General features: G+C 34.3%; 14 protein-coding genes and 1 long non-coding RNA gene across 16 annotated transcripts; 6 read left to right on the top strand and 9 right to left on the bottom strand.

The window, feature by feature from the left end:
• Positions 1-7,214: 7,214 nt before the first annotated feature.
• LOC148199238 (uncharacterized) lies at positions 7,215-9,599 on the bottom strand. The gene is made up of 3 exons (XR_015785495.1): positions 8,719-9,599; positions 8,376-8,599; positions 7,215-8,289 (listed from the first exon to the last, which is right to left on the bottom strand). It is a non-coding gene; the product is annotated as an uncharacterized LOC148199238 (long non-coding RNA).
• A 9,410-nt stretch (positions 9,600-19,009) lies between these two features.
• Positions 19,010-22,107, top strand: LOC148199237 (pentatricopeptide repeat-containing protein At3g02330, mitochondrial-like). The gene has a single exon (XM_088113348.1). It carries the CDS (start codon positions 19,163-19,165, stop codon positions 21,719-21,721), a length of 2,559 nt encoding a protein of 852 aa, XP_087969474.1. The 5' UTR covers positions 19,010-19,162; the 3' UTR covers positions 21,722-22,107.
• A 360-nt stretch (positions 22,108-22,467) lies between these two features.
• LOC124840874 (WPP domain-interacting tail-anchored protein 1) lies at positions 22,468-27,570 on the bottom strand. Its single transcript, XM_047317006.2, has 5 exons — positions 27,392-27,570; positions 26,658-27,191; positions 25,126-26,240; positions 24,397-24,498; positions 22,468-22,928 (listed from the first exon to the last, which is right to left on the bottom strand). Exons 2-5 carry the CDS (start codon positions 27,157-27,159, stop codon positions 22,737-22,739), a joined length of 1,911 nt encoding a protein of 636 aa, XP_047172962.1. The 5' UTR covers positions 27,160-27,191; positions 27,392-27,570; the 3' UTR covers positions 22,468-22,736.
• A 5,523-nt stretch (positions 27,571-33,093) lies between these two features.
• LOC148199236 (uncharacterized) lies at positions 33,094-35,084 on the top strand. Its single transcript, XM_088112462.1, has 2 exons — positions 33,094-33,988; positions 34,066-35,084. Exons 1-2 carry the CDS (start codon positions 33,094-33,096, stop codon positions 35,082-35,084), a joined length of 1,914 nt encoding a protein of 637 aa, XP_087968588.1.
• A 2,957-nt stretch (positions 35,085-38,041) lies between these two features.
• On the bottom strand, positions 38,042-40,663 carry LOC148199235 (uncharacterized). The gene has a single exon (XM_088112607.1). The coding sequence runs from the start codon at positions 40,661-40,663 to the stop codon at positions 38,042-38,044; it is 2,622 nt and encodes an 873-aa protein (XP_087968733.1).
• A 1,739-nt stretch (positions 40,664-42,402) lies between these two features.
• On the top strand, positions 42,403-45,817 carry LOC124822180 (amino acid transporter AVT6A-like). Its single transcript, XM_088113797.1, has 6 exons — positions 42,403-42,692; positions 42,850-43,321; positions 43,440-43,592; positions 44,041-44,244; positions 44,397-44,862; positions 45,304-45,817. The coding sequence occupies exons 2-6, from the start codon at positions 42,886-42,888 to the stop codon at positions 45,440-45,442; spliced, it is 1,398 nt and encodes a 465-aa protein (XP_087969923.1). The 5' UTR covers positions 42,403-42,692; positions 42,850-42,885; the 3' UTR covers positions 45,443-45,817.
• A 602-nt stretch (positions 45,818-46,419) lies between these two features.
• Positions 46,420-48,102, bottom strand: LOC148199234 (putative UPF0481 protein At3g02645). Its single transcript, XM_088111968.1, has one exon. It carries the CDS (start codon positions 48,100-48,102, stop codon positions 46,420-46,422), a length of 1,683 nt encoding a protein of 560 aa, XP_087968094.1.
• An 810-nt stretch (positions 48,103-48,912) lies between these two features.
• LOC148199233 (pentatricopeptide repeat-containing protein At3g29290-like) lies at positions 48,913-52,457 on the top strand. 2 transcript variants are annotated; one of them, XM_088112173.1, is made up of 2 exons: positions 48,913-51,291; positions 51,905-52,457. In XM_088112173.1, exons 1-2 carry the CDS (start codon positions 49,111-49,113, stop codon positions 52,067-52,069), a joined length of 2,346 nt encoding a protein of 781 aa, XP_087968299.1. In that variant the 5' UTR covers positions 48,913-49,110; the 3' UTR covers positions 52,070-52,457. The 2 variants fall into 2 exon arrangements, with proteins under 2 accessions (XP_087968299.1, XP_087968298.1); XM_088112172.1 differs by having other exon boundaries at positions 48,916-51,291; positions 51,902-52,457.
• Positions 52,458-52,946: 489 nt separating this feature from the next.
• Positions 52,947-56,938, bottom strand: GUN1 (s uncoupled 1). The gene is made up of 4 exons (XM_047326680.2): positions 54,779-56,938; positions 53,736-53,952; positions 53,355-53,539; positions 52,947-53,269 (listed from the first exon to the last, which is right to left on the bottom strand). The coding sequence occupies exons 1-4, from the start codon at positions 56,734-56,736 to the stop codon at positions 53,002-53,004; spliced, it is 2,628 nt and encodes an 875-aa protein (XP_047182636.2). The 5' UTR covers positions 56,737-56,938; the 3' UTR covers positions 52,947-53,001.
• Positions 56,939-59,481: 2,543 nt separating this feature from the next.
• Positions 59,482-69,125, top strand: LOC124848862 (SMAD/FHA domain-containing protein). Its single transcript, XM_047326678.2, has 11 exons — positions 59,482-59,849; positions 60,806-60,885; positions 61,748-61,803; positions 63,732-63,780; positions 65,060-65,206; positions 65,387-65,482; positions 66,588-66,701; positions 66,867-66,997; positions 67,234-67,481; positions 67,639-68,490; positions 68,574-69,125. The coding sequence occupies exons 1-11, from the start codon at positions 59,519-59,521 to the stop codon at positions 68,621-68,623; spliced, it is 2,154 nt and encodes a 717-aa protein (XP_047182634.2). The 5' UTR covers positions 59,482-59,518; the 3' UTR covers positions 68,624-69,125.
• A 1,321-nt stretch (positions 69,126-70,446) lies between these two features.
• Positions 70,447-83,672, bottom strand: LOC124819610 (DNA-directed RNA polymerase 2B, chloroplastic/mitochondrial-like). Its single transcript, XM_088111581.1, has 19 exons — positions 82,385-83,672; positions 81,523-81,738; positions 81,309-81,442; positions 81,144-81,210; positions 79,933-79,991; positions 79,199-79,316; positions 78,914-79,027; positions 78,576-78,707; positions 78,084-78,500; positions 75,593-75,643; positions 75,053-75,123; positions 73,663-73,747; positions 73,303-73,455; positions 73,145-73,219; positions 72,922-73,011; positions 72,767-72,814; positions 71,940-72,054; positions 71,589-71,692; positions 70,447-71,180 (listed from the first exon to the last, which is right to left on the bottom strand). The coding sequence occupies exons 1-19, from the start codon at positions 83,432-83,434 to the stop codon at positions 71,070-71,072; spliced, it is 3,210 nt and encodes a 1,069-aa protein (XP_087967707.1). The 5' UTR covers positions 83,435-83,672; the 3' UTR covers positions 70,447-71,069.
• An 11,796-nt stretch (positions 83,673-95,468) lies between these two features.
• LOC148199232 (ubiquitin-ribosomal protein eS31 fusion protein-like) lies at positions 95,469-96,182 on the bottom strand. Its single transcript, XM_088112505.1, has one exon. The coding sequence runs from the start codon at positions 96,074-96,076 to the stop codon at positions 95,609-95,611; it is 468 nt and encodes a 155-aa protein (XP_087968631.1). The 5' UTR covers positions 96,077-96,182; the 3' UTR covers positions 95,469-95,608.
• Positions 96,183-98,119: 1,937 nt separating this feature from the next.
• LOC148199231 (ubiquitin-ribosomal protein eS31 fusion protein-like) lies at positions 98,120-98,719 on the bottom strand. Its single transcript, XM_088112504.1, has one exon. It carries the CDS (start codon positions 98,659-98,661, stop codon positions 98,194-98,196), a length of 468 nt encoding a protein of 155 aa, XP_087968630.1. The 5' UTR covers positions 98,662-98,719; the 3' UTR covers positions 98,120-98,193.
• Positions 98,720-103,826: 5,107 nt separating this feature from the next.
• LOC148199230 (uncharacterized) lies at positions 103,827-107,747 on the bottom strand. The gene is made up of 6 exons (XM_088112502.1): positions 107,377-107,747; positions 107,221-107,257; positions 106,202-106,438; positions 106,034-106,081; positions 104,381-104,820; positions 103,827-104,299 (listed from the first exon to the last, which is right to left on the bottom strand). Exons 1-6 carry the CDS (start codon positions 107,676-107,678, stop codon positions 104,227-104,229), a joined length of 1,137 nt encoding a protein of 378 aa, XP_087968628.1. The 5' UTR covers positions 107,679-107,747; the 3' UTR covers positions 103,827-104,226.
• Positions 107,748-112,533: 4,786 nt separating this feature from the next.
• Positions 112,534-114,848, top strand: LOC124821389 (Galactose oxidase/kelch repeat superfamily protein). Its single transcript, XM_047293264.2, has 2 exons — positions 112,534-112,685; positions 112,802-114,848. The coding sequence occupies exon 2, from the start codon at positions 112,947-112,949 to the stop codon at positions 114,261-114,263; it is 1,317 nt and encodes a 438-aa protein (XP_047149220.1). The 5' UTR covers positions 112,534-112,685; positions 112,802-112,946; the 3' UTR covers positions 114,264-114,848.
• Positions 114,849-115,230: the final 382 nt, after the last annotated feature.

Here is a 115,230-nt window from a genome sequence, read left to right as displayed (position 1 = left end):
ACATAAGAAATTTGGAGGAAAAAGCATGATAGTTTCCAAGAGGAATAAGAAAGAAGGGTTTATGAATATGCAGATGAGATGACTCAAGAGCCACTCCTTTTGGCTCCTCCAAATACAATAATATTTTAACCAGAAGCCAAATATTTGATCAGCAACCACTTATGTTATTTTACTATGGTTAGGTACTAGTTGTTTATTTCGTCTTGGTAATGACAGCTTCAATAGTAATCTCAAGCAAAAAGGAACATCAGCTTTTACTCCTTACACCAATTATGTGGCAGAAATACTTCAGGTACCAGACTCTGATGTTCATTGTATAGAGTTAAAATGATATATAGGTTGTGTTTGGGAAAAGATACCTGCATAAACTAGGTAAGATATGTGCAAAATCTAGACCATTTTACAAAAAAAAAAGGTTGCTTTACGGATCAGGATATTATCCAATTAATGAATAAGAATGGCCTTCCTTTGCATCTTCCACTAAACAAAATCTTAAAATAAATTGAGAACAGAAACCAAATTTCTAGTTTAGAAAAACGCTTTCTTCCTGCACTTCCCGTGTGAATTTGATTAAGTGGACTCATCGGTCAACAATATCATTAGACAGATTTAGACTCCTCTTTCTTTTCTTGTCTCTTCATTGTTCCTCACTCTCTCTCTCTCCTTCTCTTTTTCTCCATTCAAGTATTTCTCTTTCTTTTCCCTAACCTCCGTGAATGAGCATAAAAGTGTGTTGTACTATATTGTATATACACTGGCAGACTTATCAGTATGTCTTTCACAAACCTGTTTCATTGTTGGTAATTGTACACTGCTTCGTACTTTTACCATTCATTGCTTTCCTCACTTTGTCAAATGCTAAACCAATTGAACTACAATATTATGTTTCTTAAGTAAAAGTTAATTAAGTCTAAGTCTATGTTAAGAAGTAAACTTTATGTCTAATATAACTTTACAAAATTAGCTTATAAAATTATAGTATAATTGTCCGATCAAACAGTTTTGATAACCTAGAACGCTAAAAGAACCTGTCAGCTAGTTGAGTGGTTGTATTAAACAATGATTAATGATGAGAATGATTATATTAAACCTAAACAAGATCATTATAAGTTGGACCATAATTATCTCAGTACTAATTTCAAGTCCATCCAAAAATCTATAAATATAGATTTGAGATATTGTAGTAAGTTATTTACATTTATTACGCATTTATTGCTGGTAGGATTTTTAGTGACTTTGACATTAAAATGCTCTCTACATATAACTCCTTAACTTGATCGAACTGTGGTGAGCATGAAGTGAAGGAATGATCTTGATCCGTGCTTGAAGTTTGAAGAACGTGTCAAGGAGAAAAGTTGACCTCGACCCATGAACAAAAATATAAAATAAAGTTTACACTTGTTTATATACTATAAACTTATTTTATCTCTAGTTAACGTGGAATCTCTAACCGGCTAAGTACAACTTGCAAATACTTTGTAAGTCGTCTTGTTCATGTACAACATGTCAACTGAGTTTACATTGCATTTCCCATCTTAATCCACAATTGGAAGTAAACTATATATAAGCTCTTGGCTGTAATAACCACTGCTATTTTATATTATTATCTGTTTGCATGCTTAAATTTGGTACTGGTTTTCTTCAGTCCACACTATCCAAGTTTTGTTTTCTAAGGAGAATGTGGTTTACCTAAAGTTGGACTTTATAAATGTTCAACTCCACTTGGCCGCAAGAAACGAGAAAGTCTGAGGTCAATCCTCAGAAATCATGGTTTAAGGATTAAAAAAGAGACTAATGTAGAAACAAAAGAGCTCACAGGCACGTGATTATAGCTTAAACTGGTTTTGCCCCACAATGAGAACCAAAGCCTAAGCCTATTTGAATACGAAATTGAAACTGGTTTAAGAAACCAAAAAAGGATAAAGGCTGATTCATCATATCTTTTAGTGCCAAGCCATAAAAGTAGAAACTATAATCTTTGATTTGTAAGTGGGTTAGTTATTATTGCACACCTATTTTTCACAAGAGGAGGATTCTCATAAACTTTCTTTTTTTTGCTTGTATTATATTAAAACAATGGTTTGATTTATGTAACAAGTGGTACAGATCGTGCTATAAATATATAAAATAAAATCGATCGAACTGAAGTTTATGAAAATGACTCTACGCATACATTCTATTTGGAGTTTGATTCTTAATCTCCATTTGATTTCATCCGACTTGGCCAATACAAAATGTCTACCTTTAGAAAAGAAAAATACAGTATAATTAATTATGTTAATGCTGCATGTTGACTATTAACCAACAAATCTCTTAAAGAAAATTCCTAACCAAGCACGATTGCAAGATCTTGTGCAAAAATGCTTAATTGCATAGTTTTTTTTTTCTTTTTAATTCAACAACTTCGATAATGAATACTGCTTAATAATATATATAAATTGTTTTGGACCATTATATGTAATAATCTAGTGATGAATATTTTCAAGGAGGATAATAAGGGAAGTGCAACACTAATCCTAAACAGATATAATTTATAATTTAAAATCTTAACATAATGATAGGTGGACCTTTATTCTTATATATTACTTAATTTTTCTTGTCTAACTTTTATACTTGAATTTTCTCGTCCTAGAAAAATGAAAATATAAGAATCTGTGGAGATTCCAAAAAAATCTAAAAGTACAATGTTAAAAACATTAAGGGTATATTTTAATCAAGTTTAACTTAAAAATAAATAAAAAGAATACTTTTAGTTGGTCCAAACAATAAATATTACTTTTCATCCTCTTATTTTTATTATCTTTCCTCTTACTTTTTATCTTATAAGACAAGACATTATGAAAAGAAAAGAAAATAAAAATAAGTGAATTTTTCTTTCTATTTACTTATTATTATAATAAAAGGTATGAAAATCGTATAAATAATTCTTCTGTGCGTCGAAACAAAACAGAAGAGACGAGGTTTGACTTAAAATCCATGTTAGGAATAAAATAATGAGTAACTTTCAAAAAAGGAATAAAATATTATTTACTCTAGGTTATATGGATGTGCATAATTGCATGAGACAAGCAGAGATGGACTACTTTTTATTCTTGTGAACCTAAAACTTTGATAAAATTATTTATTCGAATAGTAAGGCAATCTAATCGTGATTCAACAAGATATACCAAAAGATAAGGTCAATTCAATTATTTAACATTATATCATTAAACCAAAAAATAATAACATTTTAGAAGAAATAATATTATTTTATTTAAAATTGTTGTATCTAATATGAAAGGCAATCTTATTTGAATTACTAATATTAAATTATAATTAAACATTGTTAATAAAATAGACATATAGACTAATAGTCTAGTATTTGAAATTTTTTAAATAGGGTTTTAAGCTTAAAAATATTTTTTTATAATAATGTATTAAGTTTTTTCAGGTGGGTGAACTGAACTTATTCGTGTTAATTTATGTAATTGTTTCGAAAGATATTATCTTTATAAAAAAAAACTAAGGAAATGTTCTTTTGAGTGAATTTGAGGGGATTTGAAGATAATTTTTTTTATCGTTTATTTGAGTGAAGTTTGAGGTAAATGAAAGTGAATTTGAAAATAATTTTTTTTAATTTGTCACGTCAATACAATTCTATATTAATTCTCACAAATTTTATTTCCAAATTTACTGTCATTTACTTCCAAATTCACTCAAAAAAAAATTTATCTCTAAAGGTTTGGATTTTAGATTATGCTGTTTTTTAATTAACGTATTATTAATGATGTTTTTAATAGATATATTATTCATTTTGGAGAAAATAAATAACAAAGGGAAATTGTAATTATATTATATAAATATTGATTTTGATTGAAGAATTTGAGTGAAAAGAAGTAGAAGAAAATATTGAGTTGAGAGACGAGAAAAACGCGGGCGCACGATAGAAGTGATGTAGGGTCCACGCTAACAAGCACGCATTGCTGTCTATTGCATTCCACCCTATTGCTCAACATATCAAATCAACCACCCAACAAAAATATATTAACTTCTTTTAATTAACACCAACAATTTTTTACACAATATTCACCAATTTTTCTTTTTCTTTATAATTGTCAAAGTTAAGTTTTTTAATAATCAATATATTTTTAAAAGTGGATTCAAGCGCTTAAAAACACATTTTCTTATGATAAACAAATTTTTATAATCATTTAATACAATCATTTATTATTATTATTATTATTTTTTCTTCTCATGATTAACTTGGTGAATGAATTACAACACTCTAAATCATGTGTTTGTTTGAAAATATTTTGCTATGTGATTAGTGAAGACAAAAATAAAATGATTTCTCACATTCACATGTAGTGATTTAAAGAAGTGGAGAATAAATTTGTGAGATTATCACCAACTTCTATCTTGATTTTTAAAGATGAGTTTTAGGAGGTTGATAGTGTGAGGATGGTGAAGTAATGAACATTTTTTTATATTACTCCTAAATATCATGTTATATTATTATTATCATAATTTGATAATATTTATTATTTATTTATTAAAATATTTTTAATTTATTATATTAGTTAAATTTTTCACAAATTTTATTTTTAAATCCACTTTCAATCATTTATAAATCCTTTTAAAAAAATCAACACACATTTTATCCTAAAATCTCTTTAAATTCATGAACTCATTTTTCCTCAAATTCTTCCACTGAATATATCCTAAAGGTTTCAATTAACTTAAAATTTTTTTTCCAGTGTTAAAGTGAATTCACATATCAAATTTGACTTATTTTAAATATCACTTGAGTCATATAAATTTTATTGAGTAATTATTTTTGGAGAATTAAAATTATAAGTATGTTATTAAAATGATTAACATTATAAACTATATTATTTTTTTCTATCAATTGCTCTTATTTTCATTAATTTTTAGTTGTCAATTAGAATGGTAATAGATAAATATCGATCATATACTACTGTGTATGAATGGTCAAATTTTAAATTAACTAACGATCACATAACTACTTAAAAAATTAATGTGTATTTATAGTTTAATATTGACCATTTAAATATGATATAACAATTTATATTATTTTTGTTATTTATTATTAGGTCTGAGAAATTCACGCCTAATAGGTTTCATGTGTGTCTGTCATATTAGAAAATGCTTACCATGTGAAACACACCACTGTCATAAAAACAGATTTTGAAAAACCCTAACATCTAATGTAGACCCCAGAATGTGTACTCGATATCAAAATACTTTGCACCTTCATAATTAATTGTCGAAGAAAAATGTAATAAAATACAATGTAAATAATGTATTTATCATGGATGAAGATAAAATTTAAAATAACAATTATATTACAATTAATATATTAATAAATATAAATATTATATTCGAATATATTGTTAATTTTTAATTATTAATTTATTTTATTTAAAATTTTGAAATTCAAGTTATAACTAAAAAAGGTTAAAATGTCTCAATTTTCGTTTCAATTATTCTATTTGATATTTTATTTTAACTTAATATATTTATATTTTTTAATTTATAAATTATAAAATATAAATTATAAGGGTTATTTCACTTTTATATTTCTAATATTTTAAAAACATTATATGTTTAAAATAGATATTTTTTAAAATTAAAATTAAAAATAAAATTAATTTTAATATTTAGATGAAATAATTTGTCATGTGACATAAAACATAAAAAGATACTAAAAAGATAAAAATTAGGCTTAATAGGTTACTTAGTTTTCAAGTTAAGAGGTGAATTTTTGTTTAGTACCCGATTTTATGAATCAAATCATCTCTGTTACGGTTGTAGGAATGGTGTTAAAGGTTAAAAGATGTGTCAAATTATTTATCCAGCGTGGCAAAAGCGCATTTTTTAGCTTTGGCCAGGTTTGAAAATTTCCTTTTAATTTGGAAAAGCAAATGCATAGGGATTTGCCGTAACATTTTAATCTCCAACGAGCTTAGGTGAAGGAGCTGATCTGAAGGTGGTGAGCTGAGGTGGGGTGCCCTAAGTTGTTCGTTCTAACACAGTTTGTGAAGTTCGTTGTTACTGAGGTTGGTTGTTTGTGAGGTGGGTGCCCTAAGTTGGGTGGTTGGGATTGGGGTGGTTTTGTAGGTCTCAACGAAGCAGTATTGTGTGGTTCCTGGAGGCAATGTCAATGAATCAATCTTCGTCTTGCTCATGGGGGTCCTCGCGTGGTGGTTCATCACGAGGAATGGTTGGCAGACAAATATGCTATTGTGGAGAGCTTGCCGTGTTAAGAGTCGCAAAAACTGTTAAGAACAAGGGGAAGCATTTTTGGGGGTGCCCTAATTACAAGGTATGTTTTCTACATTGTGTTTTTATTTTGGGGTACATTAGTTCGCTTTATCCTGAGTTGTTTTCGGTTGGATATTTTTAACAGTGGAGTTGAAACGAGGAAGTGCGAGGATGTAATTTCTTCAAATGGCGCACTGAAGATTATATAGATGAAAGGGATAGCACAATTGGATGGCAAAGGAGAAAGATTATTTCTTTGGAAAAATCACTTGTGGTTTGTCAGAAAAGGGAGAAGGTGTTGTTGGGGTTTTTATGTTTGATGGGGTTGATTAACATCATCTTTGTATGTCTTATGTTTTAATTTTGTTGAAGTGGTGTTTGATGGGGTTATATTGTAATGTTTGTTTGTTACTTAATGAAGATTCTGGTTGTAATGACATTGTGTGTGTAATGAGATTGTGTTTGTGTTATTCTTCAAGTGTAGTGATCATGTGTTATGTATTTTACATTCCCCTCTCTTTCTGTCATAAGTTACTTTTGATAGCCACTAAAAGTGTTCCACAACTTTATTCTTCATTGCTATGGTAAACTAATAATGAAATGAAGTAATCCTAAAAACCATATGTAATGTAGCTGTTTACCATCAAAATAGAAAGAATGAATAAAACATGAAAGATGGTGTTGGCAATACAATCTTGTTGCGTATGCATTTGACTTTGCCCAATTTTTAAATTCGGTAGTTTAAAACTTCATCAGCATAAAGCTCTACAAACCATCAATATTAACAATCTGTACAAACCATCAATATTAACAAGGTCTACAAAGTTAATCAACATCACTTAACAAGCTGTCAAACCATCAATATTAACAACCTGGCAAACCTTGCAGTTTATAGTTTAAGAAGAAAAAACATCACAGATGTTCCAAAATGATATGATATTGATATTAAACATCACTTAACAAAATACATCACAAATGATCCAAAATGTTAAAGTTATTAAGTGCAAAATACATCATATCCAAAATAATATTGATGGTCAAACATGACCTCAATATGTCTTAGCAAAACTACTTAAAGTTGAAAGTACATATCCAAAATACAACAGAAAGGTCAACAATTTTTAAAGTGTTGTTGTAGTGTGATGGGTCTGGGGTTCTTGAGTAATCTGACTTGCTTGAGTGGGTAATGGTGTAGCTTCGTGGTCTTGTTGTTCACTTGCTTGAGTGAAGTGTGTTGTAGCTTGCTGGTGTTGTGCTTGAGGGCAATTAGTTCTTCTATGCCCTAGTTGTCTACAAATGCCACATCTCTTTGGGATTTTGGTTTGTCCAAGTTGTGTATCATCCCTTTTTTGCTCCCAACTCTTCAGTCTTCTTTTTTTTTCTTGGTCTACCCGGCAACACCCTATTCGGAGGAGGCAAAACATTAGCATATGAAGTCCTTTGCCATAGTTCAGGTCCATTCACAGGGAAAATTAATGGAATGTAAGTTTTTTCATAAGTAGAGGTTCTAAACCAATTTGGGATATAGTCTTCTGGATTGATGTTTAAAAACCTCATGGTTGTGAGTGCATGACAACAAGGTATTCCCGTTACAGTCCACTTCCTGCAGCTACAATCTCTTTTTTTCAGCAATATTGCAAGTATGGCTGATCTCAAAAACTTGCAGACTTGACCAACTGCCAAAGTATTAAAAATCAATATTAGCAACAAATTTATAATGGAATCAGTAAAATGAAAAATGAGTAACTCGTTGTGTAGTTTACTTACTTAGGTATCCAATATCGTGTCTTCTTTAACTCCTTCTGTAGTCTCTTTTGAATTTTGGGACAAATGCCACCATGAAACTTACTTATCTTCTCTCTATTGGATGTCCACCTCTTCATTAGGTAGCTACGAATCTCATCCAACATTGTTATGATTGGTTTCCCCCTAGCATCTAAGATGACGTTGTTAAAAGCTTCAAATATGTTATTGACAAGTGTGTCACAAGCAGGTCTTCCTGAAAATCTTGACCTAGACCAAAATCTACAACAAGAGAAACTTAAGTATTTGGAAAAGAAATAAACATTCAGCCAAATATGAAAGAATATGTAAACTTCAAATGTACTTGCCTTGGTGGAATAGCTATCAAGTGTTTAAAGGCCTCTTCTTTGACGTCCTTCATTTGTCTCATCATTGATTCCCAAGCTTAGGGGTGTGTTGCTGCTGCTGCCTTCCATAGTAATTGTCTCAGATTTATGCCAGGAAATTTCTTCCTAAAATTTGCAGAAATGTGCCTTACACAGAAACGTTGGTCCACACCAGGTAAAAGTTGTTGTATAGCTGGCAGAAGTCCCTATGACAATAATGAATGAAAGTGAGTCTTAAATTGGCATGGTGAACAATGTAATCAATGAAAAAATACTCATTTAAAAAACATCCATCCAAATGTATAGTAGACAAAGTTGTCCTTACATGCTTTGAAACACACATACATTTTGAATATAGCCTTATCCTCATTCGTTCAACACTCAATTTCACTGTTGACCCAGGGTTTGACCTCAATAATTCTTGTGCATAATCATACAGTCTTTCATATTGTTGTTTGAAACAACAATCAATGTTGGCGATTGCCATTGCTTTTGCCTTAGTTGTTGTAGACCTTGACACATCAATGTTCCATTTTTTACAAAACTTACTGTGCAGATTTTTCAGATTTATATCTGGATTTGCTTTCATGCTCTTCTCTAATTTGCCACTTAACCATTTCGAGGTAACTAAACCAATGCTGAATTCTCTACTACATGTATGTTTGTCTATGATCTTCCTTAGTTGCCATGTACTTTGGGTACTCCTATATGCATAGTATGCGTATCATGGACATTTCCCTTGTGAGCCACAACATTTAACACAAATTCTTCTCTTGTCATTCTTAGAAATCTTCAACTACCATTATGCACTCCATAAGTTCTAATTGCATCAGTGAAATCTTTTTTTTCAGGGAAGTATGTCCCCAGTTGCCATTTATATTCTTTCATAGTTACGGGCTTTGAGGAGATCCCAAAATCTCCATTTCGGAGACTTTCATCATCTGAGTCATCGCTTGCATAAATACTGCCACAACTATCAGATTCCCACTCACTATCAGATAAGCCTCTAGCCTGTACATGCAACTTTGAGGTAGTGCATATACTTCCTGTACCCATTTCAACAAACACACTACCTTCGCAATCTTGGTGTTCAAGTTATTCATCTGCATGCACACTAACATCCACAAATTCATCTTCACTAACAAAAGCCTCTTCATTAGACCTTATCCAACTACTAACATTAAACTCCTCCTACATATCTTCAGCACCTTCTATCTATTGGCCAACTTCACCAACATCTCCAACTTGACCAACTTCAGCATCTTCAGCACCTTCACCATCTTCTCCAACTTCACTAACTTCTCCAACTAAACCATGTTCTGTCTCATGACCATCATCACCAACATCTCCAACTTCACCATCATCAGCACCTTCACCATCTTCTCCAACTTCACCAACTTCTCCAACTAAACCATGTTCTGTCTCATGACCATCTTCACCAACATCTCCAACTTCACCATCATCAGCACCTTCATCATCTTCTCCAACTTCACCAAACAAACCATCTTCTGTCTCATGACCAGCATCACCAACATCTCCAACTTTACCATCATCAGCACCTTCACCATCTTCTCCAACTTCACCAACTTCTCCAAATAAACCTTCTTCTGTCTCATGACCATCATTACCAACATCTTCAACTTCACCATCATCAACACCTTCACCATTATCTTCAACTTCATCATCTTCACCACCTTCACCTTCACCAACCTCACCACGTTCTTCTTCAACCTCTTCTCTAAGTTTACCTTGACCTTCACCATCCTCACCTTGTTCACCAACATTATATTGCAACATATTAATATAATCAGGTTCGGACACCATGTGAACCACAAACAAATGAGCTTTACCATTCAATAACGCAATGCTCACGATATGCATTGCTCCTATGTCATCACATAACAATTTCAACCTATCTTCTAATACACGACCACCCAGGGAATACCACAATTTCTTAACATTTCTATATCCCATCTCCTTCAGTATGGCCAAGATTTCAAAATAACTTCATTTGTCTGTGTCAACGACCAAGGTACTGGTGTCACCTCCATGGTATCTAAATGACCCATCATTCAGAAACTTACCCCATGGTGAAACACCACCTCAATATCAGAGTCAGACATTTTCTTTATTTGTCAACTATTATATGCCTATACAAAACAAAGTTTCAGACCACATGCAGTTGGTTAATGACCTTCACATGCATCTATTATCAGTATTTAATGACCTCCACATGCATGTACATTGTAAAGATGTCACGTTACTAACAACTATCACACGTGTAGGCATACAAAAGTAATCACACACATTCATTGTATCACCTACAACATTCCATTTTGGCTTAAACCTTAAATCAATATGCATCAACCACAACTTAAACAACAACCACAGATTCAACAAAACGAAAGACAAAATAGTACTACACACTAAGATGACAAAAACACACAACCGTTCGCACTAATTGGGGACCAAAACCATACAAACAGTACGAAAAACAAAACGAAAAGCACTGAAGAACAGGACCACTACAAATCCAACGAGGGGGACCACAACATAACATACTAAGGGGACAAGAAGACACGATACTTCCATGGGGGAAAGCAACTACATCAAAAACTAATAAAAAGCGTACCTTCCACCTTTTCGCTTCGAAGAACTATGACTGCAACGTCAATCCTTTTCGCTCAACAATCTCCTTCACCAACCCTTTTCACTCAACAATCTCCTTCTACACCATCAATCCTTGCACAACGTCAATCCTTCCAGAACGTCAAAAATCCCCAATCTATGACCTAACTTGCGTAATGTTTTAATTTCGAAGATTAACAAACCCTATTATTTAATTTCCCCAATTTCATACCACATAATCTATTCTTTTGCCTTGCCACGTCAACTAACGTACCCCAACTCATTGTCACGACCACATTTCTTGCACACCTCACATCCATACTCAGTTCAACGTTTTCAATTTTAACGTCGTTAAACGGAGATGACTTAGTTTATACAATTTTCGTAAAATGGGGACCGAATGTCTTCATTTATAAAACCGGATACTAAACAAAAATTTACCTCTTAACTTGGAGACTAAATAAACTATTAAGCCTAAAAATTAAAAGTATCAACTGACACGTAATAAGTTTAAGGATGATATTAACCCAATTTAACAAATCTAATCCAATCGTTTAATACAAATTGAAATTTAATTTTAAAAAAAGATTAAATTTAATAATTGAAACAAAAATTGTAAGGAAAAAGAAGATTTTAGCCTAACAAAAAATAATAAAAATGACAAATACACTTAAGTAATAACTCGCGTAAGAATTAAAAATCTTTATGCGACATTGTAAAATCTATAAAACTAAGGTAAAAATAACAATGCATTGGAACTACTCTAAGAAAAAGTTAATTATCTTTTTACTACTATCTAACAAAAGGTTAATAATCATCAGTAAAACTAAATAATAATTAACCATAAACAACAAGAATCATCTGCATTATAGGCTAATAGCCATTACGTGACAATGATTAGGCAATCCAAGATTAATAACAAGGGAAATTTTTGAAGTTAATGCATTTTTTTATATTCTTTTATCTCTTAAAATTAAATAATGCTTCCGATCTTGCAATCTATCTTTATAAGAAATTGTCGCCTTCAAATCACTTTTATTTCTGTTCGTACGCACTTTTTTAAATGAAAAAAGAGAGTATAATTTGTCCCTCCAAATTAGATTCGTTTGTACTTTAATCTTAAATTTGAATTATATATATATATATATATATATATATATATATATATATATATATATATTATATTTATCTATATAAGATAATCTCTGCAGAAGTATCTTGGAAAATCAAACAAAATGACAAAAATGTATGCTTGGTTAATATTGCACGTTTTCATGACTTTAATGTTTCACACTATTCAATGAACATGATTCAAGCTGTCGTGAGAATTTCACACTCCTCAATATTTAATCTTACAAAAATAAATATCCCTATTTGGAACCTACAAAAACTTACTTTAATTTTAATATACTTCTAAACTTCAGAAATAGCAATAAAATATATAATTAAAATTATCAAGTTATTATTACATGTGATTTAAATACAAGTATGAATATAAATAAAATGAATAATATAATTATTATTTTATTAATAAATAAAAGAGGAGAATGTGTACTTTAAAATTATAATGTAATGTTATAGCTGTTGCTCCTCCAATGAGTACCTCAAACCCAATGTGATAACATTATATCAAAGAATTGATTAAGCTATTCAACTTTTGGTTTAAAATTTAAAAAGTAAAGGAGTGTCATTTCAATAAAATATAGGAGATAGATATCTCTCTGTATTAAAAATAGAAGGAAAAGACCGATCTTATTTTAGCATGAACTCATGAAAGTAAAAAAATTATATTATAATATTTGGTATTGCTACTAATAAATTAAAGTGACGAAGTAAAAACATTTAATTTAATATGTAATAAAAAAATAAAATTCGATATTTTATTTTGGCACTGAGATATAACAATCATCTGATAACTGCTTTATGTTAATACTATTATTAATACATTTTGTGGGATCATCAACATGAATAATCTATGCTAAAAGTTTGTCATTTATTTATGATTAAGTTATTTTTACTATATTATTTTGGTTTTGTGGGGTCTTTCTTTTTTGGTTTAGGGTTAGATATATAGTATAGGGAAGGAGCAACAAGGCCTACTGGTGCTGTCACATGAAATCATGCGTGTGCACCCCACTATCACAACCCATGCTATTATTATTACCAAAATTATTATAATTATTATTAATAAACAATAATTATAATAATAATGTTGTATTCTGATTGAACATGACAAGAAGGGTGAGATTTGAACAAATATATAGCTACCCATTTAATTTTTCAATTATCAAATCAATCCATCTTTTGCTCACATCAATAGAAATAGCACAAACATCACAATACCTTGTACGAAGCAAACAACACCATTTTACACGTTCAAATGAAGAATAGAATCAGGACACAGAATCATTGAAATTGGACATAGTACAATAATAGTACTTGAAGGTTTCACTGCAATTCGACACGTACCATGACATTGTTGAACAAGAATCTCATCAACATCCTCCATTGCGGAATATCATGCACCAGACCACACTTTGAGTCTTTATCTCCTTTCACTACCCAAAAGCATTCAATTCAGATATTTCATTGGTTTTACTTGCACGTACAATAATATATCAGATTACGTACTTCTTTTATTTCTTTCCCCACTGACACAAATATATATACACGGTCATAAGAAAAAGTTAGTGCTTCAATTTTATTTATTTTTTTCAAATGGGTGTTGTTTTATCTCCAATTTTCTATTGGAGATAGCATAAAATGTACCTCATCATATCAATAAGAAGTTGTTATTATGTTATTGATGTTATTGCTGTAGCTGTTTTGTGTGTGTGGTCGTGTTAGCTGTCGTAGATTATCCAACCACAATTTCACATGCTCTTGCCATGTGTTAAGCAGCAATTTCGGACTTCTGTGTGAAGACAAACTTAGTTTAGTATTATGTTATTATTAATACATGGCTGAGTGCAATTTAACATCCCACTAAACTGGTTTGATTCCCTAACACAATCATATGGTGCTGCATTGCGCTCTAATCAATTCAGCTCCAAAGTGACCAATTCAATAATTTAATCAGCCAGTAGAAAACACAAGGCATGGTAGATATTTTTCAGTCTTGTAGAATTAAAAAATGACACAAAAACTTAGGTGTCCATAGTGACATTAAAATGAGACGGAAACTGCTTCATATGAAATCGGTTATGTTATTTAATTAATGGTAATACCAAACTTGTAAACAGACCAATTAGAAAGCACTGGCACTGTATTGAAGTGGATCAGTGGATCAGTTCTGCAAAGAATGAGAAACCAGCTTTTGGATATGGATAAAGAAGAGGTTAAAGCTGAAGTTCATTACTTAGAATTTAATAATAATAATAACAACATCAACTCTAGCCATTACATGGATGCAAAGGTCTGATTATTAAGAAAGCTAAATCCAGTAACAAGAATCCACATGGTCTGCTATGATTCATTCATATATGTTAAATATAGTTGTGAATCCAATTGAGTTTAATTCTGACATTAAGTAGAAATGATAATTTAGACTTCTCCTACAGTATCGTTACCACATTAGAGTTTAATAGCCAAATTCGGGATGGATTGGTGTGGTTCCTTTACGCTTAATACACCAGAATATCGAACCGTGAACGAAGAAAGACACGAGATAAAAGCAAACATATTGATTATTTATTGTAAGACCTTAATTTTCGACTGGAGAGGACACCAAAACCCTCTGTCCTTCCATCCCTCGGATAGATAGAGAGGAGGACAAGTTTTGGATTTTTTCATGTTGACAAAGAAATAAACAAGGAAAATGAATGACCAGTGCCTGATCGAATTGATTGGATCATGCATGAACAAGGTATTGTTTTAAGGTTTTTAGTTGAAAATGGTGTCAATACGATGTTATTATCTTGGTGACCCTCTTCAAAAAATCCATCAAATATGTGATTAGTTCTTCCATCTTGAAGCTCTTGTTTGTGGAGAGAAATCAACCTCTTAAAATAGATTTGTTCTTGAAAAGACCTTTGAGTCAAAAGGAAAATCAAATAGAGAAATACGTCTGAAGCATGTTGCATAATCTTTCACTAAGTTTTCTCCAAACATCGAATGACACACCTTACTTAATGGCATCATAGAACAGAATTATTAGTGTGTGATATGCTGCGAGGCCTCTTTTCTTTTGCTATTTGTTTGAGACTAGCACTCTCTTTTATGCATCTGATTTTGTTTTTATCTGTCCTCCCTTCCAACATTATCTTGGATGATTCTGCAATCAGCTTGCCAAATTGTTCAAAAATCCAGTGCCTCATTGACCAGAATTTCTTGTCCTGATATAACACTCTAAAGAGCAGAAAGGTGTCAGAATGGCATTGGCTGAGAGAATAAAGCCCTTTGCCTAATGTCTAATAGTGGATAAACTTACATAAATCAACATAGTTTTTTATTCATTATGATTTTAGCACCAAAATCGATCATTGGTGGAGTCCACTATTAATATGCAAATTGGTTATTGGTGGGCTATACCAAAGACCTTCTTTTCTTGCATTCAATAAAGATTCCTGACAAATAGGTTGGACATTTATGTTGATGCTACTAGATTGTGTTGGCTTAAGCCTGCTTTGTGGAGTTTCACACATTGAGACTGACCCATGTAGAGACCAGAGTTAACAGGTGTTGTCAATGTTATGTTGGGTGTGCTATAAAATGGTCAAGTGGTAGTGGGGGCTAATGTACCTGTAAGGTAAGACAAAAGGGGTCATCAGAAACACCAACTGAACTGCAACTAAAGTAACCAAAAAAGGAGTCCAGATTCTTTACTAGAATGTTTTTTTTTTTTAAACTTGTTTTATGCTAAACATTAAAAATACACTGATGTTGTTATATTAAATTTCTTTTTAATAAAAGATCAAAATTTATCAGTGTATTTTGAAAAACACAGACAGTGTAGAAAAACTATGTAAGAAATCCAAATTGCAAAGGAAAGTAAACAAAAGGGGCACTATTGAGAGACCATCCTTGGCCATCATTTTCAAAGCTAAAATGATTGAAGTAATAATGATTCTTAGTCCCCACTTTAACTTTAAAAATTAAAATGATTTGGAAGGAAAAGGGGCAATGGTACTTGGTAGAAATGTTGAACCAAAACCACTCTAAAGGGCCACACAAAGTAAGGTTTCTCTGGAGGGAATGAGTGCTCTCTTTGATTGCTGTAGTGAACACTGTAGAATCAAAGAATTAATGAAATTATGAAAGTGACAACCCGATAAGAGAAATAATATTACGACATACTTTATATTCATTTGAGATATAATACAAGGATAAAATAATTATAAATGTGTAAATTTTTATATTTTTTCAAAAAAATAAGAAAAAGTAAAAAAAAAATAATACCCAATGAATTTAAAAAATTTAAGTATATAAAAAAATAATACTTTAAGATACATAGATTTTTACATTCATTTGATTTTTTTTTCCTTAAAAAATATAAAAATTTAATTTTTAATAACTATTTTATCTCGTATATTGAACATAAAAACGTGTCATTTTTTCCATCCTCCTTTTTAGTGTGCTCCAATTTTCTTTGTGAGAAAAGCTTTTAAAAATCTGAAAAGTGGATAGATGGGTGAAGTAAATCCAGCAGAAGATCTCACTACTCACAACTTTCACTTTTGCTGTATATGAATTGTAGAACGGTATATACAACTATCATGGTTCTAGGATTCTCTGCTGTAAAAAGTGACAGCCATTTTAATCTCAACCTCACGAACTATTTTCCAAGTTTATGCAACAAGTCAAGACCTTCACATTCACTTCCACCAATCACAGATACCATAAAGAAAATTAACTTTCCAGGTAAAACTACAGAGATATTCTTACCAGACAATACATTCTTTTTGCCAGTAAAATGAAAAACTACATTTTTTAAATAGAAGAAGTTTATATTTTTTTGACAATATTTTAATATTATTTATGTGTTATTTTGTGATTGATGAACGTTAGTATTTATGATTATTATTATTGATTGTGGAGTAATTTTGAATCAATCACGTAATAACATGTAAACGATATTAAAATGTTGTTTAAGTATCATATCTATATAAGAATAATTAGAGAAAACATTGTTAGAGAACTCTTTATATCATTTCCTTTTGGGTGCATAGGAAACAAAGAAACAATATTAAGAACAACCCAGAAGCAAGAACTCTAGAACCATGGAATCAGAAAAAACAGGAAAATTTATTTATTGAGATGAATGCTAGTTTCATGTCTCCACTTTTTTGTTAATCAAAATGTAGGAGAATTCTTGCAAGATGTATCTATTTTGATAATTTTTAATTAGTAATAAAAAAATATGTTACTATTGCTAGTAACTTTTTATGAATAATGATATATTAATACATATTTTTTTATAATATTTTCACATAACACATATTATTTTTTCATTAAATTTAAATTTAGATTACACCAGTATAATAACAAAAAAAATAATGAATTAATAAAGAAATAATAGGTATATGTATGTTATGTCAAAAAAGTTTTCAAGATGTAAAATTTAATTTCTCCTTTTATATGTCATAGTTCTCATAAAACATATTCCAATGTCTTACTTTTTTTTAATTAGATTTAAAGATAACATTATTTATTGAAATTTATATAAAATATCAAATAACTACAAGTTGACTAAGTCATATCGGAAAAAACAAAGTTGTCACAAAAATATAATAAAAAACTGGTGAGAGTCTCTAAGGAAACATTTAGTAAAGAAAAAGAAAATAGAAAGGGAAAGAAAGTAGGTAAGTGAGAGAAGAAGAAAAATAAATTTAAAATAAAAGTTGTTTGATTGAAAATAAATAAAAAGAGAAATAGTGTAAAATTGACTTTTTGAATTAAAAACAAACAATAATAGAGGAATTGCCTAATCAATCAATTTTTTTCTTGGACCCACTAATTATTTTAGAAAAATCTCTACAAGTCTACTATATTAAACTAGTAACATTCTTTTATTTCTTTTCTTTTCTCCCAGGAAAAAAAAAGTTTTTCTAGTAAATAAACTAGAAGTTTTTGTAAAACTTAAAAACCTTCTAAACAACTAACTAAACTAATCCAAAAAATAAAGGATATATAATTTATTATGTATACATATACATAAATATTTAAACTATATCTTTCCAAGAAAAAAACTATATAGCATTTATATACTAAGCCAAAATACTGGCAGAATAAGTAATAATCTTCCTCTATCTACTTGTGTCAAATTTAATCATAGCAATTCAATAATACAATACATATTTTGATAAAAGAATCATACAATATTTACTATTTAAATATTATAGTTGAATACATTAATACAGATAGATTACATATGTGTTTACTTTTATTATTTGAAATACTTTTTTGTGTTACTCTGTGTATTTTAACTTTATTATAAATATTTTATGTCGAGGTAAAAATTCGTTGTTCTTACTTTATTTTCAAATTGAATGCAAATGATTTAATATATAAAATTAATAATTAATACACAATGTAAAAGATCGATGACAGTTGAACGTAATATATATTAAGTAAAATAATTTGTCTATAAATAAATTATGACAGAAGGTTAAAATTAATTAAAATATCCTCAAAATATATTTTATATTAAAATTTATTTAAAATATCATAGACACATGTTTGGTTGAGTCATCTCCAATAATAAACTATTTTAACTAATATTTTTCTAGACATCTATAATTTAACATGGCTAATTTAACATTTTTCATCACGAACTTTAATTACTAACCAAATTTCTTTTCAACTAATTTTGACAAAAAAAAAATCTAAGGCATATAAAAAAAATGTGACATATAATTATATTTATTATGGTATGATATTTGTAACAAATTATATATATATATATATATATATATATATATATATATATATATATATATATATATATATATATAATGTAACAAATCATTGGTTTGTTTTGAAGTGTGAAAATCCCGCGAACTGATGGATTGTACTATTACACTAGTGAGTAGATGTTACAGCGTACTGTGTTTTGTGGCCTTGCAATGCTCAAAGCTTCTCCATCAAACTCACTCATCTAAACCCTGCCACCATATGCATTTTGTACTCTTTCCTCAACCCAAATGAACCCCGTCAAGAAATTAACATTTTCCCATATTTTCCAGAAATGTTCCAATCTTAAAGCTCTAAATCCTGGCAAGCAAGCCCATGCCCAGATGATTGTAACTGGTTTTGTGCCCAACATCTATGTTGCCAACTGCTTAATTCAATTCTATTGTAAAGGTTCCAATATGGGATATGCATTCAATGTGTTTGACAGAATGCCTGAAAGGGACGTAATCTCTTGGAATACTATGATATTTGGATATGCTGGAGTAGGGAACATGGGGTTTGCACAGTCTTTGTTTGACACGATGCCTGAAAGAGATGTGGTTTCGTGGAATTCTTTGCTCTCTTGTTATTTACATAATGGTGCTAATCGAAAGTCAATTGAAATATTTGTCCAGATGAGATCACTGAAAATCACACATGACTATGCTTCATTTGCTGTTGTTTTAAAAGCTTGTTTAGGTATTGAAGACTATGGTTTAGGGCTTCAGGTGCACTGCCTTGCAATTCAGATGGGTTTTGTGAAAGATGTGGTGACAGGTAGTGCTCTAGTAGATATGTACTCAAAATTTAAGAAACTGGATGATGCTTTTAAGGTTTTCCGTGAAATGCCAGTGAGAAATTTGGTGTGCTGGAATGCTGTAATTGCGGGCCATGTTCAGAACGAGCGGTTTATTGAGGGACTAAAACTGTTTAAGGATTTGCTGAAAGTAGGTATGGGGGTGAGTCAATCAACCTATGCCAGTGTATTCAGATCATGTGCGGGATTATCTGCATTGAAATTGGGTACACAGATGCATGGTCACGCTCTAAAGACTGATTTTGGATATGACTGTATAGTTGGAACTGCCACATTGGACATGTACGCAAAATGTGGCAGAATGTCTGATGCCTGGAAGGTATTTAACATGTTGCCTAATCCTCCTCGGCAATCTTATAATGCCATTATTGTTGGATATGCTCGGAAAGAACAAGGTTTTAAGGCTTTAGAGATTTTTCAGTTTTTACAGAGGACTTACCTTGGCTTTGACGACATTAGTTTGTCTGGTGCTTTGACTGCTTGTTCAGTGATCAAAGGCCATTTAGAGGGAATCCAGCTACATGGATTAGCGGTCAAATGTGGTTTAGAGTTTAATATTTGTGTTGCGAATACAATTTTAGACATGTATGGCAAGTGTGGAGCTCTGATGGAAGCTTGTTTAATATTTGACGAGATGGAGAGAAGGGATGCTGTGTCTTGGAATGCAATCATTGCAGCTCATGAGCAAAATAAAGAAATAGGGAAAACACTTTCCCTCTTTGTTTCAATGCAGCGATCAGCAATGGAACCTGATGATTTTACTTACGGTAGTGTTGTAAAAGCATGTGCTGGTCAGCAAGCTTTAAACAATGGTATGGAGATCCATGGAAGAATTATTAAGTCTGGTATGGGGTTAGACTGTTTTGTTGGCAGTGCTCTTGTTGATATGTATAGCAAGTGTGGAATGCTAACGGAGGCAGAAAAGATCCACGACAGACTGGAAGAGCAGACAACTGTTTCCTGGAATTCGATCATCTCAGGATTCTCATCACAAAAGCAAAGTGAAAATGCTCAGTTATATTTTTCTCAGATGCTGGAAAAGGGTGTAATACCCGACAACTTTACATATGCTACAGTTCTTGATATCTGTGCTAATATGGCCACCGTAGAACTTGGAAAACAGATTCATGCTCAAATTTTAAAGTTACAGTTGCATTCAGATGTGTATATTGCCAGCACACTTGTAGATATGTATTCAAAGTGTGGAAATATGCGGGATTCCAGGCTAATGTTTGAGAAAGCACCAAAGCGGGATTTTGTCACTTGGAGTGCCATGATTTGTGCATATGCATACCATGGTCTTGGAGAAGAAGCCATTAAATTATTCGAGGAGATGCAGCTTTTGGATGTGAAACCAAATCATACAGTTTTTATTTCAGTCCTCAGGGCTTGTGCACATATGGGTTATGTGGACAGAGGGTTACACTACTTTCAGGAAATGCTAAGTCACTATGGTTTAGATCCGCATATGGAGCACTATTCGTGTATGGTAGATCTATTAGGGAGGTCAGGCCAAGTAAATGAAGCTTTAAAACTTATTGAAAGCATGCCTTTTGAGGCTGATGATGTAATATGGAGAACTTTGCTCAGTAATTGCAAGATGCAAGGGAATATAGAAGTTGCAGAAAAAGCAGCAAATTATTTATTGCAGTTAGACCCTCAAGATTCTTCAGCGTATGTTCTTTTATCTAATGTATATGCTAACGCAGGGATGTGGAGTGAAGTTGCAAAAATAAGAAGTGTAATGAAGAACTGCAAGTTAAAGAAGGAGCCGGGCTGTAGCTGGATTGAAATAAGAGATGAGGTACACACATTTCTTGTTGGAGACAAAGCACATCCAAGATCTGAAGTGATATATGAGCAAATTCATTTGCTTGTGGACGAGATGAAGTGGGCTGGTTATGTTCCAGATATTGGTTTCTTACTTGATGAGGAGGTGGAAGAACAGGATCCTTATGAGGGGCCCAAAGCTACCATTTGTAGTATGAGATAATGATGTAGGAAACATTTCAAATGATGCTTACAGTGGCTTACGGGGGCCTCTTAAAGAGCATCAAGAGTTTGGTGGGTTTATCCGGCAATCTGACCACCTCAAACATATATTCGTCATTCATTCATTGTTCTGAGCTTGTGGTACTCTATCTAAAGAAATAACATGTAATTAGAGTCCTCAGATGTTCTTCACTTGATTAATAAACCAGATATACATTCTCATACCATTGGATCATTATGAACAGATTCATGCAACCATCGAATGAGTACGAGACTAGTGGGAAGATGTAACACGGTACTCTCTTAAGTGGAGGAAACTTTTTGTACTGATACTCTGGCTATATAAATTTGTATAATCAAAGTGAAACTTCGCTCGGGTGGGTAAAACTTTTGCCATTTACGTCGAGAATTATTGACATGCAGCAAGTCCAGAACTAGAGCGTGGCGCATAAACAAAAAACAAATTAAAAGATCGTTCTTTTAACTATAAGTACCTATCCAGATGAAGCACCAGAGTTGCTGATAGCAAATCACAATTTATCGTCGCCAGACCACAAATTAGAACCACTTGTTTTACTTTTAATATTTTTTACGCGTTGAGACAGTAAAGTGATTACCTTTTCTAACAATAATTCAAATACTGATGAGTCACATTATAGATACTAATATCTTCTTCTGCTAGACTCAACTCAATCAACAACTCTTAACATATCCCACTAGCCGAAAAGGATAAGATCGCACCAGAAGTTGTTTAAGAAAAATGGTCCATCATATGCTTATTACCAAGTATAATCTCAAAACTAGTTATAAGAGACCGGATCATATCTACCACACTCATTTTCTCCCTTAGTACAAAACTCGATTCCTACACAACTTGCACTAAAACCTACAGTGTCAATGGCCTTGTAACCTATACTGACCTTTGCGAGATATTTAAGGTTAGGGTTCCATAACTCCACACCTCATTATTCCCCTCCTATATCCCAAAAGCAAGGGGAAAAAATGTGACTATTCATTCAAAAATTGACATCAACATTCAGATAAGTCACGGCGGAAAACAGTAAGACAAGTACTGATATCATGAATAAGTGCTTAAAATTAAGAACTCCTGCATCTATTCTCCTCACAGAATCAGCATCTAGCATAGAATCTGCAATTTTTTCTTCATTATCATCATTTGTGGATGAGTTTTTCCAAGTCCTGTCCTCCTGAATAAGGAAAATAGGAGCAACGATTACAACTTTGACCTGTTGACATTATTCTTCTATATGCTTTAATTTATTTTAAATGTTTATATCCTCTTTTATCCAAGTCCTCATATCTGTGAACTTGTTGTAAACTTCAGAAAGTGGCTTGACAACAATGATAAAATGCTAAATTTACTTTTTTAATGTATATAACATGATATCAAATAAGATAAGATAATACAGTTCCTTACAAAATAAATTAAATACGGTAAGTAGAAAAAATGGAAAGTAGAAGTGAACTAATCAGCAGGTCTAATAACATTTCAGTGTCAAGTCTTTCTCTTTGGATCAGAATGCAAGCAAGAACCAGGTGCAAACTAGGTGCCGATAAAAGAAAAGAAGATAATATCATAATGTCTATTATATTTATTTTCTATCCGAACTGTATTGCAGAGTAATAGAAGTCTAAACAATAGAAAGAAATAACATCTTTTATCTTAGAAAAAGAAGATTCCCTATAAAAAAAGTCACTAGTAATGGTACCAACTACAATTTGACATATCCATCCTCCTACTGGCACATCTTAAAATCAAATATAAGTCAACATTAAAAGGATGTTTTTAATATATATAGGAGCCTGGATGCAAGCCTATTAGTACTTTCTAACAAGTACAGTCACAGGCAGAAATGCTCCCGTGATCTTCCAACCCCATCCACAAATAGAGCAACAAGTTCACACACACACACCCATTATCAGTGTATATTTCTTAGCAATAGCGAGATAAATCACTGTAGCGTGTTTTAAAAATTTCACATCCCTTTTACATTGGATGAAAAAAAAAAATTGCCAATCACCCCGCCAACAACAACCAAAGAAGGGTTATAAACTGCTAGCTCCTACATACCAAAAAATAAACAAAAATAATACTTTGACACCCAACTCACTTTAATAATATGATAATATTATATATATATTAGAATTTTAAATTGAAAAATAAAATAAATATGATTAAAATTAATTTAATTTTTAGTTGTCAAGTTGGTGCTTTTTGTTTGGTGGGTGTCAAACTATCATCACCCAAAAATTAAAAAAAAAAAAAAACAGTCCAACACACACCAGATTAATATTGCTAAATGTAGAAGTGATATTGCTAAATGTAGAAGTGATAGTATGACTCAAAAACCAGCAAATCCACCAACTGGCGACTTCAAGTTATAAAAATAATCACTACTTCAGCAAAAATCGTTCTTTTTCCTATCAAAATTATGCTTTTGAAAATAGTTTTTTTGACATTTGTTGCCCTGAGAAAGCAGGTAAATTTGTCCTATTGTAGTTTTTTCAAGTAGCCAACTGTTATCCAGAAAATCCTTTTAGGAAATGCTTTGTTGATATAAGCTAATTTTATAAGTTGACTTGCTCAGGAGATTCTTGAACATCAACCATATGCAAAAGGTAAAAACACAAGTTAATAAAGTCAGAAATACCAACCTGTTGATCGGTTGTCAAAGCCACACTAACTTCTTGAGGGTACTTATTTGTCTGCTTTAGCTTCACAACCAATATTTTGTTCTCACTTGCTAAGGAAGACAGCTGCAGACAATGTACAATGATTTCAACTAACCATAAACGGGCGTAGTAAAGGTCAAAAGAAATCCAGTATACATTTTGCTAAGATTGAGTTCTCAATACCAAAAGAATTTCCATTTCGAATACCTCACATTTCAACGCATGATTCAACATTTTCAATCAGATTTGTTTTGAAGTCCTTCTACCTTGTTTTTTTCTTTTTATCTACCCCTTCAATCAAGGTGACTTAAATGATTTTGAAAGAAAATACATCCCAATAGTCAAGTAAAGTACTTTTCAATTACGTTTCTGTGTATGAATTAAAAAAAAATGGTAACAGGTCTATTCATGAATAAGGTTTAAGTGGAAAACTAAAGGAAGGGAGAAACGGTCATGCTTGCTCAGTTGTTCAATTGTTATTCACAAACTGCCCCAAAAATGAAAGCATCACATAATGCAAACCCAGTTATTATACAATGTAAATCAATTGAATCCAGTTGAAATACTAACTGTTTCTGTTGATTAATGAGCAAAAAACACTTAAACTAAATATCAATCACTCTACAGACCAAGAAGCCTATAAACAATATCTTCCATCTAAGATCCGGATGGTTTTATTATTTTGTAGCCTTTCAAAAACCTGATCTTTACCTGCTTATTTAGACGCTCTCTCTCAACAGCCAGCTGCATGACCAAACTTTTGAAAACCTTCGTCTGCTTTCCAATATCCTTTGCAGATGCCACTTTTGTTTCTTCCACTTGGTGTAGTGATCCTTCCAAGCAGTGCAATCTGCTCCTCAAGAATCTTAGTTCCTCGTTTAAGTCAGTATTGGATTCAGATAATATGATGAATTTCTCCTCTGCATTGTCAGCCCGGCTCTCCGCTTTAGAGACCTTTGACTTAAGATCCTTTATCACTTGCTCCATATCTTTAATTGTAGAATTCAACATATTTTGTTTCTCTAGACTAGCTTCGGCAGATGCTACAGCATGCTGCAGCAGTAAATCAGATTTGCCACCGCTATCTTTCAAAAGAGCTATCTGCCTGTTGAGTTCACTATTAGTCTCAGACAATAACTTACAATTTGCTTCCGCGGTATTAGCCTGACTTTCTGCATTAGATATATTTTCTTTCAATTCAAGGATAATACCTTCCGTCTCTCTCACTTCAGAACACAAAACAGTATACTGTTTCTGATATGCATCAGCAGATGCCTTCACATTGATTAGCTGGCTTTCAGATTCTTTTAGCTGCTTCTCAAGTAAACACACCTTGTCCCTTAAAGTGGCAACCTCAGAATTGGCAAGAACTAGTTTACCATTCAATTGCTCAATCTTGTCTGACGGAACATCCCTCTCTGTCAATTGTTCTAGAGGAGTTTCAAGCTTAGCTCTGAGCACAGATTCACGCTGACTTAAGCCATTCAAATTGAACTGAGAAATCTGGAGTCTACCCAACAGCTCTTTCGAAATTCCTATCAGTATCTCACGTGTATTATCTGCCTCAAGCCATTTTTCCCAAACATCAGTTGCTTCTTCCTCCACGAGACTTAGCTTTTGTTCTAAAGAAGCCATCCTTTGTTTTAGATTTTCTTCAATTTTCCTTGAGTCAAAGAAATTCTTCTCAAGATCCATTTCGTTTGCTAAAGATTTCTCTAGCATCCTCAGAACAAGTCTCTGTTGCTCAGTTGTGTGCATGGTTATTACCGAGCTTACATTTAAAGATTCATCATCCTCTAGGGTGATTTCAACATCTTCAATATTGTCTGTTGTCATTAAAAAAAGGGGTAAAAAAACATTTATCAGAAATGGAGAATTATTTATTCAAAGATATTCTTATTGATCACAGTTCTTATTGATCAAGATTCATCATGAGTCAGCCATTTTGAGCCAGTAACTCCAAGATTTTCTTCGCAAATTTTTCTTCTAATAAAAGAGGCAATCCATTAATACAGGAGGAGTTCCCATCCACTACACAAACAATTTCATGTGAAAATGGAAGTGGACCCCCCCTCCCCCGCCAGAATATGATGGGACAGACATAAAAGATTTCTTAGAAATATCCTTTTCTAACAACTTAAAGAAAACGACAAAATCATGAAATAAATGACGCCAGGCAATCAATGTGCCACCAAAAAATAAAACCTACATAAATGAATCAATCAATGAGATTCTTCGCATACCATTTCCTCCCCACTTATAAGAAGACAAAGTTCTCTCAAAACTAGCAGATATTTTCTTAATCTCTGAAAACTGCTCCTCGGCCTGCTTCAAACATTGTTCAGAATCAAGCAAATTGTCTTGCCAGGGCTTGCAAGAGGCTGCCCTATCTCCAGCATCAGCAATCTCAGCATTAAGGGCGTCTAAGAACCTATCCAATTCCACAACCTCAGAACCCAACACCCCACATAACAGGTCAAACTCAAGAAACTTCCCAACACAACCCACATCCACATCATTGTCTTCTCTGTCCAAAACAAAGCCCTCCAATTCAACCCCGAGAGCTTCCAAGTGCATCACAAAATTGTTTAAGTTTGCGACTTTCTCAGAAAAACAAGCCCGATTCAGTTCCAGCCCATCGAGCATTGTTACCATGTCATCACCCAGATCCCCAGCTGCTTCTCCACTGGAAGAAAGCCCTCCAAGATCAATATCAACTGTGTCTTTAGCACTTTGAGTGTCCATTGTTCTAATCTAACACTTCGGCACTTGTTCCTCTGGAACCCAGTACAGAAACCAAGTATTAAAATTCAAAAGATCATACATTGAAGCCAAGAAATTGAATATAATCCATTAAAACCACCCGGAGGGATAGAATTTGCAAATTAAAAGGGATAAGAGAAATGAATGGAAGATGGTAGGTTTGAAGGAACTATTAAAATTTTCGCCATAATTGAAAAAGGGAATGAAACCATACCAGTTGAGAAGTGGGGAATTTGAAGAAGAGTATCGGGTCGGTTTAGATAACTGAATTGTTGATTATAGAGACAGTTGCGCCCTAACCACGCAACCATACCCTTACCTGAAACTAATAGCTTCGATTTTTAATTTTTATTTTTTTTTCACACACTTAATCCTGTGCATAAACAAAAGTGCCACGTCACCCTTTTTCACCGACCAAACCAGAAAACCTATAAGCAAGATGTTCTTTTTTTTCTTTTGGTTGAAAGCTAATTTAGACCAACTTATGTCATACTCATCACTTGTATACTTATATGCAATTTAGTGGGCAAAAGCACACAAAAATGATGTAATTATCTCTTTAAAATTATAAAAGTATTGTAATTTTATTATATTGGAGTTGTATCAATCTAACATGATTTTAATTTATATTACAATATAAAATATATTGTTAATGACACAATTTTAATTAAAATTTTGAAAAAAATTGTAATAATCTGAAGTTACACCAAACTAACCTGATTTTGAATTATATGACAAATTCATCTAATTAAAATTATTTTATTATATTTTTTGTTGTGATTTATTCACATGTGATGATAAAAATATTTAATTTATAATTAAGATTAACATAAAAGTGTAAATATATATTTCATGTTTTATAGAATAATTTATTGTTTAATACTTTATTTATAATAATTTAATTAGTAATATAAATCTACTTAATTATAATGTTACTTAGTATCTCATATGTACGTAGAAAATAGTAATAAATAAGATAAATTCAAGATAAAAAGATCATATTAACAAATATAATAAATGTACTTAGTTTATAAAAAACACGAGTTCTATTTATATTATAATAAATATTATTTTTTCCTCATTTGAGAGATGTTTAATATATATACGGATCTCACAATATATTATTGGTTTTGAATAAAGGGTGAGAATACAAATTAGGTTATTTCTCCATGCAACTTCATATTTTCTAAATGCACTCCCATAGCACAAAGTAGATTACCTAAATACTCTTAATTTAAAAATCATTTAAAATGTAAATATCAAAGTTACCTTACCCTCTTTATCTGACCTAGTTGTACACCTCTTAAATAGATCTAGTTGACATACCTTCATAAGGTTATACATCTCCATGTATAACTTGTGCATCTCTATTTTCAGAAGCCACACTTCCATTGTCGGAAGGTTGCGATAACTTGCATCTCCATTAGTGGAAATCTTCATTGCAGTTTTACACATACCAGGCAACAAAGAAATATGGAGGTGCAGGAAGAAATAGCCTAGAAAGTGAGAGGTTATAAGAAAATTTCGCCCTGATTTTTCGGGTAAGAAATGGAAGGGGTGAACTTATTATGTTGTGGGTGTCAATAAAAAAAGAATAATTGTTCCTTCTATAAATCATAAGAATTTATCTGTGTTTTTTTTTTTCATTTTTCATATAATTTTCTTCCTAGTTTCAAGAAAACCAGAATTTGTACTACCTTTAAGAAAACTTATAAAAGAAAAGGAACTTAACCAGATCAAAATAAATTTCTCAAAAGTCTTTTCCTTTTCATTTTTTCTTAATTTTTTTTTAAAATAGAGTTAATTCCTGTTAGGTATTCTCACATCAAATAAAACAAGAAATGAACATAAATTTATATACACATAAGATATATCAAAAATAAATTTATGAGAGCTTATCCCAAAACGAACAATATCTTATCCGTTAAAATACTATAACAAATTAACGAAGATAAATAAGCTAAAAAAAATAATGAAAATAAGCTAAGAAAAAGACAAGAAAAGAAAAAATCTTAAAATTAACGAGTTAACGAACAAATAAAAAAATCACTTAAAAGTAATTATTAATTTGTCTTTCTTTACCAGATAATTAGAATCTGACACTGTGAACTATAATTTATAATCGGTATCTTTCTAAGACGTCAATCCTAAAAATTAATTTTATAATAAAAATATCTTCATTTTAATGTTAAGTAATTATTGAGTTCTTTATCAGCGTGCACATAAATCTAACATTATAGGACATCCAATAAAAAAAAAAAGTGGTGAAATTAGCTTTAACTAAACAATCATACAAAATTATTTTATCATAAACTTGTGGTTGTAATTGCAAGGACTTCAAATTCAAACACACTCATTAATAAATTTACATTACAAAGCACTTCGCTATCTTATTTGTTTCTTTCTTCCCTTTAAACAAACCAAGATTCCATTCCTTCAAGTTAAAAGACAATATAAATATACTTTAGAATGTGACCAATTAAATTAACACCATAATAAAATGGATACTCGTATAAATCAATTATAAAATTATAATTATTATTTGTACGAATTATAATCATATCTTATTTTCAAATATACCCTTACACTTTACAAAAACCAACCCCAATAATCAAATAATGACATATAAGAATTGGCGCTTATATTATTTAATGATTCGCCCTAATACATACTTTCTATTAATATATTATTTTGAAAGTAATTTACGAAATAAAATAAAAACAATGTGATTAAGAAAAGAAAAAAAGAAGAATAGGAATTAAGATGACAAAAATAATCAAATTTAAGAGTTTTAGTATGACTAAAAAAATAGGAAGAGACAACAATCCATGATCTGGTTAGTTCCGATAATCCCATTTCATTAAAAAATAATTTAACTTACATTACAACATTTTATATTAACACAGTTGGATCAAAATCTAATACAATTCAACCAATATATAATATAACTCAATAAATATTTGAAATAGCTCAAACAACAACTCGTTTAAATCCTTTTCAATCTCACGATACTAAGAAATACAAAAATTTCATCCATGATGTTGAATTTTTGATTGTAAAACAAAAAACAGACAAACAAATCTACCAACCTGATAACAAACTAAATCAAATTAATCATAAAATTCAATTCATTTTTAATTGATAGACAATCCAACCTACCTATTTTTTACTAATCAATATTAAAATATTAGACGAAATTAAATAAATCGAGTTAATCTATTTTAACATTCATACCAGTTGAGCTAACCATTTTAATATCCATACTAATCAGTAGAGAGAGTTACTCCCTACACCACCACACATTGCTCCCTGCACCACCACACTTTTTTTAAATTCCAAAACTATCCTTTATATTTTAAAATATCCTACACCTCCTCCTTTTCTCTTCAACGGATGTCGACATCCGTTGAAGAAAAAATTCTTCAACGGATGTGCCACATCCGTTTAGTCTGGGAGTTTTTCATGTATTCTGTTTGTCAAATGTTGGTAGTGATCGTTTTAGGTATTTTAACCTTTATAAATGAGTTGTTTTAAATTGTAGGTAATTCAACTCATGTTGCAGTTGCAATTTTTGCTAAAGTCAATTTTAAATCCATTTTTTATTCCTACTTTGTGCTTTTCATGTATGGTTAGTCAATTTTCTTCTATGACTAAGAACTATCACTAATGCTGAGAAGGTTAACTGCTCCCTTCTCTCACAACATCATGCTTATTGCTTAATGTAATCTATTCATGAAACAATGTTTTTTTTCTTCCTTGTGATGTTTGTAGGAACTTGGTGGAATTAACACTGGCATGGAACGACAAAAGACTTTGCTGTAGAAACGAACGGATGTCAACATCCATTGGAGGTGAAACGGATGTTAACATCCATTTTAGAGAAAGATAAAATTGATATGAAATGATGCAGAGAGTATTCAGTAATGGTGGAGGGAGCAACTGCTAGAATACAAATGTGGTGGGGGAGTTGAAAGGTTAGAAAGATTGAAACGTCTCAAATGGAATGGTCTGGTCGGTGTCGTGGGCCCATATGTTTTTGACGACGACAGATGTGGGCCCGTAGCCCAACGTGAAACGAAAAGTCATTTGAAGAGGTCTTTTAAGAAATGGCCATATTCATTGTTCTGTTCCCTTTCCTTCCAAAATGCACTATTTTCCGCGGCTCACACTTTTCACTTTCTTTAAATGTTTTCCTTCAAACATGAAACTGCTTTTCGTCAACAACAAACAAATGAAATAAAGGTTTAATATATTTCTTCTTATTCTTTTTCTTTCTCAACATTGATTTCATCTTTAATTTTATGGTACTATTTTCAACTTATTAATCTACTTTTAATAATTAATATAATTATTTATAGTAAATATAAAAACAATGACGATGAAGTATTATCACTTTACCTAAAAACTAGTTTCCGTGAAACAGTTAGTTTTAATTGATATTGTATTATTTATCTGTAAATCTTTATGGGTCAAATTTGTAATAAATATTAAAAAAATATATTTTGATAAATATTTATAGATAATATGAAATGGATACAAGTGTTATACTAGTTGTTATTTTAATTATTCTAATAATTATTAGTGGATTTTATTTAAATATATTAATAAAAAAATAGTTATAATGTTAATATATATATATATATATATATATATATATATATATATATATATAATATGTTATGTTTTAAAAGATTTAATAATTTTGCAATTTCAAAAATCTCCCTGTTGTTATTTAAATTTTTATCACTAAATTTTTTAACATTTTTAATTTCAGCTTATATATCTATAAAAGAATACCAATTTTCGTAATTGATTGGTGTTTCAGTAGAGATGTGAGACCGAAATACAAACCAAATAAAACCGGACTGCTTCCTCTTCTCAACTCTGTGATGATGTTTCCTCTCTCTTTCTATGCTCTGTTCTTTGGGTAAAGGTGGGCTGGGTACCTGCAAAGGCACTCCGACGCTCAAGTCAGTGAGAGTGATTAGATCAAGAAATCTTTTCTTAATTCTCCTTAGGAAAAAACGTACCTTTTTTCTGGTATGCTGTGTGTATTTAAAGTAATAAAATAAACCGTTACCTGATGATCCGGTTACCTGATAATTCGGTCAGTTACTAAAGTTGACTGTGTAGGAGTTATAACTGCTAGATCGTGTGCTAATATTAAGCTACCTATTTCCGTAATTCGCGGCATTAGTTAGCCAATTACGGTAACCGTTTATCTGTAACCGATAGACCACGATGTCGTGTTCTATATGTCGGTCATCTCGCATGTCGACATAAGTGGGTGACTTGTCGTACGAAACCCATTCGATTGTCGATCCTCAAGTGGTCGACAACGCCATATGGTTGTACGTCGGGCACCGAGCGGTCGACAACGCCATGTGGTTGTACGTCGTGCACCAAGCGGTCGACAACGTCATGTGGTCGTATGTCACTGGGTTATTGGTCGACCGTTGGAGGATTAGGTATCCTATAGTACATGCCCCCCAAGTCCGAGTAAATGGGCGACAAAGTTACGAAGGACTTTTGAGTATTGGTTGAGAAAACGAGGAGACGTGGAGGAAATGAGGAGACGTGGAGGAAATGAGGAGACGTGGAGGAAATGAGGAGACGTGGGTGACAGCTGGTGTGGTTTTACGAATTTTAGGGTTTTCCCGCTCCTGAGTAGAAGTGAAGAGACGTTAATTAGTGGCCGTCAGATTGAAATGAATCCTACGGCACCCGGCGATTAAACGATTTAGCTTCTTGAACACGATTTAGAAGGGGGTTTAGTCACTTTTACAGAGGAACAAAGTTTGACAGTGTGCATCGTGAGCGAGATTGTGTCTTCTCCATCCTCATTGCCTACGTTGTTGCGAGACTTTGCCAGGTAACCCTAAAATTTTCTTCATCTAAGTGTGTGTAGTACTGACCATGGAGGGAAGAGGGCAAAACACCGGTGGCGATATTCCGGGGCCGTCATCTACGGCGGAATGCCCTGAAATTACTACGATACCCTTTGGTGAGGAGGCATTTATTTATGGAAATGTGTGTGGTGAAGGTCCAAGGGGACGCATAATGTCTCCGATTAATGGAGATGAATATGCCTGGGTGGCGCGTGAGGTGAAAGAACTTAGGAGTCAATATAGGAGTAAGGAGGTAATAACAAACTGGATTGAGGATAGTTGCCTGTTGAGAACCCTAGGGTATCAAACCTGTGTAAAGTTGATAGCTTGCCGGGATGATGAAAGGGTATGCTATGGTAGGGAAAATGCTGTTGATGAATTTTTCTATTGTTATGCTGCCCTGTTCGGCGATTTGTATTTGAGATTGCCATTTACCACATTCCAAATGGACGTTTTGCGAACCCTAAACGTCGCGCCGAGTCAGTTGCATCCCAATAGTTGGGGGTATGTGCAGGCCTTTGCTGTAGTGTGTCGGGCGCTAGATATTAGGCCCACTGTAGGCTTGTTTTTGTACTTCTTTAGATGTCGACCGGCGGCTACTAAGGGATGGGTGTCATTGATTTCGGAACCGGGTAACGCGCTACTAGAGCTGTACCTGCAGTCATATAGAGGGTTTAAGGAAAAAATTTTTAAGGTATCGATCACTGATGTTGGTCGAAGATTCTTTTTTGATGGCGAGGGGAATCCCAGATTTCCCTTATATTGGACGCAGGATCCTCTAAGGTTTACCTCGTGGTCTGAAGATAATATGACGATGGAAGAGTTGGAGGCTTTGAGTGTGTTGTCCTCGTTGCCACGCCCCTTCTCTTCTCGTCAGATTATAGATTGCCTCGAGTTCGATGACGCAGGGGCGAGGGTGTTTGGTATGTGTCTTTGCTTATCATTTTTGTAAATTGTTTTGTCGTGGCTGACCATTTTGGATGGGTTTTTGTGTTTGCAGAGATAATGGGAAGGAAAGGTAGGGGTCAAAATTGGTTTCAGACCATTGATAGCGAGAGGGATGAAGGTAATCGGCCAGGGTCGTCCGTTGAGCAACAACGCTCCCAGGTGCCACCAGCTGGTCCACCTCCAGTCGTAGTGGCGTCGGTTGGGGAGACAACACAAGTTGAGGTGCCCCTTGTGCGCAAAAGGAAAGCCAAGGCAGTCGACCCTAACCGCGAGGCGTCAAAGAAAAGTAAGGAGGTGGTTGAAGACACTGAACGTCCCCTTCCGCTGGGCATATGGGATCGCGCCTTCATGCCGGGTCATAGAGTGGACCTCAACCTGGATGCTTCAGAGAAGAAGGTGATCGAGAACATGAGCGAGCAACAAATTGCTGACAGCTTGTTGGAGATGAATACACGAGCACAAGCGCTGGCTTGGCATCTGGCGTATGCTTCGGATAGGGGTCAGATGCGGTCTGAGTTAGAAAAAGTGCGTGCCCAACTAAAAGAGCTTGCCGAGGTCCATGCTGGCTGTGAGGTCAGGCAGAAGCGTGCTGAAGAAATGTTGAAGGAGGGTGAGGCACGGTGGAATAAGACTCGGGAGGCTGGGGTGGTCCTCCAACAAGAACGCGATCAAATGGCGAGGGATCTGGATCAAGCGAAGAACTCGATGCTGATAGTGGCCCGAGAGAGAAATGCGCTGAAGGTAGAAATCTTTGAGCACAAGGAGTTGATCGAGGAGCTGAAGGATGCGATCATGGATGAACATAAGAAGGGCTTCAGGAAGGCTTTGAGGCAAGTCGGGCACTTGCTTCAGGTATCGACCAAGGGAGCTGAATTTGACGTCCGTAAGGATGTGCATGAAGGTCACCTGAAGCCCTTGAAAGAAATTCCTGAGGACGCTGTCTTGGAGGGTGAAGAGGATGAAGAGGGGGTTGTGGCCGAGGAACCCGTGGAAACAATCGCTGGGGATGAGGTAGCTGCCGAGACGGTCCAAGATGGTGTGGGCAATTCCAACAATATTGTAATAGATTAGGTGTCTATGAATTTTTGGAATGATAAACTTTGGTTGTAAGATGAATTTTGTTTGCATGTTGAATATTCGTCTGAACTAGCTAATGTTAAAGATGTTAAATAATACCTAACAGGTCGATGTCGAATGTATACATAGCGTCGTACGCCACGGTCGAGGGTGAATATCGGGTGTTCGAGGGAGAACAGTTACCCGTGGGAGTGTATCCCGAGTGGACTGGGTGTTCATAGGAGAACAGTTACCCGCGGGAGTGTGTCCCGAATGGATTGGGTGTTCAAGGGAGAACAGTTATCCAGGAATAACTCCTATGCGTTCGGAAATGCTTATGGTAATCCACGATGATCCTGGGACTCGACACGCCAGAAATTAAATATGAATTGAAATGATAATAATGACGAAATATACTTGTTGTTTGAAACTGTAATGAGTAATGTTTCAGAAAAATTGAATGCTAACTGAAATAACATTTAAAATTGAATGCTAACTGAAATAATATTTAAGATGGGTAGCGTTCCACGTGTTGGGAATGGCCTGTCCGTCGAGGAGTTGAAGGCGGTATGCTCCATTTGCCATGTCCTCGGCGATGCGAACGGGCCTTCCCAGTTGGCGGCTAGCTTGCCATGTGCTCGATTCTTCCTAGCTTCTCCTCTTTTTCTCCAAACCAAATCGCCAGCTTTGAAGGTTCTGGGTTTGACCTTGGTGTTGTATCGGCGAGATAACATTCGCCTTTGTGCTTCTGCACGGATGGTGGCGATTTCTCGACGCTCAGGAAGTACATCGAGATTCGTCCGCAGTTGTTCTTCGTTAAGTGTCATATCAGTGATATTTCGTCTTAACGAAGGTTCGCCAACCTCGACTGGGAGCATGGCGTCAGTGCCGTAAGTTAGGTTGAATGGTGTTTCTCCTGTCGATCCGTGAGGAGTGCATCTGTATGCCCACAAAACCTCTGGTAGTTCCTCCACCCATAAACCTTTTGCGTCACCGAGTCGTTTCTTTAACTCCGTCAATATGGCTTTGTTTGCGGCCTCTGCTTGGCCATTCGTCTGAGGATGTTCGACGGACGAGGTGACATGTTTAATGCCCAAATTACTAAGGAAATCTTCTAGCTTTCGCTCGATGAATTGTCGACCGTTGTCAGTGATGATCTTCTGGGGGAGGCCGAACCGGCAGATGAGGCGCCAAATGAACTTCTGCACCCGTTGGGCACTAATGATGGGCAACGGCTCGGCTTCTATCCATTTTGTGAAGTAGTCGACCGCCACGAGAAGGAACTTATTTTGCCCTTTGGCGATCGGTAACGGTCCAACTATATCGAGGTCCCACTGAGCGAACGGCCAGGGAGAAACAATATTGTGTAAGTCTTCAGGAGGTGCATGGATGTCGTGACCGAGAGTAGGCCAGTAATAACCTGCACGGAGAACGCGTGCTCGTAAGGTCCGCTTACCTGAATGGAATCCACATATCCCGGTGTGCAATTCGCGTAGTATGTAGTCTGTTTCTTCCTCCGATATGCATTTTAACAGAGGAGTGTTGTGGCCGCGGCGGTATAAGTCGTCGCCGATGCATACAAAACGTGCAATGCGTCGAGAGTCGGTCACAGTGATGCTCTCTCCCTGGTCTTGTTTGGCCATGAGATCTTTGATGTGCTGACGCCAGTCTGTTATGGGGGCCGACGTACTGGTGACAAAAGTTTCGACGATTGGACGGTCGAGCGTCATCTTAATAATTGAGGATAGTTGCACTCGCTCTTTAGAATGAGTTAACTTAGACAAGAGGTCTGCTCTTGCGTTTTGCTCCCTTGGTACATGAATGACGCTAACCTCGACAAAGTCTTGGAGTAAAGTTTGAGCCTTGTGGAAATAGCGGAGTAAGTTATTATCCTTGACTTGGTAAGTGCCGTTCACGTGGCCGACTACCAACTTTGAATCCATTCGACACTCAAGACGATTTACCGTGAATTCCCTGGCCAGGGACAGGCCAGCTATTAAGGCTTCGTATTCGGCTTGGTTGTTGCTAGCTGGAAACTTGAACGTGATGGCTTGCTCTATGACTAAACCATCTGGTCCTTCTAGGACGACACCGGCTCCTCCCCCCCTTTTGTCGGAGGAACCATCCACATTGAGGTGCCACATGGGAGTCAAGTCCTCTGGTGCGTGTATCAACTCAGCTGCAAAGTCTGCTAAATGTTGACCCTTGATGGACCCGCGCGGCTCATAACGGATTCCGAATTCTGACAGTTCCACGGACCAGGCAACCATCCGACCTGCCAAGTCTGGTTTGCGGAGGATCTTGGCTATAGGGTGATCTGTGCGGACTATTACCTGGTGGCTCTGGAAGTATGGTCGCAGTCGGCGAGAAGCTGTGAGCAGGGCTAGAGCAATTTTCTCAATCCGAGAATATCGTTCTTCAGCTCCTTGCAGCGTACGACTGATGAAGTATATCAGCTTGAGGGAGGGCGCTTCCTGTATCAAGGCCGCACTGACAGCATGGGGGGATGCTGCGATATACAGCTGCAAGTCGGACCCATCATCTGGTCGAGCCATAATAGGAGGACTGGTGAGAATGCGTTTGACCGTGTTGAATGCTGTTTCACATTCGTCGTCCTAGTGTCGTGTGGTGTTCTTCTTCAAATTCTTCAGGATGGGCTTGATGTGCTCAGCCAGCTTCGGAATGAATCGGGACAGGGCTGTGAGTCGACCCACTAGACGTTGCACCTCCTTTTGAGTTTTTGGAGCAACCATGTCGAGTACAGCTCTGCACTTGTCGGGATTAGCTTCGATGCCTCGTCGTGTAAGCATGAAGCCCAGGAATTTACCCGCCGGAACACCGAAAGTACACTTGGAAGGATTAAGGCGCATATTATACCGTCGGAGTTGGCCGAAAACTTCCTTCAAATCTTGCAGGTGTTGTTCCACATAATTGCTGCGAATAACCATGTCATCGACATACACGTCCATGCATCATCCTATTTGATGATGGAAAACTTTATCCATGAGGCGCTGATAAGTGGCCCCGGCATTTTTCAAACCGAACGGCATGACCTCATAACAGTAATTAGCGCGTTCGGTAATGAAGGCTGTCTTGTTCTGATCTGGTTCATACATTGGGATTTGGTTGTATCCCGAATAGGCATCGAGAAAGCTGAGTATAACGTGACCCGAAGCTCCATCTACCAAACGATCGATACTAGGAAGGGGATATGAGTCTTTGGGACACGCTTTGTTGAGATCGGTGAAGTCGACGCACATTCTCCACTGACCGTTCGACTTCTTGACCATGACGACATTCGACAACCACGTAGTGTAGGTCAACTCCCTGATGAACCGGGCGGTCATCAGCTTTTCGACTTCGACTTGAATGGCCTTGCGCTTCTCCTCCCCGAATCGTCGTTTTTTCTGAGCGACAGGTCGTGCCTCGCGGAAGATGGATAATTTGTGAGCCATGACCCCAGGATGGATTCCAGGCATGTCGGCGGCCGTCCATGCGAACAAGTCTGCATTGTTCCGGAGTATACATCCTAGATCGTGCTCTTCACCCGGAGTGAGATTCCCACCTATGGTGGTGGTTTTGGATGTATCTGCCGCCAATGAAAGGAGCTTGACCTCGCCTTGTGGGTGAAGACGTTCGTCTATATTGGTTCGGGGATCCAAGTCGACTGCCGCCGTCTCGGCTCCTTTCGCCCTTCGAGTTGGTATGAAGGGGGTAACCTTTAGCCCAGCCGCATAACATTGTCGGGCCGTTCGTTGATCCGCCCTCACGGTACAAATAGTACCACTCTCTGTCGGAAACTTCATGGCGAGGTGAGGGGTAGATACGATTGCTCCAAAAGCATTCAGACAAGGTCGTCCTAGCAAGGCGTTGTACGACGTATTTGCTTCGACTAAGAGGAATCGAACTCGGAGTTCAGGTGCCTCTCGACTTGTTCCCAGTCGAGTTCGCAAGTCAAGGTATCCTCTGGTGTCAACTCTTTCCCCTGAGAAACCTACGATTTGCTCATTAAAAGGGGCGATGAGGTCCTCGGATAGATCCATCTTCTTGAAAGTGGACCAATATAAGATGTTGACCGAACTTCCCTGATCGACCAGTACCTTACTGACGTCGTATCGAGCTATTTCCGCGGTGATGACCATAGGGTCATCGTGATCAGGGTCGGGCGCGTGAAAATCTGCATTGGTGAAGGTAATATCGGGAATAGACCGAGTCTGTCGATCTACCATATGGACTGATTTTAGCTGTCGAAGATGTCGCTTCCTGGCGGAGGACGACACTCCTCCTCCGGCGAAACCACCTGATATGGTGTCAATTCGACCTCTAACCGAACGTTCTCTCTCTGTCCGTCGAGGTGGAGTGCGTGATCGCCTGCGACGTCGGTCATCCCTGGGAGGTGAACGCTCGGGGCTCCGTCTGGATGGATCCTTTCGGTGAGGAGTTGTGGCTCTGGTAGAAATTCTGTCCTTAACGTAGTTCTGGAGGTAGCCTGCTCGGATGAGCCGTTCCAGCTCGTCTTTCACCAAATTACACTCTTCTGTGTCATGCCCACGATTCATGTGGAGACGGCAGGCCTTACTGCTGTCCGCGTTTTTGGGAGTAGCTCGTCGTCGCACAGTTAGTAGTTCTGCGTGTAAAGCCTCCTCTAGCACCTTTGCCCTGGGTGCGTTGAGGGTTGCATAACGATCGTACTTAGGTGTCCACCCTGATTCTTTTCGGGGCGGTCGATCTAGTTTGTAGTCGTTGGTCGATCGTTTTGCGATTTTCTTGACCTCGTGACTGGTGGTATCTTGCTGCTGTTTCTTCCGACAGTTTCGGAGATCCTCGATGCGGATGAATTTTGCAATTGTGGATTGTAGCTCCTCCATAGATGCGGGAGGATCAGCATATAATTGTTCTGCAAAATATCCTGGCTTCAAGCATGAAGGTAGATTGCTGATGATGAAAGTGTGATTGATATCTTTCACACGCCGGGCCGTCTCGTTATATCGTTGCATGAACGCTTTCAGTGTTTCATCCTTCTCCTGTTTGGTATTTACCAACTCAGCAGCCGTCATCTCCGGTTTCTTGTTGGTTGCGTATTGCTTTCTGAACAACGTCTCGACTGTCGCAAAACAGTCTACAGAATTCCGTGGAAGAGTGTGGAACCACTCCAAGGCCTCATCCTTGAGAGATAAGGAAAAAGCTCTGCAGATGACAGCGTCATTGTCTGTGTAGAACGCCATGGCGTCCACAAAATTGCGTAGGTGATTATCAGGATCGGCGGAGCCATCATAACGTTCTAACGTAGGGGGAGGTTTATCGGGCATGTGTGCTTGCAGGATGGCTTCCGTGAAAGGGAGTAGGTTGGTGAGGCGCATTGAAGTAGGCCCTTTCCTCCCCCCATCGAAGTGGTCTGATGGTTTTCCATGGTGACTCGATCCATTATTATCCTGCCGATTAGAGGCAGATTGTTCTGGACGTTGCGCCCTCAGTGCCGCCAGCTCCTCCGCCTGCTTGCGCTGGAGTTCCTGCTGCTCCCGTATGGTTTGTGCTTGTGCTTCAATCTGGGTTTGCAGTTGCTGGATCAAAGCGCGAGTGTTGGTGTCTTCCATAGCTCCGGTGGTCGTCGCTGGGATGTTAAGTCTCGGCCCCACGGTGGGCGCCAAAATGTTTCAGTAGAGATGTGAGACCGAAATACAAACCAAATAAAACCGGACTGCTTCCTCTTCTCAACTCTGTGATGATGTTTCCTCTCTCTTTCTATGCTCTGTTCTTTGGGTAAAGGTGGGCTGGGTACTTGCAAAGGCACTCCGACGCTCAAGTCAGTGAGAGTGATTAGATCAAGAAATCTTTTCTTAATTCTCCTTAGGGAAAAACGTACCTTTTTTCTGGTATGCTGTGTGTATTTAAAGTAATAAAATAAACCGTTACCTGATGATCCGGTTACCTGATAATTCGGTCAGTTACTAAAGTTGACTGTGTAGGAGTTATAACTGCTAGATCGTGTGCTAATATTAAGCTACCTATTTCCGTAATTCGCGGCATTAGTTAGCCAATTACGGTAACCGTTTATTTGTAACCGATAGACCACGATGTCGTGTTCTATATGTCGGTCATCTCGCATGTCGACATAAGTGGGTGACTTGTCGTACGAAACCCATCGACAACGCCATATGGTTGTACGTCGGGCACCGAGCGGTCGACAACGCCATATGGTTGTACGTCGTGCACCAAGCGGTCGACAACGTCATGTGGTCGTATGTCACTGGGTTATTGGTCGACCGTTGGAGGATTAGGTATCCTATAGTACAATTGGTTTTAGAATAGTATACAAGAATCAAACGAATCTATTTAGGAAACGTAGCATAACCAATTTCAATTATCATTCGATACAAGTTATTTAATTTTGCAATATTTTATTAAATATTTTTTCGTACATAAGATTATTTGCTGATCTGCGACTTAGACCTATGACCAGAAAATATATATATTTTTTCTCTTTTTTTATAGACACGTTTCTCAACTTGCCTTTATCTTTTGAGCACAAGTTAGATCCAATTTTCTATTTTTGAAATGTTAAATCTTTTTTAATTTTTATTTCATTGGACTACTCAACTCAATCTAAAAGTTGAATAAAAAAGTAATCATAGAGCCTTCCTTTTTATTTGCTTCGAAATATCAGCATCAAATCCAGCTTGCATAAAACATGTAAATATCTAAAATCCAAACTTTCACCGTCTTTCATAATGTGTGTCAAAACAAATAACGTTGTGAAAAAGGAAAAATAATGTTTTTATTTATAAAATTATAATAAATATAATATTTCAAAAACAAACCAATGATTCTATTTTAAGTTAATATTAACTTTATATGTATATATTCAGTAAAATTTAAGATGTCATTCATTAATGTTTTGTTGATGATACTTTTGTTTTATACTTAACTTTTAACTAAATTAGGAATGTGAAATAGGAGTGAAAAGGATGAATTAAGAAGCTTAATTAATATTTTATTAATAAGCTTTATTAGAACATAGAGTATTATATTTTTTCTTAATGTCAGTTTTTTTTATTCCTGAAACTAACATAAGTCCCAGCTGTGAAATTTGTCTGCATCAAACGTGTCAGCAACTTTAACCACAACATCACTTCATGATTCCAATTTGCATACATAATTCAGTCAATCAGCATGCATTACCAATATTATTATATGTTTTTTTTTAAATCAATACTAATGTTAATTAGTGTACCATGAGCTTATAGTAGTATTATTTTAATCATAACACGATTACGTGTATTTTTTTTCTTTCTGATTTTGTCTATAAATTAAACCCCATTGGTCACCAACCACAAATTGGTTTTCCATTTCCTTTGGGGTCTTCTGGGTGCAGATTTCCAACCTTAAATTTCTTTATCGAATCTCTCTGGTCGTAGGTTGCTTTGTTTCTTTCAAGCACAAACCCAAAATCTCTCGGGAATTGCTGGATTTTCTGCTTCTCCCAGCAGCAGATTTTGGGTTCTGACCCGTTTCTTGATTTTCTCCACCTGGGTCTTGTTGAATTCTTCTTGAGTCGTGAATTCCGTGTTGCTGGAATTGAAAGTTATTTTCTTTTCTCTCCTTCTGGGTTCAACTACCTCGCAGGTTTTCGATAAGATTTCCTTGACTTCGGATATATTTTGTCAGATATTGGATTGAACTAACAAATTCTTGCTAAAAAAATTTGTATCTTTATTTCCATTTAATAACTGGGTATGGTATTTTGTTGTTGATCATGGGTTTTGTTTTTCTGACATTTTAGGTTGCTTTGAGATTTTCCAAGGTTTGAAACCTGAAAATGACGATTGGTAGTTTAGCACCCAAGACAGAGAAAAAGAGATCAAGTAAAAACAAGGCAGTGGTTAATGAAAATGCACCCTTGTTGCCAAAAAGTCAGGTTCAGGGGAGTGATGCTGGGTTTGATGATTTCAATGGAGCTTCATTTTCTGGGGCTGTTTTTAACCTATCTACCACAATTATTGGTGCTGGAATCATGGCGTTGCCTGCAACCTTGAAACAGTTGGGGATGGTGCCTGGCCTTATTGCTATCATCATCATGGCCTTGTTGACAGAGAAGTCAATTGAGCTTTTGATTAGGTTTACCCGAGCAGGGAAGTCTGTTTCTTATGCTGGTCTCATGGGGGATTCCTTTGGGAAGTATGGAAAAGCTCTGGTGCAGATATGTGTCATAATCAATAACATTGGCGTGCTGATTGTTTACATGATTATAATTGGTATGACCCATTCTTGAGTCTATGTTTATTGTCATTATTGGCTTAGACTTTAACCATCAAGCCTAGAAGCAAGATCTGTATGGTTGTCTAATTTAGTTTAGTATTGCTTATCGTGCAGGTGATGTGCTCTCTGGAACATCTTCAGGTGGAGATCATCACTACGGTATCCTTGAAGGATGGTTTGGTGTGCGCTGGTGGACAGGACGGACATTTGTTGTTCTTATTACAACACTCGCCATATTTGCACCCCTTGCGAGTTTTAAACGAATTGGTAAGTGTTGTTCATTTATTTAAACCATGGTGCATTTTTTCTAGTTTTGACAAAGGTTGAACAATTGATAACAGGGGATTGCTAGAAGGTTGTTGTCATAGAACTACTCATCAGATTAGTTGTTAGAAGTATTACGGCCAATTTGAAATACCATTATTAGTAGGACATCCCAATAATTGCTTATTAATAGTGGTAGCTTTCTGTTACAGTTTAGTCATGTTTTGAAAATATCTATTTTATGGTAGGAATTAAGAGAATTTTGGGAGCATTTAGTTTGTTGCCTTATATTCTATTAGAATTATTGCATTTTGGATGGAACAGATTGAATTCCTTGAGCAGTAACTTTTTAATGTTCAATTCATGTGAAGAGTTTGGTCTTATGTTGATCTATTTGCTTCATCTTTTAAAATGAATACTGGAGGATTTACTGCCTACTCTGTGGTTGCAGATTCATTGAGATTCACATCTGCCCTTTCAGTTGCACTAGCAGTTGTTTTTCTAGTCATTGCTGTGGGAATTGCAGTTGTCAAGATAATAAGTGGAGGCGTTGCGATGCCCAGACTCTTCCCAGTCACTACAGATGTGGCATCATTCTTTAAACTATTCACTGTAGTTCCTGTGTTTGTGACTGCCTATATCTGCCACTACAATGGTATGCTAGTTTCCAAACCTTTGTGCTAAGTTTAATTTTTCCCTCGCTGTACTTGTTTAGTTCCTTTTGATGCTTTTATATGCTAGTTTTTATTTGTTTGAAAGTCAGATGGCTGCATTAGTTCTGATATTTGTGCACCTTTTCTTCTGCAGTTCACAGCATAGACAATGAGCTTGAGGACTCATCACAGATGCGAGGGGTTGTGCAAACTGCCCTCGTTCTATGCTCTTCTGTGTATGTAATGATAAGTTTCTTTGGTTTCCTCCTATTTGGAGAAGGAACTCTTGATGATGTGTTGGCCAATTTCGATACCAATCTTGGAATCCCTTTTGGTTCTGTGCTCAACGATGCTGTTCGATTAAGCTACGCAGCACACCTGATGCTTGTATTCCCAGTTGTTTTCTATCCATTGCGGCTCAATATAGATGGTCTCCTCTTTCCTTCATCAAGGCCTCTGGTTCTTGATAACATCAGATTTGCATCTCTGACTATTTCCCTTATTGGTGTCATCTTTCTGGGAGCAAATTTCATACCCAGCATTTGGGATGCTTTCCAATTTACCGGAGCAACTGCCGCAGTCTGTATAGGATTCATTTTTCCAGCTGCCATCACTCTTAAGTAAGTTGGTTACTTTTTAATACTTCCAGGATTTTGATTATTGTTGAATCCCTGACATAGCAAACTCAAAATGCACTTAAGCCTTGTTTTTATGAGAAGGTAAAGTGACTTATACTTCTCTCGTAAGTTAAAATCAACTTTTGGAGAAGTCATATGAGAGGACTTCAAAAAAGGTTAAATGTGTAAGTTGATTTTAACTAATGGGAAAAACTCAATTCATTTTACCTTCCTATTTTCTGGTCTGAAAAATACTTACAGAGAAATTTATTCAAACAAGGCCTTAGTTGTGGAATTTACAGTACCATACAAGGAAATAATGTGGATTTGTTAAAACATGACAAAATAATTGGGAAAAAATGATGGAAATTTGGGAGGATTATGTATTTATGCTTTTGGTGATGCCTATTTAATGTATTTCCAACCATCATTTTAACCGTGCAGGGACCGCTACAACATTGCAACTAGATCAGACAAGATTTTATCTATTGTTATGATAGTTTTGGCTGTCTTCTCTAACGTGGTGGCTATATATAGTGATGCCTATGCCTTGATCAAGCAGAACCAAACTTCACGCGAATGATGGCCATCATTCTGGATGAGAGGAACTGAATTGACAGGGTTATTTGTCAATTAGAAAATCTGGGTTTTCTGAGAGGATCCGATGGGTTGATTTGAATAAACAGAGAAGCTACCCCGTGTACAAAAGTGCTTCAGAAATGTTGCAGTCTGCAACATGCGTCCAACCTCCTCTGTAATTTGCCATTTGTTGTAGTAGTTGAAAGATTTTTCGAACAATACTCTCTATCCCTTTCCCTGATTTGTTCTTCCTCAAATGTAATAATAGAAAACCTTCTTTGGCATTTGTATGTATTATATTGGGTGAAAAGGAATGAATTAGTTAAAGAAATGGTATACATTTCAAGAATTGGACGAGAGAAAACTACAGCTTCCATTATATTCCTGTCCCTCTTCTCTTTTTCTATTGTTCAAGAAATTTAGTTGTAGATTTGAGAATTACTTAGTATACTCATTGTCCCTGAAAGCAGTTTTTTCAAATTAAATATTGTGATAACTTGCTTGATGGTGACTATCTCTGGGAAATGTTACTAGAAACTCATTTGCTCAACATTTGTATTTTTATTTGAATATGTTTATAAATATTTCAAATTCTATTTGCAAAAAGCCAGAAGAGAAGACCAGAGTGGAAAAACATTTCAAGATTCCTCAGTATATTTTTATATTATATGGTAATAATGTTATCAAAGACTAATTGGATGGTTCTGCCTTAATTAAAGGTTAAGGTTGTACTTGACAATTGTAGAGGTTGTAAGAAAATTGGATAGACTGGGGGGAATTCATACATAAAAGGGTATATTTGTGCTAACTTTTAACCAAAAAGGACTCCAGCAAGGAATTTATCTATATACTTCTCATTCAATTAAGTATAAACCACTGATATGACTTAATTTGACAATGCTAAAAAATTTCCTGCTGTTTCTGTAAAAGGTAGAAGACATTAAAATATTGAGCAAGGAAAATATAATTTCCTTAAGTGATTCATTTAGTCTCAGTGACACGGTTTCTGCGATTGCATTTATAGAAAGAGCAGAATACTTGCAAGGACATCAAGAGTAAGAGAAAGATGGCAGCAAGGAATATTAGAAATTGCCATGAAGCAAATACATAAAGCTTCATGAATTTCAAAACTTTGATACATATTCTACCATTATAATGCTGGTTAACATCTTCAATGACTTTATCCAGGAATGGCACCCTTGTCAATTTAATGGACTTGGTCATCCCATTCCACAGGGTAGCCACCTCTTCATCACTCTTCAAATGGTTCAAAATAACCCCTTTTTCTCTAAGAATCTTCGCATCTTCCTCATAGTCTATAATCCCATTCATCAATTCTGTGTAACGGGTGAAAACCAGTGACCCTGATGCAGTTGATGCTTCATAAGCAACTAAGTTTCTCAGTATCACTTCACTGTTTAAGTCTAAACCAATTGTTGGAAGGTACAATGTTACTGTTTCAACATCAAATCCAATGGTTGATATGTCTCCATTGGTGGCCAAGAAACAAACCCCAGCCTTTGAGAGTTCCGTGACAGAAGGAATAGCAATTTCCTCCATCAAGGGTGGTTTGTTGGTGCTATTATCTGAGCTTAAATTCCCATTTTCTGCAGTTCTTGCTTCTTTTTCTTCGGAGAAAAATAAGTATTCAACAGGTTGCTTTATAAGTCCTACTCCAGGAAGGTTAGAAATTATAGTCCAAGGCAACCAAGTGATAACTTTCATGGTTCTACAGTTTGGGAATTTCTTAATTAAGTTTACCAAAGTTGTGGCCAATTTGGAAAGAAAGCTCGAAATCTTACATAGAAATTTCTTGGCATAGTTCAAGAATGATTCTTCGTTGTCTTCATTATCTTTGTGTTGATGATCCTCTAACTGGACAACATCTGATTGTTCATCCAATTTAGGCACAACCATAGAATACAAAAAATCTAGCAAGTGTGCACACTCGGAGACATTGATCGCTGAACAATCCTTCTGTATCACCTTAAAAGGAGAAAGCTGTTTAAACAATCCTATCAACATGGAAACCAACAAGTCATCTGCTAATTCTGTCGATGAGAATTTGAACTCCAACATCTTTCTCAACACAAATAGTGGAATTTGGTTTTCAAGCATTACTATGTCCTTCAAGATTGCATTATGAGCAATTCTCCTCCCAGCATAATCCATCAAATGAGACATTCTCGATGAAACTCCTGGAATCATCATTGTTTCATCTTGAATGGTATACACTTGAAGAAACTCAAGCAAAAAGGAGGCATCAATAGCCACCATCCACATCAATGTTTCGCCATTAAAATTTAAGTACCTGTGGTAGCATGCTCTTATCCTCTCTTCCAACTTCATCAATTGGTGAACTATGTGCTCTAACTTGAGGTTTTGTAGTTGTTCTTGGAATCTTTTTGCTGAAGAAATTTTATATCTCTCCATCTCATACAGTTCTTGACGCCAACAATGATAAGGCCCTATGGAAACTTGCTGAGGGATATAAGAATCAGGATCAGTAGCCATAAGGGTCTTAGGCACATTGAAGATGGACACAGGAAATTGATCATCATCTTCAAGCACTTCATTGAGAGTATCACGTATTTGAATCACCCAGCGAACCTCATCAAAGTTGGATTTGAACTCATTTGGTGTGGTGCATCTAACATGAGACATGTTTTGGAGAAATTAAGAATGAGTTGTTTTGGTTCTATATTTGGTGAAAATTGGAATTTAAACTGCGAAGAATTATGCTTTGAATATCACTAATTAATGTCCATTATGTGACAGATTTCGGTTCAATAGTAAAAACACCGTTCATATGCTTAAATGTAAATGAATTTCGTAAGTTATTGCTTGTCAGCAAAATTAAGTATTCGTTTTGTTTCAGTTTTTTCTTTTTCATGAAAAATCACTTTTGCTTTACATAAAAAGACTATTTTATTAATTGTAATAAAAAATAACTTTTACCTTTTATATGTTCTCTAAAATATATTACTCTATTGTTTATATATCCTTAAAATTACTTTTTTAAAGTTCTAAGTTTCTAAATAACATTTAGAGTTATGCAGTTGAAGAAACTTCTAAACATTTTCTTACATAAACAAGAAACTTACAATTTCTTTTTTATGTTTCATTGTTACTTATAATGAAACCACTGTGATTGAAATTTAATTATGAATAACATTTTGAAAATGTCGAGAACATCCTTCTAAACGCATTTTTTTTTTGTAATAGTTAAAATTTATTTAAACTTACAAACTTAAGAGAGAAAATAATTAAATAAAATTCGAGTTTCATATTTTTTTATAACTTTTAATATTTTATCAATTGTGGGTAAAAATGTGGAAGAACATATCTCTTAAAATTTTATTGGTTAGTAATAATAATAATAAAAAAAAATATCTCAGTATTATCTTCATCCAACATCACATTATCAAGGCTAATTGCGTGAGTTCTTGCCGTTCATCTAATCTCTCACACATCAACGGCTCACATGAAAAGGGTTCATCTTAAACCAAGCCTCTATCCAAAGCTTCTTCTTGATTCTGCGAGAGACATAGCTGCTGGTGCTTTTTTCTTTCTCAATTTCTGCAAGTTTCCATTTTTCTTTAGATTCTTAGCGTTTCATGCAGTGGGTCATGCTTTGTTGTTTTATTCTCGGTGGTTCCTCCATAGCAGTATATGGATATGCCCCTTTTGTTGAGTTTCCCGTTTCAGTTTCACACTTGTCTTCTCAAGCTTTCTTATTCTCCCTTTCTCAGTGCTCCTATTCGTACCAAAGCTTATGTGCAAACGCGTGATAGATACCTTGGCATTTTCTTACCCAAATACTCAAATGGGTCAACAGGGTTTCATGAATGCCCTCCAAAGGCTAGGGACTCGGTTCATGCTGTTGTTGACTCTGGTTTGTGGGAGCAAGAAGAAGAACGTGTTGATGATATTGTTTATGAGAGAAGAGAAATAGTTGATGCCAATTCTTTTTTGTCCAAGAAGGAATTGCCGCCTTGGGGAGAAGTAGAGCTGGAAGATGGTGATGATGATACTGAAGGAAGAGGACAATTTGATACAACTATAGTGTCCAAGGATGAATTGTGTCGTTGGGGAGAAGTGGAACTGGAAGAACAAGAAGAAGATGATGATGATGATGTTGATGATGATATTATTGAAGTTAGAGAAGAGTTTGGTACATCTATAGTGTCCAAGGAGGGACTACATCCCGAATTGGATGATAATAATGGTAATGATAAAAGAATAGAAGGTATTAATTCATATTTTGTGTCGAATAAGGAATTGATTCCGTGGGGAGTAGTCAAAGATGATGAAGAGGATGACGGAAATAACAATGGTAATGACAATGCTGAGAGAAGAGCACATTTTGTGGCCAATAAGAAATTGCCTACCACGACAGAAGCAGATGATGGTGATCATGATTTTGACTACAATAATGATGATGCTGTTGAAAGAATAACAAATGGGGATACATATTTTGTGGCCAAGAAGGAATTGCCTCCGTGGGGAGGAGCAGAAGATGATAATGCTGTTAGCAACAATGCCGAAAGAAGAGCAAATGGAGATGTATATATTGGGGCGAAGAAGGAATTGGCTCCCTGGGGAGAAGCAGACGATGGTGGACACCTTTATTCTAGACATGTGGAAACTACTTTATCAGCTTCAGAGGGGACGGGACTAATAATGGAGCAAGGGGCAATTTTTCTTGAGGAGATGGATGAGAATGTGTTGTCTAATAGGATTGTGGTGCTGAGCAGAACTAACAAGATTAGAAGTGCAATGGAGTATTTCAGGTCTATGGAATTATCGGGTCTTTCTCCTAATATCCATGCTTGTAATTCTCTTGTTTCTAGCCTTTTCAGAAATGGGTGGCATGATGATTGCTTGAAAGTGTTCAATTTTACTAGAGCAAAAGGGATAACTACAGGACATACTTATAGCTTGATTCTTATGGCACATGCAAAAGCTCATGGTTGCGATTCAGCTCTTAGATTCTTCAGAGAGCTGGAAAGTGAATGTGATGTGGAGAAGGATTTTGATGCAATTGTTTACAACACCATGATATCTATCTGCAGAAATGTTGACAATTGGTATGCAATAGAGAAGTTGTGGAAGAGTATGAAGGAAAATGGGTGTGCTGGAACCTGTGTGACGTATCGCCTATTGATCAATAGTTTTGTACGATGTGACCAAAGTGACCTTGCTTTTTATGCTTACCGTGAAATGGTTCAAAAGGGGTTTGAACCAGACAACAATATATTAAATGCTATCATCGGTGTATGTGCTAAGGAGGGAAAATGGGGTGCTGCATTAAGTGTCTTTAAGACAATGTTGAAGGGTGAACTTAAGCCAAACTTAGTTGCATGCAATGCATTAATTAACTCACTTGGCAGAGCAGGGGAACTCAAGCAAGCATTTCAGATCTACAACACAATGAAATCATTGGACCTTAAACCAGATGCATATACATTCAATGCTCTACTAAGTTCACTAAACAAGGCTAATAGGCATCACAAAGCTCTTGAGCTTTTTGAGATGATTGAAAGAGATCAAACATCCCAATTCAATATTCATTTATACAATACTGTTTTAGTGTCTTGCTCAAAGCTTAGGTTGTGGGAGAGAGCTATAGAAATTTTGTGGCAAATGGAAGCCTCTGGACTGTCCAATTTGACAATGTCATATAATCTTGTCATCAGGACCTGTGAGCTTGCAAGGAAGTCATCAATTGCGCTGCAGGTTTACAAGCACATGGTTCACCAAAAGTGCAGTCCAAACTTGTTTACTTATTTGTCTGTAGTTAGATGCTGTGTTCGAGGAAATCTCTGGGAAAACTTGGAAGAAATCCTAAATGTGAGTAAAAGGCATTTTAAAATTTCTAAGCAATATTTGTCTGGAATTAGTTTGTTAGAAGAATTATGGATGATATAGTTATATTTCTCAGTTGAAAAACATTTTTGAAAGAGATAGCCCGTTGACCAATGCCAATTTATGAATTGTAAATGATGTCAATTACGGAAAGAGTTATCATTTAGTACAAAGTGCTATTGCAAACATTCTTAAACATCCTTGAGATGATAATAATTTATGATTTTTCTGTTACCTTTTTGAACTGCAAACTATATCAATTATGAAAAAGGCTATCATTTAGTACTAGCTAAGTGTTGTTGGAAGCATTCTCAAAAATCATTTCGAGAAGATAGTAATCTTTCAAAACCTAGCCTTGAGAAAGGCAACGTACGGTTAAATTTAGTACTTCTTACTCTTCGTATGAAAAATAGGAGCCACCTCACAGCTACATGTGCAAATCATTCTGAGTATTATGTATGTGTACATGGATATTTAGGATCCAAATTTTCTTTATTGAGATAACTAATTATAAATTGAATTAGAGTATTAATTAATTAACCTTATTTTCTGGTCTGTCATATATCTGACCTTCTGTTATCTGTTCTTTATGCAGCAGAACATGCCAAATGCCACTCTTTATAACGCTGCCATTCAAGGGTTGTGCTTACGCTGTAATGTTAACTTGGCAAATAAGGTCTACACAAAAATGCTGGAAAGTGGTCTTCAACCTGATGTCAAAACACAAGTACTCATGCTTCGTATGATAAGGAAAAGGAAGTAGCTTGTAATCTATTAAAATGTTACCGTAACTAATACAACAGTTTCGAAATTATGAGCAATAGGAGTAGAAATCACAGAACTGAATCAGGCACCCGATCCAATAATGAATAGTTTTTGTTTGGCTTTTGCAAGAGAATAGCAAACCAAAATTCTACTGTAACTCTGGCTACTGTATAGCTATCACCTTCACTCTTTTCTTTCGTTCTTCCTTTCATGCATAGGGTTGTAAAGATGCTTCTTGTTTGATATGTATGTAAATGATGAAAATGCCCAAGTCTTATACATTTTTCCTTTTATTCAAGAGATCAACCCCTGCACCGAACTGAAACTTTGTACTGTGTAGTTTAAGGTTACCCTTAGAAATTGACAAGTGATTGCTGTGTTTATTATCTTGCTGATGAATGCCGTCTATAATTTCCATTTATCTGCTAGATAGTTTTCATGATCGACCTGAACTCTATATCATTACTGTATAGGTTGGGGGTCTTGATGTGACATACACTTTGCATGGTCTAGCTAGCCTAAGGTGAAATGTTAGAATACTTTATATTCTCCTCTAGCTATTGATTTATTCAATAAGAACATCAAATGATTTATCTCAGTACCTGAATGAATTTATGTAATTTCATATTATTAACATGGATCACAATTCAACAATGGCGGTTTTTATTTCACTATTTTTCATGTAAGAAATTCAATCAAGTAGCAGTTCTAAAATTTACCATGTTTAATTATTACGGTACTTCATCTGTCTCATGTACTTTTATAAGTACTTCCTTGTCTCGGTTCCATTCTTCCAGAATAGAAGTTTTACTTAGATTTGAAGTTACTTTTCATTTCTCTTACTCTCACGGTGCAATACAAATTACAATTCATGATTTCAAAATGAACTTTGCAATTGATAATTTGAATCTTGATTTAAAAACTTGATCATTACAAAGCTCCAAGAGATGGTATGTAAAATGTTTGGTTTCTCTCGACTGGTTGAGAATAAACAATGTAATCATGGAGAAGTAGCACATTCAGGGTGCTGGGTTGTCTCAACCAGGCAGCTACTTCGGTTCCTTCTGATACAAACCTCCCCAAATTACACTCAGCTATCTGAAAGGGTGCACCAATGCCATTCAGGAGTGCCTCAACAGCCTTTCTTAAAGCACCGTTGCCCACTACTTTGCTATGCTTGCCCCATCCAGTTAATATGCTGCAAAAAGATTATGATTACAACTTCAATCCTCACCAATCTAATTAAAGGATAACAATAATCTTAAGAGGGAAAACTTCAAAACCTCAATATAGGAGGTGGCTTCTGTCCTCCAAAAACAGTGGTTCGCAATTCGAGCAACCATGAATGCACCATTGCACAGGCTGCTCCACAAGACGTCAGATGTAGATCTAAGCATTCAGTAGACCAGCCCCCTTTCCACACATTTCGGTTTCTCCCTTCAATCACAACCATTTGAGCCCCAAGTTTCTGATGCAAAACTCAATTTATTATAAAAACAGAAAAAAAAATGGAAAAGTTTGATCAATGTAAACGAAAGGGTGTATCTACTGTAAACTCCTAATATTAATCATTCCACTGATGAGACATCAATACAACACATGTCGTAGAAAATTACAAAGGTAACAGATGCATAAGTAGCAAATTTCTAAGTACTCAATTTTACCTGACCAAAATGCCACAACATATCAGTCAGAGCATTATAAAATGCAGATGCTGTTGAAGAATCCATGTGCTCAAGTTCATCAAAAAGTCTTTGAGCCTGATCCCATATGCCTTGCCCATGACCCATGAGTAGGCCATGAGCTACGCCATAGACCTGGCTATCAAACACACGGAGCCCGTCTAATAGCTTTGAAGCATCTTGAAATGTCTCACAACAACTGCATCCAAGGCATCAAATTACGCAATTAATAATTGGTTGTATTTATTTGAGAATATCAAAATACAAACTATAACAAATAAAGGAAAGCAGAAACAGTAACAGTGTCAAATAGTAAAAGAACATCGAGTACATCATCCATAACAAGGTAATGTCTGAAATCCTTAGGGTTGAAGAAGTAGCACTCAGTATAACTAGGAAGATAAAAATGATAGGACAAAATGTATTAAGAGAAAAACTGAGAGGAAAGTATAGAGAAGTTGTAAACTACAGAAGCTCGTGTAAAACCTAGCAGTGACAGCTGTAAATAACTGACAGAAATCAAGCAATAGTGACAGATGTAAAAATCTAAATAACAGAATACAGCTGACAAAAGGTGTTATTCACTCACAAAGTGAAATAAATCACAGCCAAATACCTGGCTTTCTAGTTATTAATTAGAGAAATAGAACAAAAGGTTTAGTATAGAAAATTTGCCAATACTTTTAAATAATAATTTAAGAAAGGACATAATACAGCAACAAACCCCTCTTATATAGCAAATTAAGCTTTAAAAAAACCCTAAGCCTAAGAGTACATCTAATCATAGACATACATAGTAACTTTAACTTGACTGAAAGAAAAAAGTAGAATATAAAATAACACTGCCACAGAACTAACGGGTGTGAACAATATTGAATTATGAATGCTACATTACTAAGGGGATAAAGAATGGCTTATACCTTTCCATTCTCATTTGTCTATTCTATTCTAGGGTAACATGTAAGTGAATACATAGAATAAAATGGGTGAAAGACAAACAGAAATATCAGATAGTTATCTGCTACCTGCAGGCATTCAAGATGGCTGAAAATGTGACAACATTAGGTTTGATTTCCATTTCATGCATTTGTCGAAAGATCTGCACTATGTACAAATTGTCTTGTGTGCTCCTCTTATCCTTCTTCGTAAGACCTGCTTTTTCTGCAGCAAGTTGCTCCAACATCTTCATGATTTCATCATTGTTCCCATTGTCAGTCTTCTGTTCTAGAAAGGTACTCACAGTAGAAGATGAGTGTTTAATTTGAAGGTCATTGGACTGAAAAGAAGTATCAACCCCACATTCCAGAGCTGGTGTCAGTCCTACTCTGAAGGCATCAATAATGGAGTTGTAAGTCACAACATTTGGCCTACTTCCTTTCTCTATCATCACATCAAGCAGCCTCAAAGAAGATTTGATCAAACCATTTTTGCATAAAGCATCAATGAGAGCACTGTAAAATACAACATCTGTCTCCATGCCTTCTTGCTTGAACTCTCTATAAACATCCATTGCCTCAGCATACATTCTACCTTTAGTGTATATTTTAATTAATGTCGAGTAAGTTAGACCATTAGGATAAATGCGTCTTGCTTTCATCTCATCAAATAGTTTTCTGACCTCAACGTACCTGTTGTATCTGCCATGTCCCTCTATCAATGCATTATAAGTTACTACATCATTTTTTATTCCACAACACTCCATCTCTTTAAATTTACACACTGCCTCCTCAAACCAACCAAGATTTGCATATAGTCCAACCAGTGCATTGTAAGACACCCTATCCAACCGAATCAACAGGTGCTTCATTTCATCATACACATTTAGGGCATCTTCAAAGCGCTCAGCCTTAGAATAGCCAGCCATCAGAGTACTATAAGTCACGACATTGGGCCAAATGTTCTTAGCAGGCATCTCAACATCAATAGCATGCCTGACAAGATCCATCCGTCCACCTTTACACAGTGCATCCACATAAGTATTATAAGTATACACATCACGCCCAATCCCTTTCCTTTCCATTTCACCCAACAAATCCTTACATAATTGCCACCTACCCTTGGGGACACAAGTTTTGAGAAGTGAGTTGTAAGTAAGCCGATCTGGCAAACAACCTGCATCTATCATCTCCTCCAAAAACTTAACAACTATTTCAAAGGCAATTTCCCCTTTGGCCCCTGCATCTATAATAGCATTGTATGTGACCAAATTGGGCTCCAAACCAAAGTATCCCATGCTCCTAAACAAACTCACAGCCTCCTGAAAGCGATCATTCCTGCCAAGAGCACTAATCATGGCAGAAAAAGAATAAACAGTGTTTCCGTACCCTCTACTCCTAGACTCTTCAAATAGATTCAGAGCAAGCTCAATCTTCTTTAACCTACCAAGAGTCCTAATCATGTTGCTGGTCAACTTCCCCATGAAAGTACTATCAGTTGCCCTACTCATGGCAAAATCATAGGTCCTAGTAGCTAGCAAAAGGTCACCAGTATTGGCAAACTCCTTAAGCAAATAAACATAATCCTCCGCAACATATAGCCTATAATTAAGCAACACACTATCTATGGCAGCAACATCATTACCAGCATTGGTGAGGCTATGCAGGACCTCCTCAGCCCCCTTGGAGTGCTGCTGGTTGTTGGGGACGGCCCTGGGGCCGCCGGAGTTCATCTTCCCTGGGTTCCTATTGGACCGCCGACCAGAAAACTCGGGCGCAAGCTGGGTTTTCTGGCCACCGAGCCACGGACTCAGGGAAGATGAAAATGCAGCTGAGGCAGTGGCAGCTGCAGAGGGAACACCTGCACCTGCACTTGATGGAGGTGAATAATACCTGGTCGAAGAAGAAGAAGAAGAAGCCCACCGGTTGCGGTTGTTGTTGCGGCGGTGCTGGCTCCTGTTCTGGTTATGGTGGTGGCGTTGGTTGTTGTTGGAGGGTCTCGGAGGAACGGAGGAAAAGTGGGATGGGGTAGTTGGGGTTGATGCCATTGCACTGTTGAAGCAAAAGGGTATTCCAGATAAGGAAAAAGATGGGAACTTTGGGGCTCTAATTGAGTGATAGCTTATAAAGCTTGGTGGGTAAGAGAAGACAGTGATGATTCAACTCAGAGCTTTCCATTCAATTTTTTTTCTCTGCAGACAGACATTATCCTATGTTCATCCCTTACCCTTTTGCGTTTAACCACTTAACCTGCTGCTCTTTCAGCTACTCTTGTTATTATTATTATAATGATATAATTAAATAATTAAAAAGAGGATTTTGTATCTTTTTTAGCCTCAAGCCACTTTACCTTTTTTTAAAAAAAATTTTTGATGACTAATTACATTTTTAGAGTGTTTAACACCTACTTTGGAACTATTAATGGCTTGTGTTTTTTATAATGTAAGAAAGCATTTGAAAATTTAATTTTAGAATAAAGTATTATTTTTCAATTAATTTATGAATCTTTTGTTTAAGTCCATCTTCTTCTTATTCCATATATAGTATCCATTATCTACTTTAGAAAAAAAAAATATTCGTATTAATAATTTTTTGTACAGAAATATTTTATATTGGTTGTATAAAATAATTTTATATATTACATAAATAATTATTTTTTAATTTTTAGACCTATTTTATTTTTTATTAATTATGTTACGTAAATTGTCCTATTTTAGTTTTCACTAGTTTGTTTAAATTAATTTAACAAAGTGAATGTCAAACAATCATAAGTTTATGATTAGAAGGATTTGGTTTGAGATTAACTTTAATTGGTTCTCATTAACTGGTAAAAAAATTGCTCAAATCCTAATTATTGAGTTTACAAGTTAGATTAAAAATAGAAGTTTTATAAAAGAAATCATAATTTTAAAAAAATTAAATACTATTTTGTTTTAAATATTTTTAGCAATATAATTTAAATTATTAAATTTAATTTTCTTATTTAGATAGACTCGTTCACCTTCAAATACAAAAATTTATTTTGTTATTAAAATTTTATTTAAAAACAAAAAAAAAGGTAAAATTGAGATTGAGAAAAAAAAAAAGATAATAATACTTTGACAACATTTAAACATCATTTATGTTTTCACAATCAATAATAATAAGGGTTAAATATATTTTTGGTCCCTTAACTTTCAATGAAAATTGAAATTAGTACCTCTTCAAAACTTTGGTCTAATTTACTCCCCAAACTTTATAAATGTGTGAATTTAGTCTTTTTAACTAAATTTTGTTAGATTTATTTGATGTTGCAAGTGTGTTTGATGGTTGCATTTGAGTTGTTTACATTGTTTGACACATTTTTGCTTCAATGTTAACTTGATAAATGTGTTTGAAACATCAAATAAAGTTAACAAAATTTAGTTAAAAGGACTAAATTTATACATTTCTAAAGTTTGAGGACTAAATTGATCCACAGTTTCAAAGAGGAACTAATTCCAATTTTCAATGAAAGTTAAGTGATCAAAAACATATTTAATCCTAATAATAATCATAAACACCAACATAGACCAATCACATAATGACACGTATATGATATTAAAAGGGTTAAATATGTTTTTCATCCCATAAGTATTACCGATTTTTGGTTTTAGTCCCTACTCAAAAACATTGATGACATTTAGTCCTCGTAGTATTAAAACATGTAAAAGTAGTCCTAAAAAATGGACGGCGTCAACTTTTGGTTGATCTGGCAAACGACAATGCCACGACCTCTGTTAGCTTCACTGTTCTCTATTTGACAGATCAAGTCACCAACACATGACGTCGTTCGAACCCGATTGGAGGTGCTGCCGGAGATACGGGTCGCCACCGCATGGACGTTGCCGCCTCAGCCACCACTCGAACAGCCACCACCCTGTTGTCCATGATGTTGCCGGTACTTGCGCCGAAATAGCCACCGCCCTTCACGGCGGACCACCACCACTTTGCCCCTTCTCCTTCGCGTGAGAGGAAGACGCATTCACCCTCTGCAGCGCATCCAAGCCATTCACGCCGCACCCAGTCGCCGCCTCTCGGACCATGAGTCAAGGTCGCACCGGTGATGCGGCTTGCTACCAGAGCCGTCGCCGACGAAACCCATCATCAACAGGACCCGTCTGCGTGTGAGAGAGGAGAATCGTTGCTTCTCTGTGACGAGTCTCCACCACCACGAATGAAACCAGCCACCGTCGATAAAGCTGGTTGTCGCTTTTCTCACCGGAATCGCTTCCTCACCGGCGCCACGAGCGCTGCTCTCCTCCCTCTCAATGCAAGGATTTTTTTCTCAAACACCAAACGTCCCCAGCAACACTCACTGCTAGTTCAAAGACGAAAGCACATTCTTTGTTTTTTTTTTAGCATGCCCTTTATTGGTTAATTCTTCTATCTCATTGTTCACTGGGATTGGAAACGTTGGAGTGTTTTTATGGTTTTCGTTCTATATCTATTGCTTAGAGGGTTAACCCCTTTGTTGGTGGCTTGAGGTGAACAGAGGCAAAGATTGGGTTAAATGCCATCAATGTTTTAAGTAAAGACTAAAACCAAAAATCAATGATACTTAAGGAACAAAAAACATATTTAACCTGATGTTAAAATGATATCAAATATCATTATCCGAGAAAAAACTAGTTAGAATAATTATTCCTTTTCAATTTCCTTTAAAATATTAAAAAATCTATTTAAAATATTTCTTATTATCTTTTTAATTATTTATTTTTGAATATTCATCGCCTTCATCTTCTACTTCTCTGCTGCTGCATTTTCATCATCTTAACTTCAACACCTCTCTCCGGGTTGCGAAGAACCGCAATGACGAACTCCATGGCCCCCCCTCCCCCCATAAACCCTAATTTACCAGATACCGCCCCTTCAATGCCTCCTCCTCCCGACTCAACAGAACCCCAACCTCCGCCGCCGCCGCCTCGCGATTCGCTCAAGCCTCCCTCTCAGGGTGCTGCGGTTCCTTACAAGATTCCCCCGTGGAGCGCTGCCCCTTGTCACCAGTTCTACCTGGAGGTTCTCAAGGACGGTTCCATCATCGACAAATTCGACGTGTGCGAGAAAGGAGCTTACATGTTCGGCCGATTGGATCTCTGCGACTTCGTGCTCGAGCACCCCACTATTTCTAGGTTTCATGCTGGTACGCACACTTTCGTATATTTCTCTCTTCTGAATTGCGTGACACTAACTATCTCAGACCCGATACGGCTGATTTTGTTTGGTTGAATGAAGTTTCATACTGCAAAATTGCTTTACTTATGATAAACTATGTTGTGGATGTTCTCTGTTATTGTGATTCTACTCATATGACGTGTTGAGGTTTAGCTGCAGGACGTCTCCGTAGACATTGGGGTGGTTTTTGACCTATGTTGTTACTTTGATGAAGGATATATTAATTTGAATTACTCTGGTGTCAGACATTTATCACCATTCCACTCCCCACCCCCAACCCCCACAAAGTTGGGGCATGTACATCATGTGCTTCCAACCTTCCTACGAATATGATCATTATTTTCATGGACAAAGTGGAAGTCTATTTCTATATGCTTAGTACGTAGTTGAATTGTTTAGTTCAAGAAGATTAGAGTTGATTATTTCCTACCACACGTCATGATATAAACCCATCTCAGCGTGCACTATCATAATAGCCAATATGACTGAATTACCTGCATCCATTTTGAAAACATCTAAAAGTCACATTGAAGTTATGGACAACTTTGTGAATTTCATAATCAATATTTGTCAATCAATCAGACTATGACATTCTTGCTCAAATTACAGGGTTTTAGATATTAAAGGAGGCAACTGAAAGAATAGAGATTTTGAGTAATATTCTTGGGTATTGTAACATTGTACAAAACGCTAAGTACTAGCACTTATTCATATCAATTCAATATCACAATCCTAATTAAATAGGGTGACAAATCACGAGATAAGAGGACTTATGAAAAGGAAGGAAACAGGGAAACTATTCTAAGGAGATATTGTCTAAGATACCGTAAATTGTTTTTTAAAATCAAATAGTTTTCAAATATTTTAGCAATTTATAATGCTCGTCCTTGACTCTTACCAAGGTTTTCATCTATCTTTTGTTAGTTATTCAGTTTAAGAGAAGTGGTGATGCATATCTCTATGACCTTGGGAGTACTCATGGAACTTTTTTGAACAAAAATCAGGTATCATATCGCATTTCTTCTCCCTCTTAAATTTTGGTGATACTTTCTGAGATATCAAATATTTGTTGTGGTCCCTTTTCCTGACTTATTTCATGTTTGGAATATATACTGTGGAAGAGATGCTGGAATTGTCAATTTTGCTATATAAGCTCTTATTCTTAAATATTTTTTTATTTAAATTCCCCTTTTCTACTATTTAATGCTTTCATGTTAACATGTATCTCTGTCATCACTACTAAGTAGACTGTAGGAGAGTCAGCTAAGCTTATTTGCTGATATGGTTCAGTCAGAGCTATTCTTGCCAAAACCTTATCCAAAAGTGATTAACTTAACCCATGTTTTAAAAAGCCTTTAATTACTTCATTTGTTACTTGGGCTGCATCTAAAATGTTCCCCCCTCCACAGAAATGATCTTGGCAACGGTCTCGTGTAGTACTAGCTAGTGAGAAGGTTATTAAGTTTGTAATCCTTTGTAATGCAAAAACAATCTATTTATCCAGGGAATAACAACGCTACATTGCAGTGAAACTCATTAGCAATTTCCAAAGATTATCATTTTGATATTACGCTGATCCAAATGATGTATATACATAAAATATTTTGTATGCCCCACATTATATTTGCAACCCTATAATTGATGAAATTCACAATAATCAGTTGAATGTTCACCTTAGTTGTGATTTAATTTATCATTTTCACCCTAGTTCATGCATAATATTTGGGTCGGGCTGTTCAAAAGATTATCATTTACTATTGTATTTTATTGAAATATTTGGGCCCAGCTGTTAGGAAAAATGTCTGCAGATTTTGAAACTTTATAGCATCACGGTCATAAATCCTTTTACTTTTCCTGTTTTTTTAGGTGGAAAAGAACACATATGTTGACTTGCATGTTGGTGATGTCATTCGATTTGGCAGGTAGTTATTTCTTTGGTTTGTTTTCTATTATGCTTATAAACAAGTCTTTTCCTCTAGCCCATACTGTTCTAGTTCTCACTCAAGCTATTATTACTTCCTTTTTATTATTTCAGACAAGAAATAAGTTTATTTGTTTAATCTATATCATTTACTAGGTATCTGTTACTGTTACAATCCATGCAGCAGTTATTAAGCCATTCAGAGTAGTTAGTTGCAGATTTTTTGAAAAACTCTAGCTTCTTAAAGGGATATGTGATTAGTCCAGTTGAATTGTTTGACATGTAACAAGTCCGTTTGAATTAGTATATGATATTTTACCTTCAAGATCTTTTTAAAGGTCTTGAAAAATTCAGATTTGTGTAGAGGTTAAGGACGTCATTATGCATTGTTATTATTGATCACTTTTTTGGTGTTTTCTTATGGTTTTTCATTTTTAGTAGTCTTTTGGTGGAGGACATGCTATCCTTCTGTCTCTTTACTTCTTTCCGAATGCAATCTTCTTCTATTTGTCGTACCTTGCCTCTGTAAATTCTGTTACAGGTTCGTTAGGCTCATTATTCTTTAACATTTGGCATTCGGTATAAAACAAATTTTTCATGTGTATGGATTATGAATCCTAGGAATGACTAAAACATGTTTGTTGTCATAACATTCTTGGGGATATTTAGATAAATTTTTTAATTAAAAATTAATGTGATATTTTTAATTAATTAAAGTTTAGGTTTTTTCTTTACTTATTAGCGTATGTGTAGGGTTGGTCAAATTGCTCCTTGAATAACTTATGGAATGCAAATTTAATCAATTCAACAGTACTTATTAACTAGACCACATATACACAATTTCATACACTTTAAAAATTATTTAAAAGTTTATCATCAGTTAATTTTAATGGATAATATGATATTTAAAAATATGTAAATATTCATTGTTAGAGAACTTATGTATATAAATTTAAATTATGTGAAATTTGATAGACGTGATCACTAAGATAGTATAACTAGCTTCAATAGTTGGATTGATTGAATTTGCATTCTACAAAAAGTTATCATAAATTTAATTTGACTAAGTTTTACACCTTGAGTAAACGGATCAAAGTAGTGGTCATCCCACTACTGCTATAGAATTTTTGGTGAGTTGGCCGCTCTGCTATTAATTAGTATGGTGTACATATGAAGATGATAGGTGTTGGAAGTCCCACATCGACTAGAGATAAGGCCAATTTATAATATATAAGTGAGGTGCAAACCTCACCTTACAAGCCGGTTTTGTGGGGTTGAGTTAGGCTTAAAACCCACTACTAACATGGTATCAGAGCCATGGTTAGTGCCTATCCTAGCGAGTTCTAAGTGGGCATTCTATTCTTCTATTCCACCCGCTATCGGGCCGTTATCGGACCACCCAATTTCTACTATCACGCACGAGATGTCTATACCTCGGCGTGAAGGGGGTGTGTTGGAAGTCCCACATCGACTAGAGATAAGGCCACATTATAATATATAAGTGAGGTGCAAACCTCACCCTACAAGCCGGTTTTGTGGGGTTGAGTTAGGCTTAAAAACTCACTTTCTAATATGGTATCAGAGCCATGGTTAGTGCCTATCCTAGCGAGTTCTAAGTGGGCATTCTATTATTCTATTCCACCCGCAATCGGGCCGCTATTGGACCACCCAATTTCTACTATCACGCACGAGATGTCTATACCTCGGCGTGAAGGGGGTGTGTTGGAAGTCCCACATCGACTAGAGATAAGGCCAATTTATAATATATAAGTGAGGTGCAAACCTCACCTTACAAGCCGGTTTTGTGGGGTTGAGTTAGGCTTAAAACCCACTACTAATAATAGGATTGGATGAATTTTCATCTACAAGAATTTTTATTTTCCTACTTTATGTTTGTATATAGACATTCATCTTCTATTACATTCACAGGTCATCTCGCATGTTCATTTTTCAAGGACCACCTGACTTGATGCCTCCTGTAAGATCCTGAATTCTTTATTTTATTGTTACATTTATAACCATTTGTTGTTTTCTGTTGGACAATGTGTTCCACTACCTCTCTTCAAAGGGAAAAAAGGAAGTGTCCCAGCTTCCAGTATTTTATGTGCTTAGGCTTAATTGATTTTACAGAAATTTTCTTTCTTGTGTTTCCCTTTTGCAAATAATTGTCATATTTATATTTGGGTTGATAAATGCATTCTCTAAGTGCGCTATTTGTACTGTTTTTATATTTAGTAAATTCTGTCCTTATTAAGTTGATAAATGTTGTTTTCAGTTATCACTTGAGTAATTATGGAACTGGAATACATTGTGGGCCAACTATCCCAAAGTCAAGTTGTTAGTTAAAGACACATGACTAGTTTTATTTATACATCTAACACACCCCTTCATGCAAGAGCATGGTTCATGCACTATTCACTTGCCTTCAGTTGAAATTCAACTTTTCATTAGACGAGGGTTGTGAGAAACAAACTCTAGAATATAGAACACAGAATTTTGCAGCAAAAGTTCTAAAGATATTACAAAGAATGACCAGAGATATTTTTAATAGCTTAAAACTTCATGGGATGCTTCTATGTGTCTTCAAAGACTTCTCCTTTTGTATTTATAGGCTCCCTTGAAAGTATAGCCATTGGAGATATATTGTGAGTTTCCAATGCCTGGTCTAATATCTAATTAGAGAGAAAGATATTATGATGCATTAAATGACATATAATGCATTTCACCAATTTGATCTCTTGATTAGATAAATCAATTAGTTTATCTTACTGAAATTGGTAGTGAGACCTGCTTGGATGACTAATATGACTTGTTACAGCGTCTTTCCTGGACACCTTGTGCTCTATGTTCAAGGTGGATGTTTTGATGGTTGGCTTTGACCAAGAGATTGCCTTTGCATTAAGTGCAGATGCCATCGTACCTTCTCAAAACAACAGAGTATACTTGAATAATATTAGTTAAAAAAGATGAAACATTGACTATATCATAAAGGCTATTGGACTATGCCGTGCAAGGTCCTTGTTTGGACTGAAGTCAATATACCTACTGATTAAAAGTCATCTAATTAGACAAACCATTCATTTGGTGTCTTAAACATGTTTTATTTTTTAACTTAAAAAATTTAAGGGGCTATAACCATCTTTGGTCGAACATTTCTTCTCTTCACCCTTTACTTTTTTTTTTGACAAAATTATAATTTTTTATCTGATTATTACTGCAGCTCACGCTTTTATTTTTCATGTTGGCTTATTTTGTAGGAAACTAATGCAAAACTTATGAAAGAAGTGAAGATGCGGGAAGCAATGCTAGATAGGGAAGCTTCAGTGCGAAGAGCAAGACAGGAAGCATCCCTTGCTGAGGGTATATCTTGGGGCATGGGTGAGGATGCTATTGAAGAAGAAGAGGTTTGTAGGAGCCTGTAATTATATGATTATATATTCTTTTTTGTTTGTTTGAACTATATAATTAATTATGAACATTTTACATGTTCTGACCTCAGAATCTACCTTTTTCTGTTAAAATTCGAGTGAGCTATTTAGTATTTATGTCTTCTGATTCATTAGTTTGATGGATTCAAATTTCAGGACGATGCTGAAGAAGTAACGTGGCAGTCATACAAAGGACAACTTACAGAGAAACAGGAAAAAACCCGTGAGAAAATAATCAAAAGGATGGAAAAGGCGAGTCTTTCCTTTTAGTTTGGTTTCACATGCTTTCTTTTATTTAGAATTATAATCCATACTTTATCACTTTGAAAATTTCATTCAGCTGAATATAACACTAATTTTTTATAACAGTCAATAGTCAACCCTATCATCATATCTAATCCTCCAATTGAATGCTAACCATATGATTTAAAATATAAATGCCCTGTAAAGATCCCAGTGGTGAGAGAGTTAGTTAGGTTTTTTATTTGCAAGAAAAGTTCACCAGTTGGTCAATCTACTTTTTTGGCATTGCATACTTCATGCACAGATGCCAAGCTCAAGCTTTCATTTAGCATGAAAGTGATTATGAATAGTTTCCCAGTTTTAGAATTATAATCCATACTTTATCACTTTGAAAATTTCATTCAACTGAATATAACACTAATTTTTTATAACAGTCAATAGTCAACACTATCATCATATCTAATCCTCCAATTGAATGCTAACCATATGATTTAAAATATAAATGCCCTGTAAAGATCCCAGTGGTGAGAGAGTTAGTTAGGTTTTTTATTTGCAAGAAAAGTTCACCAGTCGGTCAATCTACTTTTTTGGCATTGCATACTTCATGCACAGATGCCAAGCTCAAGCTTTCATTTAGCATGAAAGTGATTATGAATAGTTTCCCAGTGTTGCCATGAACTTCTGCAACCAATTTCATGAGTACAGAAGAAGAAAGTGAGGCAAGCAATCGATCCTGCAACTCCCAAGTATGCAGGATTCTCGATTCCTGCCTTGTGATCAGATTTAGAGAGAAACCACCAAAAAGATCCGGTTGCTGGATTTGAATCCATAGCCCTGATTGAGGCTCTAGAAGCTCATAATACCATCTAGAGTTTCAAAGAGAGGTTTTCTAATTCTGAAAATATGATAGAACTGAATCAAGTCAATGTCTAGGGATTCCAATATTTTTTATATGCATACTATTAGACTAGTCTAGGCAGCTAACTATACTAACGGGTCTAACTAAGCTGCAACTATTACAATATAATGTAACCAAAAGACAATGATGCACACAGTCGCATACTTTAACACCTATTAACCATGATAGTCATTTGTGTTCTCTTCCTTTGTTCAGATTGCTAATATGAAGAAAGAAATAAATTCTATACGAGTTAAAGACATTTCTCAGGGTGGATTAACTCAAGGTCAACAGGTTCAAATTGCTAGGAATGAACAGAGAATAACGCAGGTATCAGAGAAGAATAAATTTGACTAGAACCTTATATATTGTTCTTAATATTCTGTGATTGTCAGCGGTTTTAGAATTATAAATTTTTTTCCCATCATGCTATCTTTTTAATTGGGTAAATATTTGTCACGTGAGCTTATTAGCTGAAATTTTTTAATGGAATAGATATTGGAAGAACTCGAGAACTTGGAAGAGACATTGAATGATAGTATTAGAGAGAGCCTTGGTGCACGTACAGGAAAAATGTCTCATGGCAAGAAGAAAGGCGCAATTGAAGAAGAAGAAGAATATGTTAGGTATAAATATCATTGATGGAAGTCATTTTTGTGAAAGTAAAATTTTTGGAGATGAGTTTCATTCCTGAATATTAACTGCTACTAAATGCTTTAATTGCTTGTATATATATTTGGAATCTTTTGTTTTTTTGGAGTGAAGCAAGTGCAATATGTTTAGTGTGCTTGCTTGACTTTGTCATGCTGCTGGTGATGTACCAAAACTAAAGTGCACGTTGGTATTTACTTGTATTGTTCAGTGATGATGATGAATTTTATGACCGTACCAAGAAAAAGCCTTCACATCAGAAACTTGGTGACAACCAATCTGTTGAGACTGCAGATACTCTTCTTGATAAGAGAGATGCCATCACCAATGAAATGAATGAAAAGAGAGAGTTGCTTATGATTGAAAAGAACAATATGTTGTCAAAGTCAAAGAGTGCTACTCAAGATGAAGTTGATGACTCACTTGATGCGTACATGTCAGGGCTGTCATCTCAACTTGGTGAGTTCCTTTAACTAATTATACTAACCTTTCAATGTCTTCGGTACCTAGTTTCATTTTTCCTCACTTTATGTATCATTATGTGCAACGTCATGTCTTAAATTGCACCTAGAGAGAATTGGCTGTGTTTACCCATTCTGATCTTCTTTTCTGTCAGTGCATGATAAAAGTGTGCAACTTGAAAAGGAATTGTCAACTCTTCAGTCTGAGCTTGATAGAGTATGCTACCTGTTGAAGATTGCTGACCCAACAGGAGAAGCTTCCAAGAAGCGGGAGTTGATGGCTCAAGAACCCAAACCAAAAAAATCTGAAAATATCTCTATCGTCAAGAAGAAGCCACCTGTAGAAGCACAGACAAGCACTGAGCCTTGTGCAAAGGCAGATAACAGGAAAGTTAAGAAACCACCTGTGGAAACCCAGATTAGCGAGACCTCTGTCAAATCAGATGACTGTATAGAAGGAGAAAAAGCTATAGCTGCAACATCGGGTTTAGACAAGTCAGAACCTGGCCGTGACAAGTTGGAGGCTGAGAATGTTGTATTTGCTGTACCAAAGCCCCAATGGCTTGGAGCTGTAGAGGATAGAGTTGCAGATGATACCCAACAGTCGATGCCCTCACTGAACGTGGGTGACACTGACGAGTCCAATCAGTTTGTGGACTACAAGGACAGGGGCAAAATTTTGGGCAGTGGTGATAGTTCAAAGGCTTCAGCGGAATTTAAAATTGAGTCTGCTGCTGGTCTAATTTTAAGGAAACGGAAGCAAGTTGAGACAACCGCGGCAAATAGTAATGACACCTCTCAACAACTGACATCTTCCACGTCAGGGGAAAAAATGGCTGAGGATGCTGTGGCACTACTATTGAAGCACAATAGGGGGCTGTATACTGATGAGGAGGAGGAAAGAAGTGAAGCCCAAGAAAGGAGGGGCCCTAAACGAGTGCTTGGGCCTGAGAAACCGTCCTTCTTGAATAATGAGATGGATTATGACTCGTGGATTCCACCTGAAGGTAAAAACATTTTGGTTCAGATCTGACCATGTGCTTGAATTGCCATTTTATTGGACGATCATACATTGCTTTGCTTTGTGCAGGACAATCAGGTGATGGACGTACTTCCTTGAATGATAGGTTTGGCTACTAAGGTCGGTTGATGTGAACATTTACCTATGTATATTGGCGAGGGAGCAGGCATACTTACTCAAAAGCGGGGTTTTGGTTAAATATGACTTTCAGTGACTTCAAATCCCTTTTAAAGAAGTGAAAGGATGATGAAGTTTGTTGGTGAAAAGACTGATGTAGCAGACACATGGTGGCTTGAAAAGCTTTTTAAATGTAGTGACAGACAGATGAACTTCACTGATACCGTTGTCAAATGCTTGCCGCATGATCTTAGTAGAGGTTTGAATGAGGCAGGCTACGCCATTCCTGTTCTGATTACAAATAACAAAGCAGTTTAGACCCAAAATTCATGCTACTGTCCTTTGGAATGTAATGCCTGCTTTGATGCCATTATAAAATGTCGGTGCTTTTCAGAGGAGGGCTTTGTTATAACTTTTTAGCTGTGATAAGTGTCTACCGATATTACTCAGATCAAAGGCTGCCTGCACTCATAAATTTCAACAAAATTCTTAGTTTTCTTTTTATAGTTCTCGTTAAACATGGTTAAATACTAAGAACAATACAGAGAAATACATGGTTAAGTACGGCTGATAATGTTAGCTGTATTGATACAACTAAATACCCGTGAAGTTGACAATAAAATTATCTGCGTAGCTATTGGACATTATACGGGACAAAATAGTTAAAGATGACTATTGAACCTCAAATGAGGGGGGGAAAAATACTTTGATATGGAAGAGATATTTGTTAGAATTATAGTAACTATGCTACGCTAATTATCGGTACGATTCTCTTTTCGGCGAATGGAATGAACATTTTGTAGATGAACCGTGCATCATTATTGAACTCATTTGATTATGAAAGTTAAGATTGTCATTAACTAGATCAGCCTGCATTAGACGCTTGACCAGAACAAATTCAGCTCTGTATGTCATTTGCGACCTGGTTTGTGTTCTGCTACATACTGATTTATATGGTTTAACGACAATAAAAAATATAACAAACTAATTGTGGTTATAGGAGTTACGCAAAGTTGTTAACGACATAATAAAGACCATAACAAACAAATTAAAAACATAAAAAAAAAAAAACAATTAAGAATAACACACTGATGCCGACATGAGTTAAGAAAATTTTGATCTAAAATAATAACTATTAAAGTTGGCGAGAAAGGAGAATTGAACGAGGCATGACAAACGTCACTTGTGAGAGGAATGGGGAGAAATTAGGAGCCAAAGATTGACATCAACAAAAACATGCGATATGGAAATCGTAAAACCAGCCTATGAGCAAACTTCTTTTGAAGTCGTGATTTATATATTATAATTAGGTAAGAATTTTTTGGCCTTATACCTTTATGTCTTTAATTTCATACTGAAATTTAGTATTTAGTAACTATTTTTATTTCACAACTAAAACAAAAACTGAATTTACTTATCTTTCAAAATTTTGATTAGTTTTTCAATTATAAATACCAAATTCAAGTTTGATAAAGAGTACACAACAAAAAAAGTTTAGTTCTTTCCTTGTCATTGGAAGCAATGCCTCGGCACTCATTTTAAGAATGAATCATCGTTAAAGTATTATCTTCTATCACAAATGGTCCCTAAAAAATTATATAAGTAATCTCTTGATTAAATTCATATTAAATAGTCTTCAAATATCATAAAAATCCTATGAATTAGCCAAATATATAAACAGTGCTAAATTAACGTATATATGGAAATTACTTGTATAATTATATTATTTTATGGACTATTTAAAAGAACATTACTTTACGACTAATTTGGTAATATCCAACCCTTTGTTGGAGGATTATTTCATTACCAGAATAAGTCAAATGAATAGTGCATCAACCTTTGTCAGCATTAACCATCTTGAACTGATGACCGGTGACAAATATGGCATGGATTAATCACTAAGCTTTTACAGGTTGATACACGTATACTATAAATCATGTACGTACACTAGTCCAAGCAAAATTATTTTCTTCATATTTACAAAAAAAAATTAAAAAAAAACTTGTGACAATGAGAATGAACAGGTAGAATTCCCTGCTGATTTCAAGATGCGCTGCCGCACGGTGACTGTGAGCACAATTGTCACAGACTCGCCACCCATTGGTAATGATACTCCAGACCCTTAAAATTAATAAATGAAATTCGTTGGACGGAAATGGAAATTTCAAACCTTTGGCTATTCTTGGGAGCCTTCAGAAAGCTGCAGCAGCATCAAAGATTTCTGACTCGTATAATGTGTTAGCAAGAGGTGGATTTCCTATCATACCATAAAGGTACTCCTCAAGGCTCTGGATGCCTTTGAATATATATACACCGCCATTGAAATAGCCTCTCCATAATGGATATTTCAAAAGAGCTGTCCTTGCCATGCTCACACAGAAATAACATGAGATGTCAGTGAGCCCTAAAAGACACAGTCCAAGTCTTAGAGAAGGCTGCAGATGGTGATCAGTTGAAGAAATATGGTGACTCTAAAACTTCCCTTAAGTCAAAGTCTCCTCGTTCAGGCAAGGGTGGAAAAGTTAGTGATGGGAAAGAACTCTGAAAGCTTTCCAGTAACTGTTCACAAAATAAATGAGAAATCCAAATGTATAACTTATCAAAACAACACAAGATTAAGAAAAAATATATGATTATAATTAAATAACAATGTAAGATGCCGCACTAATTCCTTTCTTTTGCAATCCAAAAAAAAATTTCAGAGTCCACACATCTTTTCGAAATAACAGTGCCATGGTTTTCCCATCTTTATGAGAAAAGAGAATACTATTGAAATCTCAGAAAACAAAGCACACTCCGCAAAGAAACATCTGTTATTCATTTACAGACATCTAGGATCGTCAATCAGGCTGGGGCCAATTCACTTTAAGAATATTTACCACTAATGCAATAAGTTTCACCACAAATATGATTTTAATTGATAGGAACAAAAGCATTGGATATAAATAATGAGCATTTAAACCATACATTTTCCAGTACTGGGTTCTCGTAGAGTTCTACAAACTTCTCTCGCAGTAATCTATTCATTTTATCCACATCACATGCATGCGTCCAATATGAATCATGAACCCCTACAAGCATGCAGTACAAATTATTCATCATCGGCATAATAATTTAATAACTAAATACGAATGGAACACCACAAGCTTGGTTCCCTTGTTCGTTCAAATTCTTGGTAAAGGGGTTCAGCATCTCTCTATCTGGGGTATAGCACATCAACCCCAGGCACCAATTTAGTGGTGGAGCTGGCCCTACACCCCAGCAAGGGTCCTGTACTGAAAAAGGGGGAACAATAGAAAGGGCCAATCAAGGAAATACCAGCAAAATTCAAGCCTTCCTTTTTGCAGGCAACCGCAGTCATCATCATATGAGAACCATCAAGCGAGTGAACAAAATTTGGTGGAAATGCTGTCCTCTGCCTCCTAACCATGACCTAGAATATTTGAATTGAAAACAGACAATTTAAATCTGAAAAATGTAAATTAAAATGCCAAACCCCAAAGTTTATATGAAGATGAAAATATTTGAAATGACCATGGGCATCTCATTAAGGACCAATGTGCATGATGTGAAGTCTTCCAACGCACTGGAATCACAAATTCCTAGCATAAATTATTCCTTGTAAGTAATTTTACCCGCAATCATTTTTTATGTTTTTCTACAAAATATTCCCATGTCTTCCTTTTTCTGCTCAGTTAACAAAGTTGTTAAAACTTTCATATAGATTTTTTACGTACACAAATTGATGAACGTAATTTCAATGTGCAATATAAGAAAATTTGATATTAATTAAAAAGGTTATATCAAATAAAAAATCACGCAATGTTCATGGTATTATGCTATTTGAAAATTCTGAAAATTGCAGTGTACAAAATACATAACAAATACTGTTATTTCAGTTTATTTTGAGAAAAAATTGTTTTTTACCAGCTCCTTGACCTATTAAAAAAAAGCAATTCAGGAACATTGACCAAGAAGCTAAAAGTTGGATTTCCAAGATTTGATCATAGCAACCAATCAATGGGCATCTTCACACACACACTCTCGTGTAGCAAGATATTTATATTTAAGATTAACATGGGAATTACGGTTTTGGGGAAGGGGATCCCAATGTTATTCAAAATAATGATGTAAACTTCACATACCTTGTCTGTTTCTCGTTGCAATGACAACATCTGAAGTGAAGTTTTGATCTGCAAGCACAATAATAATAGATTATTAACCTACACAGACCCTTGAAATCCTAAGAACTTGGAAGAAGTATCAAGAATGCAATTCCAACAAAACTCTATTCACTCACAATATGCGATCCTAGTTTTCGGTAAGGTTGAACAACAGGAAGTCCAAGAGGAGTGCTCCAGCGTACTGGTTGATTTTCAGATGCAATTATCTGTTCAAATTGTCTTAGTCATTAATACCATAAACTAAGTATACAACTCAAAATACATTTTGTTCTCTCTCCATTTCCACCTATAAGAATATGCACAGTGTGCACAAATCAGTACAAGAGTAATACAACATACTTTTGCACAGTCACCAAGCCAGTTCATGATACCTCGCGCACCTTGAAACATTTCCTCTAAGGCGGTTAAAGTGACCTAAGAAGTGAGAAGGGAATAAAGATGAAACAAACAACAAATATACACCTAATAGGTATTTAAAACACAATTAACCCTCAAACCTTTGCAGCATAACAAGAAGCACCAAAGAGCTCTGTATCATCTGGAATGGCATTCCTTTCCTTCAATCTCCTCTTTATCTGTTCCCGTGCACCAATGTAAGTGACACCATACACTGATGTCATCACTGTCTGCTTAACCAATTTTCTATCAACCTATACAAAACTCAAGATAAGCACAAAATCAGTGGAGATGAAGAGTGAAAAGGGAAAAACGCACCATTACCTAGAATCTAGAATCAGTTACACAATAAATACATTATTGATTCCAGGAAGACTAATTTTCACTTTCCAGCAACCATAACTAACCAACCTCCTTGCACAAATACGAACCTCATCAGATAAAAAAGAATAGAAAATAACCTCATTAACTAAAGTCCTCGCATGAAGAGCATCAGGAAAAATTGCAGGATCTTTCTGAGCATCCTTATGCATAATGTTTGATACTCTGCATAGAAATAATTTGTCTACAATTGAGTTGTTTATTTTGAGAACATTCATCCCACAAGGAAAGATACGTGTCTACAAAAAAGAGGGCTGCACGACCAAAAGAAAAGAAAAAATTCTATACAGAATAACTACAACTAAATAAAATAGCAGACCCATGACATAATTGGATGGGAACACATAAGTGCACAATAATATATCGTCCATAGAGAAGACAAAACAAAATGGTCAAACACTGCATTCATTTATCTTCTAACAATTCTAAAAACTGCCAACAATCCAAGAAAGTTGGCATGTTGTCCTTAACAGCCTAGATCTGTCCAACCAAAAGCAAGAGATTTTGAATTTTCCATGCTTACCAAGAAATTTTCAAAGATATATATGTCATCATCAAACTTATAACCCTGAAGAGAAACTTATAACCCTGAAGAGGCATTTAGTACAAGGGGAGTTCTTTCCTATCCAGTAATCATGATTCCCAAGAATCACGAAATGATTAAAATGTTATTGATTAATCATAGTATTTGGCAGAGAATTTAGGAGTTTCCTAGGAATAAAAAAGAAATGTGGTATTTTTACGCAAATCAATAATTATTACTACATTAAATTATCAAACAGAAGTAACATGATATTTTTACTAAAACTTTGTTTCTTATGGAAAAAAATTGAGGAACATAGCTAAAATCATTCCCAGGAATTGTTTCCTAAAAATGTCATATTTTAAACATTAAACCAGTTGAATATAGTAAAAACTACGTATGGGATTAATCTCCCTTATGTTGAATATATATGTAGGGTCCTCTATTTATAATAGAAAAAATATGAACTAAGTTCAAAATACAAATAAGAAATAATAACAAACTAACTAAAAATAAAAATAAAGAAAAGATAAAAATAATATATCTAACCAAACCAAACATGCAAAGCAAACTTTCTCAGCTTCAAATTCCAGGGAAACTAAAAATTTCCCTTGTACTAAGCATCCATGATGTTCCCCAACCAAAAGCACTATCCACAATCATGGAAAAAAAATCCTTAGAAAAGTATTTAGCAGGTTCATGTTCATTGAGGTGTCTCCCCACCTAAACTTCAACTTGAGAGGAAAACATTAGGATTCTGAGAGGAAAGACAGACGTACATAGAAATAGTAGGTCCAATCTTGCTCAAAAAACAGTATTACGTTTAACATCTATTCATATTCAGGACATTATACATTTGTCTCGTCATGTATAAATACTGTTTTTTTCTCACAAAAAAATGAAACATAAAATCAAGCAGTTCAATACGCAACAATACACAAACTCACCTAGCTGCTATTCCTGAGTAAACATCTGCTGGCTTCTCTCCTGCAACTAGATTGACAGCAACAGCTCCTAACTGAATAAAAGTTAATAATGAACTACTTGACAGGTATTTCCTCTGGAAATACAATTGTTATACTCAAAATTGGAAAAAACATAACAGATGGCATGCATGCTATTGGCCAAGCCACAGGGACCAGAAGCATATTAATAGGTCTTACTGAACATGTGATAATCACATCTCCGCTCATAAAGCAGTACAGGACGTGAGCATATGTTTAATTCAGTGCCACTTTTGACAAGACTAATTTGGACAAAAGCCCAAACAGACAACAAACTTGGCAGTAAAAACTAACCAAATAGTACAAATGTACAGAGATGTGATCTTAATCTACTCGGCCAAAATCATTTTCAACAATTATCTAAATCTTAAGATTTTGAGCTACATTCAGAACAGATATTCAGTCCGTTTTCTCTAACTTGAATTCTGATATCTAGGACCAAAGAAATTGGGAAAAAAAAAGCAATGTGACAAAGGCCTTTACCTTGTCTCTCCCCAAGGCAGCATAATGTTGTAAACCATTGCAGGAGCCATCCTAAGAGAGAAAATCACGGTAGTACATATAGTTATCAGTTAATAAACATGATTCATTTTATACAGAGATAACAAAAATGATAAACATTACAACGACAAGTACGAACATTACATGGTTAGTAGGGGTTTACAAAGTTTGTCAATGATTAATTCTAGCTGGTAAAGTTGAACTTGTAGGGAGTTCAAATCTGAGGACCTTGTTAAGACGTGTACATCTATTTTTCAGTAATGATAACCAAAATTGTTACTCTCTTCTTAGCAAATACATTCATGCACTCATGGGTAGTAATCCCTCACATCATCCATATAATCTTACTCTCTATATAGAGATAGGTGAACAGGTGCAAATTATATGCACATATAATAGGATATTTAAAAGCAAAAGTAGCCAGATTAACCTGAAAAATGGAACATGCCTAATTTTAGAGGCTTGGCTTCTGTATACATTTCTTAGCTTTTCTCATTCTTAGCTCAAATGAATAAGCAAAGAAAAACTGCTAATTTTGGTTTAAATTTGGCTTTTACCATTCTTAGCTTAAACAAACAAGCAGTGAACCCTAATATATCAATGTTCATCTTTGGCAACTGACAAGAAATATGGTCCTTACACATAAGAGGAGATTATTGGTTGTTAACCTATTTTTACAAATTTAGAACTCGATCTCTTTTCATCCCTTTATTTTGATAAATGGCATGGCGCCTGTATGGAATGTATCAAGATCTCTAGACACTTCTTACTCCATGACAATTTGAAGACCCTTTGTTTGCTTATATTGATTGGCTTCACGCTGCCTCACAATTTAAATAAAGTCCTTTGACCATCAGCATATATAAAGAAACTTGAGAACCGCAATGCAATTTTATGACCCTAGAATTGTAAGGTTTGCCATTAGAGTATGTTGATACCCGTGGTCAAATTTTGGGATCACCTGTAAACCCTAATATGACTTTGGCATCATCTTATTGGAGTCTGCAGACATCACCCCTAGACTTGTCAACTCTAATAAACAATTCACTGAGATATTTACCAAGTCACTAAGAAGAACAAAGATCAATTATATTTGCACCAAGTTGAGCCATATGACTTGTATGCTCCAACTTGAGAAAGGTGTTATAATTACAAAATTAAGGTGTGGATCCTTTATAATTAGGAATATCTAGATTACATATGTATTATTATGAATGTTTTTATTTATTCTCCTATCATATTTTTATTATTACAAGATATTAAATCTCCTCTATTTATTGTATTGATTTCGATTTCTCAATATAAATAAAGCACCCTCATATTGTGTTAGAAACACCCATTTTTAGCTCAAGGAATTTGAAATTAAGACCTTGGGAAAATTGAAGTTGCACATTCAAAAAAGGGAATATTTATATCTCAACAAAAATACATCATTGATTTGTTGAAAGAAACTGGTAAGACAACATGCAAGCCTACAAGTACACCAATTGATCCTAGCATGAGATTGGGAAATGCAGAAGAAGATACTATAGTTGACAAGGAAATGTATCAAAGGCTAGTTGGTAGACTAATTTATTTATCTCACATTAGACCTGATGTTGCATTCGCTGTGAGTCTAGTTAGCTAGTTCATGCACCAACCGAAGGAATGTAAGTCTGGAACCCCAGGCAGGGGAATTTTGTTTGAACGAAATGGGAATGTAAGTCTGGAAGCATATACAAATGCAGACTATGCAGGGTCAATTGTGAATAGGAGGTCAACTACGAGATATTGCACTTTCCTTGGAGGGAATCTTGTGACTTGGAAGAGTAAAAAACAAAGTGTGGTAGCCAAATCCAATGTTGTAACAGAATTCAGGGCAATGACACGAGGGATATGTGAACTACTTTAGCTGGAGATCATCTTGGAAGACTTGGGAATAAAATTGAATGAATCGATACTTTGTTGTGATAACAAATCTGCTATTAGCATAGCTCATAATCTAGTGCACCATGATAGAACCAAACATATTGAGGTTGACAGACATTTTATCATAGAAAAATTAGATAGTGGTCTGATCTGCACTCTATATGTCTCCTCACAGGACAACCTCGCACATATTCTAACAAAGGGACTAAACAATAACAACTTTGAGAGTATTGTTTCCAAGCTAGGAATGGAAAATACTTATTCACCAATTTGAGGGAGAGTGTTAGAATCTGTTTTGGCTGTATTATTTCTGTCAGGATCTTTGTTTTTATTAGTTATATTTTTTCCGTATTTAACAAATTATAATTATTGTGAATAATGAGATATCCCTGAATCATAGGGATCTGGTTGTCTAGGAGCTATTATTATGCTTCCTAAAATAGCTTTCTAACCTTGTATATATGAATTGTATTCTCAGCATAATAAAAATATATTAGATTCTACCCTAAATTATGAGATTATGGAATATTTTAATATGCTAAACTCCATTCAACCATGCAAATACCTGATGTACAGGAATATGTGAGATGAATGTTTCTGGTGACGGGCTTTTCAAAGCTTCAGTTAGAGTTATGCACACAGCTAAGCACTGCAATGGATCTTCTGCTTTCAACCACCACCGCCTCCCTTCAAGAGGTTTGTTTGCAGAATCAAATATGTCTTCAAAATGATTTTCACTAAATGCTACGCGTCCCTCATGGGATAGTTTATCAACACCGCCAGCATAGAGATTTGCTAAGTGTATCTTCAGCCACCGTAGGCCAGACTTTCCTAGAGGGCGTCCATCTGCGAATTCCAATATTCCCCGGCATAAATCTGAACCAAGGTGATTTAAGTGTGGGTGCATGGGATATGCACGCCCTCGGAAATCAACATTGTGTGGGTAGTAAAAGCCCTCTTCATCCTTCATTTTCCGTGCTACCTGTACCCATATTGGTTGGGTCACCAGACAGAATATGGATTACAGACTAATGTGCATATTGTTAAAGAGGCTTACAGCAAGTTTAAGTTCTATGTCACAACGCAGTGAATATCTCTCTCTGTTCTCTTTCTGCACAGATTTGACGGTCCACTTCCATTTCTTTATCTTTGCTTCATCATCAGTATCTGGTTTATCAGGTAAAGGAACCTGGCAATAGAAATTTAAACACCATTTCAATCCATAGTCAAGTCTCTTAAAGCATAATTTCAAAATATAAAATTCATAATCCGTAGACCTTGGGATATTTAGGCATAGTAATAGTCAAACAAGTTAATAAGCTACAGCATAATCAGTTGACAATTATTAAAACAGAGAATATAACAAGCAGACAGCAACTACTTAATTGTACTTACATCATAGCGGTCCACCAAATCAGCAAGACGGCCTCCACTAGCCCATATCCTGTCTACGACACTCAGTACCTTTTTATTTATCCTCCATTTTGTATGCCCAAGAGTATCCAGAGCCTGATCACATGAGTTTATGTTTGTTTAAGAAAAAATCCTTCCCTAACTCTTACTTAGATAAAAGAATAGTGAAACGCACACTGATCTCAAACACTTCCCTCAGTAACCCTAAAATTTGTATGTAATGCAGTGTACCCAACAAGCATGATATCTATTATAACAAATTCAGACCTCAAATATAGGTTCTAATTGCTTCCTGGGGGCCCTCTTAATAGCCTCACGTTGTTGCCTGACTCCATGAGTACGCATAACGTAAGAAGGTAAGAACAAGTGCCCACCTTTGTCATAACTGTGAAAGCACAACAAAGAGAAAATGGAGAAGTCAGCACTTAACTCAGACATTCAGCTAAAAGAAAAAAAAAATGGTAGTGATTTACTTATTGTAAACATTGATTCATGTGTTTGACAGTGTATAAGGAAAATGTTGATTCACATTTGGAAACTGATTGTAAATGGCAATTTATTGGGTTAATAGTATAATTGAGTACAACAAAGTACACTACAGACTCGCAATAAGCATAAAGTACCCTCAAAAACAGGAATTACTTGTAGAAAACCACAACAAAAGAAATGAAAAAACATGAATAAAACAGGGTAGCCCAACCCCATGGCCAATAAGAAATAATAAACCCCTTAAACAAATGACAATCACAGCCCAAGCATTACCACATAGAAGCTAAGAGCTAATCCACTAACAACCGAATGCACCAAAGGATAGTATATTAAAGAGTATCATAAGCTGACCATCATCTTCATATCTTTTTTACCTTGTTTGGAGTTAGGACCACCTTCTAGCCCCAATTCATAGCATTAGTTTAAAGAAAAGGCTTTGAAATCATACCCAACTATAAGATTGAAATACAGAAAGGGAGCAAGACACCAAATAAATGCAATAGTTGTCATACCCTGTCCAGTTGACTGGTGGAACCAACATAGGCATATAAGGAATGACCATATTTTTTGCCTGTAGAAAAATGGAAAATTTCAAAAGAAATACACACACACACACACACAAAATAAGATATTAAGATGCAATCATCAATTGAGAACTGATTGAATTAAACTGTACCTACGCTTTAGCTTTGATACCCAATAAGATAAGCTAATAAACCTCTGAAAATTGATGTCATTCAATCAGAGAGATACGCAGAGAGTCATGTGAGAGATTAAAGGAGCAATTTGTTCATTGACAACCATCTCCCCAATATAGTATGAAATTCTCCCACTGAAAAAACTCTATTCATCTACACCCAAAGACTTGAGAATAAAATATGGATTCTACATAACCACTGTCCACACCATAAGGCTATGGCGGGGAGAGAAGTATATTTAAAATGATGAAATAAGCTTTGATGTGCCACAAGCATGACTACAACACCAATTAACTCCAGCGTAAGCAGGTAAATTTACTATCACCCACATTGGGCAACAAAATCGATTTAGCAAACTGATAGGCCCATTTAGCAAAACACAAGAGATAATGAAAAGAACAACAGAGCACAATACTGGAGAGATGTCCTTCGATGCGATAAGCAAGGAACTGGGCTTGAAGATAAAGATATAGTTTAGAAGCTTCGAGTATTGTGCTCCAACCTAATAATAAACCACGTTGACAACAAAATCTGCACCTTTCTACAAAAGTTTTCTAGAATCAAGGGTTTAGGTAGTATCCTGATAAAATCACTACACTAAGTCTAAAGTCTAGGAAAAAATTAAATTGGTAAGATTTTGGTCTTACAAGTAGGCTTAGAAGTACGACTGTAAATGCTTAAAGTTCTTAATATATAGACTTATTGTGAATTCAAAGTCTAGGAAAAAAGACTAGATTGGCAAGATTTTGATCTAGCTAGATTCTCGTGTATCTCCTTTATTCTCTCTCCTCTCTTAACTTTATCATCATCATCCTATGATTGTCAAGATCCAGCACTGTCACGATTATGTCAATTTTTTCCTAACCCAGATTCAATTCAGGATCTAAATTATCAGTAAAGAAGTCCATGAGCTAAATTCCCTTGACAAATAACAATGCCTAAAACGTTACTGGGAGATTTCCCGAATCTTGAACAATTCCATTTAAATTTCTAATGAAGAACAAAAGGTGATGGAATATACTTACAGTCCTGTCAAGGCCTTTAAGAATTAGAGGGTCACATTGAATAATACCATATCTTCTACTTGATTTACTGTTAAAATTAAAAGAAAAAAGAAAAAAATCCAGATCAACAATGTAAAATACTGCTGGAAAATTTAACTTGACTATGAGAGAGAGCATAAAGCTCACATTGACTCTTTTGTCACTGTTATAAATGAATGAATAAATGCAGGTCGGATATCAGGTGCATCATCCAGTAATTGATCTGATGGTGGTTGTATATATGCTGTTTGCAACAAGAGTTCAATTAAACGGCTTCCAACCTGTGATGTGGGGAGGGTATTGTTTAGTTAAGCAAACAAATAGTAGAAGCAAAATATAGTGTAGGAGAGACTACACAAACCTTTGTCTTTATGACTGTTCCCCACGGTTTTGTATCGTCCTTGTCCTTCACCAGCCCCCTCACTGCGACTAGCTTTTGCTTTTTCATCAAATTAATGACTTTTTTCCGCAGCTTTTGTTCTTCTTTGATGTCACCAACAGACTCGACTGCTTTGTTTTTCTTGCTTCTGTTGCCCTTTTTCTTCTCAGTTTTCTCCAAGAACTTGTATATTCTAACCTGAACCATCAAATAATAAACAGTACATAAGGTTGCACCCATAACAAAAGATTCAATTAAGATACCTATAGATATACAATGTCATTCCCAGGAAGTTTATTAATCAGAACAAACTGTAGAAAATACATAACAAGACAAAAAGAATGAACATTTTGCCATTACAGAGTCCCAATCCTCGAGCCTAATACTTGTATCAGAATGTGTATCTGATATGTGGAGATATAGATTAGCTTTAGTAAGGACTGTATTCCTCAGCTCCAAAAAAGCCTTACATCACACATATCCAGTCCCATTTTATGATTGCCACACCTGGCTCCATGCCCACCTCCAACGTAAGTGTACATTTTTTCTATTAAAAAACAAACCAGTAAAGCCATATTTTTATTTCAACATTACAGGTAACTATGTAGACCTTCAACCCCTCGAGATATTCCACTCTTCCTTCTCCATCCTTTTAAACTTCCTCCACATTCCCACGAGTTGCCTAAGGGTGTTCCTAAGTGATATATAAAAGATCTGGGAACTTTCCAGTTCTTCAAAGCTAACACGATAGGAACACACTCGAATTTATAGAACATAATTCAAAACAGTAGGAAATGAACAATATAAAACAACCACAAAAAACACGATCAATGCAACATCCCACCTCATTTTCAATGGCATCACCTATGCCGCACGCAGCCTGCACAACCCTGGCAGTGCCAACGGTGGCATGCTCAGTTCCGGTCATCAACAGCCCCATTAACTTATGCATTGCGATAACAGCCATCTTGTCCGCCGGTAACTGCACAAAGTGCGGTGCATAGGCTGTCCTATTCCTCCCTGAATTATACATTTCCTGTTCCTTGGCAATAGCATCCCTCAGAGGTTCAAACCAGCCAAGAAATAGCGACTTCATGTACGGCAAGTTGGGTGCCAGCTTCTGCTCACACATGTCCGCCAAAAGCTCTCTATACTCCCTTGCCGCCTCCTCCCATACCTCGGTCTCAATCTTCACCTGCCTTCTTCTCAGCTCCTGGTACCTAGACTGCCCCAAGCCCTTCACTTGATTCTGCCACCTATGATCAACCACCTCCTTCTGCTTCTCCTTCTTCATCCCCTGCAACAGTTTTCGAATTCCACCAATCGGGGCAGCCTCTTCATCCACCGATTCACTCTTCTCTTCTTTATCCATCTCCTCTAACAACAGTTGTTGAATTTCATCAGCCGGGGAAGCCTCTTTCTCCACCAATTCACTCATCTCTTCTTCATCCATCTCCTGCAAAAACAGCAGCTGCTGAATTTCCGCAGCAGCCTCTTCCTCCATAAACTGCACCTGCTCTTCTTTATCCATCTCCTGCAACAGCAGCTGCTGAATTTCATCAACACCAGTTCCATCTTCCTCTACGTCAGTGGAAGAAACCGCCTCAGCAACGCCAGAGAACCCTTTAGCGCATAATCGAAACTGAAAACGATCGCACCTAACACAGTATCGCTGTGGCGAGTTAGACAGAATATTTGTTCTGGGAGAGAAAAGGGAAGCACGGGAGAAAGAGAGAAGTCTAGGAGAGTGGAAGTTGACGCTAACACCGCGGCAGGCTTGTCTCGCAGCGTGGCGCCACATGTTCGATGAAATGGCGGAGAAAGAGGGTTGGGAAAGAAGAGGGCAGGGAAGAGAATCGAGTCCCTTGGCGAGGGAAATGGAGGGAGGGAACATCAATTTGAATGGAATGGGAACGAGACGAAGGAGAAAGGAAAAAGAGGTGAATATGGTGAGAGTGGGAAAAAGGTTTCCAAATTCATAGAGCAGTGAGAGTGGGGAGTCATCGAATGAACCAACGAATGAATGAACCAAAGTGTTTCGCCGCCTTTGGACTGAACGAAGTTTTCGGAAGAGAAGGATGCAAAGCCACCACGGCACAAAAACCCTCCTTGCGACTCAATGGGGTTTTGCAATTAATCATTTCAGAAAAATACTTAGTATTAATTATGTTCGTTTCTAAATTATTTTATGATAGATAAAAGTTACTGGCGATAAATTCTCCAATATGTGAGAAACTGTGATAAAAGATAATGTATTTATAAAATAAAAATATATTGGTAATTTTTTTCTTTTTAGTTTAAAATTCAAAAAGCTATGTGATTTAAATAATAATAATAATATTAACATAGTGTTACTAATAAGTAGTTAAGTTGAATGATTAAAATAATAATATAAAAAACATTTCAAATTCTTTAATTTTTAAACTTGATGTGATTGTAGTTTATCTTTTTAAGAATTAAAATATATATTAAAAAAAAGTGGTATGTTTATATTTGTATAGTTATTTAATTCAATACATAGCAAAAGTAATGTATGTTTTCACGAGCTTACGGAGCACGTAATTTTTAAATATAAATGTTTTATACAAAAGTACTTGATAATGTTAAAATGTTGACTACGAAAACCTAGAAGTATTAAGAGTAATAAAATATTTTAAATAATAATACTAGTTTATTTTAATACTAAAAGTTTAAAAATATAAATAAAAATTTAGCTAAGTGTTTTATTATCTAAAACATAATATCTTTTTAAAATCTATTTTTTCAAAGTTCTTTACCATCATTTCTCACCCATGTTTGGAGATTGAAGAGTGTCTAAATGATCAATGTGGTAAGATCTTCAATTTTGTTCGATCAAATCTTACGAAAGAGTAAATTACTTTTTACTCTTATTTATGGTTTAGTACTCTCCTCATGTATGTGGAGTTTTAGACACTATATGTTTTTCAAGTTGTGTATTATACTATTTGTTGGTCAGTGGTTATAGTGGCGTATCTTAATCATAATTTTGTAAGTTATAAGATAGAGTTTGTGAGCTGTGAGAGCAATCTGGGTTCTATAGAGTTGTTTGAGCTTTTAAAAGGTAGAATGAGCTAATTACTTTGATTTTAATTGGTAGGCAAGTTTTGATTGATAATTGCATGCTTGTATGTTAGTTGATTTGCGTAACTAAGTTGTCTGGTGAGTTTTGATCGATTGGGTTGAGATTGTGTAGTAGAATCATCTTTAAGAAAAATGTGTTTGAATTTTTGCTCAAATATAAGAAAACACCAGAAAGGGGAGTTTCAATAGTATTTTAAAGTTTTTCGCAAATAGTGATTAAGTTACTTAATAGTGGTTAGACGATCTGTATAGTAATTTAACACTTAGGTTAAAGAATGCATTTGAATGGAAAACGTTGTTTGAATACAAATGTGATAAAGAACACTTTAGTTTTATACTAGTTCACTGAATTTAACTACGTCTAGTTCTCTCTCAATATTCAGTTAAGAGGTTCCACTAATACGAGTTTAACTACTCTTGATTTACAACATTAACCAATTGATTATACGAGTTTAATCACTCCTAGTATCAACGTTAAACAACATGTCTAGAACGTTTAACTACATTGAGTTAAATAGTACAAGTGTTTGAATTCATTTTTGAATTTAAACACAACAGGTTTTTTTGAGTTATTACAAAACAGGATATTACTCTCGTAGAGAGGACATATAAATGATATAGTGAACTTCTGAAAACTTGAAAAATATTTGTTCACATATGAGTTTCAAAGAAAACAACTTAGAGAAAGATAGTGAGCATATAACATTCTTGATAGCAAAAATTCTTCTTCTTTTTCTCTTCAACAGTTCTCTTTATATAGACATCTTCGAAAAATATATGTTACTCAAAGCTTTGACTTTCTTTTAGGTATATAGCCTTTATGATAGAGTCAGAAACTATGTCACTTCTTTGCAGAGCAACTCTGTCGTGTACAGGATGAGATAGACAAAAGGCTTGTATGAAACATTCTTTGAATATCTTTACGTGTCTAAATGTTCTTTTGATTATGAGCAGGCTTTTAAATAAAGTTAATAATATGCACATAAAAATATAACACAATGCAACGTACAAAAAGTACTTTAACATACATGCATTCAAACTATTAGATGACCTAAGCATTTAATGCGTTAGACAACTTAAGTGTTTAAGTGTGATGTTTGGTATAATCGTTTGATGCAGGTATGTTTTAAGTAACTTGTAAAATCGTTTACTAATGTAGCGTTAGCAAAACTTTTGTTCAGACTCTATGGCGATTAGACACTCTGTTAGGAGCTTTATAATGTTTAGCGCTTTTTATGTATATGTTAGTCACTCTTGTGATATCAAACGTTCTCATATTGTTTAGCCATTTTTAAAGGTAGGGTTTGTAAGACCTGAGCAAATATGAGTTTTAGAAATAAAGTTATATTCAGACTTGAGTATTTATTTTTTTCTTTTAAGAGTTTACATGTTTAACAAGGTGTTGTGTAGCTCACTTGGTGAGAGTTCTTGAATGGACTAAGTGATCTTGTGGTTACATCTTTGTTAGAACATAAATGTTATGTGATTTCTTGTGAGAGTTCTTGAATGGACTAAGTGATCTTGTGGTTACATCTTTGTTAGAACATAAATGTTACGTGATTTCTTTGATTTTATTTTAATAAAGTGCTACACGTGTTTTAATATGTTTGTTAGATTGTGGTGTGTGTTGTCACAATTGTGATGTGTTGGCTTGTTAGTAGATATATTGTATAGGATTAAATGGTGGTGGGTTCAATTCCTAGGGAGAAAGCTTAAGGGAAACCTTAATATTTTATTTGTATTTTTTCTTAGGGTTAAAAGTTTTTTTTCCTTTAATAATTGATGCATAAACTAAATAAGGAATGTAGGAAGGAAAAACATGCAAATTAAATAATAAAAAATGAAATATGGTTAGAGAATAATGTGAATACTAGAAGATAAATTTAAATTTAAAAACCAGTTGGGATATGATATGAGATATGATTTAGGTGGTTTTCAAGGCTTTGGAAACAAATTTTTAAACCAGGAGATAGGCTGAAAAATAAAACAAAAAGGGAGTTCTTTGAAACCCTAAACTTAACGTGAGAAAAAAAAGAAAGGGTCATTTCTATAAGGAGAAGGAAGGAGGCTACATGTGGGTGAGGAGGAAACCTGCATGGATTGAAAGAGGGAGAAGGGATTAGATTTATTCTTTTTTAGTGTGTAGATAAAGTTCTAGTATTGACTAAGGTATGAGGAAGTTTACCTTATTTTTATTGTACGTTGTATGTGAGTATGTTCTTGGTTGTCTTGAATGGTATGGGATTTGCATGAGAATGTGGTGTATACTATGATGGTTAAGGGTTTTTCCTATGATAATAGGGTTCCATTAAGGATTGTGTTAATTGCATGTGTGTGATGATTGAGTGTATGAGATATATGCAGGTGGAAAGAGTGGCAAATGCAAGTATGTGTTGTATAGGATTGTATGATGATTATATGCAGTATATTTGATGTCAATGTGGGTAGTCTGCATAATGATGAGTTTTGGAATTTTCCTTTGGTAACATGTGAGTGTTTGGGTATGTTTCCATGTATCAGGCTTTAATGCATGAATGATGTGCCAAGTATGTTTCCAAGTGGTTTAGGAATGATGTAAGTGTGTTTTGAACACTTAACATTTGTCCATAATGAGTTTGGGTTCAGTAATAATCAATTATCGTATGTGATAATTGATACAAATAATCGATTATTTAGGATGATAATTGATTATCCTTTCATACATTGTATATATGGAAAATAGGTGTGCAAACCTCTCTAAAATAACCGATTATCATCATTGATAATCTATTATCCCAACGTATTTTTACTGGAAAAGTGCTTTTGCAGAATAATGGAGGAGGGACAAGCTTCAAGGGTTGCAGAACGTGATATTGAACAGGGAATATAGTTGTCTAATATAGTTGGGGTTAGATTGGACTATTATTTGACATTGAAGCATGGATTTGTAATTAAAGGCACTAAGGTGTATGATTGACCAATGAGCATGAGAGGTGAAGGACATATGTCTGCTTGTTGTACCTAGTAAATCCTAATTTGGACTATCTATGGTGCGATACGAGTTAGGGCTCACTTTGGCCTTGTGCGCGAAAAGGAAGTGGTGTTCGAGTGTTGAACCTTCTTTGTATGGGAGGAATGATGTTTTGCCTAGTCTTCGACTTGTTGCTGAGTATAGGGCCCAGACGTGTCGACATTTTAAATCTATAAGTTTCAGTGGTTTTCTCGTTGAGCGAGCAAATTTGGTCGCTAGATGAGTGTGTTGTCAGGCACTTCTAGCTGAACAAGCATATCTGGTGACTAAGCGAGTGGGCTTTCGCTGAGTAAGTAGATCTGGTGGTTGGGCAAAAATATCAAAATTTGATTAGATTTCCATATATCTCATACGATGTTTTTAATGTGTGTGATTATGTGAATGTTAAATCAATGGTTGATTTATAATATGATTTGCGAATGGTTGGTACTAATCCAAGGAAGATTGGTGGTGATTAAAGTAGTGTATGTATTGATGTAGGGACTCGTGTATTGGGAATTATCCTGTCACTTTTAATAATCATCCAACCTGAAGTAGAGAATGATGCAATATGTTATGAATAGTAGCAGGAGGTCCTTAGTCTAGTGGTTGTTTCTTGACTATAAATGTTTAACGGATTAACCCAGGAGTATGATATCTTAGGTGATCGAGTTATTTGACCATACATATGTGTTAAACCCTTAGAGTCTGATATCAATACATGTATTTGGATAATCAAGTCTAAAGTCAATATTTGTATGCAAGATCTGTTTGATTTACTCATGTTTAATTGTTATTTTTTATAAATAAATTGTATGTACATTTTTTTATAAAATTAGCTTGTCTTTTATATGTGTTTGTGTTTTGTTTGTTTTCTTATTTACCATGAACACCTTAAGTGTACCAAGAGATGAAAAATTATGTATAAAATAAATATTAAGTTATTGTGATAGGGCTAAAACTTAAAGCAAGACGTTTTAGCTTTTTTATATATTTACTTTTTTTTTACAAACTATTACATTACACTTTAGTTTCAAGTGTAATGGCACTTCACTACACTACTACAGTGTCTTCTATATAATTTTGATATTAGTCTTATATTTAGATAATTATAATAACTTTTTATATATTTTTTAAAATAACAATTATATTTTATTATATTTTCTTTAATATATATATATATATATATATTTATATATTTTAAATTAACAGTTCTATTTTCTTCTATTTTATTTAATATATAATAGTGTTAAAACTATTAAAAAATGAATGTTAAACTGACTGAAATATGTATTGGTTTAACCTGAATTTTGTTTTCTTTTAACTAGTAATCTTCGCCTCTTTTGTTCTGTTTGAGAACATTTATTTTACAGTTCATCGAATAAAGATATTAAAGATGAATTCCCAAAACATTCATTCCAAGAAGAATGAGTTTTACTCATTATGTTATAATTAAAAAGAAAGAACAAGAAAAAAATGTATAATAAACACAATTGTCTTGTTAGAAACAAAAACAAATTTGTCGTTTGAAAAAAAAAATAAAAATAAAATATAAGTCAAGTGTCATCATAAGATTTATTTTTGTAATTTAACAGTCCATTTTTTTAGAATTAGACGTCACATTATTGCTAAAATGGAAGAGGATTTGTTCTCCTTATACACTCTATGCTAAAAAATCTATTAATAAGACTATGTTAACTCTGTAACAAAGATGCTTGTTATTAAAGTCTAAGAATTGAAAAATAGTCACTAAAGTTATATTTGAAATTAAAATTTATTTTATTTTAAATTTTAATATATTTTAATTTCTAAATTTATTTATATATATAATAAATCAAAATAATATTGGTATTAATATCATTTAAGTTAAAACAACAGAAAGTAATAATATTTATATAATAAACTTAAATCTATAATGTTTAGATACTCAATCAAAAACACTTTAATTTGTGTTTGATTTTTTTTATACTGTTGTAATCTTTGACTTTTTATACTTTTGCAATATAATATTGTACGGTTTGAGATAAATTCTTATTCTAAAAAGTGAATATACTCGAATTCAAATGATATATGAAAATAGTTTATATATTATAAAAAATTTCACATAATATTATTTTTCAGAATCGTAACATTTTTTCCCATCACTCTTGCACTTAAAAAAAATCATAAGATCAGACCAGTCGTGACCTCTCAACATTTATGTGTGCATTATATTTTATAAGCAAATGTTTAGGAACATCATATTTATTAAGTATAGAATATTCCCTTTTTGACAACATTTTCATAATGTCAAAAGTCCCTAACAAATTGCGTTACACCTTAATTAATTTAATATCAAACACATGACAAAACAACGGAGAAAATGTAATAAAAATCAAAGAAGAGTTATACATAACTTATGAATTTAAAAATCCAAAAGGGCATAAATTAATTGTATTTTTCTCCAATTGAAGTAAATTTTAATATCAAACACATGAAAAAAACAATGGAGAAAATGTAATTAAAAACTAAAAAAGAGTTATAAATAATTTATTTTATGTCAGTTTATTTCCACACTATATATATGACCAATGAGAAAGAAAAGTGAGAAAGTTTGGTACGAGACAATTTTTAATGGTAAATAATTAATTTTAAAATAGGTACTATTTAAATAATAATCTTCAAATAAATACTTCTTTTAACGATTTTAATGTATGTACAATGTAATATCTATTGTTCATTAATATATTAATTTGTCTTGAGAGGGATACTTATTGAACGTTTTTCTTTTATTTCATCTTTAATGATTTTAATACATGTATAGTGTATTATCTGGTCGACCTTTAATCTGACATCAATTTAAAGCCTGAATTAAATTTGAGGTTGTTTCAAACATTTAATCTTATAAAGTGGGGGTGTTTGTAACTTTAATGTGATTTAAATGCAAGAAAATGTTTGCATGAAGATTTGAGGTTGCCGTGTTCTATATAATGGTGAGAATGAAGCATTTAGCAATGCACATCTCAAATATCTCAAATGGCCTCCATTTTTAAACTTCTCTCCTTCATTTTCTTCCTTGCTCTTCTATTTGCAGGTAACAACACTTCATTTTCTTTTTATATCTTTTATTACCATTATTCTTTTTTCAGAATTTAGTCTTCTTAATTCTACTTTGGAACAACTTTTTTAATAATTTTTTTACGATCACTTACGTGGTAACTTGTGATTAATCGGTTTTAAATACACGATCCAATAAAATAATGACACATAATCTATCTATTGTCAAAAAATTGTTAAAAAATTTGTTAAAATGATTCTATTTTTGGCTAAGTAGTTTCTGTGGACAATAATTTTTCAATTATCATTTTCATGCTTTATCATTTTCTAAAAATTATCATTATTGTCAGTTTTAAGTCGAGACTAATTCGTTTTAATTATTTAATTCAAAATAAGCATTTTGTTATAAATTTAGACTGTACAATTTATCATTCTATTGATTTTATTCTATTCAAGATTTTTTCTTGCTTGACCATATTTTTTCTTTTTTAATTTTATGAATATTAAATATATAATTAATTATTGTCATGTCAGTAGTACAACTCCAATATATAAGTTTCTTCATATATAGAAATTTGTAGTTTTTTTCCTTACATTAAATATATAATTAATTATTGTCATGTCAGTAGTACATCTCCAATATATAAGTTTCTTCATGTATAGAAATTTGTAGTTTTTTTCCTTACCATATCACATGCATATTTAATCCATTTCCGATAAAAAAGTTATTTCATAAATCGAAAAACGTATTTGTTTATATTCCTATTACACTCATTATTATTATTACTAAACAACTTGTACTCAATCTTATTTTAGAATAAGAAATTAAAAAAAATAAGCAAGTCACAAGCTTTTGTTATTTTTATTAACACAACGTAATAAACTTTATTTTAAGCACATTACATTACTCCTATATTATACATGTTAAACATCTCTCACCAAATATGTTTTTATAACAATACATAATTTATGATATACGATTTCTTTACTAATGGTAAAGTATATAGGGTAATCTGAAAGCCTAAACAATAAAATTTACAATTCAAACAGTAAAATGTTTAAATAATCTTATTCTTGTTAATAAAAAATTTACTTAATTAATAATTTAAAATATATATGATTGAAAATTCAAATGTACGGTATATAAATGAAAAAATAGAACACTGTATAAAGTAAAAGACTGATTATTTCATCACTTTAAGATTTTAGATAGAGAATCTTATACGATTGAGCTCATATCTCATTGGTGTGTATCTCTCCGGTTAATCTTTCCAACCCGACAGTAAAAAGATAAAACGAATTTCAGGTTCTAAACTTAATTTAAAGTAATGTGTTCACTCAAATTTGTGTGATTCATCAAATACTATAAGATGAAATGAGTTTGAAAACCTGAAGAATGCATGCATGCATATATATGATAAGAAGATTAAACTGATTGGTTGCAGGCAATGATGCATCAAACTGTGTGAGTGGGATAGAATCAAAAACAGGAAACTGGGCACACGGCATGAATGAGAGGAAAGTGATGATTATTAACAGATGTCCGTGTGCAGTGTCAGAAGTGAAGCTCAACTGCACTGGTTTTCAAACCTACAAAACTGAAGATCCATCAATTTTCAACAAGATTTCTGATAATGTCTGTCTTCTTAAAGATGGTTCATCCATTTCTACTGATGAACATGTCGACTTTCTCTATGCATGGGATCCTCCCTTTCCATTTCAACCTATCTCCTTCAAACAATCATGCAATTAGAATAACCTTTTTTTTACACCCAATATCACAACCACTCTCATGGATATATATAGTCATTCCATATACACTGTAAAAGTTCATTGGATATTAGCGAAACTCTTTAAATTATCATCATTATTTACCTTTCTTTTCCCTCATTTTATCATACCCTACTCATACAAGTTTAACCCCTGAAAACTGCAAATTATAGTTTTGCTAGTATTTGTACCTGTTATAATATCTATTTATTTTATTAATTTAAGTTTATAGAAGTATAATCACAATTTAATATAAAGTATATATAATTTTATAAAATTAAATCATGATAATATTTTAATTTTTTTCATAATGAGAATGCATTTAATTTTAAATAAATCATATATAATTATTTTAAACAATATATTATGATTGAGTTAGTCAAAATAAAAATTTAAATTAAATTTTAAATAAATCATTAGTTAGACTGTGTAGAAAAATATAAAATAAGTTTTCTAAAAATAAAAAGATAAATGATGTGTAAAATTGAGTAAACTTAGTAAAATTACAAAAGGTTAAACGATGTACAAATGTAAAAAGGTAAAATTTCTAAAACTACAAATTATAGACTGTCCAAAAATAATAAAAGTATAAAAGATTAAATGGTACAAAAATAATAATATAAATAAAAGACTGTGTAAAATTATAAAGGATAAACCATGCAACAAATATAATTATAAAGAATAAACCATGCAACAAATGTAATTATAAAGAATAAACCATGCAACAAATGTAAATAAAGGATAAACTGAGCAACAAATGTAAAGAGTAAATTCTAAAAATATAAAGAATATATTATGCAAAAAGAATGCAAAGCTTTTTTCACTTTAATTTTTTTATGGGTTTTTTTTGTGAGTGACACGTCGTAAAAGTTTGTTTTTGTGCTCTCTCAACTTGCAAATACTAAGAAGAACCAAGTATTACACCATCATATTTAAGTATTACACAAACAACCAAATATTTTAAAGGAGTTATTAATTTTAATATTATACAAATACTAACGCTATACTTAAATTAATTATAAAATATTTCATTGTGACCAGTCTCTTCAACATAGATTAATATAAAACAGTGTTCACAAAATTTAAATATTGAACACAACAAAAAGTTCAAATTAAAATAATAGAGTTTTAAATCACTTTTCTATTATTATTAATTTTAAGAAAAGAACAAAATTATCATATTAAAATTATAATTGCCCTCAAATATAGTAATATTTTTGTTCATATATTTCAATAGACTTTATCAAGGACTCCTAATGATATTATTAGATATCATATATTGTAAGTACGCTTTAATTAAATTATATAAAAGGAATTTCAGTGTCAAAATAAAATATTTCAATTTAAATTAGAATCATGGATTTTAAATAAAATAATATAATATGTGCAATTTAAGCAATACACCTAAATGTCTGATAAGAGAAAGATATCCAGAAAATGAGTTTTATTTATTCATTAACCAAAAAGAGAATACATCATATATATTTGTATTACAAAAGAATGTCACTAGGTAAAAACAGAACCGTTAAAACGGTTATGACGAGAACTCTATATGAAGAGTCAAACTGCAACCATTCTCCAACTTGACACTTCATAGCAGAGCGTACAAAACAACACTTCCATAATTTCACACGACTAAAACCTAGGTAGCACTTTAGTTAAAGTATCTGCTGGGTTGTCATTAGTAGCAATCTTCATTATGACACCTTAATCAATCAGGTCTCTAATGAAATCGCAGTATTACACCATAGTCTAACTTCGAATTCTTAAAAAAACTATTCAGGTATTATTAGTCATTATAACCCTGTCATTTCAGAACAACTCAATTGTTTTACACTACATTCTTAAAGAACGACGACGAAAATTCGAAAATATCTGCCCTTATAACCTACAACGTTCGACCTCAAAACCCAAGACACGATTCTCCATCATTTAAGTTTCGAATCAACCAATGGGAATTAGAAAAAAAAAATAGATGATTGCTAAAGTTCAATCAGTGTCCCTATTAGGAGTGCCACTCAAACACATTTAAACACCATCCATTACCTTCAAGATAAATAGATAAAACAAATGTATACCTTCCCAATCATGAGGATAAAAAAACCCACACAACAAAACAATACCAACGACCATTCACAAAATTAACAGAGCATCAATTAAACAATCCAACCAACCCAACACAATCTCAAAACCAAATTCAAACCCTACAAAGTGATACAAACATACAAATAAGCACTAAAAAATCCATGTTTTTAGCATAACAAAAATAATAAGAAACAATTCATAGCAAACGAAGAATCAATTCAAAAAAAGTAGCAAAACTTCAAGCCAAATTAGTTAAATAAAATTTCACCAAATAAAATAGCAAACAAAAATTTACCAGGTTCAAGCCAAATTAACCATAACCAGACATTTAAAACTTTTTAACTTCTTCCAGCAGGGGCATAATATTTTGTTTTTAACTTCTTCCAACACACTCCGACACAATCTTCTACTTTGCATTACATCATCACCCTTCGGGTATCAAACGAATCAAACATAATATCAACAAAAAATAAGGTAAAACATATTAATTCCCTTAGTAATAGCAATACAAACACCAATAACGCCAGAGAAATACTCAACTATTGAAAAAATATCAAATTTTCACAGTAGTAACTGTATAATGTAAATGGAAGCAAAGGACCCACAGTAATGGCGAGGCAATTTGCTGTATAACAAACTACTTCTAAATATGCAAGAGTTTCAAAATGGAAAAAGCATAAATCAAAGTAAAACTTATGCATAAAGCTTACACTGAGTACAAATTATCAACGAAACCCACCAAAAAGCTTGCCTGGCATAAACAATTATCAATTTAAGAAAGCAACAGAATGTCAAGAATCAGCAGAATCAGATAACAGAAATAAAGTTCCATGAACACCTAAATCACAAATCAAACAATTCATCAAACATCCTAAAGGCATAAACAGGATTTTCCAATTTCAACCTACAACAACCATTTATTATACCACACTCCCGACATATCATAGAACAATAAACCACCATAGCAATTTGATACAAACTACTTAACAAAAATATGTATGCGAATAATAGGTAATCCAAATCGATAAAGTATTTGACAAAAATTTAATTAAAAACGTCGCATCACTAAACGAACAAAACACGAAATTAGGCATCCGCCTTCTGGTATACATAAGTGAGACCGCACTTGCCGCAGTAGTGGCGATCAAAATGGTTAGCCATGAAGGTTCCAGCACCGCACTCAGCGTTGGGGCACTCCTTGCGAAGCCTCTGCACCTTTCCGGAATCGTCAACCTTATAGAACTGCAAGACAGCGAGCTTCACCTTCTTGTGCTTGTGCTTGATCTTCTTAGGCTTGGTATAGGTCTTCTTCTTGCGCTTCTTGGCGCCACCGCGAAGACGGAGGACGAGGTGGAGAGTGGACTCTTTCTGGATGTTGTAGTCGGCGAGGGTGCGACCGTCCTCGAGCTGTTTTCCTGCGAAGATGAGACGTTGCTGATCTGGTGGGATGCCCTCCTTGTCCTGGATCTTGGCCTTGACATTGTCAATGGTGTCAGAAGACTCCACCTCAAGGGTGATTGTCTTCCCCGTAAGGGTTTTCACGAATATCTGCATTGCAGCTGCTAGGGTTTCCAAGGGTTTCTTGGAGAAAGAATGATCGGAGGGTTTAAATAGTCCTAGGAGCTCTGTTTCAGCTGAACTTCCCAACCCATTTAATCTTAAGCTTTTGAAGAAAAAACTCAGCTTTATTATATATATATATATAAATGCACACATAATATTAGTTTTGTTTTTATCCATGTAAGGGTATTCGGTTTTGAGAGTTAAAAATAATTTGTGATCAATTTTATAACAAGTAAACACCGATAAAAAAATTATTTTAATTTTTTTTATTAAATAGTTGTAAAGTTTGAAATATTTTAATCAAGATTTTGGCAATATTTTGGTATTCAAATAAAAAATAACATAAAAACAAATTAAGATAGTCATAGATTGTTCGTTCAATCTGTTAACAATTAATGGGGAAAAAATGATTGTATAATCAAGTTTAATTTAATTGTTAAATTTCCATAAACTAATTTGATGTCTACAAGGCATGTTTTCAACTGAATTAAATTTCTCGATTTTTAATTTCAAATAAATTTGAATCCATTATTATTTTCTTCTAATACTCTTAATTACTTTTTAATTACGAAAACTATTCTTTATTATTAACTGCTATAGATTTTAAATATATAAATAAAAATAAAAATATATTTCAGATATATTAGTTTGGGTTTCAACATAATATTTAACTTCCTTTTAAAAAAATTTAAGGGTGTACAATGGTAAATAGTTTTCTGCTTGTATTATTAAAAGATTCTACCAAAACTAACTAGTTTTGAGTTATTGATAAGTTACGATAAAATATATATAGAAATAATAACAAATATTCGCGATATAAGTATTAAAAATATAATTAATTACGCTTGAAAATACTGTATTATTTATTTACGATTAAATACAATATTTTTTATAAAAACTATACTATTGCAACATTATAGGCACATAGCTCATGGAACAGTCTTTAAACTCATTAACAAACTTAGACAACGTTTACACAGTGCCTCCCTCAAACAAATAAAAACTGCCTGAAAATAGACAGGCAAACTAAAATCAAACAGCCACACTTTGAAAACTTTGGCAGATAAATCAGAAAACAAAAAATTATCGCATACAAACCTAGTTTTCTAGGCAAACAGCTTAATTGCTAAAGTTCAATCAGTGTTCCTATTAGGAGAACCACACTAACACATTTAAACCCAAACAAAACAACACCAACAACAATCCGACCCAACAAAAAATCTCAATCAAATTCATAGCAAAGTGATACAAACATACAAGTAAGCACAAAAAAACACATGTTTTAGCATAACAAAAATAATAAGAAACTATTCATAGCAAACGAAGAATCAATTCAAGGCATTAAAATAAAATTTCACCAAATAAAAATAGCAAACAAAAATTTACCAGGTTCAAGCGAAATTAGTTAACCATAACCAGACATTTAAAAAGTTTTAACTTCTTCCAGCTGGGGCATAATATTTTGTTTATAATAGTAATTTAAACCTGCTCTTCCAACACAGTCCGACACAATCTTCTACATTTGCATTACATCACTCTTCGGGAAATCAAACGAATCAAACATAATATCACTAAAAAATAAGGTAAAACATATTACTTCTCTTGGTAATAGCACTAAGAACCAACGCCAACTATTGAAAAAATATCAAATTTTCACAAGTAGTAACTTTATAATGTAAATGGAAAAAGCATCAATCAAAGCAGAACTTATGCAGAAAGCTTACACTGGGTACAAATTATCAACGAAACCCACCAGAAGCTTGCCTGGCATCAACAATTATCAATTTAAGAAAGCAACAGAATGTCAAGAATCAGCAGAACCAGATATCAGAAATAAAGTTCCATGAACACCTAAATCACAACTCAAACAATTAATCAAACACCCTAAAGGCATAAACAGGATTTTCCAATATCAACCTACAACATCCATTTATTATACCACACTGCCGATATATCATAGAACAATAAACCACCATAGCAATTTGATACGAACTACTTCAATGGAATTAACAAAATATGTATGCGAATAATAGGTAATCCAAATCGATAAAGTATTTGATAAAAATTTAATTAAAAACGTCGCATCACTAAACGAACAAAACACGAAATTAGGCATCCGCCTTCTGGTATACATAAGTGAGACCGCACTTGCCGCAGTAGTGGCGATCAAAATGGTTAGCCATGAAGGTTCCAGCACCGCACTCAGCGTTGGGGCACTCCTTGCGGAGCCTCTGCACCTTTCCGGAATCGTCAACCTTATAGAACTGCAAGACAGCGAGCTTCACCTTCTTGTGCTTGTGCTTGATCTTCTTAGGCTTGGTATAGGTCTTCTTCTTGCGCTTCTTGGCGCCCCCGCGGAGACGGAGGACGAGGTGGAGAGTGGACTCTTTCTGGATGTTGTAGTCGGCGAGGGTGCGACCGTCCTCAAGCTGCTTTCCTGCGAAGATGAGACGCTGCTGATCTGGTGGGATGCCCTCCTTGTCCTGGATCTTGGCCTTGACATTATCAATGGTGTCAGAAGACTCCACCTCAAGGGTGATTGTCTTCCCCGTAAGGGTTTTCACGAATATCTGCATCGCTGCTGAGAGCTAGGGTTTCGACCCAGGGTTCGTGCTGAGGAAAAGAAAATTGAAGTTACGGAGGGTTTATATAGTCCAATGGGATAGGGCTTTTTTGTTAGGCTATTCTTGTGCCCAAAGCTTGCTGAACCCAGTCCGCATATCTAACTACATGTTATGTTTTTTATCTAGAGATATTTACATTTTTATTTCCCTTTTGTACGTTTACTTAAAAAGTTTTTTTTTTTTTTTTGTTTACATACTGATTTGGTCATAAATTTTTTCGTTTACATGTTGATTTCAATAACCAATTTAGAAATTCATAACATTTTGAAATTCGATTTAGAAAATTTATAAATGTGTTCAATACATGTTAATTAATGTTGAAAGACAATTAACTACATAGTGAATATATTGTATAATTTTAATTATGTGACAGAAAAACTAAAATGATATTATATCGATTAGTAATAACATGGTTAATATTTAGTATAATTACTCGCTTGTCCATATTAGTCTGTAAGTAATGAAACAAATTATTTTGAAAGAAAAAAAGTAAGACATAATAAGTTTCTTAGTTTTTCTAATTGATCATAGCTTCTCGTTAGTGTTGCGTATTCATCATGCCACTAACTTAGTTCTTTAAACATGACATGTCAGATAATGGATCATGACTCTGCACTCAGTCCCAACGAAGCAACAATGCATCTATAACCACAATGATCATCAATAAAGACATTAACAACATTGATAATATAAGGGTGACAAATAGGATAAAACTAGTCTAACATGAGTACTATCCTCTGTTGCACATATTTAGCCTTAGATTGTATTTGATTTTTTTGAGATGAAGTTTCATGGATGGAATACAAGGTGTCAATGTGCTTAAAATATGAGGGTTCACGCTTTGTAGACCTTTCAGTTTGATGAAGTTTACCCTTGTGTGCATCATTCGTTTTAAGTTTATGCAATGAAGGTACCATAAATGTCATAGAAAGACAAACAATTTCAAGTAACTTCTATTTAATGTCTACTTTTCTTCTAATGTCAACTTATTTGAAACATTTTTGCACCATATTAAGTTCACGTTGAATGCATAACTTTGGATGTGATTCATTTGATACAATATTTAAAAAGCTCATTTTAATCCACATGATATGAATATCAGCCAGAAAAATCATCCAAGGGTCATATCATGCTAATTCATAAGCACAATGCAAACCATATGTTCATTTTCGAACACATATCTCAGTACTCATCCAACCAATCTTTTATATTTGGGTCCTTTAAAAGCATCACTCACAAAATCAATATTTTTTTCAAATGACGCCTTTATCTAATTATTTTACAGGATTATGACATTCTAAATAGTATCCCTATACAAACAAATGTCTTTTATACTACTTCCCAATACTTTCTCCTGACTCCAATGAGCAAGCTCAACAATAATACAAATAACATGAAAAATATCATACAATATATAACAAAAAACAATTAAATAAAATAACTTTAAAACATACCTATTTGATGTTGTATTTCCTAAATACATAACTCGGTTTGTCCACGTCTTTAAAAAGTATGTCTTATATGGAATAATCCAAGTCAGATTCACATATTCAAAGATAAAGGTCATGAACTACAAGCATAATGAAGGCGATCAACATAGTCAGTAAACATTGACTTTTGTTCACGATCCATGACATTTTTCCATACTTCCATCATGACATTTCATGTCTCAACAGAATCCTCTAACATTTTGCACTTGACTTCCACAATTTTCAGAATGTAGAAGACATATGAGATTATAACATTCAAGTCATACAGTGTCAATGAAATTCATCAAAGTTAAGTCTCTATCATTAATAATGATATGTATACCACTCTTATATGTAAAAAAAAATCCTTTAAACCTTTCTAAAACCCAAGTGAGATTATTTTCCTATTTACTTGATAAGAATGAAAAGACCGCTAAGAAGGTCAACTTTATAGATGTCACTCCCAACTATCTTAAGCAATGACAATCGGTATTTGTTGGTTTTGTATATCGTATTCATCACGAAAACAACATTAAATGCATTCAACAATTTCACTACATCATGATGTGTCCAAAGATGTCACTTATCACCTCATATTCATCCACACATTTACTCCAATTAGTGCATTTATCACAATCTAACATCATCATTACCTGCTGCAATTCAATTATTGACCCTCTCAATTATCATTTGTAAGTATACATTGCATTATACAATTGCTTGATTGTTGTGACGTTACAATCATTATTTTCTTTTAGAGACAATAAAATATTTATAGGCTTCACTTAATACTTAGTCATATCAATAAGTTATGATTGTTTAATGATATTTAACCTCCCAATAAAAGGGTGACAAACTAAACTCTGTGCCAAATCATGGTTATGATATTTGCATATAACCTTCAATACCCATCTCTCTATTATAATTTGGTTTGCCCTTCATATTAAAAGGACACTCACATTTTATTGTGTCGTATATACTATACTGAATATCAAGTGTGTATTTCATGTACTTTCCACCCTATTCATATCTTAACAAGACAAACGTCTTTCTTCCAAGTTCATTAGTAGCTTTATAATATATTATAGTTACAACCATAAACCCAACAAGAAAAGCAATTGAACCCATATAATTAAGTTATCACGTGTGAAAAATATCTTATTAATTATAAAATTATTTTTATAATCTCTCTTGCACACTTTCATTAATGAAAGAACAAAAAATTGTCAGAAAACTCAAATTTACTTAACGTGTCATCTCACAATATAACCACCTATAACATAACATCTCCACCATTAAATACCTCACTTCATTGATTATAATACCTCAACAAATTATTAAAAAAATTCTAACCAATTAAAAATAAAATTAAAAGCCCTATCCCATTAGACTATATAAACCCTCAATAACTTCCATTTTTCTTTCCTCAACACAAACCCTTGGTGAGTTGGGCTCTTAGTGAATTGACTTCAAAATTGATTGAGTGTTACTCCCTCCACCACCCCATCTTCTCCCTCCACCTCCCCAATTTTTTTCTAAATTCCAATCTTATCATTTTTACTTTTATCTTTACCTATTTTACTTTTTATTTTTTAAAACCCTAATCCCCTTTCACTTTCACTCTTTCCATCAAAAGCACCCCACCCACTTTCACTTTTTCTCTTTTCAATTTTCACATCGGTTAACACCCTTCTCCATTTTCGTCTTTTCTTCATTCTTTATTCTCGAAAGCTTAGTTACGTTATATTGTATATGATTTGATCATTTTTGTCATATTTTTTAAAAAGTAATGAAAAGAAGTTGATAGTTTGAACAACAAATTTTATGTGGTAGTTCATCAACATATGTGGATGTGAGGATTTCTCAATATGGTGTAGATTCAATAAACTGGTTCTGATATTCGAAAGGGTGTGACATTTGGTAGTGACTAAAGAAGATGAAGGGGACTTGTGACATTGTTGGCGAAGAAGATTGTAGGGGTTAATTAGATTAGGTGTTAATAGATGTGGAAATTGAAAAGAAAGAGAGAAAATGAAAGTGGGGGTGGGGGCTTGCCTCTAAGAGAAAGAGTGAAAGTGAAAAGGGATTAGGGTTTTTAAAAATAAAAAGTAAAATAGATAAAGATAAAAGTAAAAAGTGTAAGATTGGAATTTAGAAAAAATTGGGGAGGTGGAGGGAGAAAATGGGGTGGTGGAGGGAGTAACACTCAAATTGATTTGTATCAAAGTTTCATTCTTTCTCAATCCAACCCAGCCTGAACCTGCTTCTTAATATGGCATATCTTATGGCGTCTAAAGTATCGAACCTGCTTCTTGGCCTCTTGCTTCGCCTGGCTTGATTTTCCTTCTCCCTTCTTCCCCTTTACTCTTGAGGCTGCAAGTCCAAAACATACTTCTCCCTTCTTCCCCTTTACTCTCGAGGCTGCAAGTCCAAAACATACTTCTCCCTTCTTCCCCTTTACTCTCGAGGCTGCAAGTCCAAAACATACTTCTCCCATATTCTTGGAATCTTGAAGTTTCGGAAACTCCTTGGTTTGGATGGAGGTGATGACTTCTTCCAAAGTGATCACTTGATCTTTCCCATACAATAAGGCATCTTTGAAATGCTCGAAGATTTTAGGCAAAACATTTAGAAGAATCACAGTTTTATCTTCATCTTCAAGTTTTATCCCAGTGTTCTCAAGATTATCAATGATCTTATTGAAATCAGCAAGTTGTTCCTCGATGGATCTTGACTCTGTCATCTTGAACGAATAAAGTTGTTATTTCAAGCATAATCTATGGGTTAAAGATCTATTCATGTATAATGACTCAAATCTTGTCCATATTTCGGTTGCACTTCTTTCTTTTGCAACCTCTTTTACAGCCTTGTTGCCAAGACACAAGATAATGACACTTCTGACCTTATCTATCATGTTCTTCTTCTCCGCTTGTGATAAGACTGGTGACATACTGGTCTCACCCTTTAAGGCTTCATCACAACCTTGCTGGATTAAGATAGTTTTCATCTTGATCTTCCACAACCTAAAATCGTTTGATATATTGAACTCCTCAATATGAAATTTCGTTGCCATTGTTTCTTTGTGAAGGAATATAGAAGTCTTTGTCTCGTTTGATGTCCCCACTAACAGTGCCACTTGTTAAGTCTCACGTACAAACAAGACAAAAAAAAAAGAGAAGAGAAAGATATCCAGAGAAACTGATTTTTATTCATTAACCAAAAAGAGAATACATCATGTATATATGTATTAGAAAAATAGGCCACTAGGTAAAAACAGAACCGTTAAACCGGTTATGAGGAGAACCCTATATGAAGAGTCAAACTGCAACAAAAAATGCTCTTCTTGGCTATGGTTGATTCGAAGGACTACCAATAAAACCAAGAACCACTGCAATTTATGACGCAATAAAAAAATTCAGATACAGCCAGAGAATTCAATAAAAAAAGCTTCATCATTGCCCGTTCCACCAAAGGAAGTTGGAGGAGATGCTGGCAACAATTCTGAGTTCCCCAGTTGTTGTTATGTTATGCCAATAAAGACATGGCTTTCCCCTCAAGTTAAGGTTTTCATGTCATATACATCTAATGAAACCGGTGAAATCAAGAGCATAAATTTTATAGGCAACGGGGAAAGATAATCACGTGGTCTAGAGCTAATCATCAACATTCAGTTGAAACAAAAAGAAAGAACAGTAATGCAGAGAAGTTGGATCCAGTCTGTTTTCGTGTAGGAAACATGTTACTGTAGCAATACAGAAGTAAATCTAACAATGCAGAACTGTAAAGTGCCTGTTTATGTGGTTACCCTGACAAATTGAACTCACTACCCTGGTTAACGTTAGCATGCTAAAATCAGGTCACATTATTAACCAAACTAGGATTTAGCGAAACATGATCTACTATGTTAAATTACTTTTTCATCTATTACTTCAGAAATTAAACCGGACAATAACTGAACTTTTTCCTAACACCCATACCACCCATCAACCAATCAAATAATCATTAAGAATGCAGCCTCAACGTGTAAGCTTTTGTCATGGAGTCATCTTTATGCATGAGTTGCCTTGGGCCTAAAACAATCAATATGGCACAAACCAACCGATCTCACCATTTCACCAAAACTGCAGCAAAAGATAGAAAAAATGTAAGGCATAACATTAGCAGAACTGACATGAGAACATCAAACGTGATTTGTAACTGACCGGTCAATGCTATTTCTTGCTCTCTCAGGAATTTCTGCTCCGTTACATGCTTTCTCAGAGCGGTCTATACTCTTTCTTGATTTATCTTTCTTGTCAGCTCTTGACTTTTCTTTATGATCTGTGCTTATCCTTGGCTTTTCTTTGAAGTCAAAACTTCGTCTCAAAGTCTCCCTTAGATCCATACTGAGCCTAGGTTTCTCTCTAAAATCTGTGCTACTCCTAGGTCTGTCCAGTTGATCAGGAACCGGTTCAGATCCAGTTTTTTTATACGGTGGCCTCTCAATAACCACAATAAATTTCCTGAGGTGCTTTATATATTCAGGGTAAAGCTCCAGGTCACAATGACTTCCTCCTTTAATCCACAGGGGTTCGTACTTTTGTATGCAATGTTCCCAAAGTTGCTTCCCGTGGGAGCAATCAACTACATTATCAGCTGTTCCCTAAACGATACATATGTCAACACAAAAGAAAAACCATCTTATTATATATAAAATGGCTCGAAAGTTGAAAGTGATAGGTTGAATGCATTTGGCTACTGACAGAACAGTTGACCAATTAAAAAAGTCTAGCACACTATGTTCCCCAACATCAAATTTAACTGGTCAGCTAAGTGTAAAAAAGTTGAAATGAATGTAAAAACTCGAATACATGAAAAGGCTGTGTAGAATGATATCACTAATGTAGCATGGAATACCTATAATCTATCAGGTTACAAAATCTAAGCCATGGATATTTTCAGAATAATAGTTCCCACATGAAAAATTCAAAACCTTGTTTTAAGTTATTCAAATTACCAAATGTTGACAGATCACTCCAGAATACTCATAAAGATATGAAACTTCATTTTAGATAACAGCTAAGTCGGTTAATAAAAGAAAGAGTGATCTGGAAAGCCTTACAATTTCTCATCGCATTAGGCAATTCGGAAGTTAGTGGACTGTGGTCAACGGTATATAAAGAATTATAGAAACATATCATCGCAAGCACGACAAATTTGGTAGTCAGAATCCACATATCACTAAGGTCTATTATATCAATAAGAACAACCAGAGACATGTATGCGGAGGCAATTAGGGGATTGGTTTGGGAGTGTATTGTAGCAACCTTCATAACTGGCAAGGGAGGAGCGATCTGTCCAACTAGTGAAATGAAACAAGGGAAGAGAGGAAGTAGAGGGTAAGAAACTTTCGTCAGCACAGTGACTTCAGCAGCAGTATGATAGACTTTTAGTTCCAGTGTCCTATCGAAGTACTTTGGCATGGTTGACAAACACATAAATGATGTTTAAAAATCTAAATAGAAAGCTTAGACGGACATCCACAGTGACAACGGTCAAGAATTTTTAAGGAACTGAGGGAAACTTAGAATGGCTCTAAACAATGTTAACAGATCAATACAGCTGAATAAGTTTCAGTCAATCTATTATTGATGATGATGATGATGAAGCCGTGAGGGTATGTATTTGAAAAGCAAGAAAATGGAAGAGGACCATCAACTCAGATTACAGATGAGTATATTTCATAAACTATGCGAGATCCAAAACCATCAAGGTCCATTCCATGATTACTTAAAATTATTATTCCCATTCCGTTAAGTACAATGACAGATTCTATTTAATACTATAACATACTAGTTTGAACTGAGCAGACTCACATGAATTACCAGAACTGGACATCTGACCAAAGGAATTTTATCAATGTTCTGCACAAAAAATAGAAAAACATCATTAAATTGCAGCAATGGAAATCTATATGTGCGTAAGGCTCAAATTGAACTATGTAACTAACCAATTTATTTAGCAATGATAGGTACAGATAAAACCTTATAAATGTCAAACCAATATGTCCGCTTCACAGGATACATGACTCGGAGACCAGATAAGATGGGACTGTGTAGAATGACAGCCCTAAGGTTTGGTAAACGAGTAGCCAAATCTGTGGTTGGTCCACTACCGACAGATTGGCCATACAGAATAATATCTTCCTCTTTCGCCCCATACATTTCTACCAGGCATTTATATGCAGCTTCTATATCTGCATACGTGTTCTGCTCACTAGGCTGTCAAAAGAATATTCTTCAACTCACTCCCATTCCAGCAAAATATTAAGCTACCTCGTGACATTCTAACTCATAAAACATTGAACAATAATAGAATGATATAAAAAGAAATAAGCAAATATAGAAACCTTCGCTCAAAATGACTTGAATGACTTTGTTCGTGTAAATTTTAAGGTAACTGATTACTGTCATAGCTTTTAAGTTGATTGTTGTAAAAGTCAATACATTTATTATACTGATTAAATGACAACATAAAAAAGGACTCTTTAAATGATTGGTGGATATAGACTATTTGCTTGTAATTAAATTAAATTTCTTGATCTATAGCCGTTCAACATAAATCATCTACTTCTTTCGACTTTACTTAAGTGAATATGTTATTCTATGATTAAAAGTTCTATTCGTAATTCTTTAATTCTATCGTTCTTAACAGCATTCCAATTTTTCTAGGATTTAAAAAAGAAAAAACTATCACATAAGGTAAACTCTTAAAATTTTTAAAAACATGTACAGACTGACGCGATGCATCTCAGTTCAAGTGATTAACAACATTATAGCTAAATCACACGGTTACTATTTCAAGAGGCATCATACAGAGCTCAACAAACCCATATGATCTAGAGTCTGTTTGAAAAAAAAAAATAGAAAAACTTTTAAGAACTTCTCTGTCAGAAATTAAAAAAAAAAAAAACTCAATATTTCTCTTAAAGAAGATTTGAAAAGCAGATCCAGTATCATGTAAAATAAATAAAAAAACTATTAAGCAGAGAAAAATCCCTTACCTTACCAGAAGACTGACCGTAACCAGAATAGTCATAACTACAAGAAAAAAAAAATGAAAAAGTGGTACTGTGAATAAACAACGTGACATGACATTAGAAGTAACAACAACAACAACAATGGTAACATGATGTAATGTATGTGCAGGGAGTAGTTACCATAAGAGGTTGACTCGGAGGTGGTGACTCAACTCGGAGAACAACTCGTACATCCGACCCAGATCGGCGGCGTTGCCGTGGGAATATAGCAGAGTGGAGGAGGCGGAAGGGTTTGCAATGTAGATGGCAACGATGGTGTTCCCTCGTCTGGTGCAGAGCTTCAAAACGTCGACGTTTTCCCTGGTGGCCACCCCCGTCATCTTCAGCTTTCCCGTCACGGCATCCACCCCGACACCGTAGGACGGCGGATTAGGGGGGAAGAACGCGAACTTCGCCGCCATCGACGACGTGACCGCCCCCATTAGTTAATAATTATCTGTGTTCCCAAGTTTGGAATCAATTTGGAAAAGGAAGAAGAGAAGGCACGTGTGATGTGAGTGTGTGGGTATTGGTGGTGATGACGGTGATGTTTAAGAAGGGGTCGTGAGTGTGACAGTGATGCTCACTTGTCAGTACACGTGTCAGTTTAGGAGTGAGGAGGGGTGCATTAAGAGTACACACAGGATCTTTTCTCCTTTCTTTAGAACACCTTAATTGACATAATTTGAATGAAAAAAAATATAAAATGATGAAAATAGGAAGAGACAAGACAAAGAATTGGGGCAATGATGCCAAAATTAGATGGGTTGGTTATTATTGATTCTGTTATCTATTGATGGAATCATTCATTGTTAATTTTGGTTTGCTTTTTTTGGTAATAGTTATGTTCTTTTTATTATTAAATTACTTTATTATCTATCAACTTTGTTATTTTTAATCTCTAAGTTTCAAATCTTTATTTCAAGATAGAGGAAATTAATCTTCCAATTTTATCAGTAATGGTTTTATTTCAATCATTCTAACTAAGAATAAAAAAAATTGATTGTTAGGACATTAATATTGATTTTCAGGTGATGCACATTAATATCGTACAAAAAATGTTTATATTTTAAATTAATTATAATTATTTTAGTATTAACTTTTTATCTAGTAGTATTTTTTATGATAATATTTCAGATGTTACCAATTAAAATATATAACGTTCGAGTTAGTATTTGTAACACTTTTATATTATATATTTAAGTAATTAAATTATATATCTCTGTTAATCAAATACATCCATCAAGATTTGTGTATCGTGTCTAATAATATGATTTATAGGGTGGAGTATTTCAACAGAAGTATATTTATCTATAATATATACATGTTCATATATGTTTCTCTATTTACTACACATTTATTTTTTACTCAAACACTATTTACAATTATAACAAAATGTCAGATGTATAAGATATGTTATTAAAATTTAAAATAAATATATATATATATATATATATATATATATTGAAATTTTTAAAATTTGAAACATAAAATATTTGTCCATTTGATTTATTTTCTGGTCAAATAAGTCAGTTAAATATATTTTTTTTCACATGATTCAAAATACTCTCTCACTTTTTAACTATTGGAAGTTAATTTTTAATTTGTTGCTACATCTTTAAACATATATAATATCTTAATTCTACCGTTGGGCCGCAGTTTAACAAAAAAAATAATAAGACACTGAGGAAAATAATAACGACAATAAAATAATTATATTTTCTTAAATAAATTAGTTGTTAAAATTGTACATATATATTTAATAAGTGTAACTACTTTTTTTCAGATGCAATACGTTAAACTGTTACACATACCTAACATTAACCTTAATCATGGTTTTTATTTCCAGCATATTTAAAAATATGGATTTAATGAACTTTAGCAATCTACACTCATCTAGATTATATAAAAAAGCACCTTAGCAATCTAAACTCAATTATATTTTTTAATTATTTTTAGTTACAATTTGTGAGTATATAAAATGGGTGTGTATTAACAAATATGTTTTAAAAAAGCTACGAACAAAATATTTTATACATATTAACATATAAATAAAGATAGATAACATTTGTATATAGAATGAAATATATTATGATTCCTTTAACTTAAAAAATATCACACTAACTCTGAGATAATATAATATATGAACCTTATCTAATTATTTTGATGCCCTAATTCATAAGATTATAACCCTAATATATATAATTTTAACCTAATTAAAGAGATTTGATTTGAAGGTTTTGGCCCACAATGCAATTATATGTTCCCACCAGCATCATCACATATTAATATTATACTGCCAGCAACCTACCAAAATCGGTTTATGGAATGACCCATTTCACAACACCTTTTCTTTTGTCGTGTGTTATTGTTGTCGCAATTACCACACTATCCAACAAAAGTTCTTACATTATTCACAATCATAAACACTTGTTGAAAACATTAAAACACATGTAAAGAGGAAGAAAATAAAACAGACACAAAAATTATCTTGATTTAACTTTATATATATATATATATATATATATATATATATATATATATATATATATATTATAATAGAAAGTATTTATATTTTAATTTATATTTCAAACTTTACACAAAATTTTATATAATAAAAATTTATCGTAATTTAACAATACTAATAAAAATTTTAAATATATATAGAATAAAGGAAATTTAATTTTATCCAATATTTCAAAAATATTTATCATATGAAATAAAAATGATGTGATTGTATGAGAAAAAATTGGTCAAATGTGTTGGTGCAAACAAAATTATAAAATATGAAATACAGATAAGATACATTCCTTAATAAGAGACCTTCTAAAGTGATACTAAAAACAAATTCGTAAGGACTTAATTCAAAACGGACAATATCTTTTTTGTGTGGAGATATGTGGATATGTATGCATTTTGAACCTACACAACATTTCAAAATATTTATCATATGAAATAAAAATGATGTGATTGTATGAGAACTCAATCAAGAACATCAAAGACAAATAAATATTTTGAAGGATCATTATGATTTTGGAGAATGTAGTTGAAATTAAATGATGATATAAAAGGCCTTCATTAAAAATTTCCACCTAAAACGAATTATTAACTTAAAACTACAGTTTTTGTTTATGTTACACCAACCAGACCTTTATTTTGTACACAATTTATTTCATCTTGTAAAGGAAAATTACTCAAATTCATTGATTTCAATTTTCCAGAAACTGCGTTTTAAATTTAATGAATAAATCTAGAGCGTTGATGAAAAATATTAATAAGAAAAAGTACATTTAAATAATGGAAAATAAATTATTTAAATAAAAAATACCGTTTTTTATTTATTGATTATAATACAATCTATTAAATTTACGGTCAAATAGAGATTAACTGATTTTGGACAAAACTGGTATTATATTTTATCTGCATAGAACACATGATAATCTTTAATAATAAATTAACCATTGAAAAACTCTAAAAAATGAAAAAGTTGGGATAAGGATGACCTAAAATCATCTTTGTTTTTATTAATCATAGGAATAGGTTCACATCAAAACAAAACACTGGAAACAACATGTATAAATCAATTGATAAGGTTTGTGAATTATTAAATTTCAAATTATAGAAAGATAAAATATTTTTAGATCAATTATTTAACTGGATAATTAATTATCGATCGACCCATAAGTAACTGGATGATTAACTATTATCAATGCACTGAATGGTTCAAATACTAAAAAATTATCATTAACACCAATTTATTTAGAAAAAAAGTATAATTATTAATATTGTAATTAGATTATCGTTAACCTAAAATTATATCAAAGTACTTTCTGCATAATTTTTCAGTTTGATCGAATTAACATCTAAAACGAACAATGATAGAAACAAATATTCAAATATTCAAGACACATGTGACATAATAAATAATTAATTCCACTCTATAATCAAAACATTTTAAAATTAAAATAAGAGAAGTGTATTGAAATTAAAAATATGTATAATTCTTTATTTTTGACTGTGGAATGCAATTTATTTGTTTGTATGGCTTGTTTTCTGAGACAAGGAAGCTGGGAACTTCACACAAAGCAAAGTAAATTTTGAAACAGCACCTAACACGAATCATTATGGTAAATTGATAGGCAATTTTGGTTTCACCCAATAAAAGAATAAAAAACACAAAATATAAAGTTAATTAAAATAAAACATAAAAAAAATCATATTGTTATAATTTAAATAAAGTTGATTAATATAAAATGTAAATATCCAAATTGAATAATAATTTATTACTTATCAAAATTCAAAACTCTTTATTTTTTACCTCTTTGGGCCCATAAAATTTCTCCAGTCTTGACGTTCAAACAATGTTCCATTTTCCCTCTATTTCTGTTTAGTATTCTGAATCTTCCTTAATGATGCATTTGTGACAGCAGACCTACCTAAAAGGTCAAGTTCGGGAAAAAAGAGGTTTCGATTTCAAAAGCATAGATTTGAAATTTTCATCTCAAAGACATCATGAAAAATTATTTTGATTAATTATATGCAAAAGTCTGGTGAATTGTTCAAAATTTGTAAAAGTTTAGACATTTTCAAATTGTTTTTATTTTCTACTTAAACAAAGCGATGTCAAATTCAGCAGTGAGAAACCACAGGTTAGAAAGTGGATTATCAAATTCACCCACAAACAGTGGGCCCACCAAACAGCACCATTATGCTCCGTTTGATCACAATTTTCCACCATTATCATCCGTCGATGAACAACCACATGCTTCGATAAAAATAGAATTATTATTATTATTATTATTATTATAATAATAATAAACTCAATTGATTGCTCCTAATCACTAGTTTAGTTGATGATTACGAGATTCTTACATTTAGAGAAATTTCATACATACATACAGAAATTTGGAAATTGGTAAAAGTTTCCTCCTAATCACTAATTAAATTATAATTAGGAACCATTTTTTTCACCAAATTACACTCCTGGGAAATAATTTTGGTTTTTAAAAGAATTGTTAAAGTAATTACAATTTTTTTTCTTAAAAATTATGATGTGTATTAATAGCATTAACGGTAGAACCAAAACTAAACTTTTTATTAAGGGATTGAACCTTACAATAATTTAAAAAAGAGTAATTTAACTATAACGGTGAGTGATTGATCATGGATATATAGATCTGGTGACGCGGCTGAAAGTTAGGGGTTGCTATTGTAGATGCGTCCGCACCTGAACACAGAACGAAGTGGGATAAGTAACCAAACAGTAATTATGATTATTGAATTTTGTGTTCCCTTTGTCAAATAGTGACAAAGTAAATCAAATCCAACCAAAGAGAGAGACTCTTACAGGACCAAAGTTCATTCTTCCATGTTCTTCTCACAATCTCAATCTTTCAACCTCTATCAACTTTTTCTCTCATCAATGGGACTGCTTGGTTCCAAAATCGGAGGTAATTCTCGCTCTTCACCCTCAGCATAGCTTGCTGCTTAAAAAAACAATTTTTTTACGCTATTTACATGATCATCTGGGGTTTTGAGATCTTTACCATTTTGGATCTTGATCTAGGGTATCCGAAAAGCTAGCTCTGGAGCATCGGTGATTGAAAAAATTATGTGTCTATTCTTTGGTTGGTGCGGGGGTGTGGAATAGATGCTTGAATCTGAAATTTTGCTTGATTTGGGGGTTTGGAGGAATTATATAGATAGAGGACATGGATTGTGCTGGGCATTCTTCTAAATCAGGGTCTGGAGTTTGTGTTGCTCAATCAGTAGAAAATGGAGGTTTTGGTGGAGATGGGAGGTGCTGCAAGCAAGCTTCCCCTCCAAGGAGTGGTGGGTCCAGGAATACTAGTCCAATGGGGCGGGGAGGGTCCAGGAACACGAGCCCTTCGCGGCAGAAGGTTGTTAAGACCAAGCCAAGGGGTTTGGATGAGGAAACTCTTGCCACATTTGGTAAGGTAGTGCATGCTGATGTTCAAATGGAGGATAATATATGGGCAATGTTGCCCGAGGACTTGTTGCATGAGATCTTAGCTAGGGTGCCTCCGTTTTTAATTTTCCGCCTCCGATTGGTTTGTAAACGGTGGAATTCTCTGCTTCAAGATAGTAGTTTTCTCAAATTCCATTCCAGTGTGCCATCACACGGGCCGTGTCTCCTTACATTTTGGAAGAACACGCAGATCCCGCAGTGTTCTGTTTTCAGCTTACCACTGAAATCTTGGTATAGAATACCGTTCACTTTCTTGCCACCATGGGCATTCTGGTTAGTTGGCTCTTGTGGTGGTCTTGTTTGCTTTTCTGGGCATGATGGACTAATGTTCAAGACCCTGGTGTGTAACCCTCTAACTCAAACTTGGAGGGCATTGCCTAGTATGCATTACCATCAACAAAGGCAACTGATATTGGTTGTTGATCGGGTGGATCGGTCATTTAAAGTGATAGCCACCAGCGATATTTACGGTGACAAGTCATTGCCAACTGAAGTTTATGACTCAAAGATCGACAGTTGGACAATTCATCAGATTATGCCAGCAGTTAATCTCTGCTCTTCAAAAATGGCGTATTGTGACTCCAGATTGTACTTAGAAACCCTTTCACCGCTGGGTCTGATGATGTATAGATTAGACACAGGTCACTGGGAACATATTCCGGCTAAGTTTCCTCGATCTTTGTTGGATGGTTATTTGGTTGCTGGTACCCAAAAACGTCTTTTTCTTGTTGGAAGGATTGGCCTTTATAGTACTCTTCAGAGTATGAGAATTTGGGAATTGGATCATACCAAATTTACGTGGGTGGAGATCAGTAGGATGCCCCCGAAGTATTTTCGTGCTTTATTGAGATTATCAGCGGAGCGATTTGAATGCTTTGGGCAGGATAATCTAATCTGCTTCACGTCTTGGAACCAAGGGAAAGGCCTTCTATATGATGTGGATAAAAAGATCTGGTCATGGATTGGTGGGTGTGCTCTCCAGTCATACAACAATCAAGTTTGTTTCTATGAGCCGAGGTTTGATGCTTCTATCTACTAAGTTTGAGTCTTATGACATGGTGTCAGTTGTACCTCAACATTTACAATGACTTTCTTGACGTGTGTTCTTTGCAATGACATTCTCTCTGACCATTCATAATGTTATTGCTCAAAACGGGCTGATTTTCTTCATCAGTAAAATGTCTTACCTGCTGTAATGAACAGCATGCATGACTCTGGATACTGGTTCAGCTCCATAGACAGATTTTTGTGAATGGAATTCAAGATGAAAGATAATGCAAGAGGAAGTGGGGGACAGCGTGACTGGGACGTGGAATTGATGTACAATGCTGAAGGAAAGATTATTAACTTCTACAAACGGGTTTGGATGTTTAAAAAGGGATTGCAGCTGTTGATGTGCGGGAAACATTTTTTTGAAGACATTTTCTTACCTTACCAATTGGAGATCCTTTAGGGCATTGAAACTGTGCATCCTAAATTTTAACTGCTTTTCTGCTCGACGGCTCACCGGTGTAATGTAACTGTTTTGAAGCTTCTCTTGAAACATTGACCATAAGTAACTTTCTCGTGTAAATTGATTCTCCCAACCTTTGTTTTTTACTCATGAAGAGAATGGTTAACTTTATATTATCGTCTTGTTCTTGATCAGATTATAGAAAATTATCCTGTTATTTATCCATGCTATTGCTCTAGTTTTTAATGCTTATGCAAAAACTGTTTGATGCTGAGATGCGAAATTCAAATGGGCACTAGAGTTGCTATTTCTTGATGGGAATCCAGTGAGTCCAAGTTCCACATTTTTAAATGATAAAGTAGAACACTATATAAAGATGAAAGATCCATTATTTTTAAGGTTTTAGATAAAGAGTAATGTCAATCTCTTATATGATTGGATTTTTATCTCATTAGTGTTATATCTCCACTGTTAATCTTCTCCTCGATAGATCCAACATTTCTTTCATGCAGTCATTGTTCTATTCTGTTTTCATAGACCGCTCCCCATATTT

This window comes from Vigna umbellata, chromosome 4, assembly GCF_029865625.1.
Source record: "Vigna umbellata cultivar VRB3 chromosome 4, Vumbellata_1.0, whole genome shotgun sequence".
NCBI classification, from domain to species: domain Eukaryota; kingdom Viridiplantae; phylum Streptophyta; class Magnoliopsida; order Fabales; family Fabaceae; genus Vigna; species Vigna umbellata.
Note: the sequence above shows the minus strand (reverse complement) of the source record. Positions and strands in the feature narration are given on the sequence as shown.

What these genes read in the sequence shown, in the direction of transcription:
- LOC148199237 (XM_088113348.1), top strand. Translation starts at nt 19,163, where the DNA reads ATGAACCCCGTCAAGAAATTAACATTTTCCCATATTTTCCAGAAATGT.
- LOC124840874 (XM_047317006.2), bottom strand. Translation starts at nt 27,159, where the DNA reads ATGGACACTCAAAGTGCTAAAGACACAGTTGATATTGATCTTGGAGGG. An exon ending in TTATAAGTGGGGAGGAAATG is followed by an intron (nt 26,241 to 26,657) that starts GTATGCGAAGAA and finishes TAATGACAACAG; the next exon opens with ACAATATTGAAGATGTTGAA. An exon ending in CTTTGACAACCGATCAACAG is followed by an intron (nt 22,929 to 24,396) that starts GTTGGTATTTCT and finishes TTCCTTATTCAG; the next exon opens with GAGGACAGGACTTGGAAAAA.
- LOC148199236 (XM_088112462.1), top strand. Translation starts at nt 33,094, where the DNA reads ATGGAGGGAAGAGGGCAAAACACCGGTGGCGATATTCCGGGGCCGTCA. An exon ending in CGCAGGGGCGAGGGTGTTTG is followed by an intron (nt 33,989 to 34,065) that starts GTATGTGTCTTT and finishes TTGTGTTTGCAG; the next exon opens with AGATAATGGGAAGGAAAGGT.
- LOC148199235 (XM_088112607.1), bottom strand. Translation starts at nt 40,663, where the DNA reads ATGGAAGACACCAACACTCGCGCTTTGATCCAGCAACTGCAAACCCAG.
- LOC124822180 (XM_088113797.1), top strand. Translation starts at nt 42,886, where the DNA reads ATGACGATTGGTAGTTTAGCACCCAAGACAGAGAAAAAGAGATCAAGT. An exon ending in TGCGAGTTTTAAACGAATTG is followed by an intron (nt 43,593 to 44,040) that starts GTAAGTGTTGTT and finishes CTGTGGTTGCAG; the next exon opens with ATTCATTGAGATTCACATCT. An exon ending in CTATATCTGCCACTACAATG is followed by an intron (nt 44,245 to 44,396) that starts GTATGCTAGTTT and finishes TTTCTTCTGCAG; the next exon opens with TTCACAGCATAGACAATGAG.
- LOC148199234 (XM_088111968.1), bottom strand. Translation starts at nt 48,102, where the DNA reads ATGTCTCATGTTAGATGCACCACACCAAATGAGTTCAAATCCAACTTT.
- LOC148199233 (XM_088112172.1), top strand. Translation starts at nt 49,111, where the DNA reads ATGGATATGCCCCTTTTGTTGAGTTTCCCGTTTCAGTTTCACACTTGT. An exon ending in ACTTGGAAGAAATCCTAAAT is followed by an intron (nt 51,292 to 51,901) that starts GTGAGTAAAAGG and finishes TTCTTTATGCAG; the next exon opens with CAGAACATGCCAAATGCCAC.
- GUN1 (XM_047326680.2), bottom strand. Translation starts at nt 56,736, where the DNA reads ATGGCATCAACCCCAACTACCCCATCCCACTTTTCCTCCGTTCCTCCG. An exon ending in TGTTGTGGCATTTTGGTCAG is followed by an intron (nt 53,540 to 53,735) that starts GTAAAATTGAGT and finishes GTTTTGCATCAG; the next exon opens with AAACTTGGGGCTCAAATGGT. An exon ending in AAGCCACCTCCTATATTGAG is followed by an intron (nt 53,270 to 53,354) that starts GTTTTGAAGTTT and finishes ATCTTTTTGCAG; the next exon opens with CATATTAACTGGATGGGGCA.
- LOC124848862 (XM_047326678.2), top strand. Translation starts at nt 59,519, where the DNA reads ATGACGAACTCCATGGCCCCCCCTCCCCCCATAAACCCTAATTTACCA. An exon ending in CACCTGACTTGATGCCTCCT is followed by an intron (nt 63,781 to 65,059) that starts GTAAGATCCTGA and finishes CTTATTTTGTAG; the next exon opens with GAAACTAATGCAAAACTTAT. An exon ending in ATGAACAGAGAATAACGCAG is followed by an intron (nt 66,702 to 66,866) that starts GTATCAGAGAAG and finishes TTAATGGAATAG; the next exon opens with ATATTGGAAGAACTCGAGAA.
- LOC124819610 (XM_088111581.1), bottom strand. Translation starts at nt 83,434, where the DNA reads ATGTTCCCTCCCTCCATTTCCCTCGCCAAGGGACTCGATTCTCTTCCC. An exon ending in CACATATTCCTGTACATCAG is followed by an intron (nt 75,644 to 78,083) that starts GTATTTGCATGG and finishes TTTCTCTCTTAG; the next exon opens with GATGGCTCCTGCAATGGTTT. An exon ending in GGCTTGGTGACTGTGCAAAA is followed by an intron (nt 73,012 to 73,144) that starts GTATGTTGTATT and finishes CAATTTGAACAG; the next exon opens with ATAATTGCATCTGAAAATCA.
- LOC148199232 (XM_088112505.1), bottom strand. Translation starts at nt 96,076, where the DNA reads ATGCAGATATTCGTGAAAACCCTTACGGGGAAGACAATCACCCTTGAG.
- LOC148199231 (XM_088112504.1), bottom strand. Translation starts at nt 98,661, where the DNA reads ATGCAGATATTCGTGAAAACCCTTACGGGGAAGACAATCACCCTTGAG.
- LOC148199230 (XM_088112502.1), bottom strand. Translation starts at nt 107,678, where the DNA reads ATGGGGGCGGTCACGTCGTCGATGGCGGCGAAGTTCGCGTTCTTCCCC. An exon ending in CTCCGAGTCAACCTCTTATG is followed by an intron (nt 107,258 to 107,376) that starts GTAACTACTCCC and finishes TTTTTCTTGTAG; the next exon opens with TTATGACTATTCTGGTTACG. An exon ending in GTCCAGTTCTGGTAATTCAT is followed by an intron (nt 104,821 to 106,033) that starts GTGAGTCTGCTC and finishes TGTATCGTTTAG; the next exon opens with GGAACAGCTGATAATGTAGT.
- LOC124821389 (XM_047293264.2), top strand. Translation starts at nt 112,947, where the DNA reads ATGGATTGTGCTGGGCATTCTTCTAAATCAGGGTCTGGAGTTTGTGTT.